This window comes from Entelurus aequoreus, linkage group LG03 (genome assembly GCF_033978785.1).
Source record: "Entelurus aequoreus isolate RoL-2023_Sb linkage group LG03, RoL_Eaeq_v1.1, whole genome shotgun sequence".
Lineage (NCBI taxonomy): Eukaryota > Metazoa > Chordata > Actinopteri > Syngnathiformes > Syngnathidae > Entelurus > Entelurus aequoreus.
Window position 1 is genome coordinate 32,832,994 of NC_084733.1, and position 144,179 is coordinate 32,977,172.

Consider the following 144,179-nt stretch of genomic DNA (forward strand, 5'->3'; position numbering starts at 1 on the left):
AAGGGCCAGCACAGGAGGGAAGGCGGGCTACAGCACCCCCCGCGACCCCAAAAGGGACAAGCGGTAGAAAATGGATGAATGGATGGGCCAGCACAGGAAGTTGCGTCCATGCTTCTGACAGACCGTCTTCTCCACGCGCTCCTGTGCTTCCTGGGCCCATGCCCAGACGTCAGCTCCTGCACATTCAGCAGTGTAGTCCCTCATTTTGTCACCGCTATTTATTTATCCCTCAAAGGTTTCAATGGGGGAAGACAGCAGACGTGATTTTATTAGGCACTTAGTGCATTCTTGTCACTTGACACATTAATAAATCCATACAAAAGACATATTAAAAGGAGTAAAGACATCTAATTATAATGTATAATGCAAAAAAAATCCCACAACCATTGTCTTAATAAATATATACACAATAAGTAGTGCGATACAAAGAGGACATACAACCTTTTAAGCATGTTTTGCAAAGGCTACTATATACAAAATATTTCATTCATTAATTCAACATATTTCATGGTTTATGGCAACTTTTTTTCATGACCTAAAATCTATATTGCCAACTCCAGATCACTTTTTTCATCTACAGGGAAGATACAAGTTAGCCTATTTAATACTAAAGAGGCCAATATTGAACTTGCTTTCACATTTGAGTCCATCTCACTTACAAGCAACAAATTCAAACTATTTACATATCGCTACTCTAATTGGTCATTTTACACGCTAAATACTGCCATGTTGTTTTAACATTCAGGGGCTTCCTCGTCCCCGTTTTGCTCATATTGTGAGCTCTACTAGCTCTTCAACATAACAGTGCTATGATTAAAAGAGGTGTTTCTACTCATAACTGCTGCTGCAAACAATGAGGTATAGCAGCAGAAGCACACAGGAGCTTTGCACATAAAACCCATTAATTAAAGTATCATCAGGAGGAAAACAACACATACTTATCAACAATGTGGCACCTTAAGAGCTATATGGCTTCTTTTTTTTTTTTTTTTTTTTTTTAAATACAATTTTTTTATGTAATATCACAACATCATACAAGAGTCCGTCATCACTGGATAGTGTAAACCATTTATCCTCCACATTCTCCTTGTCGTTTCATGTCGTCCAATCAGATTTCACTGAGGGTGAGCTTGTACATGCCACCCAGCTCCTCCATGGAGATTTGGAAAGTGTCTTCATTGGAGTAGTGCTTGATGATGTTGTCATCCATGTGCACCAGGATCCTGTCAGACAGACAGACAGTCATCATCACATGATGAGCCAAACATGACATCATGTACACTACGCATAGTACAGTATGTCTGAGGCCAGAAAAGTAGGGACCGTGAGCCCCATACGGCCATTAAAGGCCTACTGAAACCCACTACTACCGACCACGCAGTCTGATAGTTTATATATCAATGATGAAATCTTAACATTGCAACACATGCCAATACGGCCGGGTTAGATTACTAAAGTGCAATTTTAAATTTCCCGCGAAATATCCTGCTGAAAACGTCTCGGTATGATGACGTTTGCGCGTGACGTCACGGATTGTAGTGGACATTTTGGGACACCATTGTGGCCAACTATTAAGTCGTCTGTTTTCATCGCAAAATTCCACTGTATTCTGGACATCTGTGTTGGTGAATCTTTTGCAATTTGTTTAATGAACAATGGCGATAGCAAAGAAGAAAGCTGTAGGTGGGAAGCGGTGTATTAGCGGCCGGCTGCAGCAACACAGACACGTAGCGGCTACGTCGTAGCCGGTGTTTCATTGTTTACATTCCCGAACGATGACAGTCAAGCTTTACCATTGGCCTGTGGAGAACTGGGACAACATAGACTCTTACCATGAGGACTTTGAGTTGGATACGCATGCTTGTGGAGATGGGACAACAGAGACACTTACCAGGAGAACTTTGAGTTGGATACGCGCTACCATGAGTACGCAGCTGCGGCGTCCAAACATTTGATCGCTTGCCCATACGTGCGTGCCGCTATGTGCATGTCACGTACGTAACGTTGGGGAAATATATGTGCTGTATGAACTTTGGGGAGGTGAACGGTACTTTGGACTGTGGGATTGAGTGTGTTGTGCGGGTGTTTGATTTGTATTGGCGGGTTATATGGACGGGAGGGGGGAGGTGTTTGTTATGTGGGATTAATTTGTGGCGTATTAAATATAAGCCTGGTTGTGTTGTGGCTAATAGAGTATATATATACACTACCGTTCAAAACTTTGGGGTCACATTAAAATGTCCTTATTTTTCAATGAAGATAACTTTAAACTAGTCTTAACTTTAAAGAAATACACTCTATACATTGCTAATGTGGTAAATGACTATTCTAGCTGCAAATGTCTGGTTTTTGGTGCAATATCTACATAGGTGTATAGAGGCCCATTTCCAGCAACTATCACTCCAGTGTTCTAATGGTACAATGTGTTTGCTCATTGGCTCAGAAGGCTAATTGATGATTAGAAAACCCTTGTGCAATCATGTTCACACATCTGAAAACAGTTTAGCTCGTTACAGAAGCTACAAAACTGACCTTCCTTTGAGCAGATTGAGTTTCTGGAGCATCACATTTGTGGGGTCAATTAAACGCTCAAAATGGCCAGAAAAAGAGAACTTTCATCTGAAACGCGACAGTCTATTCTTGTTCTTAGAAATGAAGGCTATTCCACAAAATTGTTTGGGTGACCCCAAACTTTTGAACGGTAGTGTATGTCTTGTGTTTATTTACTGTTTTAGTCATTCCCAGCTGAATATCAGGTCCCACCCGCCTCTCACAGCATCTTCCCTATCCGAATCGCTTCCACTGCCCTCTAATCCTTCACTCTCACTTTCCTCATCCACGAATCTTTCATCCTCGCTCAAATTAATGGGGTAATCGTCGCTTTCTCGGTCCGAATCGCTCTCGCTGCTGGTGGCCATCATTGTAAACAATGTGCAGATGTGAGGAGCTCCACAACCTGTGACGTCACGCTACTTCCGGTACAGGCAAGGCTTTATCAGCGACCAAAAGTTGCAAACTTTATCGTCGATGTTCTCTACTAAATCCTTTCAGCAAAAATATGGCAATATCACGAAATGATCAAGTATGACAGAATGGATCTGCTATTCCCGTTTAAATAAGAAAATCTCATTTCAGTAGGCCTTTAATGCTTTTTTAAACTGTTATTTCTGCATGGTGGAAGTGGAACAAGAATAATATAAGGATAATCCTTGATAATGTTTAAAATATTTCTTAATATAGAAACATACATAACGTCACTTAAATCTATAAAAGAAGGTATTTTAGCCCAGTTTTTCTTAGACAAAATAAAATAGTAAGTTTCACTCTCCTGTATATAATTACAGTGTATATGTCCTCGAAAAACAATTCTTAATCTTTGTGTACAATATTTATTGTTTTATCAAAAATATTATAATTTGCTATAAAAAATTGCATTTCTTTCTAAAAATGTGTATTTTTATAGCAATATTGTTTAACAGTCGATAAATATTGCTTAATATAGCCTCATTTCTTAATATAGAAAGTATCATTTCTTGACAAAACGCAGTCGCCCAACACTCATCATGTCACGTTATTGTTTTTTTTATAGTGTTTGTTAGTAGTCTGTTTTTCGTACGATTCAGTCTTCATCTGACCGTTTTTGGAACAATTTTTCCCATGAGAAATAATGCAAACCCAATTAATCTGTTGCAGGTACCCCAAGACATTAATGCAAAACACTCTTTATAGAGAATAAATATACTTTTACGTGCAGAAATTGAAGACTCTTGTTCGCATACTTTGCTAGGAGTTCTTCCTTGAATACAATAGCTTTTCTCGCCTTCTTTGTCAAAGTGCTGGTACTCACAACTTTCTTTGGCCTTATTGTGGATTATTTTGGAGTCTTTGAAATGTGTGGGATTCTTTGTTTGGGCCCTCGAGTCCACTGAATGATGTATGGGGCAAACAGTGTGTCATGTCTGTGTTGATCTTGTTTTTGTTTTGCTTGGTTTTTGGACACTTTTTAGTTCCTGATTTCACTTCCTGGTTTTGTTTTGTTTCCATGGTTACTCATTAGTTTCACCTGTTCCACGTTTGGACTCACACACACCTGTCTCACGTTTTCACATTGTCATGTCACGCACCTGTTCACAGTTAGTCACGCACCTGTTTTCACTTATCATGTCACTATATAGGCTTTTCTGTTTCTGTTGTTCGTCCTGGCGACATCACACATTCATGCCATGTCCACAGTTCCTTGTCACGTTAGTTCTTGTTTCATCTCATGCCAAGTAAGTTTTGTTTATTGTTCATAGTTTTGTGCCCACGTGCATGTCTTTTGTTTCATAGTCTAGTTTTCTACTTCCGCCTTTGTGCGCGCTTTTTGTTTTGTCATAGCCAAGTTTGTTACCTCCTCTGTGAGCGCCTTTTGTTTGTACCTTTTGTTTGAGTTAAAAGATTAAACATGTCCTCACCTTCACGCCACGTATGGTCCAATTCATTTGCACCACGGGAGAGCAAACCTCGTCATGGACCAAGTCGTGACAGATGTCGCCAGCATAAGAGCTCTCCCGCAAGATTGGACAAAGGAACGTGGGAGGTCCTGCGCGCCATGGAAGCCGAGACACTCCGCCATTCCCCCATGGAGCGCAGGGATCTCATGTGGGGTCCGACCGGCAAACTGGTGCCGATCAGCTCCCTTTGGCCCGGGGACGTTGGCACGTCATCCCTGTCCCGGAAGCGGCGCTCCAGACCGAGGACGTCAGGGAAGGTGAGCGGACAGCACGCTGCGCTCCTGCGGGCTCCTCCCCCTCCGGGCGGAAATGGAAGTCAGCCAGCCTGGCAGCTCAAGGAGCACTCCACAGACCTGGAGATTTTTTTCCCAAATTCTTTACCGGTTCAATCCAAGCCACCCAAATTCCATGCCCCGCCCCCCAGGACTCATGCCACGCCCAAGTCACAAATTTTTTTTTCACCCACAAAAGCCCAGGTGGGGGGGAAAGAAAGACTTTTTGGACAGTTTGGAGGGGAGGATTCTGCCCCCCTCCTGACCACCCTCCACCCACCCAAAGAAACGATTCCAGACTGCAGGGCGCGCGTCTGGTATCCGCTCCTTGAGGGGGGGGCTAGGGCTGGGAATTGTTCAGGTGGGGTGGCTCAGCATCATCACGCCAAGCCACAGCCTCCAGCACGACCACCACCACCTGTCTTTCGACCTGCCAAGCCACAGCCACCAGCACGACCCCCACCACCAGTCTTTCGTCACGCCAAGCCACAGCCTCCAGCACGACCCCCACCACCAGTTTTTCGACCATGCCAAGATCCACCTGCTCCACGCCCAGCTCCACGCCAAGCGCCACCAGTACCTGCTCCACGCCAAGCGCCACCAGTACCTGCTCCACGCCAAGCGCCACCAGTACCTGCTCCACGCCAAGCGCCGCCAGTACCTGCTCCACGCCAAGCGCCGCCAGTACCTGCTCCACGCCAAGCGCCACCAGTACCTGCTCCACGCCAAGCGCCGCCAGTACCTGCTCCACGCCAAGCGCCGCCAGTCGCAGCTTCACGACGCCAAGCGCCGCCAGTCGCAGCTTCACGACGCCAAGCGCCGCCAGTCGCAGCTTCACGACGCCAAGCGCCGCCAGTCGCAGCTTCACGACGCCAAGCGCCGCCAGTCGCAGCTTCACGACGCCAAGCGCCGCCAGTCGCAGCTTCACGACGCCAAGCGCCGCCAGTCGCAGCTTCACGACGCCAAGCGCCGCCAGTCGCAGCTTCACGACGCCAAGCGCCGCCAGTCGCAGCTTCACGACGCCAAGCGCCGCCAGTCGCAGCTTCACGACGCCAAGCGCCGCCAGTCGCAGCTTCACGACGCCAAGTGCCACCAGTCGCAGCTTCACGACGCCAAGTGCCGCCAGTCGCAGCTTCACCACGCCCAGTGCCGCCAGTCGCAGCTGCCCCACGCCCAGTGCCGCCAGTCGCAGCTGCCCCACGCCGCCAAGTGCCGCCCGTGGCTGCCCCACGCCGCCAAGTGCCGCCCGTGGCTGCCCCACGCCAAGACCATAGCCAAGACCAAGACCCGCCAAGTGACCAAGACCAAGAACCGCCAAGTGACCAAGACCAAGACCCGCCAAGTGACCAAGACCAAGACCAAGTCCAAGCACCGCCACACCAAGACCAACCACGCCAAGACCAACCACGCCAAGACCAACCACGCCAAGTCCAAGACCAAGACCAACCACGCCAAGTCCAAGACCAAGACCAACCATGCCGAGACCAAGACCATGACCCACGCTGCCAAGACCAAGACCGCCAAGGCCAAGACCACCCATGCCAAGACAAAGACCCGCCACGCCAAGCTTCGCCGCCTGACGCGCCACGCCAAGCTTCGCCGCCTGCCATGATGACGACACGCCTGCCTCCTCGTCTGCCACGAAGGTGGCCACTGCCTGGTCGTCCACCACGCCAAGTGCGCCCACCTCCTCATCGGCCATGGATATGGCCATTCCCGGGTCGCCCACCTCGTCAGGTACAGCGGCGGTCTACGCGTCGCCGCCACCTGATCCTGCCTCGGTGGATTCGGGGCCACTTGGCCTGGCGACCCACCGCCATGTCCCCCTCCCGCCCTCCCATGACTCTTGATCCTGTTTTGTGTTTTGTTTTTTGGACATCTGGGATCTGTCCGTAAGGGGGGGGCTCTGTCATGTCTGTGTTGATCTTGTTTTTGTTTTGCTTGGTTTTTGGACACTTTTTAGTTCCTGGTTTCACTTCCTGGTTTTGTTTCCATGGTTACTCATTAGTTTCACCTGTTCCACGTTTGGACTCACACCCACCTGTCTCACGTTTTCACATTGTCATGTCACGCACCTGTTCACAGTTAGTCACGCACCTGTTTTCACTTATCATGTCACTATATAGGCTTTTCTGTTTCTGTTGTTCGTCCTGGCGACATCACACAATCATGCCATGTCCACAGTTCCTTGTCACGTTAGTTCTTGTTTCATCTCATGCCAAGTAAGTTTTGTTTATTGTTCATAGTTTTGTGCCCACGTGCATGTCTTTTGTTTCATAGTCTAGTTTTCTACTTCCGCCTTTGTGCGCGCTTTTTGTTTTGTCATAGCCAAGTTTGTTACCTCCTCTGTGAGCGCCTTTTGTTTGTACCTTTTGTTTGAGTTAAAAGATTAAACATGTCCTCACCTTCACGCCACGTATGGTCCAATTCATTTGCACCACGGGAGAGCAAACCTCGTCATGGACCAAGTCGTGACACAGTGTAGTTTGTTGAGCGCAACTCTTTTTCTTTTTTACGAAAACCGTAACAAACATTTGGCCAAAATTCTCATCGAACGAAATCCTACGTAAATTAAGTCAGCCTTTTACTTGCAACCACTCCAGAATCTATCAATGCGTACAAAATGACAAGATAGTCACCTCTGTCGGCATAACTGTGACTTGGGGTGCAACCTGATTGATTTTAAAAATGTCCTGAGCCAATATTGAGATCGATTTGATATCAGCAAAAAACAAAGTACAGTATACTATTGTACTGGCTTGTATCTAAAATATCCGATATAAGCGCTCCGATACAAGCAGTCCTGCAGCATTTTTACTTATAAATCTAAATGTCCTCCAATAAGCACACAAAGTTGATCTTTTCTTGTATTTTAGTGAGGAAATTTACAAAAACGTAAACATAGTAGGCCACAGGCTAGTACAGACCTGGGCATTCTGCGGCCCGCGGGCCACATCCGGCCCTTTGTGCGACCCTGTCCGGCCCGCGTGAGGCCAATCATAAATTACAAAATACATTTTAAAAAGTATCTATGTCAAGTGTGCAATACAGTGGTGCTGCTTTTGTTTTGAAAAGCGTTATTTGTATTACTTTCGTGTGGACGTATGCGCGTGCGTGATTGTGAGTGAATGTGAACAGCTGCAATCACAAATTACAAAATAAAGTTGAAAAAACATCTATGTCGTGCGCGCAATACAACTGTGCTGCTTTTATTTTGAAAAGTGTTATTTATGTGCGTATGTCCGTGTGTAACCTGTGAGTGAAGGTGCACAGCGACAAGTGATGCACGGTTTACACCCGAGACGCTAAAAAGAGAAAAGTTGATGACGAATGGCGTGTTTTCAACAAGACATGGACTGCCAAGCAACGTTCCCTCTAAGGTGCGCGCCTGCGCAATTGCGCACTGCTCAAGCGTCCTCTGCGCACAGCAAATATATGCCGCGCACCAAATCAAACTCATCTGAATTCTAAACAAAATAAACACATTTATTCTGTGTAATTTTGCAATGCAACTTTGAGTGACAGTGACAACAAGCGGCCCTAACGGTGTTCGTCAACACCGTTCAATTATTGTAACGTCTATCGAGATGCTTAGAGGCCAGGAATTATATCGATCACTTTATTGAGCAAAACTGTTTATATTCGGCCATAACCACACCAAAAACATGAGTAAAACACTTCTATCTCGAAAAACTAGTTATTTTCTGCCATACAAACCAGGCCAAAACCAACTTGTCATCTGTCACCAACACACATACCACTAAACCACTGGTGCGTTTATGGCCACACAAAAAGTCGGACAACTCAAACACCACACAAAGTTACACTATGACTCCTCAGTCATACGTGTGCTTATTTTACTGTCATTTATTATTAATGTTAATTAATTTATATTAATCATGGAATGCTGTTACTAGAGAAAGTTACAGGAATGCACACTTAGGATGCTATGCTTACATTTCATTGTGCAACATGAGGATGTTTAATGGGAACTAAATGTGATCTCTGAAAGGGGTACAAATGATTTCCAAAGCAGTGCTTTTGGTATAAAGTTAAGTTAGGTTAAATGAAAGTATTATTATTATTATTAATTGTTATTATTATTATTATTATTATTATTATTTATCTTACGGTATATATCAAAAATAATATTGAGCAAAATTTAATTGAAATATTGTCGATGTGGCGCTCCAGTAGTGCTCGGGTTGCTCATGCGGTCCCCGGTAAAAATTAATTGCCCACCCCTGGGCTAGTAGGAAATAGCAGCTAAACAACAGCTAAGCGCGCAATAGCACACAAGCTACAGATACGTAATATGTGTTCCCAACTGAACAATATTGCAGTCTAAAACACAACATTAGTCAATATAAAGAAGTATCAAAGAATGATAGTATTACTATAGTAAGTATGCAGCAACAACATGTCTGCATCATTCGACTTACTGTGTCATTAACTTAACTTAATGAATAATTGTGGCCTTTCGGTGTGGCCAAAAAAACAATTATCACTCCTCTTCAACTTGTAAACAGTCCTTTCCAGATAATTAATAAAAAATAGGTCAGTGTTTTTCATACTGAGGAATTTCCCTTGAACAAGCCTTTTCTTAAATTACACACTACAAAACAAAAAAGTATGTATGATTCATGCTGATATCGCATCGGATTAATATCGGTATCGGTCAGTACTCAGGGCTTCAATATAGTTATGGTTAGGAAAGTGAAAAAGTTGAAAATCGGGACACCACTAATTAATTAAATGATTAACAGGGAAATGTTTGGTTAGTTTTTCAATGGTTCCTTTTAAAAAACCAAAAGTGGCCCTCCAGCACTTGAGTTTCTGTTCACTGAAGGAAAATAAGTCAAACTCATTGAGAGGGATATTATAAAATATGTTCATAATTATAATATTTTTTTAAACCTAGCCTCAACTAGTTTGCCATCTAAAGAAAAGGTAGTTAAGCAAGAGTTTACGACATTCATAAAGAGCCTATCACGTCTATTAAAAAACAATTAAGAAAGCTAATGTTAAGTGGTGAGAAGCGATAGTTACAGTCGTCATGTTTATGAACATGCATGCCTGATTACCTGATTACGTGACAGAAAAAATATGACAATCAAAAGTACCAGTAAGTCAGGTTTGCTGGTATGACTCATACGTACCCTTTCTTGCATTTCTTGTATACTTTTCCAATTTTGTCCAGTGGCAAGTCGTACTTCTCTGAAATCTGAACAAAAAAAACAAAAGGAAAAACGTATTTTTTCATCTTACTAGACCAGGTGGGCATCCTGATTTAGCTGCAATATAGCTGCACACAGGGAGGTCTCACTCTGACAAAAAAAATGAAATAGTTTTGCTTTTTCTCACTTACAGCGTCCACCAGGCCTTTCAGTGAGGGATTCTTCAGCATTAAAGCGTCAAAAACCTCCTCCGTCTCCTTACGTACGTACAGCAGCACTAAGAAGGACACACATGTACAGGCAGTCCATTACAACACACCCGTAAAAATGTCAAAAATTAAATCTGCCAAAAAAACATAGTCACATCTCATATTAAAGACCTCATTGAGAGCTTTCAAAATCCGTACGTATATTGTAAATTGTCATTATATGGTGACGTACTCAAACAGTGTGTTTTTGTGAGAAAATGTGCTAAATCTCATGGTAAAAAAATGATTTTTTTTTTTTTTTTTTAAAAAGAAAGAAAAGATGACCAAATGTCTCCAAACTCATATTTCACCCTCTGTGTGAGCCATTGGAGGTCAGAGTTCACTGGGTCAAAAAGTTTGTACAAAACAGTTGGAGTCATATGTCATATTACAGGTCTTGGTGAGGGCTTTCCTGATCTGTAATTGTTTGATGTAAAAAAAAGTTATTCCTATCATATGTATCCAATTGTTTCCAAATCTGGTGTATAGGTTAATGGGTGTTAAGTTTGTTTGTTATTGGTGGTGACTAACCCACACCTGTCACCCTCTCTTCTTTTCCCATACTTTCCTATATGTCGGCAGGTATGGACTGACTAGAACTATACGAACTATAAAGGGTCATTAAAGCAAACTTCCCAAAAGTGACTTAGAGCCACACTGTAAACATCACGCACGACTTCAAACACAAAGAAAGTAGACCGACAATAAATCTAAATACTTGTTCTTGTATTTTTTTCCAAGTTGAAACTAGGGATATTTTAGGCATCTAAACGTTGCATTTTGTCCGTCTGCACAATTACCGCTAGTTTGCACTTGCATGAGTCATTGCTGTGCCGTTGGAGGGAAAAAATGGTTTGGTTTCACTCATGATCGCCTGGAGCCACAGTGTCGCTGTTTAAAATTTGTTTGTCGTCATTCGAACAAATGATTGACAGCTTTGTTAGACAACAACATAACCACCTCTGGCAGGCGGACAGGTTGAACCGCTGTCAAGGCTTGTCAAACACAGAAGGTTCATGTTAAGGTTTAAAAATAACTCTCAACTCCTTTTAATTGATTATTTGGTTAAAAAGTTAAAGTATCTGTAAACCATTGACTTTACTGTGGAAGCATGTAGGGGTATAATAAGAACATTAGAGAGGATAGAAAGCTAAATAGCATTGATGTTGTTATGGAACTTTGATTAGGATCAGTGATGTAAGCACAAGTGCTCTTGTTTAAATGGACTTTTTGATTGCAGTGCTGCCAATTGAATATTTATCATTGCCCCTAATAAGCGCCCCTTACGAGGACAAACACAATCCGGATGCTGATTGACCTCCGAATTGTTTGAATTTTCAAACAATTTCCCCCGTAGGATGGACGTTGAATTACTCTGATTCAGAGTCAAACCCTTACTGTGATAAAGCTGTGATATTTGCATGTTAACGTTCAAACAGGTCAAGTGTAAAAAGAAGTTAACCACACCAAAGGGAGGACCTGTATGATGACACTGGAGTCATGGTTTGAACTTCAGAGGTGCGATTTTTGTGGGGAAATTGCAATTTTGGAGGTTCGACTGTAAAAATGTGATTTAAAAAAAAAAAAAATCATTTATATGACATTTTTGCCAGAATTTCAGATTTTTTCTAACATCTTTACACTCCTGCACTAGTTAGTTGAAGTTGAATCTGTATTTGGGTCGAATTTCTTCCCCTTGCTATTTGTCTGGCTTTTTCTTTGGCATTTGGCACCGATTCCGATATCAACCGATACCTATATATATATATACAGTCGTGGAATTAACACATTATTATGCCTAATTTTGTTGTGATGCCCCGCTGGATGCATTAAACAATGTAACAAGGTTTTCCAAAATAAATCAACTCAAGTTATGGAAAAAAATGCCAACATGGCACTGCCATATTTATTATTGAAGTCACAAAGTGCATTCTTTTTTTTAACATGCCTCAAAACAGCAGCTAGGAATTTGGGACATGCTCTCCCTGAGAGAGCCTGAGGAGGTTGAGGTGGGCGGGGTTGGGGAGGGGGGGTTGAGGTTTGGTAGGGGGTAGCGGGGGTATATATTGTAGCGTCCCGGAAGAGTTAGTGCTGCAAGGAGTTCTGGGTATTTGTTCTGTTGGGTTCATGTTGTGTTACGGTGTGGATGTTCTCCCGAAATGTGTTTGTCATCCTTGTTTGGTGTGTGTTCACAGTGTGGCGCATATTTGTAACAGTGTTAAAGTTGTTTAAACGGCGACCCTCAGTGTGACCTGTATGGCTGTTGACCAAGTATGAATTGCATTCACTTGTGTGTGTGAAAAGCCGTAGATCGTATGTGACTGGGTCCGGCACGCAAAGGAAGTGCCTTTAAGGATTATTGGCGCTCTGTACTTCTCCCTACGTCCGTGTACACAGCGGCGTTTTAAAAAGTCATACATTTTACTTTTTGAAACAGATACCGATAATTTTGATACCGATACCGATAATTTCCGATAATACATTTTAAAGCATTTATCGGCCGATAATATCGGCAGTCCGATATTATTGGACATCCCTAATCAAGGGTGATGGGTCAAATGCAGAAGATAATTTCACCATACTTAGTGTGTGTGTGTGACTATCAGTGGTACTTTAACTTTATATAAAAAAAACTTTGATTGATTGATTGATAGATTGATATATGATTGGTATATGATGAACCATGTGTCCTGTCAAGATGAACACGTGTGTAAAAATGTCTTGCAAGATATGTTAGGTTTTCGAGTTTGCTAAAGCCCTTAGGAAGGTTTTAGGTTGCGGAATAGTAATTATATTAGTAAAGAATAGGAAAAAGAAGAAGAATAAATTAAATATCTCAAGAGGGTCAGAGAACCAGATACATTTTGTACTAATTTGCAGTGATGTGTGAAACGATAATATAGTGACTTTGTTTAATCCAACAGATAGCGCCCTAGGGAAACACCGACCGTATCAGTGCAGTGTCAGCCACTCACTGAAGCATCATTCACCCATCACAACTAAGTTGCTTTGTACCTATAACACAAAGCTAAGTCGTAGATGTTTTGTTCAGATAGTTTAGCATACTTTTAATTGGTTTTAGTACCTTCAATGTACACAATGTATCAAAGTGGCCCTCGTAGCCTTCAATTCACTGGAAAGAGTTTGGGCACCCCTGAGTTAATTGAACTTTTTAAAGGATCTAGAGTAAAGGGCAGCCGTGTTTAGTTGGAAGCCACTGAGTGACAGCCTGGGACACGTGTGTGATTGTTTACACTGCTGAAATTGAGAAGAGGCTACTAGAACACGCTCACATACACACGCACTGGCTTTCACACGTTTTTCTTCCTGAAAGACCCCCCCTCCCTTCCTTCATCCCTCCCTCCTTACACGGCACACACATTTGCATACCTTTCTTAGGTTCCTCCGCTCGGGCCATCTTGCCGGGCGGCGACCCAAACTCGTCATCGCTGAAGGGTAACCTCTTCATGCCGGAGCTGCGGCGAACACACAAATACATAAATCATCGCTTAGGAGCCCTTAGCAGCCAGTCAACAGGCAATAAAGGACACACGAGAACAAACACAAAAGCCTTTTAAACATTTCCTAGAAGCAACATGTTCCCCCTTCGCGCCTTTTTTTTTTACTAGGAAGGTGACCAGATTAGTAAAAGCGACCTCACCTTTCTTCTCCATCTTCTGCCGCAAAAGGCTGCAAGACACAAAAAAGGGCAAAGAGAGTCAGACTCAGATTTTTGTGTTGCATCTTGCCTGTGCATGACACGTGTTGGATAAATAAATTAAGTTTGTTCAAAAATACAAACCCCGTTTCCATATGAGTTGGGAAATTGTGTTAGATGTCAATATAAACGGAATACAATGATTTGCAAATCATTTTCAATCCATATTCAGTTGAATATGCAACAAATACAACATATTTGATGTTCAAACTGATAAACATTTTTTTTTTTGCAAATAATCATTAACTTTAGAATTTGATGCCAGCAACACGTGACAAAGAAGTTGGGAAAGGTGGCAATAAATACTGATAAAGTTGAGGAATGTTCATCAAACACTTATTTGGAACATCCCACAGGTGAACAGGCAAATTGGGAACCGGTGGGTGCCATGATTGGGTATAAAAGTAGATTCCATGAAATGCTCAGTCATTCAAAAACAAGGATGGGGCGAGGGTCACCACTTTGTCAACAAATGCGTGAGCAAATTGTTGAACAGTTTAAGAAAAACCTTTCTCAACCAGCTATTGCAAGGAATTTAGGGATTTCACCATCTACGGTCCGTAATATCATCAAAAAGTCCAGAGAATCTGGAGAAATCACTGCACGTAAGCAGCTAAGCCTGTGACCTTCGATCCCTCAGTCTGTACTGCATCAACAAGCGACATCAGTGTGTAAAGGATATCACCACATGGGCTCAGGAACACTTCAGAAACCCACTGTCAGTAACTACAGTTGGTCGCTACATCTGTAAGTGCAAGTTAAAACTCTCCTATGCAAGACGAAAACCGTTTATCAACAACACCCAGAAACACTGTCAGCTTCGCTGGGCCTGAGCTCGTCTAAGATGGACTGATACAAAGTGGAAAAGTGTTCTGTGGTCTGACGAGTCCACATTTCAAATTGTTTTTGGAAACTGTGGACGTCGTGTCCTCCGGACCAAAGAGGAAAAGAACCATCCGGATTGTTATAGGCGCAAAGATGAAAAGCCATCATCTGTGATGGTATGGGGGTGTATTAGTGCCCAAGACATGGGTAACTTACACATCTGTGAAGGCGCCATTAATGCTGAAAGGTACATACAGGTTTTGGAGCAACATATGTTGCCATCCTAGCAACGTTACCATGGACGCCCCTGCTTATTTCAGCAAGATAATGCCAAGCCACGTGTTACATCAACGTGGCTTCATACTAAAAGAGTGCGGGTACTAGACTGGCCTGCCTGTAGTCCAGACCAGTCTCCCATTGAAAATGTGTGGCGCATTATGAAGCCTAAAATACCACAACGGAGACCCCCGGACTGTTGAACAACTTAAGCTGTACATCAAGCAAGAATGGTAAAGAATTCCACCTGAGAAGTTTAAAAAATGTGTCTCCTCAGTTCCCAAACGTTTACTGAGTGTTGTTAAAAGGAAAGGCCATGTAACACAGTGGTGAACATGCCCTTTCCCAACTACTCTGGCACGTGTTGCAGCCATGAAATTCTAAGTTAATGATTATTAGCAAAAAAAAAATGAAGTTTATGAGTTTGAGCATCAAATATCTTGTCTTTGTAGTGCATTCAATTGAATATGGGTTGAAAAGGATTTGCAAATCATTGTATTCCGTTTATATTTACATCTAACACAATTTCCCAACTCATATGGAAACAGGGTTTGTAATATCAAAAAGGACTGATGCATGCTGGGAAAGTGAGTGTAGTCGCTGTGATTCGGAGAAAGCAAAAACAGTCAGTTCAGAGGCGACAGACAAGTTCACAGGGTTGACCCACTTTAGTGACCTGATCCTTGTCCAAACCACGGAGCTGCTAAACTTGGAGGGGGGCCAAACTAATAGATTTATTCATGAACGGAAGAATAAATGTTGCCTTTTTTTTTCCTTTATTGATTGCAGATGCTGCTGTTAATAAAGTTCTATTTTAGGCACACGGAACACAGGGAACTGCAGAGTTTATCAGAAAGTGATAGCCACGAGGCCACACACAGTTGGAAGCAGGTTCAATTTCAGCAGCAACACCAAAAATAACCTCCCGATGTTGCAAAGTAGACGTTACGTTCAGGGAGGGGGAAGAGGTAAAACGACAGAAACCCCAATTTTGGCATCAACACAACCAATGGAGGAGGATGTGGCCTCCCTCGTGTCTGTAGAAGAGGCAGTGTTTCCCACAGATTGATCATCTATTTGTGGTGATGGGGGGCGTGGCCAATAAGTCACTGTATAGTTTGTATAATTGGCTTCGACGCATGTATTTAAAAAAATTAATAAAAAAAAGATTTACAAAAAGGTATACATATATCTAAAGACAAATCTGTGTTATTAGTATCAACATATCTTTGTCTTGTTACGTTACATCGTTTTGATGTATTGTGCAATTGTCACTGCTTATTTTATTACTACAATGCAACACAGGGCGCACTTCGTACACCCGTGGTTTATTTACATGTGTTATTCTGCCCTGGAATTTGGTTAGCCAGAAAACGGTCTTTTAAATTAGAGATGCAAAACTTCCAACTTGAGATTGGTAATTGAAAGTCTCCACAATGAAGTTACAGTAAAACTAAGCACACAAAGGAATGTACAATAATATACTCATAAAGTGCACATACATGTCGGAATCATGGTAAATTATCAATACAGTTTGGTATAAACTGAAAAGCAATCCAACCATATAGGATCAAGGTTGCCGTGTGTGTGTGTGTGTGTTCTTGTATTTATAAACCATGGTCCCAATACAGAGTACCATTGCATCTAATAGAGAATGTCTCATTTGCAACCCTGGTGGTGAAATCTATCTAATTTAGGGTGGTCCCAAAAAGGAGGGATTTTTTTCAAATTGACTGTTGCAAGTCTTGTGTATTCTTTGTAACTTGTTTGTGTGTGCTATGGCAAAAAATGTTCCTGGTCTCAGTCTGGACACCCTCCCCGGGAGTCCAGCCTTAGACTGAATATGTTTTTACTTATTCCTCGCCCCCACCAATGTTGACCTGTTTTCCACCTTTTTAAGGGGCGCAGGAAGTTGGCTGACCCGTCAGCGGTCCTGTTCTGTCTCCCTGTAATGTTTGTCTGCTTTTGAGTGAGACTGGGCTGAAAACTGTGTGTCGGTTTTAAAAGTGCTCCCTCTCTGGTCAACATATGAAATAACAAGTATGTGTAAACATTTTAAGTGCTCCCCCTCTGGCCAACATATGTAATAACAAGTGTGTGTAAGAAATTGAAATGCATCCCCTTTGGCCAAAATTAATAAAAAAAATTAAAAATGTATATAGAGACATACTGTAATAACTTGAAGTAAATAATGAAGATTGAAAACGAATAACAAACAAAAATACATTTCAAAAATTAACTAAAAGCTTACCTTTTTTATATTTACATAGTATTAATATATTATTAATGTTGTAAATACAAATATTTATATATCTATAAGGGGTGGTCCTAAAGAGGTAGGCATTTTTCAGAGGTCTCAAGAAGGTAACAAATACATGAATGTGTGTGTGTGTGTGTGTGTGTGTGTGTGTGTGTGTGTGTGTGTGTGTGTGTGTGTGTGTGTGTGTGTGTGTGTGTGTGTGTGTGTGTTGCCTACGGACGCCTGTTGTTCAAATTTCAAACTAATTTTAAAACAAATAGTCAATGTTTTGTGGAACATGATTAATACATATAGTTTTACCTTTCTGTATTACAAACTATTTAAAGAATGAGACGTTTTATTTTTTACATGTGGTAGCCTTACACTTAAATTAATGTATTAGAAACACAGACAGGTGTGTTGACTGTATCTGCAGGAAACCTTTAATTATGCACACACATGCACACAAGTCCATGTGACATGACGTGGTCAACCTGGTCATAGTCTACACTGAACACATCTCCTGCAGGTTGCCAGCTACTGCACATCAACACTGATTAAAAGCCAAGTCAGGCGTACGTGTCGCGCGCACGTGTAACGACATTAGATGACATCTTTCGCCTCGACCCTATTTGTTGACAAATCTACCTCCATTGCTGTGAGCAGATGAGGTGTGCAGCACACAGTAAAGACTGGTGAATGATAACCATCAGTAATTAGAGCCTTCTATCAGAGCACCAACAGAGAACTGGCTGTTCCCGCTTGTGAGCGAGCAGGTCATCATGACCTGGGAGAGTTTGTGTGTGTGTGTGTGTGTGTGTGTGTGTGTGTGTGTGTGTGTGTGTGTGTGTGTGTGTGTGTGTGTGTGTGTGTGTGTGTGTGTGTGTGTGTGTGTGTGTGTGTGTGTGTGTGTGTGTGTGTGTGTGTGTGTGTGTGTGTCGCAACTCACATGACGTTGGAAGGTGGAGAAGTGCATGTCAGGTATGAAGAGGACAGGCTGGGTCTCAATGTCTGTCATCATCTTGAAGATGGTCACGTCGTTGCGTTTCTGCAGAAGCGGCCCTTTGACATCGACGACTGTGAGTTAAGTCAGACACCCAGTATTTTTACAACAACAACAACATGATAGTGTGATAAAATATTCTAGACAGGTCTCCACTCACAGGAGAGGCCAGGGTTGATGTCGACCACCTTGCCTTTTCGGCGGGACTGCTTTCTCTCTTCGTCGCGGATCTTCCTCTCGGCTCCCTTGTCGCAGAACACCTTAATCTGGCAGTAGGCTCGGTGGATGGGCTTGTTGCTGCGGTTGTTGTAGGAGTACGTGTCAATCTGCAAGTTGAGAGGCAGGCCCTTCACGCCCTTCTGAGAGGAGAAGTCTGTGCTGAGACAGTTGACCGAGATGAAGATCTGCACGGGGGGAACCAGGGGATCCATTAGAAACATTGCTTGGGGGATGAATTGTTAAAAAAATCAAGTGATTTAAATACACTACCAGTCAAACTTTGGACAGATAAACCTCACATTAAAAAAAAAAAGAATATTGAAGTGAATATCAAAAATATTTTAGTTTATAAAATGTATGTATTTATATATTTTCTTAGAAATAAACAATAATGACATTCAATAATAGTAACAAATGCAGAGAGCAGACTAGTCAAATGCTCGCGCTAGTAGTAAAATATGATCTTATCATATTTTTTATCAATATATGAGCTTTCTCTGTGTATTTGTTTTCTTTTAATGAAGTGTCCCTTTGCCCATATTCCAAGATTGTAATGTGGGCAAACTGGACTTTTTGCTCATATCATCAGGTGATGAACTTTTTCTATCAATACATTTATACTTCTCTGTAAAAAGACATATTTAGTTGTTTTTATGAGATATATATATATATATATATATATATATATATATATATATATATATATATATATATATATATATATATATATATATATATATATATATATATATATATATAAATATATATATATATATATATATATATATATATACACACACACACACACACTGTTGAAAGGAGGAGTCTCTCATTTAGTTCTGTGCTTCCCTCTATTGGTCAAATGTAGTTCGTACATTACAATTGTATATCCTACGAAAGGAGAAAAACAATTACCGTATTCATTAAAATACCAGATTAAATTAGATTATCGACATGGTTGACACCGATTAGGCGCAGATTCAATAAAAAAAAAAAGATGAATAAAGTAGACTAATATTTTGTTTTTATTTTTTTCAAACGGAAACCTTGCATTTCCCTTTGTTTGTAAAGGAATAGTGCATGAATACTTGGAGTGCTCAAAAAAGAAAAAAACATTCAGATCCGAATTGTGATTTTGATTTTGACAGATTCTAAATAAATTCATAATTTCATTTAAATTTTTTTATAAGAATCCATTTTTTAAATGACGTTTTAGGTCATCTCCATGTTTGGCCTACTTGCTGCGCGTATATGTCATGCGTCAGCAGCCTAGAGGAACTTTTGTAACCTGTTTGAAAATGTTTGATCATTTTTATACCTAATTAAATATTTGAGGATCAGTTTGAATCGAATCATCACCCCAAACATCGGAATGGAATTGTGGGTTGTTGTAAGATTCACGTCTCTAATAAATATGAAGGTTAAAGTGTATATATATATATATATATATATATATGCAAGAGGTGGCTCTTACAGAAGGACAACTCGATCCAAAAGAGGTTTTTCAGCCTTGGTGGAGGTCTGCTCTCTACTATAACATTGTCGCGCTTGTATTGTCAACAGGGATTACTTTGTAATGGCATAATAAAATTTTATTTTGGAGACAGACATTGAACTATACAAAATTTTATTAAAAACATAGATTCGGTTGTATTTTTTTTTAGATTTTAAACATAGCTAAATGTCAGGTAAACATTACATAATGCCCTTTGTTCATGCATTAATGCTGCAGGGCAAAACATGACACACACGCAAGCATGGTCCTCGTCAAACAAACGAGTGGAGAGGCGCTGACAAAAACACACACACACACACACACACACACAAAGGATGAACATCCTATGGACACACACTTGGAGTCGTGAGATGTCACATCCTGGTCTGTTTGAGTATGAGTGCGCATGTGTGTGGTATGTTTGTGCAGTTGACTTCACTCATTGTTCGTAAAAGGCTGCAAGGCTTTTTTAAAGCCCAATTATATCATTCATCGTCCTCCAAACTCAGGGCCACAACAGGGTGAGTGCAAGGAGAAGTGAAAAGATTAATTATTCCCTGAAAAAAAGGACTATCTAGTTTAGCCCAGCTGCTGAGTTTCCCCAATATACTTTATGTTGCCACTTGCTGGTGTCATTTATAAGAAACTGGTACATGTTGGTGGAAGTGGCAAACAAAAGTGTGTCAATGTCTTGTACATTATCATAATAATGTTAAAGTCCAAATTTTCATTTTGTATGTGTCCCCCCCCCCCCCACTCTTTTTATTATTTTATTAATTCAGTTTTTCCGATTCCCCCCCCCCCCCCAGCTTATTCTGCTTCCCTGTATTGTGCATTGTTTTATTCATTTGAATAATTTAATAATTTAATAATTTTCTTTTAAAATTTTCAAGTATTTTCAGGTTAAAAAAAAAAAGACAAACAAAAAAGAAAAAGTTTTGTTCTTTACATTTTCTTTTTTGATTTGTATATTTTGTTAGGTTTTTTCTTCTTTTGCCCCTTTTCCTGCATGTAAAAGGCATTTCTTGTCTTAGTTTCTTTTAAAGTCATTTTTAAAAATGGATTTCTTCATTTATTTTTATTTTTGTTTTTCTTTGCCGTTCTTGGCACATCTTTTTTATTCTCTAATGTAATTACCTTTATGTTGTGGATTATTTAATTTAATTTAAGTGAAACAATTATTTTACTAATTTAAAAAGAAATCTTCCTAGCATAATTTTTATTGTTTTGAAATTCCTTTTGCTTTTTTTCCCCCACTTTTCTTACTTGTTTTTTCCCCCTTGTTTTACTTCTCATTTTATATTTCTGATACATGTGGCAATTTTTGTTGTTTTCTTCCTCTTTCAAAATATTTGTTGTCCATCGCATTCATGTTCGTAAAGTTCCTGGAAATAAAAAAAACTAAACCAATTTTGTTCCCCCACAGGCATCTATCTATTTGTATTCAATGTTTTGCCTTCTAGATTTGATTTCCCACTCTTTACAAAAAAAAACCTATACTTTTAATGGTGAAATTTCTTGTTAGATACAATAAATGTGTCCTTTTCAATATGGAATTTTACGATTAAAAATTGTTGTCATTTGCCACATGTATTTTTGTTGTTTTTGTCATCCTTTTTTCATATTTTTTTTTCTTCTTTTCATGTATTTTTTTAAAGCGAATTTTTTTCCATTTTTGTTTCAACTTTAGTCATTCTTTTGTACATTTGTCAGCATTTTTCCTCATATTTTCCGCTGTAGATTACTTTAACGGAGCGTGGGTGTTTATTTGGTCGTCTTACTTTGGCCTCCTCGTTTGTGTCCCAAGTGAAGGAAATGGCGTTGTAGGAAATCTCTTCAATGTTGCTGATGGTGTTGAAGCTCTCCTTGTAGTCTGCTGTAGATGGCAGACGGGAGAGTATTTGGCACAGATTTTGCACATGCACCTAATGCTTCTTCATGTGGTCTAACTGAAGCACACACAATCAATTCAAAGTTCCACCTACCAATATCAAGACACCTTTGTTTGGCAGTGTGCTGTCTGGAGTGCCAGTACTTCCAATGCTTTAACTGATCATCTCTGCACTTCTCCTCTCCAAACACGACCATCACTACACTCTGTAATAAAGTACATCCTCCACTTCAAAACTATTTCACTTCCTGAGATGAGCAAATAGATGACGTGAACCGAGCTGCTTCTCACCCTGACTTTGGTGATGGGTTGCTGCAGGCCTTTGTTGTCAATCTCTCGCAGGATGATGGGGTAAAACTGTCCCTTGTTTAGATACGTCATGGTCCCGTCGCCTGTCTTCTGACGCAGCGATTTGGATGCTTCCAGTGTGTACTCAAAATTATTCCTACAACACACATATCCAACAGTAAAATATTAGAATTGTGCCTTATTGGAAAAACAATCAGCGTACAAACGCTTGTGTACGTTCTCATCTTTCCCTTGAGAGAGGCAAAGAATGGAGGTCATTCTGCAGCGTGGTGTCCAAGCTGAAAAGGCAGCGTGGTAGCGACTTACCCCGGCACCGTCTCAAACTGAGTGTAGTCGTCAGACGTCATGGAAGACATGCGTAACTGCAGATCGCCCGGGAATGAGAAGACCTGCAGCGCACAAATGGACAAGGTCAAATTTAGGTAAATAAGTTTGCAACACCCACAACTTAATTTTACTATGAAACTTTAGCCAAAGCTAAAGCTAAATAAAAGTCCTTCGAATAATATGACATATTTTTTAGATCATACCATACTGTAATGTTTGATTTTTTCCACTTCTGATATTGGAGCCGTGAGAATTGGACCATAGGATATCAGCACCAAAATACATTCATTCTTTTGTAGTGTGGAATGTGAGAAAAAGGTTTGAACAAGTGGAATTAGTGAAACAAAGAACAATGCTAGGTATGCAAAACACTAACCTATTTATAATTAACTGTCTAGAATGGAATTATGCTGTCTTTAAGTTGAAGTGGAGTGGTAATTGGCGACATGTAGAATGGTCACAATAATTCATTACGTTTTCAAACTCATAACGCGGTAAGTTGAATAATGCAGACACGTTTGTTACTTAACACTTTAATACGCTTCTACCTTGGAGACTTTGTATGAGTAATATGCAACTATGATTATCTGATACTTTTGGACTGCAATATTGTTCAATGAAGGTCACTTTTAATGTATGTCAAGCTTGTGTGCTTAGCTGTTGTGTAGCTGCCTATAGCCTATTGACTTGACTAAAATACAAGAAAAGACCAACTTTGTGTGTTTAATGGATGACTTTTAGATGTTAACTAGCTGTCCAGATTTGCACAAGTAAACACGCTGCAGGACTGCTTGTATCGAAGCTTTGATCGGACATTTTACATGCAAGCCGATCTCATCCTACGTTTGTTTTTTATTACTGATATTGGACCGACATCCGATATCGGATCGGGACACCCCTAGTTATAATACAATAAAATGATACAGAAGAAAAAAAAGCTTTTCAAAAGGACATGTTTCTATCTTGGCCCATGGAGTCAGTTAAAAATCATAAATGACAGTATGACAAATTTTCCTCTGCAGAGCCATTGACATTGACAACCGCCATGTATCCACCAGACATGTTTGGAATTTCCCACCATGCATTTTTCAATACGCAAAAAGTATTAAGCGGCGCAAGCCCAATTTTTTGTGTGTTACATTTTTTGGGGGTATGTGCAAGCCAATCAATGTATTAAAACATTTTTAAAAAGTAAATGTATTTAAGTATAGTTCAATTCAAAAAGCAAAAATATTTTACTCCATATTTTTGAGTATACTCACTACACAGAGTGAAATATTTGTAATTTCTCAATAATGTTGACAGTAATTGCTTACAGCTGATTTTAAAAGTATCTTATAAAATTGGAAAAAATAAAAAAATATTGTTTGTTTGTGCTTTTTATCAGCTTATTAAATACAAAACAAGTTCTTTAGCTTTTAATTTAATGCAAGTTTGATGCAAGACTATTAGAAATGGGTAGCAACAACTGCGCTACCTAGTGGTAAGTTACAGTATTACCAAGCTTTTATTTAAAGATGTAAGTACAGTATTTGGTTAGGTTTTTTAATGGATTTTGAGCATGCATACAGTCACATAATGGTACATCGCATATTTCTATGTTGTCATGTCCGAAAAGGAGTAGGAAGATTATACTTTATTTTAAAAAGTAGTTAAAATTGAAGATAGTTTTTCACCTACGTTGCAGTTACCAATGAAATATAAATGATTATCAATAATTGTATTAATCTTTTTAAATATGGCTGAGGGGCCATTTCTGCTTCGCAGCTAATTTTTTTTAATGGCCCACCGCACATTCTTGATTGATTGATTGATTGATTTAAACTTTTATTAGTACATTGCACAGTTCAGTACATATGATTTCAGCACTTTGGCTACCCCTGTGGTAAATTTTAAATGTGCTTTATAAATAAAGTTGATTTGATTTGATATTCTGTACAATTGACCACTAAATGGTAACACCCGAATAAGTTTTTCAACTTGTTTAAGTCGGGGTCCACGTAAATCAATTCATGGTAAATTCATTCTAAATATACTATTGTTAAAAAATTTAATAGAAAAAAAAAGGAATAAAAATAAGCAAAGAGTAGAAATGTGGGAGGGGGAGTGGAAATGCAGACGCAACTAATGCAAATCTGGCATGCAAAATATTTTTTTCTTTCTAAAAAAATCTATATATTGGTTATGAAAGGGAAAAATATAAAAAATGGCCCCTGCATTCTTTGATTCTTCAGTGGCTCCTCGGTGGAAAAGGTTTGGACACCCCTGCTTTAGAAGAAATCAAGGAATGGAAGAATTTCCCTGCCATTGTTATTTTGAGCGGAATTATGAGGTCTGCTAGTGTCAGGGGTTGGCGTCATGCTTTTCTTCAGACAGCGAGCTAGTTAAAACTGCATCAGTAGCCCCTCTGCTGGTAGCAGACAGGTGCTACGCTCATTTTTTTACCCCTCAGTGGCTCCAAGGCGCAATTAATGTACGCATTTTATCAATTAATTACATAAAAATTATACACAAATACTGGTGTATACATACCATGGTTTTTCATTGTTCCCATTGGGTTGAGTTTTTTCTTGCCCAGATGTGGGATCTGAGCCGAGGATGTCGTCGAGGCTTGTGCAGCCCTTTGAGACATTTGTGATTAAGGGCTATATAAGTAAACTTTGATTGATTGATACTTTTTCAAACGCTTTGAACGCTTTAAAACGGTGTGGCAAATTTATAGATTTGTCTTCACTAACGGCCACAATGTTTTGTGTTCAACAAATAGTCATATTACATTGACAGTGACACTGAAAAGGTGAGTTATTGTTTGTGCTGTGGTGACCTCTTTTCGAAGAGTTGGCTCACTGCAGATGCTGCGGGTTAAAAATGTACTTCCAGTTTTGTGCCGTGAACTGGAAGTACAATCGTCAATAGCGTTTCTGTTCGAAAATTATTTTCATTTATCACACCAAGCAATGTTTGTAAGTTTTACAATATAACTAAAACAATTCATACTTACTAAATCATCCCATGTGTGATGTCTCTAGGAGTGTTTTCATGCATATTTGCACGTGCTATCGTAATGTAAGCAGCACATTTACAGGTGTCTGTGTTAGTTTTATTAAATTACAATTGCATCCTTTTTGTATCGTTTCAGTTTGGTAAATTCACCAAAACGTCACCGGGGAGTGTGTTCAAGCTAGCTTCCGCAGCTAGTTGGTCCATGACGATGACCTTTGTTTTGTTTGATGAGCCATTTTACTGCCGTGTGACAGGCACTGTTTGGAAACAGTTACGGTATCTAAATAAACATTTACAAAATCTTTTGTGGCGGTATATATCTGCAGTTTGTAGTCCGGTGCAGCTGATTTGTACAAAATAATTTATTTCTTCTAAAATTCGGTGGGTGCGGCTTAAATATCGGTGCGCTTTATAGCCCGTAAAATACGGTAAATCAGGTCTTTCATATATACACTATATTGCCAAAAGTATTTGGCCACCCATCCAAATTAACAGAATCAGGTGTCCTAATCACTTGGCCCGGCCACAGGTGTATAAAATCAAGCAGTTAGTCATGGAGACTGTTTCTACAAACATTTGTGAAAGAATGGGCCACTCTCAGTAGCTCAGTGATTTCCAGCGTGTTACTATCATAGGATGCCACCTGTGCAACAAATCCAGTCGTGACATTTCCTCGCTCCTAAATATTCCAAAGTCAACTGTCGGCTTTATTGTAAGAAAATGGAAGAGTTTGGGAACAACAGCAACTCAGCCAACAGGTGGTAGGCCACGTAAACTGACGGAGAGGGGTCAGCGGATGCTGAAGCGCATAGTGAAAAGAGGTCGCCTACTTTCTGCACAGTCAGTTGCTACAGAGCTCCAAACTTCATGTGACCTTCCAATTAGCCCACGTACAGTACGCAGAGAGCTTCATGGAATGGGTTTCCATAGCCATACATCACCAAGTCCAATGCAAAGCTTCGGATGCAGTGGTGTAAAGCACGTCGCCACTGGACTCTAGAGCAGTGGAGACACATTCTCTGGAGTGATGAATCACACTTTTCCATCTGGCAATCTGATGGACCAGTCTGGGTTTGGAGGTTGCCAGGAGAACGGTACATTTCAGACTGCATTGTGCCGAGTGTGAAATTTGGTGGAGGAGGAATTATAGTGTGGGGTTGTTTTTCAGGAGTTGGGTTTGGCCCTGTAATTCCAATGAAAGGAACTTTGAATGCTCCAGGATACCAAAACATTTTGGACAATTCCATGCTCCCAACCTTGTGGGAACAGTTTGGAGCGGGCCCCTTCCTCTTTCAACATGACTGTGCACCAGTGCACAAAGCAAGGTCCATAAAGACATGGATGACAGAGTCTGGTGTGGATGAACTTGACTGGCCTGCACAGAGTTCTGACCTGAACCCGATAGAACACCTTTGGGATGAATTAGAACGGAGACTGAGAGCCAGGCCTTCTAGACCAACATCAGTGTGTGACCTCACCAATGCGCTTTTGGAAGAATGGTCAAAAATTCCTATAAACACACTCTGCAACCTTGTGGACAGCCTTCCTAGAAGAGTTGAAGCTGTAATAGCTGCGAAAGGTGGACTGACATCATATTGAACCCTTTGGGTTAAGAATGGGATGGCCTTTCAAGTTCATTTGTGAGTCAAGGCAGGTGGCCAAATACTTTTAGCAATATAGTGTATTAAAGATAAGGAACATTTTCAAAAAGTAGAATTGTGCGATTGCGTCCTCCAGTCAGAGTTTTCGTTTGGTTAATTAATTGACTCTTTTTATTGTCATTTCTTTGAGCGCAAATGTCTCCATGTCCCCCCCACCCCCAAAGTGTTTAGTTAGGTTACTCTTTTCTGCGGTAAATCCCCTCCAAGGTAGCAAAGCGAAAGGGGATAGAGGAAAGGCTTTGGCCATTGTAGGAGAACAGCACAGCACTTTATTGTGTAGCTGAGACAATAGCATAATAACACACTGGCCGCTATTTGGCCGTGTTCAAATAAAACCAAGGGAGGCTGAGCCCACCGTTGGCTCCACCATGGGATCAGGTAAAAGTGCTATTGTTTGATCTGAGAGCGCTGAAGAGAGGAGGGGTTGGTGGGGTTTTCTTTTTTTCTCAAGGAAGGTGCAATAACGGGATTCTGTAAGAGGAAGGCATTGGATGGAAACACTCACCTCCTGGGAACTGTCCTTGAAACTCTCTGAGAAGGTGGAGTCCGGGGGCGTGCGGGATTGCGTGGCGGGGCTGAACTGGACCGAATTGTGGGCGAGCTGAGGGCGGTCGAAGACGCCCACATGGTTGTCAGTTTCAGCGCAACTGCTCGGCACGGTCAAACCGTGGAGGGGCACCTCCGTCTTGACGGTCGGGTAATTCTGCAGGGCGGCGATGGACACTGTGACGGTCGTGTCTGACAGGAAACACACACAAGAGTCAGATGGTTTCTGGGTGGAGGAGGCAAGACTGACATGAGTGGACCTACCTGGTGATGGGAACTGGGTCCTCTTGTCTGGGGCTAGCTGGAGAATATTGAAGGGCCCCTTGAGGACCTGAATCCTGTTCTCCATGCCTGTCTCTGAGAGGGAGGGCATGGGATGTCCCGTCTGAAGCTGGTGTCTACACAAAGTAAAAAGCTTTTTGGTAGGGGTGTCCCAATACAACTTTTTCACTTCCGATACGGGTATTGGCAAATACAAATATTAATACGATATCAGCATATGATTTAATTGGTCCTTGGCTCCCCCCAAAACAGCACCATTTTAACACCTACTGTGCCTTTTTAAAAACCAAAACTAACTTTTACATAAAAAAAAGATTAAATAAAATAAATATGAAAGACAATACAACTCAGCATCAAGGGTTGGAATTGGGGGTTAAATCACCAAAATTATTCCCGGGCGCGGCCACCGCTGCTGCCCACTGCTCCCCTCACTTCCCAGAGGGTGATCAAGAGTGATGGGTCAAATGCAGAGAATAATTTCGCCACACCTGGTGTGTGTGTGACAATCATTGGCACTTTAACTTTTTAAGAATGTTTAGATATCAGCTACACACTGTCATGGACGGCGTGGCGAAGTTGGTAGAGTGGCTGTGCCAGCAATCGGAGTGTTGCTGGTTACTGGGGTTCAATTCCCGCCTTCTACCTTCCTAGTCACATCCGTTGTGTCCTTGGGCAAGACACTTCCCCCTTTGCCTCTGATGGCTGCTGGTAGCGCCTTGCATGGCAGCTCCCGCCATCAGTGTGTGAATGTGTGTGTGAATGGGTAAATGTGGAAATACTGTCAAAGCGCTTTGAGTACCTTGAAGGTAGAAAAGCGCTATACAAGTACAACCCATTTATCATTATCATTTATGTTTTTAATGATTTATTTCTTTAATTAAATGATTATCATTTGCCTCTTCTTCTCAGCACTGTCCTTCACACTCACTTTCTTCCTTCCCATGCTTGGAAAAAGAAAGTTATGTCGATCTCTCGCTATAAGCTAATACTGGCGAGTAAGACCAGATATTTTGAGCGGATCTTATGGGGTTCATTGTGACGGAGTTTTTTTTCTTGCAACTTAAAGCATAACAATTAGCCTAGACACAGATCTTATCTTAAAACTCAATCAAAGAACTATGGTACGTATGATAAACACAAGCCTTATGACAGATTTAGCTGTTAAAGTGATCTTTTTTTTGGTGACACCTAGTGGTCAGAATAATTAATGTAATAGACCTTATGATGCAGTATATTGAATGATGCGGACGCCTTTGTTTCTGGATACTTTCCAATACACTTCTGCCGTGGAGACTTTATCTGTAAGTAATATGCAACTATAAATATTTGATACATGTTTATTATGTTTTAGACTGAAATATTGTTCAATTAAGGTCACTTATAATTTTGCCACACCTAGTGTGTGTGTGACATGCATGGGTACTTTTTTTTATGTACAGTTGTGGTCAAAAGTTTACATACACTTGTAAAGAACATAATGTCATGGCTGTCTTGAGTGTGTTTGGGGTCATTGTCCTTTAGGAACACCCAACTGCGCCCAAGACCCAACCTCCGGGCTGATGATTTTAGGTTGTCCTGAAGGATTTGGAGATAATCCTCCTTTTTCATTGTCCCATTTACTCTCTGTAAATCACCAGTTCCATTAGCAGCAAAACAGGCCCAGAGCATAATACTACCACCACCACCATGCTTGAAGGTAGGAATGGTGTTCCTGGGATTAAAGGCCTCACCTTTTCTCCTCCAAACATATTGCTGGGTATTGTGGCCAAACAGCTGAATTTGTGTTTCATCTGACCACATAACTTTCCTCCTTATCTTTGTCCATGTGATGTCAGATGAAACAAAAATGTAGCTGTTTGGCCACAATACCCAGCAATATGTTTGGAGAACATAAAATCCTCAGCTTGGAGGTTGGGTCTTGGGCGCAGTTGGGTGTTCCAACAGGACAATGACCCCAAACACATGTCAAAAGTGGTAAAGGAATGGCTAAATCAGGCTAGAATTAAGTTTTTAGAATGGCCTTCCCAAAGTCCTGACTTAAACGTGTGGACAATGCTGAAGAAACAAGTCCATGTCAGAAAACCAACACATTTAGCTGAACTGCACCAATTTTGTCAAGAGGAATGGTCAAAAATTCAACCAAAAGCTTGCCAGAAGCTTGTGGATGGCTACCAAAAGCGCCTTATTGCAGTGAAACTTGCCAAGGGACATGTAACCAAATATTAACATTGCTGTATGTATACTTTTGACCCAGCAGATTTGGTCACATTTTCAGTAGACCCATAATAAATTAATAAAAGAACCAAACTTCATGAATATTTTTTGTGACAAACAAGTACTGTATGTGCTCCAATCACTCTATCACAAAAAAATAAGAGTTGTAGAAATTATTGGAAACTCAAGACAGCCATGACATTATGTTCTATACAGTCGTGGTCAACTTTTGACCACGACTGTATGTCTGGTTTGCGTGCTTAGCTACCATCTTTACCCTTTGTAAATGACTTGCCTAAAATACAAGAAAAGACCAACCTTGGGTGCTTATTGGAGGACATTTAAATGTTAACCGGCTATCCAGTTTTACACAAGTAAAGGGAGATTTTGGATATAAGCCTATATCTTCCCATACTTGTTTTTTTTCTCATATCGGACCAATGTCAATATCGGACCGGGACATCCCTATTTTTTAGTATTCAAACAGTATCTCCCTACATCACACTGAGATCTGAAGTGACATGTCAAAGACCAAATATGTAGTAAATCCAGACATTATCATTGCATAAACATATTACTGAATGTGAAGTTGTTTTCTGAATGACTTCTACCTCAGCGAGTCAAAGCTTTTCTTTCGGTCACACACACACACACACACACACACACACACACACACACACACACACACACACACACACACACACACACACACACACACACACACACACACACACACACACACACACACAGCAGTGACCTGGAGAGATGCAGCGTGATAGCAGACAGGAGGGAGGCGCTATGATGTTAATTTTAACATAATGGTTATGAATAAAGCAAAGTCATTAAGTAACAGTCCAGCAGCTATGGCAGGGGTGCCTAAATATGGGTATTTTCCCTTGGCCTACCAACGGGTGGCTTCCCAAATGTAATACATATTCATACACGTTCAACATGAATAGGTGGCTAATTGCCACCTATTTTAACTTTGGCCCTCACAGACAAAAAAATGGCACCACTTAGCTAAGGAATATGTTTTATTGCAATCTCCTAGTTATTTCACTCATATTGAGAACATAACATCCTCCGTGATTTACTCCGGGTTGTCCTCTACCTAGACACAGAGAATGCTACAGCCCCTCCATGGTAGCCCACTGCTGTTATACATTGTGACCCTTACCTTTTGTTGGGATCCACATCAGAGACCAAAGCATCAGGCTTGTTCTGGGCTATTGTTCTTTTTTCCCTGGGCACCTGTATAGGAGGGTAAACACAGCCGCTGAGCATCTGACCACATCACATCAAGCTGCTGTCTTCAGTTACATGTCCGTCCTGGCTCTACCTCACAGATGTTGCGAGACGCTCTTTGCGTGTTGTTTCGGTAAAGCCTAAAGCAGGGGTTGGGCGTTTAACCTGCTCCACCGCCACCTCAAAAGTCTGCACGCTTATTTGAGTTTGAGTCCACAGTGATTGTGTCGTCGGAGCTGCAGCATGAGCCAAGAAACTTGCACTCCTGGACGCTACCTATATGCCTGTCAGCCATATTGTGAAATTAACAAGGTGATTATCATAGCAACAAACTTCTCTACTTTTATCAATCGTTGTTTCGTCAAGATTTCAAAATAGAACTTGGGATCTAATATACTGTTATAAACATTATTGACATTTTGTAACTATAATTGGCAGATTTTCGTGAAAAATGACATGATTGCCATTGCTGATTAATGACTTTTAATGTCGATCACAAACGCAATTCCCCTTAGGATGACACTGTATTTATCTTTAGTCCGGCTGACAAGCGGCTAGCAGCTAATGATGTGTCTCCATACACAGTGTGGAGCCGCTTCTTTAAGATAATAATAATGATATTTTTACTGTCTCAAAATATTTTTATGGCATTTTTGGTAACTCTGGGAATAACAGCCATTGGACACAGAAGGACTTTGAGTGCAAAAAACAAAATATTTACAGTAAACAGTAGTATATAGTAGTTTTTCTTATTTTGTTTAGTTATTGTTTACTTTTGAGGTGACTTTGTTTTGCGCCAACAATTGTTTGTTTGCATGTATATATTGCATGTATGTAGAGACTAAAGAACTAGTTAAAATGTTGTCTATGGATATTCTCATTCATCCAGGTCATTGTAATCTCAGGGCATTCAATCGATATCAACTGGACTGTTTGGTTTGTCTTAGAAGACATTTCGCCTCTCATCCAGGCTTCATCAGTTCATGCTCATAGACTTAGATTGGTCAGATCTAGTCTTAGACTTAGATTGGTCAGATTAAGTCAGCCAGTCTAAGTTGATTTTGTCAAACTGTCAATAGGACTCAATAAATTTAAAAAACAGTTAATACATGTGATCGGTATTGGCATCGGCTGATCTAACTCATATATGATCGGTATCTGAATCGGCAGTACAAAACCCTCATCAAAACATCCCCAGTACTATACATATATCCACACGTGACTTCTTCCCGGAAGTGAAAACCAGTCGTGGTCAACCAAGCTAACTATCAGAGTACAAAAGAGACTTAAGACTTCCTGCAAAAAGCACACACGAGCAAAAAATCAAAATAGGCAATGGAGTAGAGCCCTATACTTTAACAAAAATTATTTGTTGATTGATATCAAGGATTATACATCGGTCACGTTTCTAGACATATCGAAATATTGAGCTCCAGACATCATTCTACACAACAAAACAGATGAAAACGTGGAAAGGCACGGAGGTCTACAACTTCTTTGTGTGTGGCTGGGTCAAGGAAATTGGTATCAAGACTCTTCCGGGTAAATATGCATCGTTTTTGCTTGGGTAAGGTTACATTTCATGATTTAACTTTACGTCTAACATGCCATGTTTGTTGCTGTCACATGCGCCATTTACGAGTAGCATGTTTTCCTCGTCTTTATCAAAATATAACTATAGATGTCAACATTGTGTATGTGCTGAAAGCTTAATTTATGATTGCTGCCTTTGGTAAAAGCTTAACTCTTTTCGGTCTTGCTCACATTTGCTTTCTATTATTTAGACTCGGCAAGTTGGTGCTTTTAGAAACACTCGTAAGCAAAAATGTATTTAAGAAATACAAATAATATCAAGATAATACTTACATGGGATATAATTACAGTTAAAAGTATATCAAACAAACCTTTATCGAAGTGATCACTGCAAACTCATGCATTCTTAGACTCTGCTCCCTTGGACTGGAGTGTGAGCTGCATGTTTTTCTTGTCGTAGTTTCGTAGAATCTTGCACTCTTCCTACATTTTTGATTACCTCTCGAGGAACTCTGAAGAAATGTCTATCCCTTTCGTGATTTGAACAATTTGTACAGCCGAAAACAACTCAAGCATCGGGCATTTCTTCTTCGAGAAAGGCTAAATGGCGCCTACGAGTACCCATTAAAAAAACAGCGCTAGCTTGACCACCACGCATATTTAAAAGGGGAGGATGTGACTCGGACGTGGCGTCAGTAAAATCCAAGCAATTTGTTTCTGTGTTTGCTAGCTAGGAGGATGTAGCACAATAGGGCCTTAATATTTTGGACTCCAGGATGCAGAAACACACCAAAATGTGACATGCTTCCAACTGTACACATGCACTATTGTTTATATTTTGTGCTTGTTATCTAGCCGCTACTTCCTGGTTCATGGAGAAAGCTCACCATTTTCGGTTTTCAAAATGAATGCTGCCACAAAGACCTTTGCACACTCCCACAATAGCGTTTTCTAACACATCTCCTATATTCATAGTGACTATCAAGTCTCGGTTATTAGTCGCGAAGCACCGCTATTGTACCTTGTAGTAGTCGTAGAGCAGGCCTAGAGCGGCGGCACTGTCTTCGTCCCCGTTGATGCTCATCATGGCCTTGGTGGCAGCTGTAAGTGGGTTCTCCAGGAACGATTTCCAGGCTTCATCCTCCGTGGTGAAAGAGCGACGTTGGGCACCATAGTTGGGGTCATTCTGCAAGACCAGGACAGCACGCTTGCTGTTGAATAAAAAGATGATTGTGATGAGAACAAGACAACATTATTTTTCAATGGGGAGGATATGTCTTCTGAATGTTCTTAACTCCTGTTTGAATGCCAGTGTTGTATTGGGCTGAATAATGCTGCTTGGAGGATGCAGCTGGATTCAAGTTGACAGAAGCAAATAACCGCCAGGGTCTCTAATTAAAACCAAGTCAAACATCATCTGCATTAACAGCTGTGGCTGCAGGCAACCTCTCAATGTTGTTTTTATTAACTCCACAAGATGGCAGCAGCTATGTATGCTGCATCATCACTTGGAGTGAAACTCATACTGCTGTTTATCAAAGGAAATCAAAGGGTTTTAATGCTGGCTAAATAGCCAATCAATCAATCAATCCATCAATAACAATTTATTTATATAGCCCCTAATTACAAGTGCCTCAAGGGGCCTCACAAACCACAACAAATCCAGTTTGTGCTTCACCGCTTTGACAACATTGGTTCTGTTGCAGCTGTGTTGTGCAATAGATTTGTAAACAAATGACCATGTGGTGTACATTTGTGGATAGATCTTTCTTTCCACTTTTTCATGCACTCTGAGTCAGTAACTATTGATACTGACATTAATCAGGGATATTCAACTCAATTGTTTTGGGGTCCACATTTCCAGAAAGCTAAGGATCAGGGGAGCGGACTTCTCACTTAATTTTTTGTCTTATTTTGTATATTCCTGAGAACCAGCATAGACATTTGATTATAGACTATTTATTTTGTCAGATTTACCGGAGCGCTCTGCTGTTTTTAAGGAACTTCTGCAAAAAACCTGGTCAACTGTCATCTCTATGACAGCACTCTGGTGTTTCTCATTTATTTAAGAAGAGTCTCTCTCACAAGTTTTATTTTAACGGAACTCGCGGGCCACCAAGCGAACAGCCCAAGTGATGAAAAAGAGAGGACCTAATACAGAACCTTGTGGAACTAAAGAAGTTGAACAAATGACTACAGACTGCATCTGAAGTAAACAAGCTACAGCAACACCTTAGTACATAACTCACATTATGGGAAAAAAATGTTTAAAGGGGTGCCTCAAGGAACGCCTCAGTTAGGTAAAACACCAGTTTGGACCCTATTGTTCTATGTTTGCTAGCAAGGTTAAAATATCAATGCAAGGATCTGCCAATGTGTTTAAAGTGGTCCAAGTTCCTCCATACCAGGGGTTCTTAACCTTTTGGACTCCGGGGCTCAACTTTTCCACTACAGAGGTGCCTTAGGCCTACTCAAATAATAACACGGAATTAGTAATAATACTCTTGAGTTTAATGATATTCAATAATTATGTCTAACCTACTTACAGTTTAACAGGAAGAACCTTGTCAAATGATATAAAACCATGTGTTAATCACAAACATTATCAAGGCTTAGGTCAGGTTGATTACAAAATAAATACTAACCATATATACTGCATAAGAAGGCACTCATAAAAACTGATGAAAAATAAATTCACATACAATTATGCAGCGCTAAAATAAATGATTTTATTGACAGTTTAGTTAGGAAACAAATATTATGATTATTTATAATTAATTAAAGTGCAAATAAAAATACACCTTCACCACTTTAGTTGTAATTTTTGTGCTTAATAAACTTCTCTATGACTTTAGCTCCAGGTATCTCCTAGTGGATAGAGTGTCCGCCCTGAGATCGGTAGGTTGTGTCATACCATTACGGGGAAAAAAAAGTGTAACTTCCAAAAAGGGGAGGACTTCAAGGGGTACCCTGAGAAACACTTCAGTTATGTAAATCACAAGTTTGGACCCCATTGTTTTATGGTTGCTAGCAAGGTTAAAATGTCATTGGAGGGATCTGCCAAAGTGTTTACAGTGGTCCAAGTTCCTCTATATAACAGAAGCACTCTAGTGTTTTTAGGAATTTGCTCCAAAAACGTTTGTCTCCCAAATTTGGAACTGAACTCACAGCCCTGATATATAGCATTTACAATTATATTTAACAAAAAATTATTACGAAGACGAAATCTTCTTGAGGGTTTCACAAAAAAACAATCACGGCCTTGTCACTGAACTCAAGAATGAGTTCTTTATCTGCAGGACCAGTTGTTCAGGCTCTTCTGGGATTGTGCAACAAATCTCGGTCGCGAAACGGCCGATGCGCTTTGAGTAAAGATGCTCTACAGGCTCATCCAGTGTGGCAACTTGGGCGCCGCCGAACGCTTCATCATTGGCCCAGAAGACAACCACCGGGTGACGCGCCTGACCCGGCCACATTCTTACCTTCCTTCTGTTTTCATAAGGCAACGCGCTTGCGGAGGAAAATAAGTTTCGATGTGCTTTTGTCTTTGTCTCGGCAGCTTTGTAAACACAATCCCCCCTGCCGGTTGCACCACGAAATACTCAAGTCCGTGCAGTTTCAATGCTTCTGAGTGTTGAACTTCATGTTTGTTTTCACTGGCATTGAAAACTTTAGTTAATTTTAATAATGAGGCCAAAACTGTTTTAATCAAAAATGCTAGAAGTACAATATTAAGTTTAATATGAGATATTTGAAGTCCCAGAAAGGAACCGTAGTTCCATTCTGGGTGTTGAGCTGAACACAAACAACAAATGATAATGTGGCTCAGTTTCTATGCTGAGTATCTACAACAAATGCAGACTTTTCCACTCTCAATGGTCAATGCAAAGTGATAATTATAGTAATCCTAGATCTAATTGTCCCTTTCTTAAACCGCAACCTGATAAGAAGCTTTATTTGGGTGCAATATAGGGAAATTGAATCCATGGGGTTTTTTTGTATGATTTTGTCGGATTTTTAAAAACCTCCCTTGGACAAATTTTGTGAGCAAATGTGGAGGAAAATCAACTAAAAACCTCAAACAGCCCCTACGCTTGCTTACATTGTTAAACTAGAGCCAACGCCTTACAGGTGTACTATTTCATTCCCCTCAAAAGTCTCCTCGCATTGCCCTAAAAACAATAACAAAAAAAGGTAAAAAAATTATGACCTCATGGAGGAAACACAATTATTATTTGCATGCAGGAAAGTAAAAGATATGACATTCTCTAGGACAATGTGAGACTGACATCACCTATCTGCTGTTTATTCCTGAACAAACATCATTAGGACTAAACACATATATAGACTCCAACTGTGAGTGCTCCAGGCAAAATCAAACATCTCAAAATGGAAAAAAAAAAAAAAAAGAAGAAAAAAAAATAACACCCATCACTCTCACAGGAGAGTCTTTTTATTTGTATTATGATGAATATTCTAACAGGCGCCTGTGCTGTCACGACAGGTGTTAATCCACCTGTGCAGGCACCGACATGACAGGTGGACCCCATGAGTGACAGCCAGGTTATGGAATAAAGATCAAAACTTACGTTCATAAAATTTAAATATTCCTCAAGCTAGATTTAAAAAAAAATGCGTTGCAGGGCGAAAGTTAAAAAATAATCAAACAAAAGCAGCAAAAAAAAAATGGACGTTTATAAACTCCACTGTAAAAATACGATGTAAAAGTCCAGAAAAGTAGAAATAAAGTGCGTCTTTTTTGTTGTTATAGTGTGAAGCTGTTTGTTGTGAGGGCGAGAAAAGTGGCGAGTCCAGCGACAACTTACTTGTCATGCTCCTGTGACATCTCGGTCGGTCGAACTGGACTTTCTAGTTGGGACTGAAAATCCGATCCGTCTTCTTTAAGCGTGGAAAAACTCCGCCGCGAACGTTTGGATGAGGGCAGCGGCAACAAACAACGTGTCCCTGACGGAGCAGAACGGGTTTTGTCGGCTCGACTAGCTTTTTTTGGGAGGAGGAGGGGGGTTATTGCTCAGGAAAATTGAGGACGGTTTTACCTGTGACGGCGCCTGCGATTGGGTTACAGGTGTCCTGGGGGCGGGGCTACGATGTCAATTGCCCTTTGCGAGGCTCTGATTGGCTGAGACGGCCACCGACCTAAACCATAAGAGTGGAAAGGATGGAAATATAGTCTGAGATTTGACTGTTGACTTTTTAGTGGGTTACAATGATGCTGAAATGTGATTGATAGGCTAAAATGTTCATTATAAATCAAATTTGGCTATTTTAATTTAAAAGTAAAAAATAATACATGCACTTCTCACAAAAGGTTAGGGAAATTTTACCTTTTGCAACTTTAACAGGTGTGTTAATTTTAAATATCTTTCACTACTTTTAACACAACTTGCTTTCTATCATGAAGCTGACATTTGTTCCTCTCTGCAACTCTTCCAGTCTTGGTTGCAAGCAGGGCCTTGCTAAATTGGGGCCTCCAGCAGAATTACATTTTGAGCCTTTTTTTATTTATGTGAAACCTATTTTATACTTTTTTAATCAACCTGAATTGTTTTTATTATGAAATATATCTCTAATAATTCAGAAATTCAAGCACAGGTGTAGGGTTTTTTTACAGGAAGTTTGAAAATAAAAAAATAAATTGGGGCCCGAGGCAGAATTGTATTTATTTATTATTTATTATATTTATAATTTCGTGTAAAACTTTTTCTTTTTTTTTTAATCAAACTTTATTTATTTGTCTTTATTATTAAATATATTTGTTTCAATATTACATAAATTCAAGTACAGGTAGGAAATCTTTACAGGAAGTTTGAAAATAAAATAGAACCAAAACAAAACACTAAATTAGGGCCGTATAGGCATACATTTATTTTGAGAACCCGACCCTACAAATTCACGCTTTTTCATGTGAAAAAATCCAACTTTATTTATTTTTTGTTATATCAAATATATTCAGTTCAGTCCCGTTTCAGTTATTTTGAAAATGCATACGATACAATGTAATGCATCACATATTTCCAGTTGTTTTGTTAAAGCATGTCCGAAAAGGAGTAGGAAGAAGCAGAACTTATTTAATCTTACTTCTTTTCATATCATAGCAGTAAGTTTTATCCCATTTCCTTGTTTCTGTTTGTAACAGAACAGTGAATAAATAAATAAATAATAAACTAATAAATAAATAATAAATAAATAAATATACCCTAAGTAAGTAAACAAATATTAAATACATAAATAATCATTATCTCATTAAAAAAAAAAGGTTTCAAGATGTCTGCGATGAGGTGGCGACTTGTCCAGGGTGTACCCCGCCTTCCGCCCGATTGCAGCTGAGATAGGCTCCAGCGCCCCCCGCGACCCCGAAGGGAATAAGCGGTAGAAAATGGATGGATGGATGGATTTCAAGATGTTCATCATAATTGTTCTTTGTACTTTGTGAACACTTGTAGTTTGAACAGTGTCTTAAACTGAATCATATTAGTGCTTTGTTTGATTACTTTACTTAAAAAAATGGGACCCATTACTTCCCTGCTTGGCACTCAGCATCAAGGGTTGGAATTGGGGTTTAAATAACCAAAAATGATTCCCGGGCGTGGCCACCGCTGCTGCCCACTGCTCCCCTCACCTCCCAGGAGGTGATCAAGGGTGATGGGTCAAATGCAGAGAATAATTTCGCCACACCTAGTGTGTGTGTGACAATCATTGGTACTTTAATTTAACTTAATCCATTCCATAATTTAATTCCACACACTGATATATTAATGATCTTAAGGGTTGTACGTCCATTCAAATGTTTGAAATGTGGTTTTCCTCTAAGGTTATATTTCTCCTCTTATGTTGAGAAGAATTGTTGTACATTATTGCAGGTAAAAGTGTGCTTTGTACATAATTTTAGCTGTTTGCAAATGCACCAAATCGTTAAATTTCAATATTTGTGATTTAAAAATAAAGGGTTTGTATGTTCTCTATATCCAACATTATGTATTATTCTAACTGACCTTTTTTGTAACACAGTTAGTGAATGCAGCGCACATTTGTAGTTGTTCCCCATATGTCTGCACAATAACTCAGATATGGTATAAGTGAGCAGTAGAGAATATGAAGTGATTTTTGGTCCAGAACATGTTTTGCTTTATTCATTATTGATGTGTTTCTTGCTACTTTATGTTGTATATTTTTTACATGAGGTTTCCAGTTAATTTTACGATCTGTTATTATACCCAAAAATGTGTTTTCTTTTACTCTTTCAATATCTACTCCGTCCATTTGTATTTGTGTTTGACTTTCTCTTCTACTGTTACCACATAACATTATTTTAGTTTTACTGAGATTCAAAGTTTTTGTCAAACCATCTTTTTAATTTGTTCATTTCTCCTGTTATTATTTGTATTAGCTTCTCTGTGTTTTCTCCTGGACAAAACACAGTTGTATCATATTCAAATAATAATAATTTGAAGTCCTTTGTAACTTTACAAATGTTGTTTGTATAAAGATTGAACAATATTGGTCCCAGTATTGATCTCTGAGGTACGCCACAAAATACATTCCGCTCTGTAGACGTGTGTTCGCCTAGCTTCACAAGTTGCTTCCTGTTGGTTAAGTAGCTTCTTACCCAGTTCAAGACCAACCCTCTGATGCCATGCTATTCTAATTTGTTTATTATGATATGATTGATTGTGTCAAATGCTTTTGTTAAATCCATAAACACTGTTGATGCACACTGTTTACTATCTATTGCATTGGTAATCTCTTCTGTTATTTTGGTTAATGCCATTGATGTTGAAATGTTGGCTCTGTATCCGTATTGGTTGTCTGTGAGTGTTTCATTTTTATTCATGAATCTGTCCAATCTGTTGTTAAACAATTTGTTTTTAGAAAATTGTAGAAATAGAGAAACGGGTCTGTAGTTTGTAAACTGGTGTTTGATTGCAGTCTTTTAAAGTGGTACGAATTTTGCTATTTTTATTTTATCTGGGAAATTGCATTTGTATTAATATTTCAAAAATACAAGTACAGGTAGGAAATCTTTATGGGAAGTTTGAAAATAAAATAGAATCAAAACAAAACAACAAAAAACTAAATTGTGGCCATCGACAGAATTTTATTTTGAGGGATCCTCCAACATAAAAAATGTACCCTTTTTTATTTGGGTGAAACGATCTTATCAAATATACTTTTATAAATGTTCTAGTCATTCAAGTACAGGTAGGAAGTCTTTATGGGAAGTTTGAAAATAAAATAGATCCCTGGCAAAACAATACACTTATTGGGGCCCATGGCAGAATTTCTTAAACAGACTTTATTTTTTATTTTATTTTTTTAAATCAAATCAACTTTTATTGATTTTCCAGAAATTCAATTACAGGTATGAAATCTTTATGGGAAGTTTGAAAATGAAATAGAACCAAAAATAAAACAAAACACAACAACAGCTAATGAACATATTTCAGAATACTAATTTTTATACTGTTAAAGGTGGTAGTTTTTTTTAAATTGTTTTTCATTATTGTTGTCATACTGCTACTTTTGTTTTCTGGTTTTGCTTGAGGTCATGGGAAGTTAATAAAAACTGATTTTCACAGTGAATATCTGTGACAATGTAAACTGTGACAGATTATATTATGTTCTATTATTTAGTCTTACATGTAACCAACATCAGTTGTACATGAAATGAGATGTTTATTCGGGGAGAAAAACAACTAGCAGCTGTAGTCAAGCTGGGGCCTGAGGAGGTAGTACTATTTAAGTAAAAACAACAACATAATTATAGTACAAACCGATAAAGAAATAAGCAATAAAGTGCAAAATGTAGATATTCTGTGCTTAATCAGATTTAAAGTTATGAAAATATACCAAAAAGGGTTCCCATACCTTTTGAAATATTTCTTTAATTGTCCATTGAATAGTGTACTTTTTCAAGGTATAAGAAAAAAAATGAACAATGATTTATTTGTTTTGTGCAAAATAACAAAATTAACATAATTAAAATGTAAATTTGCATACCTTCCTGACACATCTCCAGATTCCATTCGAAACCAGTATGATCGCGTACCACCGGGGACAATAAAATTAGCATCATATTCTCATCAGTGATGGAGCAGGAAAGGGCTAGGAATAGGTATGCAGTAAAATGTGTTATGAAGCGTCCTGTTATTCATGGATTGGAATTTTAAATGCGCTCTTTGACGCAAAATGGGGCCCTGAGACAGCGCTTAATCTATGTTTAGTGAGGGGGGCCCTAATTGAATCCTATTGATGACATTGTGACACTCAACAATCAGTGGCCACTTCCTGTTTGAAGCCTCCCAATGGCAAGGTAATGATAAATTGTTTAGGGTCTGGTTGTCATAATGTCAAAAGGTGAGCACTGTTTAGATACCAATTCTAATTTAACTTACACACCATTTATTGGTCCATTCAAGGGTCACACCCTTGTTGTGAATTTTGCCCTTCAGCTCCTGAGAGGAAAGCAAGTTGCGGAAAAAAAAAGTAGTGAAACATCGGACATGCGCATTTAAAAGTTGAGATAAATTAAAATTAAGTTTTAAGCATTTTAGCTTCATCTTGACATTTCACTCCAAAGTTGAATACCCCTAACTTTTTGGTATTTGTTGTTCTTTTACATTTAATTTTCACCAATTTCATTGATTTATTTCATGGCCCCAACTTACACATTCTATTCAACCACTGACTTTTGTGTATTTTATTCAGTATTTACACATATTTTCGTTCATTTATTTTTGTATTTCCTGGATTATGTATTTACTTGCATGTTTTGTGAACTGACAATTACATTTTCTGGATTGCCTTTGCCTTTTTCCAAATATCAAAATGATAAATTAATGTAGATAAAAATAACACCTTACATTTTTGGATAAAACTGTCAAGGTAGGTTTACATTATTTTAAATTACCATCAAGGATGAAACACATGTTACAGTATAGTGCTGTATTTACTTTGTATATCTGTTTAAAGGCCTACTGAAATGAATTTTTTTATTTAAACGGGAATAGCAGATCCATTCTATGTGTCATACTTGATCATTTTGCGATATTGCCATATTTTTGCTGAAAGGATTTAGTATAGAACAACGTCGATAAAGTTCGCAACTTTTGGTCTCTGATAAAAAAAAACCTTGCCCCTACCGGAAGTAGCGTGACGTTGTCAGTTGTTCACTCCCTCATATTTTCCTATTGTTTTCAACGCAGCTAGAGCGATTCGAACCATTACCCCATTAATTTGAGCGAGGATGAAGGATTCGTGGACGAGGAACGTTAGAGTGACGGACTAGAATGCAGTGAAATACATATTTTTTTTCGCTCTAACTGTAACTTAGGTACAAGCTGGCTCATTGGATTCCACACTCTCTCCTTTTTCTATTGTGGATCATGGATTTGTATTTTAAACCACCTCGGATACTATATCCTCTTGAAAATGAGAGTCGAGAACGCGAAATGGACATCTAGTGCCTTTTATCTAAACGACAATACATCGGCGAAACGCTTTAGCTACGAGCTAACGTGATAGCATTGTGCTTTAACTGCATATAGAAACAAAAAAAATAAACCCCTGACTGGAAGGATAGATAGAAAATCAACAATACTATTAAACCGTGGACATGTAAATACACGGTTAATGCTTTCCAGGCTGGCGAAGGTTAACAATGCTGTGCTAACGACGCCATTGAAGCTAACTTAGCAACTTAGCAACTGGACCGCACAGAGCTATGCTAAAAACATTAGCTCTCCACCTATGCCAGCCAGCCCTCATCTGCTCATCAACACCCGTGCTCACCTGCGTTCCAGCGATTGGCGGAAGGATGAAGGACTTCACCCGATGCGTTTGGCGGCCCGGAGACGTAGGAAATCAAGGTGAGGTCGCCGGCTAGCGCGTCTGCTCTCCAACAAAGTCCTCCTGGTTCTGTTGCTGTAGTCCGCTGCTAATACACCGATCCCACCTACAACTGTCTTCTTTGCAGCCTTCATTGTTCATTAAACAAATTGCAAAAGATGTCCAGAATACTGTGGAATTATGAAATGAAAACAGAGCTTTTTGTATAGGATTCTACGGGGTACCATAACTTCCGTTAAACTGACTACGTCACGCGCATACGTCATCATACCGCGACGTTTCAGCCGGATATTTCCCGGGAAATTTTAAATGTCACTTTATAAGTTAACCCGGCCGTATTGGCATGTGTTGCAATGTTAAGATTTCATCATTGATATATAAACTATCAGACTGTGTGGTCGGTAGTAGTGGCTTTCAGTAGGCCTTTAAGTTACCTCTATTTTGAGCGTGTGTTAAAGTTAACTCAGTATAAATTAACTTGAACTTTAATCTTACCAAAATCTTATGTATTTATGTACTTTATTTTTACTACTTTGCTGTATACTTCAATTTCCCATTGTAGTAGTAGTGAAAACATGTCTTTAAAAACACTTCTTTTTAATTATACATTTTTTTAAATTATCATTTTCAAATATATATGTTTTGATTTTTCCAGAAAATCAAGTATACAGGTAGGGACTGTTTACAAGAGGATTTAAAAAATGATTTTATTTTAATAAATAATATTAAGCTAAAATAAAATAAAAAAATAACAGGACACTTTATCATCGTATCTTTTGAGGTAACAGCTTTTCACTGCAGTCGTAGTCCTTTTGGGACCCTAGAAAATGTAGACAAAGCTAGTTCAATAATTTGACTTACTTAGTGTGGATTGTACTGCACTTTGAAGAATTGGTGTTATCCAACTATTTTTCGAACAGTGTAGATTACCATCCACCTGCAGGTAAATTAGCAGGCAAATCAGCTAAAGACTCCAAAAAAATATCATGCACCCAAACGAGGGATGTAGGAGATCTATCTCATTTGTTTGGTACTGAACCTCTAAAATAGCTGATAGAGGGGTCAGAATAAAAATAGTACAAACGACACTCCAAAGGCTGAGTGCCTTCAGTGCAAACAAACAGCTTTGTTAGAAACAAAGGGGGCTTAGGAGATGCTATCAGCAATATTTGGAGCAACGCCTCCCATACCCACACACGTGGGACAGAAACTAACTGTAATCCCCCTCCCCCCTCAACAAACTTCTTGCTCACACACACACACACACACACACGCACACTCACACACACACACACACACACACACACACACACACACACACACACACACACACACACACACACACACACACACACACACACACACGCACACACATGCACGTGCACACACAAACAAACACACAGAAGCTCTTGCTCCAGGATCCTGGTTTACTGTTTATTTATCCCAGAGGAAAGACACCTGCTTCTCTTGGAGCTTGTTTATGTTTGCACTGAGGACATGGGACAGTGCAGTGAGGGATGAAAACAAGGAGGTGGGGGGTTATGCGAATACGAGTTGTTGATGGCGGTGGGTCTGCCTGGATGCTGACTTGACACAGCGCAGTTTGGAGCCCTTGTGGTTGAGAGGCAGGGGGATTGAACCTGAATCTGACGTTGATGCAGGGCGTCGCTTGATTGCGTTTTGCATCTTGTCCCTCTTAAATAATGGGTGTGTATCCGCAAGTTAAGCCCTGGACTGTTTCAGTTCCGGTACTCTCTTCTTCTGGTGCTCTCATGTGAAACTCTCCTTTGTGGTGTGCCCCAAGATACTTTTCTACATCCCTTTCTTCTGTGCATTGCACTCCCTTTGCATCAGGCGTAATTATGCCATTTCACTGCAGATCTTATCACCCTAATGTTGTTTTTCATCCATTCGATCCCACTAGTTTCCTCAAAAAGATAGCAATAAATACAGTATTTCAACATAAACACCAATGTAGTAAATCACACAAATTCTTCATTACACAAATACAAATGTGCCATGATCCCACATGACATTTCCTGTCCTGGTGCTCTTGTTTTGATAGTATTTCCTGTTTGGTCTGTGTGTTTTGCAGCACCTTGAGCTTGTGTTTCTTGTACTGCCGGCACACCTGCTCCATGTTGGTAATTAGTTCGATTTAGTTCCACCTTTTTCTCTCCGTCCATGCTGTGTTATTATTTAGTGTATGCCATTGTGTTCTGTTGCTTTTTTAGTTCTTGCTCGACCTGTGGTATTTTTCTTCCGCTTTGTACCGAATTAAACAACCTTCTGTCTGCACGTCGCTCGCCTTCTCTGCATTCTGGGATCACACCAACATAAACATAAAATAAATCAAATGAAATGAATAAAATTAATATTAAAACATTATCTGACCCATGGTTAAGCATATATATCACATGTGTAAAGTCTAAAATCGGACGGTTTTTTAGCGTTTTTTTAATGCAAAATCATTAATTATATTATCATACCAAATCTGTTGTGCAAGTGATGCTGATGAGACGTCCGTGTGACATAGTGACTTGGGAAATATTTTGTCTAGAATGAGTTCCAAGTTAATCCTCAAATACAGGAAAAAAACACCAATAGGTGTATGTATTTATGTGACGTATAAACCCACCAGCATGCACAGATTTTTTTAAACAACCTTATCACATAAACAAGTAAATAATGTGTAGCTGCTATGTTGGTTTTAGTGAAGTAACGGTAAATGGTATTATTGATAATGGCGATACAAGTTAAAAAGAGTGTCATACTTTGTGACTTCTTTTGGACGCAACAACAACAGAATAAGCTGAAAAACAAACATTCAGTAATTATTTTTACAGCACACCGAGATGTTAAGTACACAATATCAGTTTTCATTCGATTGTTTAATCACTGTTGTTTTTTTTCATACAATAATCAGTGCATTTCAAGCACCAAGTCTGCTCGCCTGTGTTCAGGGAACCTCCTTGGCAAAAACTGACCAATCACAGCTCTGCGTCACTAGCAATGCAGACCTAGGTTATTTTGGCGGTGGCTGCAAGCCTTGCCGCGGGCTACGCAGGGTAGGGTGCATGACGGCGTCGCCAACGCAAGCTACACGACGCTAGAGTATATTCCAGACTTTACTCCGTGTGTAACATGTTTAGCTTTGTCCTCTAGATCGCCAGTGATAATAACACTTGATAATTAAGATACTAAGAAATGCAGTTTATTTGCCACAGTTGAGTTGATGATCATTTATTTAGGAGAGCTAACACAATTAGCTGCTGGCTGGATCGGCTTCTGTGAATGAAAGACAATCAATCACTTACTTTCTATGAAAATTGGCCAATACTTATCAGTGGTCAATCAATTGAACAGTATAGTTTTACAACCCACTGAAAATGACTCACCTCACAGCCATGACTGTATAAACATCTGGCAACACAAGTGAGTGTAAAGATAATTATATCTCGGTTTTTTAACTGCACGAGTGCCTGAGAGCTGCGGTTCAATAAGGGAATCATAAATTCATGAATCATGACAGCAAACACGCATCATTGCAGTCTCCAATGACTCAACCCTATCCTTACAGGACATTTCCCAGTATTTCTCCTAATATTCACTTCTTTTTCCTTATCTATTCCTATCTCAACGCCATCCCTTCATCTTGGAAGACAGTTGCTTTTCAATCAAGCGCCCCCTCCTCACTCCAGGCACCTAACTGGGATGTAAATAAAATGCAAATCCACTGTCCACATGTTCCCACCTGTTTGAGCGCCACTTGACAATGTCTGTTGCGAGTAAGCGGAACCGTTAGCTCGGCAGCACACTTCTCGACAGAAGAAGTGCTTGTTGGCCAAACAACCAAAGACTCATCTGGAGATGGTTATCACGCGGTAGTGTCTAAACTTTACAGGTTTGATTGTTATTAGTCACGTCTCAGGTGCTCCGTTACACACACACACACACACACGCACACACACACACACACACACACACACACACACACACACACACACACTCGCACGCACACACTCATGTCAGATCTGCAAATATTAATTTATTGACATTGTGGGATTGTCTAACTGAAGACTTGTCTCAGCCAATACTATTTTGTCATCCTCATGTCTGCTCATGGCTTTTTGCTGAGGCTGGTTGTTAGATGCTATCTGGCACTTCCCATTGATGACACTCCAAACAGTCACAGACACTGAAAGCACGGCACACCCGTATTCGCACACACACACACACACACACACACACACACACACACACACACACACACACACGCACACACACACGTGCAGTAAGGAGCGTTGTTATGGGATTATGGGATTTTTAATGGATTGTTTGTGTGCGTGTGTTTAGCGTTACAACACAGCTCATGAGCTGTGAATATTGCCTGGCATTCACTACAACTCTTATCTATTATATAAGGCCAGCCTTCCCAAGCTAACTAGCCCTATGTCTGTTTTAATTGGGGGAGGCAATTGTAAAAATGTGAGATGAGAGTAAAATGCTGTATTTTGTTGTAGTGTTGTATGTACAGCCGTGGTCAAAAGTTTACATACACTTGTAAAGAACATAATGTCATGGCTGTCTTGAGTTTCCAATAATTTCTACAACTCTTATTTTTGGTGATAGAGTGATTGGAGCACATACTTGTTGGTCACAAAAAACATTCATGAAATTTGGTTCTTTTATGAATTTATTATGGGTCTACTGAAAATGTGACCAAATCTGCTGGGTCAAAAGTATACATACAGCAATGTTAATATTTGGTTACATGTCCCTTGGCAAGTTTCACTGCAATAAGGCGCTTTTGGTAGGCAAGGCAAGGCAAGGCAAGGCAAGGCAAGGCAAGGCAAGGCAACTTTATTTGTATAGCGCTTTTCATACACAAGGCAGACTCAAAGTGCTTCACAGACAACAAAGTGAAATGAAAGAAAATAAAAGCAAAATTAAAATGCAGACAATAAAAATAAAAACAGTGCAGACGTTAAAAGTTAAAAGATTAAAAGATTTAGCTGAAAGCTAAGGTGAACATAAAAGTCTTCAGTCTAGTTTTAAAAGTAGTGAGAGTTGGGGAGAGTCTGACATCTTCAGGAAGTTTATTCCAGCTATGTGTTGCATAGTGACTGAATGATGATCTCCCTTGATTTGAGTTTACTCTTGGAACCGCTAACAGATTGGTCTCAGAAGATCTTAGTGATCTAGAGGGCGTATATAGTGGGAGCATATCAGTGATATACTTGGGCCCTAGACCATGTAGTGATTTATATGTGAGCAGGAGGATTTTGAAATCTATTCTCTGATGTACAGGGAGCCAATGTAAGGATTTAAGAATTGGTGTAATGTGCTCACATTTTTTGGTCTTTGTTAGAACTCTAGCAGCAGCGTTCTGAACAAGCTGTAGCTGCCTGGTAGCCATCCACAAGCTTCTGGCAAGCTTCTGTTTGAATTTTTGACCACTCCATTTGACAAAATGGGTGCAGTTCAGCTAAATGTGTTGGGTTTTCTGACATGGACTTGTTTCTTCAGCATTTTCCACACGTTTAAGTCAGGACTTTGGGAAAGCTATTCTAAAACCTTAATTCTAGCCTGATTTAGCCATTCATTTACCACTTTTGACGTGTGTTTGGGGTCATTGTCCTGTTGGAACACCCAACTGCGCCCAAGACCCAACCTCCAGGCTGATGATTTTAGGTTGTCCTGAAGAATTTGGAGGTAATCCTCCTTTTTTCATTGTCCCATTTACTCTCTGTAAAGCACCAGTTCCATTGGCAGCAAAACAGGCCCAGAGCATAATACTATACCGCCATGCTTGACGGTAGGGATGGTGTTCCTGATATTAAAGGCCTCACCTTTTCTCCTCCAAACAAATTGCTGGGTATTGTGGCCAAACAGCTACATTTTTGTTTCATCCGACCACAGAACTTTTCTCCAGAAGGTCTTATCTTTGTCCATGTGACGTCTAGAATTAAAGTTTTAGAATGGCCTTCCCAAAGTCCTGACTTAAACGTGTGGACAATGCTAAAGGAACAAGTCCATGTCAGAAAACCAACAAATTTAGCTGAACTGCACCAATTTTTGTCAAGATGGCTACCAAAAGCGCCTTATTGCAGTGAAACTTGCCAAGAGACATGTAACCAAATATTAACATTGTCGTATGTATACTTTTGACCCAGCAGATTTGGTCACATTTTCAGTAGAACCATAAATAAATAAATTCATTAAAAAAAAAACTTCATGAATGTTTTTTGTAACCAACAAGCATGTGCTCCAATCACTCTATAATAGTTGTAGAAATGATTGGAAACTCAACACAGCCATGACATTATGTTCTTTACAAGTGTATGTAAACTTTTGACCACGATTGTATGTAAATATTGTTGATATATGTGAAGTGTGAAGATATATAGTGCTTTTTCTCCAGTGATTCAAAGCGCTTTACATAGTGTAACCCATTATCTGCATTATTAAGCTACATTTAAAGCAGTGTGGGTGGCACCGGGAGCAGGTGGGTTATGTATCTTGCCCAAGGGCACAACGGAAGTGACTAGGATGGCGGAAGCGGGAATCAAACCTGGAACCCTCAATTTGCTGGCACGGCCACTCTACCAACCGAGCCACTTCGCCCCAATTTTAGGGCAAAAGAAATAAGATTCCAATCTACACAACATTATCCAACCACCGCTTTAACTGACAATTTTTTTTTAGTTCGCATATTGGAATAAATGCGATAGTGCGGCTTTTGATATAATTTTTCCCTTCTTTATTGCACTTGATGATACGGAAAACTTTTGTTTGACCGTTTTATACATTTTAATAATTGTATATTTTCTCTATGAAGATCTAAGTCAAAATGAAGCTCTGGAATTGGCTCACAAGTGCCTATACACTAACTTTACAGTGTTTTAATATTCAATTTATTTTTGGCTTTTTCTTTCGTCAATAGCATGAATGATTTTGGAGTGTTTCCTGGGAATTGAACCCTTTCCTTTGTACCATTAAAGCATTAGGGACCAGGTTTTTGACAATACAGTGACTGATTCTTATATCAAACCATCAGATGAACTGTATCACAATAAGTGAATGTGTATCGCTCCCTTAAAAATTGTATTTAAACTTAATCATAATACAATCACATTTATACACCATCCATTTTCTACCGCTTGTCCCTTACGGGGTCGCAGGGGGTGTTGGAGCCTATCCCAGCTGCACACGGGCGGGAGGCGGGGTACACCCTGGACAAGTCACCACCTCATCGCAGGGCCAACACAGATAGACAGACAACATTCACACTCACATTCACACACTAGGGCCAATTTAGTGTTGCCAATCAACCTATCCCCAGGTGCATGTCTTTGGAGGTGTGAGGAAGCCGGAGTACCCGAAGGGAACCCACGCAGTCACGGGGAGAACATGCAAACTCCACACAGAAAGATCCCGAGCCCAAGATCAAACCCAGGACCTTCATATTGTGAGGTACCCTGTCCCACAGTGTTGGCCACAATTAAAAAAACATTTTTTTTAAATTTTATTGCTATTTTTATTTTTATTTTATTATATATTTTGATAATACAATACAACTATGTTAATAAAAAACTGTTTATTATGAAATCATAAAATGTCATGCTATGATCTGAATATAGTGCATGAAAATAAATAATGAAAAATAAAATTACATTCCAAAAAATTTAAATAAATTAAAATCCATCCATCCATTTTCTACCGCTTATTCCCTTCGGGGTCGCGGGGGGCGCTGGAGCCTATCTCAGCTACAATCGGGTGGAAGGCGGGGTACACCCTGGACAAGTCGCCACCTCATCGCAGGGCCAACACAGATAGACAGACAACATTCACACTCACATTCACACACTAGGGCCAATTTAGTGTTGCCAATCAACCTATCCCCAGGTGCATGTCTTTGGAGGTGGGAGGAAGCCGGAGTACCCGGAGGGAACCCACGCAGTCACGGGGAGAACATGCAAACTCCACACAGAAAGATCCCGAGGCCAGGATTGAACTCACGACTACTCAGGACCTTCGTATTGTGAGGCAGACGCACTAACCCCTCTGCCACCGTGCTGCCCATAAATTAAAATAAAAAATATATTTAAAAGATGTATTTTATATTTAAAAAAAACGATTGCATTAATGGTTTTTGAGGCCATTTTGGGTAAAAGTATTTGCAGATTACTACTTCCTTGTTAAATATACCTCTTTTTTTGTGTGTAACAATGAGTCTACTGTGACCTAATTGCTCTGACGCACTTGGTCATGTTCAAATTGAAAAGTCGCACAACCAGAAATATATAATTAAGAATGAATATGAATGAGCGCACAGAAACTTAGAGCAACTGCGTGAAATAAATGATCCAAAACCAGTGTTGGGTTAGTTACTGAAAACCAGTAACTAGTTACAGTTACTAGTTACTTTATTTCAAAAGTAACTCAGTTACTAACTCAGTTACTTACACCAAAAAGTAATGCGTTACCTTGAAAAGTAACTATTTAGTTACTTCTTTTTTTAAAGCTCCCATTAATGCCCTTTTAGCCTTCATTTCAGTACTGTTATTGCACTGGAGAATAATACAATGTGTTGATCAACTTGACATGCATTTGCATCACTGAACTCTGCTAAGCAATGTGCTCTACATACAACACACAAAGACAAAGATATGTTTCAAAGGGCCAACTTATTTCAGGCCAGAACAAATTGACAAAACTATTTTAAATAGCTGCAACATAACATACATAAGTAACAAACAGCATAATAACAACATAGCTGTAAACGAAAAAGGTACTCTAACTTTATTTTTACATACCAAAGCCTAACCAGGCATTTTTTCTCTCAAGGAATTCTGAAATAAAATCATGTCTGAAGCCCAGAACACTCTACACATTTCCCCAGTTTTAGTTTAGAGATAAGGAAATATTGGCCTGGCCCACTAGGATCCCTCTTTATGTTTGTGAATTTTATTTTTTATACATTTAGAGCAATGTGATAATCAAACACTCTAGAAGTCTAGAAATAAAGAGTATGTAAGAGAATTGACAGAGTGTGTGTACTATAATTCATAATAACATTGATTTGGATTCAATATTATGTTTTGAGCAATGAGTTTGAAAGAAAAAAAAAAACAGCTTTGTTTTATTAGTCAACATTGCAACGTTTTCTAAATTACATTTCACCTTTAAGCTTTTTTATCTCACTTTTGTTATGTTTTTGTTTATTTTAATAGTATTTTTAGAAAGTGCTGTGGGCCTTTAAAACATTAGCTGTGGGCTGCAAATGGCCTCCGGGGCACACTTTTGACACCCCTGCTATAGATAATAAAAAATTAAATCTGATAAATCTATCGGTAAAAAGCTGAGCCTGGCGACGCATGTGTGTTAACAACTCTCTCGCTCTCTCTGTCTCCGCCCCTCCCTCACGAATGCTGCTGCGCGCACCCCTCCCCTCCCTCTTCTTCCCGCACTCAGACACACACAGCGCGGCGGCTCCTTCGTGTGACACGTGGAGCTTGCTCTCACTGAGCACCAGCTTGGCGCATCCGGGGTCTCCTCCAGACTGGCGGATGCGTGCCCGGGCTTCCTCTTTCACCTCCTCGCCTTTCTGCACCGCGCAGGCCACCGATGACTTATTCATTCAGAAGAACGACACCGTAGTGCTGCCACAAAACACACTCAGATCTTCTGTTTCAAGCCAATACTACATAAAAAGTGACGTAAAATAACGCAGTAACGCATCATGTAGTAACGGTAACTGAGTTACTGAATATAAAAAATAACGCGTTAGATTACTAGTTACCGCCGAAACTAACGGCGTTACAGTAACGCGTTACAAAGTAACGCATTAGTCCCAACACTGTCCAAAACACACACACATAAAAAAGGAGACAGTGCCTATGAAACTACACCTGGGTAAAACAGAGTCCATCCTATTTGGGTCCAAGCACAACCTAGGTAAATCCCCGGGCTTTACGATTAAAACAGGTGATACCATAATCACCAGCAAAGACAAGGTAATTTACCTAGGTTGTATATTGGACAACACTCTCTCGAGTGAAAAAATGGCGTTAAAAGCAATCACCAGGATCAATAATAAAACTAGATTTTTGGGCAGGATTTCTGCGTTTATCAACAGGGATACACTTAAGACCCTTGCCGGTGCCCTCATACAGTATCATTTTGACTACGCCTGCACCTCATGGTTCACCAGTATCCCCAAGCCACTAAAAACAAAACTGCAAACTTCCCAAAACAAGCTGGTGAGACTCCTGCTCAACCTCCCATACCGGACTCACCTAACTCAAGCCCACTTTACCAAATTGGGATGGCTTAGAGTTGAGGAAAGAGTGCACCAAATTGCAATGTGCCTGGTATTCAAAATACTCAGAGAAACTGTCCCCAAGTACCTGTCGAACTATTTCACCAGAGTAAGTGATGCTCACAGGTACTACACGAGAGGGAGTTCCTCAGACCTCGTCCCCCCCAAATTCAAGACCCTCATGGGAAAAAATGCATTCTACTATTTTGCCACCACTACCAACAGACCTTAAAATTCGAACTTCCCTACTAAATATTAAAACTGCCATAAAATCATGGCTCAGCTCAACCTCTACCTGATCTGAACCAAAATTGATCCCCAGCAAATTTCCGAAGCATCAAGCAGGTTTGTATGTGGTTGTAGTGTATATATATTTTCTCATTCTGTTTTGCACACTCTTGGAGTCAACATGTGCATAATCATGTACATAGTGTCATGTACATAGTGTATATACCCCCCAACCCCCCATTTTTTGTATAAATTGTTTTTCAAATCACCTGACATGTACAGGTGTGTACTGTGTACATCATTTATCAATTTTTTTAACGTCATTTTTTATATACATGTTGCAGGTTATATATATTTTATTATTGAATGTGTCAAATGTGATGAATATTTAATGGACCACAATGGAAACAAGCCTTTTGGCTTTTTGTGCCATCCATTTGCCTTTCTAAAGCATTACATGAATTCATTTATTTAAGATGTCAATAAACTTCTCAATCAATCAATCAATCAAACTTGTATGTGTGCATACAACTGATGTTTGCATGTGATCTCAATAACTACATATTCATCCTGAGTGAGAACATAAGCATCTTATTAAGCTTCAAGCGCAGACATTTTCACGGGCAAATATCACAGTGTTTGCAGGCAAATTACACACAAAACATCATTCTTTGCATGTGTGTGCTATCTTGCACTGGTAACAACATACATCTCTTCTCTTCACATTTATAAAAGTTTCCTAAAGAAGCGTCATAACCAGCTGAGCGTTAGCTCTTGGAGGAATGTCGACAAACGCAACTTACGACATTCCTGTGTAAACGTGAACGCAACTCACAAAACCCTTGGGAAAGTTGTCGTCTCTATTTAGAATAAATATCTACATGACAGAATACGTCTGTTAAAGTTGAGTCCAATAGGACAAGACAGTGCTTGATTGTTATAAGCCATCACATTCGGTTCCAGGCAGCGTGTGTTAATCACAGTGTTTCACGTGGCGGCTTTACTGAGAGCAGTTGTTGGTGAAAGCGTGGGACTGACAGACAAACGAGCTCGGCCACTTTTTTTTCTCACCTGGTTAAGCCTCCTTTTCTCCCCTGTCAAGTTTGGTTTCTTGTTTCCAAAGTGATGACGACCATTAATCACAAGCCTGTTCACACCTTACTCGCTACATGACTTCCCTCCCTGTCTTTTAACCTTTGACTTTTACTTTCAATATTGAAGTGAAGAGAATTATATTTATATAGCCCTTTTCTCTAGTGACTCAAAGCACTTTACATAGTGAAACCTATTATCTAAGTTACATTTAAACCAGTGTGGGTGGCACTGGGAGCGGGTGGGTAAAATATCTTGCCCAAGGACACAACTCCAGTGACTAGCATGAGGAAGCGGGGATTGAACCTGGAACCCTCAAGTTGCTGGCACGCCCGCCAACCAAGCCACACCGCCACAATATTAGGCAATTTCGAGTTCAACTAAAACATTTTGTCTAAAGGAGTGACATGCAGATGAGACACACTGTAAAAACAAAGACCGCAGGGTTCACGATTAAAAAAACAAACAAACTGGCAGCTCAGTTGCCAGAATTTTACCGTAAAAATAACAGTTTTTTCATTCCCAGTAATTATGGATGTATACCAAGTACTGGTATTTTTTGTCACAGGGGTTAGTTCTGTGTGGAGTTTGCATGTTCTCCCCGTGACTGCGTGGGTTCCCTCCGGGTACTCCGGCTTCCTCCCACCTCCAAAGACATGCACCTGGGTATAGGTTGATTGATGAGGTGCGATATGAGGTGGCGACTTGTCCAGGGTGTACCCCGCCTTCTGCCCGCGTGCAGCTGGGAAAGGCTACAGCACCCCCTGCGACCCTGTAAGGGACAAGTGGTGGAAAATAGATGGATGGATGGATGGATGGATGGGTTCCTAATTGGGTCGGTCTAAGAGGCTCATTAAATTTGTAGATTAATGATACAGCTATAGGTATTTTTATTTTCTCCAGCTGACTGTCATAATTATGACGCGCACGCTGCAACGTTTATTCATGTGCCACTGCAACGCATTAAAAAACACACGGCTAGGGTCTGATAGGGCTGGGCGATTATATGATTGTTCTAAATTTCAGGTCGATCACGGGGATAAGTTATGAGTGGTACCGGTATTTTTTGGTACCGGTTTGTAATTTGGCCGGTCTAAAGACCATTAAGATTCTGGACTAATGATACTGCTATCAGTATTTGTTTATCCAGCTGACCGTCGTCATTATGACTCGCTGACACATTCAGTTCAAGTGCTGCTATTATGCATGGGTAGATAATAATCAGTTTGGAATAATAACAAAAATATAAAGAAACACCACACTAAAGTTTGTCAAATTATTTCCTCCTCGCCCCCAAAGTTACGCATGCTAACAAGAGTAAGTGTCAGTTTGAAGTGAACGCCACTTAACATACGACCACACGCGCTTCATCAAACCCGACCGTCCTTTAAGTGATCCAGTAATCCACAAGCCAATAACAATCCACTCAAAAAAGTGTCAATTTTAAACAATCACCGGGTCCTTTTATTTATATAATACACACACAACACAGACACATACAGTATGTCAACACTGGCTTTCACTCAAATAGGTCCGTGTGCAACACAAACACAAACAAGAATTCTTATTCTTACAAAATGCACACTCACCTAACATGCTAATTGATTGTATTGATTTATATTATATATTTGATATGAGATAGCATGTTAAAGGTCTGTGAATGAACAAGAATATCATGCGATATTTGAATGTACTTTATTATTTTCTTACTATTATTTTAAATGTTATTATACAGCTAAGCGGTAAAAAAAAAAAAAAAACGGATGGATGGCATATACTGAGTGTATTTGTAATGAATAGAAACACAGTGTGTGTGGTCTTTACGAGATGATGACATAACATCTACATTGCACCTGCAGTGCATATATAGTTGACTTGTTTAAGACCAAAAAAGCCGATAAAATACTTTCCTGCTGGGAAATGTTAAATCATGATATTGCTGGTGCACAACCTCCTCTTGTGCTAATAAAAATGCTAATAAAAATGTAGCTTTTCTACATCTTTATTTAGACAGACTACATATAATACCGATAAGAGTACCGATGAATACCGGTATCGATAAGGAATATCAATATACATTATGATGGTAGAGTGGCCGTGCCAGCAACTTGACGGTTCCAAGTTCGATCCCCGCTTCCGCCATCCTAGTCACTGCCGTTGTGTCCTTGGGCAAGACACTTTACCCACATGCTCCCAGTGCCACCCACACTGGTTTGAATGTAACTTATATTGGGTATTGGGTTTCACTATGTAAAAGTGATGTGAGTCACTAGAGAAAAGCGCTATATAAATATAATTCACTTCACACTTCACTTCACAATATTGGCATCGGTATGGATAAAATCCTAACGATATACATCCCTAGCTATGAGCATATATTAATTTGATCAAACATGGCAGAACAGCCAATCGGAGTCGACCATTAACTGCCCCACTACGCAGAAATAAAGCAAATCAAAGATATGAACAGAATGACCAAACTTGGAGCTTAACACGCATCTGATGGCAGCAAAATAATTGTTAGCCACAACCTGGAGTTATCAAGGGCGGAATCAAGGCCCGCTAAAGACAGAATCTAAATGCAGAAAGTTGGGGAAATTGGCATAATGTGACTGGGATGCTGTCATTGAGAGGATACGGACAAATCATGTTTAAGGGGACAGTGTGCTTGACAAACACTCACCTCCAGAGAGTCTGGCCATCCAGGGTCCAGCACTCTAGCCGGCAGCCCAGCATCCTTTTCGGACCATATCTGTGCCTGCCCCCAGGACCCGGCCACCTCAAAATACGAAACTAGCTCCAAAATACAGAGCCGAACAGTTCCCATATGACTTCTACATAGCATGTGATATCTTTCTTTGGCAAATTTGATGACTACTTGTCGTCCAAAGGATGTGTGAAAGACACTGTGCTACTACTGCTAATGCTTGGAAGTTGTGGACGTGTCCACATATCTTCATTGGTAAATTATTGATAACTTGACCGCTTCTCATACTATAGTTGGACTACCAGTGTTGAAACAATAATTGATGCATCCTTGTGTGCTTTTTTTTACTTGAAAACATGTAAAGTCAAATGTATTAGTACATTGTTATGTTGTTGTGCTTTTTCTGAATAAATTTCCTTTTTTTATTTACTCCAAATGTTAATAAAATGTTCAACCAACATCTAGTTTATTTGTTTTTTTTATTACAGATGCTTTAAAACTGTCAGGTAAAAAAAATGTAAAAAATTGTGAGATTAATCGAATGATATGAAAAAAATATTTGTGATCCTTTTTTTTTGTCGTTTTCGCCCAACCTTAGAATCTGATAATCAGCTTGGAATAATTGCAAATAAGGAAGCAACACCACACAAAAGTTAGTAACACAACAATGTTTCCTCAAAAGTTATTTAAAGTCACGCACGCAAAGAGTTAGTATCTGTTTGAAATAGTGGTGTAACAATATTTTAGATACTGCCGTATTTTGGTTTTAAAGTCTTCACAATAATATCATGACGCCTGATGGTATCAGACAAAAACTCTGCGTGTAGTTTGTTCCAGCGCTTTCTTTATGTGTGGAAAAAAACTATATCTCCCAGAATGCTCTGTACAGAGCAGGAAGTGAAGTATGTTTATAGTCGATGAAAGGAAATGGTTTTTTTTGGACATTTCCTGAAAAATTTCATCAAAATCCATCCATAACTCTAATGTTGTCAATAAACAGACAAACAAACCCTGGTGAAAACAAAACCTCTTTGGCGGAGGTAAGAAAGTCTGCATTCTGCAAACCAATACATTCGTCTCGAGCGTTTCCAAGGGAACACAGAGTCACGTCGCATAGCACGGAGGTAATCACCAAAAATAACGTTCAATGCGGGAAATATGAGGAAACAGAAAAACTACTTCATAAATCCTCAATCCATCCATCTGTTTTTCCACCGTTTGTTTCTCTCGATGTCGCGGGCGGGCTGGAGCCTATCGACCTGCACTCGAGCGATAGGCAGCCTACAACCTGGACAAGTCGCCTCCTCATAAACTGTCATCAAGAAAATATATTTGAAGCCAGAGAAGCCAAACATCAGTTTGTGAGGTATTTATATTATCATTATTTATTTTTTTAAACATTTGTCTATTGAATTTTTGACATATACATTTGAGAAATACAATTAAATGCATGTCAAATGTCCTTTTTTTCTCCCAAACAAGTAACCCACAAAAATTATGTTTAATATGAAATACAAAAAATGATCTAGAAAAAAAACATGCATCAGTCAAATAAATTTGGCAAATATTGACATGAATCCACAGACAACTGCACTCTGGAATAAGTGCTTGTGTTTTGAGAGGTAGAGTACAAGTTGTCTAACAGAGATATGCGTTGTGTCAAACTAGTCAATTTATTATTTTTCTCATAACTTGTATAGGCTATATTATCTCCCCACTAATGTATGCCTTCAGTGCCTCGCAGATTACAGAAGCCGAAATCCTGGGAGTCTTGTTCAAGAGCACAAAAAAATCTATTTGATGCAAAAACAAAATCCACAAAGTCCTGATTTAAAAGTAATCGTGTATTTAGACGCCATGGCGCATGTGTGGTTGTTAGGTTTTTAAAGGGGAACTGCACTTTTCTTAACTTTGCCTATCGTTCACAATCTTTATGAAAGTCATGACGACGGATGGATTTTTTAAATGCATTCTAACTTGTAAATAAACATAAATAAAAGTTGTAAATAAAGTAAATTAAAAATTGTATTCCGACAAGTTGGAACACTTTGAACGACACGAAAAGACGCTTGGTCTCCCCGCCTTCCCCCACCCCGTTTCTTCGTGAGGATTATGGTCATTATTTATCTAAATGGTAATATATGAACATCCTAGCAGTTGACATCCTAATGACAGCAGACCTTGTACAGTAAGTGATGTTTTATTATGTTTGTTGGCTCTCATAAAGTCTGCTGTGAGTAATAATCATTGATGAAAAAAAAAAAATCAAATGTGATGCATTTTTTTAAATTTATGTGCCACATATGCTTAAAGGTATCATAATACGTAAATATTAAATGTTGATGTGCCTGTTACTACATTACATATATACATACATCATGTATATAAAACTTCAATAGAGGTGTTTGGATGTTTTTTAAGGGCTATATAGGCGGAATAGAGCCGCTCCCTTAGGCTTCATTGTAAGCGGATTTTTGATCACATTTATTTCATATTCATAAAGAAAAAAGAAAAAATAACATCCATGTCTTTCGTAATGATTGTTAACGATAGGCAAAATGTCTCCCAAAAAGTGCAGTTCCCCTTTAAAGATTACATCAATTGAAATTGGGGCATGATCCAAAATAACAATTGCATCATATTTGTATATAGATATAGATGAAAGTAATGTATTATCAACTAGAAAGTAGTCAATGCGGTTGAAAGTGTGATGGACGTTAGAGAAGGAGTATTACCTTCTAGAGGGATTAAAAAAAATGCCAGACATCTGACACAGAATATTCTTCCATAAAAGACAGATTTACCTGAGCGGACCTTGCTGGTGGGCAAGTTTTGGGTGATCAGCGTTTAAACTGGGAATTGAGCCAACAGTTAAAGTCTCCTCCTGGTATTAAGTAGTGCATTGTAGGGTTGTCCCGATACCAACATTTTGGTACCGATACAGTACCAAAATGTATTTCTATACTTTTCTATACATTTCAAATTAAAGGGGAGCACAACAAAATTTCATTTATGGCTTTATTTTAAAAGAAAATGTAATGATACATTAAACATATGTTTCTTATTGCAAAAAATAATCATTTTGTCATTAATAAGATAGTGAACATACTCGACCACTTGTCTTTTAGTAGTAAGCAAAAAGGTCCTAATTTGGCTGCTGACGTTTGCAGTAAATCATTGTGTAATTTTCAATTCAATTATTTTGTCTAAATTATGATGGATTATTAATCTACTTGTTTATTTACTGTCAATATCTACTCACTTTCTGTTTTAACATATTTTATTTACACTTCTGTTCAAATGTAATAATCACTAATTCTTCTGTTGTTTGACATTTTAAATTGTGGTATCAATCCAATACCAAGTGGTTTTAGGATCATACATTGGTCATAATTAAAGATCTCCTGCGTCCAGATACAGATTTCATGGGTTCATAAACAAAAAGAAAAGACAAAAGATTTTGTGATAATAACATATATCGACGTAATCATTGCAGTATACACTATGTATGGCTCTTGTACTTGGTATTGTTACAGTCGATGACTGCGTAAACTCACCCATGGCATTTGTTTACATTCAGGAGGGCTAGCTTGCTGTTAGCAGTTAGCTGTTGTCAGAGGTGGGTAGAGTACCCAAAAATTATACTCAAGAAAGAGTAGCGTTACTTTAGAATAATATGATTCAAGTAAAAGTAAAAAGTAGAAATCAAGATAGTTATTTAAATTAAATTTAAACAATATTCAGTCAAAAAACCACTCAAGTATTAAGTAACTTGTGAGTAACTTCTGATTTATTTAATATTTTCTGTATTTTTTCTGTTTTTTTAACTACAATTGTAGTGCGTGTGAGTGTGTGCGCGCGAGTGTGTGTGTGTGTGTGTGTGTGTGTGTGTGTGTGTGTGTGTGTGTGTGTGTGTGTGTGTGTGTGTGTGTGTGTGTGTGCATGTGTGCGTGTGCGCGTGTGTGTGTAAAATATAAAAATCATATACAATTTACTGCAACATGTTTTTTCTAGTTGGAAGTGGAATTCCTGCAGGCTGAAATGTGAACAATTTATACTGACACAGATGACAGCACATGAGAAAAAATTCTATTTTTACTAATTTGAAAGTAATCATTGAAGATTTGTGCTGCCTTGTCTGACATTTACAGTCAGTATGTTTCTGTGCACTAAATTAGTCTGATTTGTCAAATAAATCAGTTTCTTCTATTTTCACAGCTACATGTAGTTGTAGTTTCCATGCTATATCTCTAATATGACTGTTGGCCATACGCAGTGTGCCTCTCGTACACCAGGGGGCGATTACGGTCATTTCACCTTGTTTAGCTATGTTAGAATGAAGTAAAAGAAGGGAATGCTACACGCTAATAAACTAGGGCTAGTAACTTTAAAGCTACGGATCTAACAGATAAGTACAAATTTCCACTGCTTTTTGGTGTTGTTGGTAATGTTTTAATGTGTTTAAATGACACTTAATCAGAAATATGTAAAAAGATTGCTTTTTAGTCAACTGTTGTAAGAGGTTTCTGTTCAGCAGTTGTCTCAAACAGCTAGGATGTGCTGGCGTCATGTCACACAATTAAAGTGTCTTTTTTGGCAACATTCTGAAACTTATTAATAAACAAGTAGGTTTCTATTTTATCATATACTTTGAAAATTACTGACTTAGTTCAGCTTCCTGTAGCTGTACTTTGTGCTTGTTTTATTGGTGTTATTGGAGTTTAATTCTAATCGTTACATTTATTTATATCACAACTATTTATAATGATCAATTAAGGCTTGCAAAGACGTATTCTTATGTCTTATGTCACTGTCACATGACTCTGTTTCGCCAATCCAACGTAAACAGTAGTGACGTTTGAAACCATTTCACCAATCAAACAAGCACAAAGTACAGCTACAGGAAGCTGAAATAAGTCAGTATCTTTAAAATATACACTACCGTTCAAAAGTTTGAGGTCACCCAAACAATTTTGTGGAATAGCCTTGATTTCTAAGAACAAGAATAGACTGTCGAATTTCAGATGAAAGTTCTCTTTTTCTGGCCATTTTGAGCATTTAATTGACCCCACAAATGTGATGCTCCAGAAACTCAATCTGCTCAAAGGAAGGTCAGTTTTGTAGCTTCTGCAACAAGCTAACTGTTTTCAGATGTGTGAACATGATTGCACAAGGGTTGTCTAATCATCAATTAGCCTTCTTAGCCAATGAGCAAACACATTGTACCATTAGAACACTGGAGTGATAGTTGCTGGATATGGGCCTCTATACACCTATGTAGATATTGCACCAAAAACCAGACATTTGCAGCTCGAATAGTCATTTACCACATTAGCAATGTATAGAGTGTATTTCTTTAAAGTTAAGACTAGTTTAAAGTTATCTTCATTGAAAAGTACAGGGCTTTTCCTTAAAAAACAAGGACATTTCAATGTGACCCCAAACTTTTGAACGGTAGTGTATGATAAAATAGAGATCTACTTACTTGTTTATTAAGTAACAAAATGTTTACAAAGAGGATACTTTAAGTGTGTGACATGACGCCAGCACATCCTAGCTGTTTGAGAGAACTGCTGAACAGAAACCTCCTAAAACAGTTAAATTAAAAAAGCGATCTTTTTGTGTGTCTCTGATGATCATTTGAACACATTAAAACATTACCAACAACATCAAAAGCAGTGGAAAGTTATACTTATCTGTTAGATCCGTAGATTTAAAGTGACTAGCGCTAGCTTATTAGCAGGTAGCATTATCTTCTTCTACTGTATTTACATCTAACATAGCTAAACAAGCTGACATGACCACAATCGCCCCTAGTGTGTGACAGGCACACTGCGTACGGCCTTCAGTCACATTAGAGATAAGTGTATGGAAAGTAGAACTTCACATGTAGCTGTGAAAATAGAAAACAATTTATTATTTGACAAATCAAACTAATAAGAAACGTACTGACTGTAAAAAGTGACACGACGTCAGACAAGACAGCAAAAAATCTTCAATGATTACTTTCAAACTCATAAAAAGAACATTTATATCATCATCTGTGTCAGTAGAAATGTTCACATTTCAGCTTGAAGGAATTATCTTTCCAACTAGGGAAAACATATTAAAGTAAATTGTGAATTAGTTTTGTGTTTTACACACATACACACGTTCACAGCAACTACAATTGTGGTCCAAGAATCATTAAAAAATAACTACTAAATAAATCAGAAGTTACTCACAGGCTACTCAATACTTTCGTAGTTTTTTCACAGAATACTTACTTACTCTTATTCAAGTAGTTATTTTGACGACTACTTTTTACTTTTACTTCAGTCATATTATTCTAAAGAAACGGTAGTCTTACTTGAATACAATTTTTGGGTACTCTGGTCAAACATCACTATTGTTTACTTTGGATTGGTGAAACAGTCATGTGACAGTGCCCAGAAGGCTTTCTGACATAAGAATACGTCTTTACAAGCCTTAATCGATAGATTCTAAATACCTGTAATATAAATAAATGTAACGATCGGAATGAAACTCAATGTAAGAGTAAAAGTACTACTCAAGTGTACTCAACTAAAAGTCAATCAATCAATCAATCAAAGTTTACTTATATAGCCCTAAATCATGAGTGTCTCAAAGGGCTGCACAAGCCACAACGACATCCTCGGCTCAGATCCCACATCAGGGCAAGAAAAAACTCAACCCAATGGGATGACAATGAGAAACCTTGGAGGGGACCGCAGATGTGGGAATGTAGGATGGAGCTAGACCGTGTAGTATGTTATACGTAAGTAGTAAAACCTTAAAGTCACATCTTAAGTGCACAGGAAGCCAGTGCAGGTGAGCCAGTATAGGCGTAACATGATCAAACTTTCTTGTTCTTGTCAAAAGTCTAGCAGCCGCATTTTGTACCAACTGTAATCTTTTAATGCTAGACAAAAGTAAAAAGTATGTTGCATTAAAACTACTCTGACAAGTACAATTTATCCAAAAAGTTACTCAAGTAAATCTAACGGAGTAAATGTAGTGAGTTGCCACCCACCTCTGGCTATCCCCTGCCCACAAAAACAACTATCGCGCCTGTTCTACACTGAAAAACAACACTGTAGGCACATGTGACATCCAGTTAGCAAATGAAGTGCACTAAGGTATATGTTTGAATAAGATGAAAAAAGGCTGTTTAATTACACCTTACTTTCAAAACCTATTACTTCAATCGAATGTGCAAAAATATATAAAGAAGACCGATATACAAAACCCAAAACCAGTTAAGTTGGAACGTTGTGTATATCGTAAATAAAAACAGAATACAATGATTTGCAAATCCTTTTCAACTTATATTTCATTGAATAGGTTGCGAAGACAAGATATTTAATGTTCGAACTGAGAAACTTTTTTTTTTTTTTGCAAATAATCATTAACTTAGAATTTAATGGCAGCTGCACATTGCAAAAAAGTTGGCACAGGGGCATTTTTACCACTGTGTTACATGGCCTTTCCTTTTAACAACACTCAGTAAAATTTGGGAACTGAGGAGAACAATTGTTGAAGCTTTTCAGGTGGAATTCTTTCCCATTCTTCCTGGATGTACAGCTTAAGTTGTTCAACAGTCCGGGGTCTCTGTTGTCGTATTTTACGCTTCATAATGCGCCACACATTTTCAATGGGAGACAGGTCTGGGCTACAGGTAGGCCAGTCTAGTAGCCGCACTCTTTTACTATGAAGCCATGCTGTTGTAACACATGCAGAATGTGTTCGGCATTGTCTTGCTGAAATAAACAGGGGCGTCTATGAAAAAGACGTTGCTTAGATGGCAACATATGTTGCTCCAAAACCTGTATGTCCCTTTCAGCATTAATGGTGCCTTCACAGATGTGTAAGTTACCCATGGCTTAGGCACTAATACACCCCCACAGATGCTGGCTTTTGAACTTTGTGCCTATAACAGTCCGGATGGTTCTTTTCCTCTTTGGTCCGGAGGACACGACGTCCCCAGTTTCCAAAAACAATTTGAAACGTGGACTTGTCAGACCACAGAACACTTTTCCACTTCGCATCAGTCCATCTTAGATGAGCTCGGGCCCAGCGAAGCCGGCGGTGCTTCTGGGTGTTGTTGATAAATGGCTTTCCCTTTGCATAGTAGAGTTTTAACTTGCACTTACAGATGTAGCGACGAACTGTAGTTACTGTCAGTGGTTTCCTGAGCCCATGTGGTGATATCCTTTACACACTGATGTCAGGTTTTTTACCGCCTGAGGGATCGAAGGTCACGGGCATTCAATGTTGGTTTTCGGCCTTGCTGCTTACGTGCAGGGATTTCTCCAGATTCTCTGAACCTTTTGATGATATACAGACCGTAGATGGTGAAATCCCTAAATTCCTTGCAATAGCTTGTTGAGAAATGTTGTTCTTAAACTGTTCGACAATTTGCTCATGCATTTGTTCCCAAAGTGGTGACCCTCGCCTCATCCTTGCTTGTGAATGACTGAGCATTTCATGGAAGCTGCTTTTATACCCAACCATGGCACCCACCTGTTCCCAATTAGCCTGTTCACCTGTGGAATGTTCCAAATAAGTGTTTGATGAGCATTCCTCAACATTCTCAGTCTTTTTTGCCACTTGTGCCAGCTTTTTTGAAACATATTGCAGGCATCACATTCCAAATTAGCTAATATTTGCAATAAATAACAAAGTTTACCAGTTCAAAAGTTAGGTATCTTGTGTTTGGAGTGTACTCAATTGAATATAGGTTGAAAAGGGTTTGCAAAACATTGTATTCTGTTTTTATATACGTTTTACACAACATGCCAACTTCACTGGTTTTGGGTTTTGTACAACCTGTAAATTAGTCAATAAAATAATACAAAAAATACTTGGTAGTAATTTTGACAGAACATAGGAACTATACCATCTGAATAAGGTAGAGCATGGTCGTTAAGAAAGGCAAGATATCTCATGCTTCTGGGATTTGTGGTCCTCCAGCTCCAAAATGGCGGTGGCCAGCGAGTATGCCTCCTAGATCGAATCTGGGGCAACTCCCATTTTAATGTTTTTGTCCACAAAGTCCGCTGCCTTTGTTGGATCATCCAATCTGTGGGTCCGGTCGTTGGACAGTGATCCCACAAAGCCGCTGGAGAGAGAAGTCCAAACCTCACGTTGGGACATGAATGTAGCCTTTTCTTCACCGCAGCAAAGGCGGCTCGCCTCCAAGGTGAAGTCGGGAAAAATGTAAATCCTCTCGCTCATATAGGATAGCGGAGAAGCCTCACCCGCCCTTTGTAGAATCTGGTTCCAGACTTAAAATAAATGTATTCGTACAACGAGCGGCCGAGAAGGTTCGCCATCTTTTGGCCTGGCGCGCATGGTCCAACCAGCCTCAGAATTTCTTGCAAAAACTGAGCAGTTAACTCAGTCGGACCGGGGCCCTCACAGCTCTAGAGGAGGTCCACTAGTTGGACATTATTCCGATACCAAATCATCGCGTTTTTAGAGAGGTGATTCATGGTGGTTGTTAGCTTGTTGACTCTAGTACGGTGTTTTTTTCGTCCTGGGCATGACGTTAAAGTGCATCCGGCAGTGGAGGCTCCTCTATGGGGTCTTGGGGCACTAGAAGTTAACCCCTTTACTACTGTTACCCCAGGTGGCCCTTGGCAAAGGCCTAGTACCTGACTGCCCCCTAGCCAGGGATACAGTGAAGACCTCAACGGCGGAGCAGGCAGAAGACGGTAGATTTAAGAACTACCACAACGGCTGCGATGGCGGAAGAAGGCTGCAGCAGAAAAGGGTCCCCAGTCGTCTTGGACTTCATGCCACTGGACCCTGACCCGATTCTGTCAAGGATCGTGTGGTGACTGTCTGTGCACCAGTCTCCCCACGTAAAACAAAGTCACGCACAGGCATCCTCCATAAAGGGATACACCCCTTCCAGGAGGATCGTCATACTCGTTCGAGTGACCGCCTATGAAGATGATGACGGTGTTTGATTCACTCGTTAGCATTACCAGCGAGCTCCAGACTAGCCATGGCCTCGCCATGGAACGAGAGAATGATCTCGAATGGCTCCATAACAGCTGCTATCTTTCCTCTGACAACAGATTTAAAATTGTAGAGGATGTTGTCTCGCATTTCGTCCATCTTCAGACTTACGCTCCTAAAAAGGGCGACGACCGACTCCTCCATGATGTCTGGATCCAGAGACGCATGAGGCATGGAGTGACTTGGCTTGTCAAATTTCCCTCAGCCAGACATCACCGAATTCACAGGCGCAATGTACAAAAGCGAAGCTGCACACGACAGGTTTGTAAAAAGTATGGTAGAGTTGACGGCTGGAGTTATCAAAAGTGCCAATAAAACATAAAAAAGGTCACATTTCCACGGAGCCCGCGATATTCACGCCCTGCATCGTCCATGCACAACCAGAAGTCCACATATTTACATTATTAAAAGTTAAATTGTTAGAGAACCTTTCTGAGAAACAGCCTTTCCCAGACTGCTATGAACACGTCCACTGTGGAGGACACTGCTTCTCAGAAATTAGACGTTGAAAGAGACTAAAGTTATTGTTTTACACTGGATTTTACATTGAAACAGTGGATGTCCCTGCACAATTCCTTGTGCTTAAAAATACATATATTCAGTAATAAATATGATTAGAACATTTTGGCATTATGTTTGTGTTCAATTACAGTAAGTGTGTTTATCCTAAACATTCCTGCCACGTCATTTAATACTATACTATTTTTAAGCTATTTTTTGGGGGGGACATATACCACAATAATACCAAACCGTGGCCTTAATACCGTGATAATATCGCATAGTGAGATTTGATACCATTAAATCCTTAATTTGAAGTGAACGCGCTTTACATAACTGCCGTTACCGCGTTTCATCAACCGTCCTCGAACCGATTGAGTAATCCACAAACCAACATTAATCCACTCAAAAAAGGGAATATTTGAAGTAATAAAATAATCCATAAAGCTAACACATTTTGCCTAAATGCACACCTACCTAACAGTGTATTGATTTATATTTGATATTTGATATGACAACATGCAAAAAAATATGTGCTCTGCACATGAATGCAATACACACATATTATTCCCAGCTGAGGGTAATTGTAATTAATAGAAACACAGTGATGAATCTGTGTGGTCTTTACAAGATGACAACTTTGCACTGCAAACATAGTTGACTTGTTTAAGACTTAAAAAAACAGGTGTTAATAAAAGACAAACCTGATTTGAGATGTCGCATAATGTTGGTGGTGTACAAACTGTTGTGAGAATAAATATTCATTTTTTCACATCTTTATTTACACCACTTACACCGCCCTCGGAAGCCAGCCTCTTCCACCTAGGACCAGAGATGCGGGTATGGCTATGCGACACCGAGTTGGACATCTGACGTTACACGAAAGAAGAAGACCACTTACAAATAGTACCGATAAGAGTACATATGAATACCGGTATCCATAAGGAATATCGATATTGGTATCGGTATCAATAAATTCCTAACGATATACATCTCTAACAGTAGTAACTGTAAAAATTACGACCATAGGTTTTACGATAAGAGAAAACTGGCAGCTCGGTCACCAGAATTTTACCTTGGAAACAACAGTCGTACTATTTTTCCATTTACATTAATGCACTGTAAAAGCAAATTTTTTCTATTTACATTAATGCACTGTAAAAACAACAACCATGGATTTTATGGTTTAAAAAATGGCAGTTAAGTCGCCAGACTTTACCTTAAATGTAACCGTGGTACCATTTTTAGTTCGCAGTAATTTGGTGTAAAAATTGTGATTAGGTGGCAACTTGTCCATGTTGTACCCTGCCTTGCGCCTGAGTGCAGCTAGGATAGGCTGGGATAAGTTAACTAAATTGAAACAAAATAAATAAACAAAAACGAAAACTACTATTGGCCTCATGTGTCCGAGAACTTATTTCACAAGCTTGTAATCAATAGAACAATGTATGAATACAACAATATTAGCAAAAAACTCCCTAGTATTGATTTAATACTGATACTACCCTTGGTATTGATACTATTTTGAGATTCCCTTACTAATGCGTGTGCTTACAGAGCCATCACATGTTGTATATGTATGTCGTTTAAAAATGAATATGATCAACTTATTGTGTGGTCTTTCAAAACAAATGTTCATGCAGGATTGTGATAAAACTGCATTTCGCTGATTAACATTTGCGTTAGAAATCAGACAGGTGTCACATCAGTGCAGGCTTTATCATCACACAAACTCATTAACACTCTCACACACATGCACGCAGGCACGCACCACATGCACGCATGCACACACAGTGTCGGACTTGACTTGTTAGTGGTTGATACAGTCAGCAGAGGGCATGTCGGAGCGTGTCCCAGTTTCTGTTGTCTTCGGGCCAACCGTTTGGACTCATGTTTTGACACTAAGAAAAAGCGGATGCACACTTGTCACCTCATTCCGGTTTGTGTGTGGCTTTCACGTAGGAAAAAGTCCAACAATCCTTTTTGTCAACTAAAATAAAAAACAATATGAGTTTAGCCAGTCTCAGACTCATCTACAAGATCATTAGCTTTACTGTACAGGGGGACTGATAGATCCAAATATCGATATTATTGCTACTCAGGTAGTATCAGAATCGAATCAACACTAGCGTGATGAGATTGATATTTTCACTTCACTTCAATTTTTATTTCCCCAAAATATGACATATTACTTGTTTCTTTTGCTCAGATAAGTGTATGTAATAACATTGAATAATATTGTTATTTTCTTCCTAAATCGTCTTGCATAGCTGTGTTTATTGTTAAATTGTTTACAAATAAGCCTAAAATATTTGTGCTGTGTTTTGTTCTGATCATAACCATGATCAACAAACTCAAAGCAAAAATAAATCCTTTACTGATCTTTAAAGTGGCCAGTTAAAAATAGCAGTATCGATATTGGAGATACGGTGGAACCTCGATTTACAATTTGCAATTTGGTTTAAGAACTTTTAGATCTCGCCAAATATGCCACTGTATGCAAACCATATGTCTCTGTGTACGAATGCTTTATTCATTCATTTTGTGTCCCGCTGGCAGCCATTTTGTGCTTGCTCGTATTGAAAAGTTTGTACCACAACCAAGTTTTTAATTGAGATGAGAACAGACTTTTCTGAAAAAATATTCCAAAGCTGACTTATTTCACAGCAGAGAAAAAGTCTACTTCTCGTTTAGCCGTGTCTCTCCCAACATACAAACACACACCGCGCCTCTCTCCTACCCCCTCCCTTCTTTCCCTCTGTCTGCTTGTTTCTCTCCTCTCGGGTTAAAGTTAAGGACTTTTGTGATTTCTGGTCGTTTGTGAGAGCACCAAAGCAACTTCTGTGTTTGCCGCATGTTAACAGAGCAGCACATACAGCACAGTTGAGCTTGTCGTTGTTGTTGTTGTTATTTTGGCTTGTTAATAGAGACACAGTTCATGCATTTCCCCTTGGAATATTTGTTTGATACTATATAGCCCTTTATTAGTGATTCCCAGAGCCCGAAAAAATTCTGCGGGCTATAGAGCGTTTTCTATTCGGGCTCCAATACTATGGAATGCCCTCTCAGTAACAGTTAGAGATGCTACCTCAGTAGAAGTGAAGTGAAGTGAATTACATTTATATAGCACTTTTTGTCAAGTGACTCAAAGTGCTTTACATAGTGAAACCCAATATCTAAGTTACATTTAAACCAGTGTGGGTGGAACTGGGAGCAGGTGGGTAAAGTATCTTGCCCAAGGACACAACGGCAGTGACTAGGATGGCGGAAGCGGGGATCGAACCTGCAACCCTCAAGTTGCTGGCACGGCTGCTCTACCAACCGAGCTATACCGCCCCATAGAAGCATTTAAGTCCCATCTTAAAACTCATTTGTATACTCTAGCCTTTAAATAGACCCCCTTTTTAGACCAGTAGTTCTGTTGTTTCTTTTCTTTTCTCCTCTGCCCCCCTCTCTCTTGTGGAGGGGGAGTTGCACAGGTCTGGTGGCCATTGATGAAGTGCTGGCTGTCCAGAGTCGGGACCCGGGTTGGACCGCTCGCCTGTGCATCGGTTGGGAACATCTCTGCGCTGCTGACCCGTCTCCGCTCGGGATGGTCTCCTGCTGGCCCCACTATGGACTGGACTCTCACTATTATGTTAGATCCACTATGGACTGGACTTTCACAATATTATGCTAGACCAGGGGTGGGCAATTAATTTTTACCGGGGGCCGCATGAGCAACCCGAGCACTGCTGGAGGGCCACATCCACAATATTTCAATTAAATTTTGCTCAATATTATTTTTTATATATACCGTAAGATAAATGATAATAATAATAATAATAATAATAATAATAATAATAGTAATACTTCAACATAGTGTGTGTAATAGCATTCCATGACTAATATAAATAAATTAACATTAATAATAAATGACAGTAAAATAAGCACACGTATGACTGAGGAGTCATAGTGTAACTTTGTGTGGTGTTTGAGTTGTCCGACTTTTTGTGTGGCCATAAACGCACCAGTGGTTTAGTGCTATGCGTGTTGGTGACAGATGACAAGTTGGTTTTGGCCTGGTTTGTACGGCAGAAAATGACTAGTTTTTCGAGATAGAATTGTTTTACTCATGTTTTTGGTGTGATTATGTCCGAATAAAACAGTTTTGCTCGATAAAGTGATCGATATAATTCCTGTCCTCGAAGCATCTCGATAGATGTTACAATAATTGAACGGTGTTCAATTGAACGGTGTTGACGAACACCGTTAGGGCCGCGTGTTGTCACTGTCACTCAAAGTTGCATTGCAAAATTACATAGAATAAATATGTTTATTTTGTTTAGAATTCAGATGGGATTTGATTTGGTGCGCGGCATATATTTGCTGCGCGCAGCGGACGCTTGAGTAGTGCGCAATTGCGCAGGCACGCACCTTAGAGGGAACGTTGCTTTGCAGTCCATGTCTTGTTGGAAACATGGCATTCATCATCAACTTTTCTCTTTTTAGCGTCTCGGGTGTAAACCGTGCATCACTTGTCGCTGCATGTGCACCTTCAATCGCAGGTTACACACGGACACACGCCCATAAATAATACTTTTCAAAATAAAAGCAGCATAGTTGTATTGCGCGCACGACATAGATGTTTTTTCAACTTTATTTTGTAATTTGTGATTGCAGCTGTTCACATTCACTCACAATCACGCACACGCATACTTCCACACGGAAGTAATACAAATAACGATTTTCAAAACAAAAGCAGCACCGTTGTATTGCACACTCGACATAGATACTTTTTAAAATGTATTTTGTAATTTATAATTGGCCTCACGCGGGCCGGACAGGGACGCACAAAGGGCCAGATGCGGCCCGCGGGCCGCAGAATGCCCAGGTCTGTGCTAGACCCACTCGATGTCCATTGCATTCGGGCTCCCCTAGAGGGGGTGGTCACCCACATCTGCGGTTCTCTCCAAAGTTTCTCATAGTCATTCACATTGACTTCCCACTGGGTTGTGAGTTTTTCCTTGCCCTTATGTGGGCTCTGAACCGAGGATGCCGTTGTGGCTTGTGCAGCCCTTTGAGACACTTGTGATTTAGGGCTATATAAATACACATTGATTGATTGATTGATTATATTGTCAGAGTGGACAAGCCTTTACTAAAATATGGGCTTTTATCGAGACTGGCCACTATTCATATTTACGTTGTTTCTCATGGAAAAATTTGCTTCACTATGCAATTTTTTTTTATTTATGAACCCCGTTCAAGAACCAATTAAGTTCTTAAATCGGGGATTTCACTTTACTGGATTTTTCTGGAAAATATAGGATTTTTTCCTTGGTTTTAGATCGATAGTTTGTAATATCACCCAATTCAGCAGGACAAGAAGCAGAAGGTATGATCTTTGCCTAACAATTTAAAGAGGTCATATTATGCAAAATCAACTTTACTTACCTTTTTACAAGAACATTGCCACTTAACAACGTTCTGCTTGTGTTTTAGTCATCTCCGTGAGCTGCTCCGGTTAAACCCGTCAATTAACGCGCTACTTCCTGGAATCTTGGTCACGTGATCAAGCGACTAGGTAAACAGCGGGAGAGTGCCGCTTCGTGGGGGCCCATTACTCAATTGTCATGATGACATACACACCAGACAAGTAGTGGCAAGTGGAGAAGTGATCGTTAAACAAGTGGTGTTTTGGTAACCAATCACCAGAAACTGCATCTCTTTTGTGTACCACCAACAGGTGAAAACTTCAGCATATTACTGCAGGTGACAGGTTAGCCAGTATTACGCCATCTTCGGTGTTTCCGTGTTGGCGATGACACAGCAGGTTGAAGTGCAGTATATCGCCATTTATGCTTTATTTATTATTACATCCGGGAAGTAACTGTCGTGTGTATAGTTAAGGTGTAATAATACGTATTCAACCATCGTAATATAGTGTTTAGTTGGACTAGACTTTTAACAACTGCCACGGCTAATCATGTTACCCTTTCCCGCAGGACACCTGAACGTCACATGTACAGTGTGGGCTCACCGCCACTAGAGGACACTGTAATATTACATTAGGATTTTAGGTCCATCTAACTTTTTTTTTTTAAACAAAGTGAACGAGAATTTAGTTGTTCCTAATGAGCACTGTTCCTTTAAGACACTCTAATTAAAAATGTAATCATAAATTAGATTATATTAAAATATAATTATACTGTAGGCAAGGCAAGGCAAGGCAACTTTATTTGTATAGCGCTTTTCATACACAAGGCAGTCTCAAAGTGCTTCACAGACAACAAAGTGAAATGAAAGAAAATAAAAGCAAAATTAAAATGCAGACAATAAAAACAAAAATAACCTACCTCTCATAATGCTAGTTTTCCCCAGATAGTCACACACTATTAGAGTTGCTCACTATCTCATGAATATTTCACAATTTGCAATCATCCTTGTCTGCACAATATGATATTCTCTCCCTATTCTCTTCCTATTTGCCCCTACTCTTTTATCCCGATAGTAATGAGAGGTGTTGTATTAATGATCATGCACCCTCAAGCTGTATGGACACAGAGCCAGGCTGTTGGCAAGCGGCTGAAGGGTCATCAGCAGCACTTGAAAGGTTTCTTTAGGTGCATTCATCATTGGTGCCTCTTCTTCTCTTCAGTTTGTGTGTTTCCGGACCCTTAAACCTAGCTGTGATGACTAAAAATAACCATCTGCACAACAGAAACAGTACCCATGCAAGAGCCGTCCGTGTCAACAATGATATCTAATACTTAATGTTTGTGATTGTGGTTTTTGTAGCTAATAATGTCAATCCAAAATATTAAATACATCACTTCAGCAAAAACTTATTTTCTAATTTTTGTATTTTCTTGGTAAAAATGCAATTCATATTATAATCTGCAACCATTGTGTGTCGTAAAAGATCTGTGACTAGCCAAGATTTCTAAAAACACACACAAAACTCTCTGACTAGTTTTTGCAGTATATTCCTTCAAATAGCGGTAGTTTTCAGACATATAGATCATCTTTGACAAGCATTTTTGTAGTTAATTCCTAAAAACAACAACTTCTGTCATACCGTATAGAGCCACATTAACTCCTTTTTGCAGTAAAGTGTCAAAAACAGCAGAGGGTTACTGTCATATATAGGATATTTGACTTTTTTTGCAGTAGGTCCTCTTAAAACAATAGAGGGCTCCTTTATTATAGCTTTTTTTACTCTTATGTTTTCAGTAGATTCTTAAAAACAACAGAGCACTCTTGATATATAGATGTTTTTTGTCAAGCGTTATTTTGAAGCAGATTCCTAAAATAGTTTTCTGCCATATAGAGAATCTTTGAGTAACATTTTTGCATTAGATCTTAAAAACAGCAAAACAATCTTGTCGTACAGAGGATTTTTTATTAGCATTTTACAGCAGATTCCTAAAAAGAGGAAAACATTTTTTGGCATATAGAGAATCTTTGAGTGGCATTTTTGCCATAGAGAACATTCCTGACAAATAATCTCTGACTAGTGTTTATTGACATCTGATGCTCCTGTGTAGAGGATCTTTGTTGCGTTCGCAGTGTATTCTTAAAAACAGTAAAGCGCTCTTACTATGCAGAGCACCTTTGGTATTTTTGCAAGAGATCGTTAAAACAGTAGAATACTACTGGTAAATAATATTTGACTAGTGTTTATTTGTTTATTTTTATTATTATTTTTACTAGCATTTTGCATCAGATTCCTAAAAACAGCACAAGTTTTTTCAGGCACATAGAGAATCTTTAAGTAGCATTTTGCCATACATTCCTAAAAACAGCAGAGCATTCCTGATAGATAATCTTTGACTAGTGTTAATTTGGCAGCATATTGCTAAAAACAGCAGGACGTTTATGTCATATAAATGATTTTAATCGCATATTTGCAACAGATTCTTAAAAACAGCAGAAGTTTTCTGTTACATAGAGGCTCTTTTTACCATCTTTTTTTGCCTTAGACTCTTAAAAACAGCAGAGCACTCCTGATAGATTGATCATTTTGCTGAGTGTTTTTTTTTTGTGGCAGCAAATTGCTATGGCAAGTATTATTGCAATAGATCCTTAAAAGCAACAGAGCACTGTTGCCATATATAAACTATTTGATTAGTTGACTAGCAGATTCATTAAAAAACAGCAGAGGGTTTCTGTCATATAGTGTGGATTCTTCAAAACAGCCTTTGGTATTTTTACATTAGATCCATGTAGGTCATATAGGCGATCTTTGTCTAGTGTTTTTCTCCAATAGATACCTAAAAACATCAGATCTTGTGAGAGAAAGAGAGAATATTTGCTTTGCGTTTATGCAGGACATTTTTGACAACAAGGTGTTCTTCTTCTCTTGAATATCTTTGACTTGCACTTGTGCATTAGAACGTTATAAAATCAGAGCAATCCTGTCAAAAAGAGGATCTTTGACTAGCATTGTTGTTGCATTAAATCCTTAAAAACAGATGAGAACTCATTTCACATAGCCAATATTTCACTAGCAATGACATAGTGCTTCTTCTAAAGTCTTGATTTATGACTTAATTAATTTTTTGATCCCTAAGATACATATAGTTATTATTCATTGAATATATCTCCCTTTGCACTTTGAAGAAGTTGTCTTCCAATTTGGTGTCATATGAATTTACATCACAAAAATTGGAGGGATGGATCCTTTTTAATGAGTGGAAATATAAACTTTTTCTACTCATGTACAGACAAAGGTGATCGAGCTGAAGACACAAAGACAAGTCCTGACAGGCAAAACAAGGCTACAAGGCAAACATAAAGATAGAGAGGAAACAGGAAGTAGGACATAAAGACAGGAAGTGCAGCAAAGCAAGCATCATTCCCTCCTCCTCCTCCTCCTCCATACTGCCTCTTACAAACACATGTGCTGATTCACCTCCCAGTCCTCTGCACCTGAAACGCTTGTGTGCCACCGGTTACCATGGAAACTGCACTATAGTAAATGTATTCACAGTGATACAGTATTGGAAAATGTGACAAGAGGAGAAAAGGCAGCTGCTTCTCATCAAGTTAATTTTTTTTTAATATGTTAAGTATAATGTTGAACGTCATTATTTGATCCAATGCTAACATTGTATCTTTGTACTTCTGGCAACTTGGAAGCAAGGATGAAAGCAGCATCATCATGCTATCAAAATATTTAGATGTTAGACGATATCTAAGCCATAACTGACTGTACAATATTGTGTTTAACTAATAAATTAAACAGTAATTTATTTGTGAAAGCATGGATACATATAGTGGTTAGTTTTTTAAGGGTGGTTCTGCTCTGATATGACAGAGAAAATCTTAAAAACATAAAACCAAAAAAAAGCCAAAAAAATAAATTTTATTTTTGAATGATAGCATATAGAAATTCCTGATTAATAATACATATTATTTTAAGTACTGATATAATATTCATGATTATGTTTGTCAAGTAAGACTTTGCAGATATATTTTGTTGCATTGCTTTCATATATTTGTGTTCAACCAACTTTTAAATGTGAAAATAAGACTACACTACTTTTTGAATAATGGTTATGATTTATTATTATTATTACTATTATTAAATTACATGAATAGCGACACAATTGAAAAGGTAGGAAAAAAACATTCTATATATATATTAAGTTAAAAAGTTAAAGTGCCAATTATTGTCACACACACACTAGGTGTGCTGAAATTATCCTCTGCATTTGACCCATCACCCTTGATCCCCCCCTGGGAGGTGAGGCGGTGGCCACGCCCCGGAATAATTTTGGTGATTTAACCCCCAATTCCAACCCTTGATGCTGAGTGTCAAGCAGGGAGGTAATGGGTCCCATTTTTATGGTCTTTGGTATGACTCAGCCGGGGTTTGAGCTCACGACCTACCGATCTCAGGGCGGACACTCTAATATATATAATATTATATTAAATATTAAATTACAAGTTGTTATACAAAATACATATATTAAAACATATTTTACAGACATTTTAGAATTTTTAAGGAATTAACTGTTGATGGAGCTTAAATTCTAAATATTTTAGGTAATACAAGTATATTTATATAATATATATGTATATATACATTATAATATACATTATATTATATTAAATTATATTATACAAAATGTGTGTATGAAGAAATATTTTACTGACATTTTAGAATTGTCATTGAATAAACTGTCCACTATCTATTTTGTAGGTGACGAGGCTGTTTAGTATAGGATTTGCTTGTGTGCCAGTTTCTGTCTATTTACCAGTAGCGTCACCACACTTCAGTCCAAATAACATACAGTCAAGACGAGACTGCACAAGGCAGACACTGACGCGCCCTTTTATTCTCTTCTTCTTTTGTCTGACTGAACCAACAACACTGACTAACTTGGCGGTGACAACGCTGCCCTGGCATCCTCCCGGTGTCTGACCTCGCTGTTCAAAGGTCACGCACTCAGAGTCTGCTTCTCCTTTCTTTCTTGTCTCCATGGCAACAGTCAAAGTCAGAGAGTAGGAGAGTGACAAGCTGAGGCAAGATGAGGAAAGGTTTGGCGGAGATGAATCATGGCAGGATGCAGATCATCTGAGTGTGTGGAATGGATGAATTTGGTTTTACAAGCTGCTGCTTTCTGAATGCACACTTTGAGACTAATGATTACACACATAAGTATTAGCAGAACTGCTGACAATATCAAAATAATATTAAATGCATCAATCGTGACATTTTTTTTCTATTATGTTTCTCCAACCTATGTAAACTTAAAACAAAAATCAGACATGATTTCTTCCCAATTTCACCACAAACTACATAAAGAAATATGTGTTGCTTTTGCTGCATAAAAGACTCTTCAAGACCTTGATCGCCATTTTGCATCATTGCGCTATTACCGATACGATACATATCACGATTCTTGATTCACGATACCATATAGTATTGCAATACAGTAGTACAGGGGTGTCAAACTCAAATACAGAGTGGGTCAAAATGTAAAACTGAACAAAGCCGCGGGCCAAGGTTGAACGAATTAATCTTTTAATAGGGACCCAAACAAGTTTTGCATTGAATATTGAACAAGCAAGGCTTATATAACTTTATAGTGACATGCAAAATCGAGTTTCAAATAATAATGATAATAATAAAATATCAATGGCATATCAAATACAATTTAAATAAAAATTGAATGCCTCTTTTCTATTTGCAGCCTTCTGAGGTAAATATCAAAATAAACTTTTTCCACAGGCTAATAATAAATTTGAAAATAAAATAACAATAATGAAGGAATCCAACATTCAAGCCTTGAAGTAGCAAGAGAAAGTGCATGAATAAAACATTATTATTGCTCAGTTTGCTACACTGATTTGCTTTAACACTGAATATGGAACAAGCAACGCTTATATAACTTAAAAGTGCAAAATCTACTTTCAAAAAACAAACAAAAAAACATCAATGGTATGTTAAATAACATTTAAATAAGAAATTGAATGCCTCTTTTCTATTTGCAGCCTTCTGAGGTAAATATCAACATTTGGTGGTAGCGGGGGTGTATATTGTAGCGTCCCGGAAGAGTTAGTGCTGCAAGGGGTTTTGGGTATTTGTTCTGTTGTGTTTATGTTGTGTTACGGTGCAGATGTTCTCCCGAAATGTGTTTGTCATTCTTGTTTGGTGTGGGTTCACAGTGTGGCGCATATTTGTAACAGTGTTAAAGTTGTTTATACGGCCACCCTCAGTGTGACCTGTATGGCTGTTGACCAAGTATGGTTGGCATTCACTTATGTGTCTGTGAAAGCTGCATATATTATGTGACTCGGCCGGCACGCTGTTTGTATGGAGGAAAAGCGGACGTGACGACAGGTTGTAGAGGACGCTAAAGGCAGTGCCTTTAAGGCACGCCCCCAATATTGTTGTCCGGGTGGAAATCGGGAGAAATTCGGGAAAATGGTTGTCCTGGGAGATTTTCGGGAGGGGGTCTGAAATTCTGGAGTCTTGGCAAGTATGAGTATTAGCGGTGAATGCGGTGTTACAGCCGTTGTATAATACCGGCGGGCCAGCTCTAATGTTAATTTGATATTGCCTCAAGGGCCAAATGAAATTACACGGCGGGCCAAATTTGTCCCGCGGGCCAGAGTTTGACACCCATGCAGTAGTACTTCAACTTAAGAGTGCCCTAACTTAAGAGTGTTTTGAGATTAGAGCTGTCTCTCTGCTAATTGTAATGCTTTAAGTTGCAAGCAAAACATTTGCGTTACAAGCATCCCCACCATTAGTTGGCATAGCAAATGTCATCACAAACCCCATAGGATCCACCCAAAACATCTGGTCTTAGCTTACAGCTCGAAATCAACATAAGTGTGTTTTTCCAATGATGGAAAGGAAGAAAGTGTGTGTCAAGGACAGCCAAGAATGTTAAAATACCTACATGGTGGACATTCACCTATGAAAATATGGAAAAGCTGCTGATAGTGTGTTTGATAGAGAAGCAGCTGGAAGGCGATATTGTAAAAGTCCACTCTTCAAGGTAAATACTGTACATTATTATTACATTACTTCATAAAACTACTGGGTTGTTAGTAGTACATTTTATTGTATTGTTTTTACAAAATATTTGTTATCTAAAAGTTTGTTTTACTTTTTAAAAGGCATGTTAAATGTTAAAATTATGTTGTTTTGGGGGGCCAAAGCACCAATTAGATTGACTTCAATTCATTTCAATGGGAGATTTTAATTAGCAATTAGACGACTAATCACTAGCTTTCAACTAGAGCGCTAATTGCTATCTGGCAACTAGTCTGCAAATCGCTAGCTGGCAACGAAAGCAATGATCACTAGCTGGCAACTGACACGCTAATCGCTAGCCGACAACTAGAGGGCTAATCGCTAGCTGGAAACTAGAGCACTAATCGCTAACTGGCAACTAAAGCACTAACCGCCAGCTGACAACTCGAGCGGTAATTACTAACTGGAAACTAGAGCGCTATCTGGCAACTAGCGCGCTAATCCCTAGCTGACAACTAAAGCGTTAATTGCTAGCTGGCAACTACAGTGTTAATTGCTAGCTGGCAACTACAGTGTTAATTGCTAGCTATCTTTAATGTTAACATGAATACAATAATATAGTTGTTACATTGTTTTATTTGAAAACTGCAAGGTACAAGTGAGTAAAAAGGTCCATGCCAATACAATTTATAAACAACACTACAGTATGTTGGATCAATGTTTTTTTGTAAATTTCATATTTAAAAGCCCCTTGTGCTTGGGGCCCGCAGTTATTCCTCCATTTTGACACCCACTGTTTGGCTTGGTAAAACAATAAATAGCAGGATAGTAGCAGTTGGCAGGTTAATGTAAAACAACAAAAATAGGTGTGGGCATCAAAAGTACATACAGTATGGATTCACTTTCCAATGTTATCAGTTGCGAAAGTAAATAAACGTTATTTTCACCGTTTGAATCATATATGACGGCATCAATGGAATAATCACAATCAAAATGGTGCTTGAAACGGGAAGTAACCCCCTAGCTAACAAACAGATGCATTGCATTTGTAAATTGTTATTATGTTGTCACTGAAGCAGCAACTCTAATAGGAAATGTTTTGCACAGTTTGATAGATATGATTTTTAGGATCAGATAGCTGTTATGTAGGCTACTGCTGAGTGCAAGGAGAGGGCTTATTGGAGGAAGAGCAGATGGAGGCTACATGGCACATAAGAGGGACGGTGGAAGTGGTGGTGGGGGGTGGGGGGGTTGATGCTGCTGCATTATAACTGAGTGAGGTCACCTTAGGAGAGAGGGAGGCCTCTCAACAAGCCCCTTCTTGCTTCCAGGGGAAAAAAACATGCTAAATTACACAAAACACAAAAGTAACCAATTTGATTTTATTTGACATTACAAATGTGTGACTCATCTAATTGAAGAAACATTGCTTTATTAAAGAAACATACCTAAGAGGATTGTCGAGGCAGTGGACATTACGCTAGGAGAACTAGCAGTAGACTGATGTGTTGCCATTCCTAGAACTTTGAGGCACAAAACACATTATTTAGTGTTAAAGAGCTCCTCGTGCATGTGAAACTATAGTGCATATTATGCTCCACGGCTAAAAATAGAGTCTTCTGCTAAAGTCAGGAGTTACATGCTGCACAAATAATATATGGGAGGATATGTCCATATTTGGGCTTTCCTGTCGGGACCAGGCTATTGAAGAGGTGGGACTTCCTCCAGGGATATCCTTTGTGTGTTAATAGACCCCCGCAGCAGGATATTTGTACCAGTCCTGGCTTGACGCCTGTAGCAAATATAGAATACACTACTGTGGGTTTTACATAATACTTCAGAAGCAGCATAGATCTCCACCAAGTCCTCACTGCCATCACTGAAGCAATCTCTATAATAGATAGATAGATAGATAGATAGATAGATAGATAGACAGATAGACAGATAGACAGATAGATAGATAGCGTGTGACTTCACGATTTACCTTTTTCTATTACAGGGTGCACCAACCCGAGACCATGAAAACAAAATAATCGGCTTAGTTGGTCAACTACTTAATAAAAATACTGGAAAAAGTGTCTTGACAGCTCAACACGGAACAAGTACTTTTGTTTCTAAATACGGTACAATTTATTTTTCAAGGGACGTTTGGCAACCCTATTTAAGTAGCAATTGTGCTAGCGGCGCCATCCTCACATTCATGTTTCGCTTTAAGATTCTATTTTAAACTTGATGTGGGCCGATGATAAGACTAACTAATTACGTCAGTTTTATCTAAAGTTCCATCTAGGTTCATTTTGAAGCGAAAGTGGGCGCAGAGCACATTGCTCAAACTATCACTGGTGTGTGACGTGATCACTGCTTGTGTAATGCGTGCTGCCTTCAGGCGCCGGTCAAAACCTAAACTTAGATGAATCATCATTCATTTATGGTAACGCCATCATTTGTTTTAATTTATCACATGCGTTAACATTGACAGCCCTATTATATATACTGTATATTTATATATAGACATATACTGTATATACATATACATATATATACAGTATATATATATATACATACATATAATATTTCCATCTGTCTATCCATCCATCTTTTTCCGCTTATCCGAGGTCAGGTCGTGGGGGGCATCAGCCTAAGTAGAGCCGCCCAGATTTCCCTCTCCCCAGCAACTTCCTCCAGCTCCTCCCGGGGAATCCCGAGGCGTTCCCAGGCCAGCTGGAATATAGAGTTCCCCCAACTTGTCATGTGTCTCCTACCTGTCGGACGTGCCCTAAACACTTCCCCACAGAGGCTTTCGGGAGGCATCCCAATCAAATGCCCAAACCACCTCATCTGGCTCTTCTCAATGTGGAGGAACAGCAACTTTACGCTTAGCTCCTCCTGAATGACAGAGCTTCTCGCCCTATCTCTAAGGTAGAGCCCTGCCACCCGACAGATGAAACTCATGTCGGCCGCTTGTACCCGTTGTTTTATTTTTTTATTTAGCCTTTATTTAACCAGGTAAAAATCCCATTGAGATCAAATATCTCCTTTCCAAGGGAGACCTGGCCAAGAGGGCAGCAGCAAGGTTACATTAAAAACAGTAAACAACACATAAAACATCGAATTTACAACATTAAAACTTGCTCACAAGACAGGGTAGACTGCAGTCCTTTCACAGAAGCTTTAAACTCATTCAATATAACAAGGGTTTGAAGTTGAATATTCGATTGTAGGTTATTCCAAGCCTTCGGTGCTGAAAACCTAAATGCTTTCTTGCCCAGTTCAGCTCTTACTTTGGGGACGACAAATTGCAGAACATTCATTGAACAAAGATTGACCTGTGATCTTGTCCTTTGGTCATAACCCAAAGCTCATGACCATAGGTGAGGATAAGGATGTAGATCGACCAGTAAATTGAAGAGTGTTGCCTTCCGGCTCAGCTCCTTCTTCAACACTACGGATCGATACAGGGTCCGCATCACTGCAGACTCTGCACCGATCTGCCTGTCGATCTCACGATCCACTCTTCCCTCACTCGTGAACAAGACCCCAAGGTACATGGGGCAAGGTCTCCTCCCCAACTCGGTGATGGCACTCCACCCTTTTCCGAGCAAGAACCATGGACTTGGACTTGGAGGTGCTGACTCTCATTTCAGTCGCTTCACACTCGGCTGTGAACCAATTAAGTAAGAGCTGAAGATCCTGGCCAAATGTTGCTAGCAGAACCACATCGTCTGCAAAATGCAGAGACCTAATCTTACAGCCACCAAACTGGATCCTCTCAATGCCCTGACTGCGCCTAGAAATTCTGTCCATAAAAGTTATGAACAGAACCGATGATAAAGAGCAGCCCTGTCGGAGTCCAACCCTCACTGGAAATGGGTCAGACTTACTGCCGGCAATGCAAACCGAGCTCTGACACGATCATACAGGGAACAGACTGTGACAATCAGGCAGTCCAATACCCCATTCTCACTGAGTACTCCGCACAGGATCTCCGAGGGAGTCGGTCTCTAAATCCACAAAGCACATGTAGACTGGTTGGGCAAACTCCCATGCATCCTCAAGGATCCTGCCGAGAGTATAGAGCTGGTCCACAGTTCCACGACCAGGACAAAAACCACACTGCTTCTCCTGGACCCGAGGTTCGACTATCCGACTATTTCTTAAAAGACTTTAGCGGGCAGGCTGAGTAATGGGACCCACGATGGTTAGTACACACCCTCCAGTTCCCCATCTTAAAGAGAGGAACCACCAACCTTACCTGCCAATCCAGATGCACCGCCCCCGATGTCTACGCAATGTTGCACAGTCGTGTCAACCAAGACAGCCCCACAGCATCCAGAGCCTTAAGGATCTCCGGGCGGATCTGATCCATTCCCGCTGGACCCTGCCAAAGAGAAGCTTTTTAACTACCTTCACAACCTCAGCCCCAGAAATAGGAGAGCCCACCACAGATTCCCCAGGCACTGCCTCCTCATAGGAAGACGTGTGGGATTGGGGAGGTCTTCGAAGTATTCCCTCCACCAATCCACAACATCCCTACTCAACATCAGCATCACACCATCCCCACCATACACGGTGTTGAGAGTGCACTGCTTCCACCTCCTGAGGTGGCGGATGGTTGTCCAGATTGCTCCAAATCTCTCTCTCCAAAACATGCGACCGCAAATCTGATGACACAACCACAATCAAAGATTGGACCGCCAAGGGGCCTTGTCTTTGGCTGCCACCCAGCCCACATTGCACCCGGTCTCTATGCCTCCTCCTATGAGTGGTAAGCCCATTGGAGGGGGGACCCACGTTGCCTGTTTGGGCTGTGCCTGGCCGGTCCCCACGGGGATAGGCCCGGCCACCAGGCGCTCCCCCTTCTAGCCCCACCTCCAGGCCTGGCTTCAGAGGGGGGCCCTGGTGACCCGTGTCTGCATGGGCGAGGGAAATCTGGGTTCTTTGTTTTGTGTTTCCATACAGGTCGTTCGAGCTGCTCTTTGTCTGGTCCCTCACCTAGGACCTGTTTGTCTTGCGAGACCCCACCAGGGGACATAGAAGCCCACAGACAATATAGCTCCTAGGTTCATTGGGACACTCAAACTCCTCTACCACGGTAAGGTGGCAGCTCAGGAGAGGATTAACATTATATTTATTTAAAAAATACACATTTAGTTGATTAAAATATAGTTTATGATCAAATTATTACAACATAATATTTTTTTAAATATATTTTGTTCATCTAAATTTTTAGACATACTTAGTTATTACATTTTTTAAATATTTTTTTTTTTACATATTTACCCATTATAAAACTGATTATGTGCATCTAATTTTGCCTCAATTACCTAAATAAACAAAGAATAATTCCTTAACGACCAATTCTTTAAAGTCTTTCATAATGATTGTGAACGATAGGCAAAAATCCAGAAAAAGAAACACTCTCTCTCTTTAAGACATAATTGAAAAAATATTTTTAATTTATTGTATGATTGTTAGACAATGTATTATATATTTTAGATGTATTTGGTTATTATATAATTTTTTTTAAATATATATTTTTTTACATTTTCACCTATGATAAAACTGGTTTACATATTTTTTTTAAAACAGGACGTTACACACATAGACCAACAAACCCCTGCTAATTAAAACAGAATCCCTTCAGCGAAAGTAATGGTAGACATAAACATGACAAGCTCCTGTACTTCAATTTGTTCCATACTGTAGCTAACCATTAGCTTACTTACTAGTACTGTCATAAAAACTCCTCCAGAAGTTGTGCAATTCTCTCATAAAAGCAACCGCCTTATGATGTTTGCCTAGTGATAACGCCGCCACATATCTTCTGAAAGCATCTCACATTCAGATAAAGCCACCAAAGCATCGTGGCTTGAGTTCTGTTCTGAAAACTGTCCTTTTTCCCCTAATGTGTCTCATTTACTCTGACACTCTCCAACCAATTTCCCACCCCCACACAAGCCATCTAGTTGTTACTAACTTTATCTTCTGTGCAAATCTGTGCCCCACAGGCGTGCAGGGCCAAACCACAAAAGACAGGGAGCGCTACAGCCGGTTAGGGAGAACAAAAATATGAATAACAAGACACAGGATGTACTGTGGCTTGCTCTGTTTTACAGCAATAATGTGCAGAGCGACGTGGGCGAAGAACTGCATACACTTTGGAGATTTTTGCTTTCTGCAAGTGGGTGTGTGACAGTGAGAGAACGAGCCGAGTTGTTGCATTTGCCCTCGCCTTTTGAATTACGTAACCATCCTGTGTAGTCCTGCGGAATGATTGCGGCACGTGCTGTGACCTTCGGGTGATGTTTGCCTGCAAAGCCTCTTAATAATAACCGCCTGGATTGTTCAAACCCTCCTTTTGCTCTTTGCGTGTGCTTGTTATCACATTATATATAATTCAAGTGTCTTTGGAAAGGCAAAAAAAACCATAAAATGCTCATGCATCAGAGGACTACAAGCATTGGAAAATAATCCAAAGCTGCCAATCAATAAAATTGATCCAAAATGAGGCGTGCTGGTGAATAATTGAGTCTGCAGCCCGCTGACATCGTCACTCTGTCTATGGAGCCAAAAGCCCCTCAGGCCAGGACTGGGAGAGCTCAGATCTACTTGGAACATACAGTATCATCAGATCATACAGTATGGAGCGCTGACAGATTGTAGGGGCTGTTTACATGACGCTATTTTAACTGAGATCGGACGATATCAGAAGATATCAGGCATGTGGTCCACAACCAAAACAACAATGGTGGACCACTTGAGCACTGTTGTAGAATTTGTGTTCACCAACAAAGTGTACATTTACTACACAAACACTGTGCCCACCGAAGTCCTATTACTTACTGTACACCACTATTCCTATACAGCTTTATTAGGCTCTTTACATTACGGTTACGCGTCTTCAAATAATGAGTAGTTTTTTAAAGTTTTATTTAGGTTTACAGTGTTTCTCCGATTATTGCAGACCACCCAATGTAGGGGCGCTATTTATTTATTTATTTTTAATGATTGATATATGCATTTAAATTAACTAATTAAATTAATTTATGTACCTTCCTCACACTCCACGCAGCTTTCACACACACTTATAAACATATCCTATGTTCATAAACCCCTTCATGTATTTTAAAATTCAGACCCCGAAGGGAATAAGCAGTAGAAAATGGGATGGAAATAATTTTAACATGAAAACTTAAACGAGCATTCAAATTTGAATGTACTCAATGGTACTTTAAAATCCACGATGCACTAAGACCGCAATAAGTGAAGCGCAAAGTGGAATGTTGCATATGTTTCTCCTGTATTCCATTGCGTATCTGCAAATAAGTAGTGTTTGCGCTGTATTTGAATTTTATTTAATTTTATAAACATTGGCAAAAGTGTTGGTCCATTACGTAACTGCCGTGTGTCTGTATAGAAAAAATAGTTACACTGTATTTTACTTTTGCTAATATTTACTTAAATGTTACGAATATTTTTTTTTTTTCTGTAAGAATTAGCATTTTTGCTCTGTTTGAATTTATCCGTTTCCGAAATGTTTGTCATGTGTCCCATTACGAAACTGTCGCAGTGGCCTAGTGGTTAGAGTGTGCGCCCTGAGATCGGTAGGTTGGAGTTCAAATCCCAGCCGAGTCATACCAAAGACTATAAAAATGGGACCCATAACCTCCCTGCTTGGCACTCAGCAACAAAGGGTTGGAGTTGGGGGTTAAATCACCAAAATGATTCCCGGGCGCGGCGCCGCTGCTGCCCACTGCTCCCCAAGGAGATGGGACAAATGCAGAGGACAAATTTCACCACATCTAGTGTGTGTGTGACAATCATTGGTACTTTAATTAATTAATTTACTTAATGTCTGCAAGGAATCTATAATTTTATTGTATTTTAGTTTTATGTAGTTTTATTAATATTGATGAAAATGTTGCAGATGTGTTTTATTTGTCCTATAATGTATGAATGTATTGCATTGATTCCTGTTTCCATAGCAGCGTACAGATGATCTAGTGACCCACACAGATAATATAATTATAATCCATATGAATACCCCGTCAGACCCTCAGTGCGCGGTGCTGCAGATTATAATTGATAGCTGTGGTCCTACACGTATAATAAATGAACCCACGCATCGCAACGGTAATACGATAGACCTAGTCCTTGTCCGGGGTGTCACCACCTCCAAAGTTATGGTACTCCCGTACACTAAAGTAATGCCCGATCATTACCTTATTAAATATGAAGTTCTGACTCATTGTCAACAAGCTACTAATAACTAATGCAGGGGTCACCAACGCGGTGCCCGCGGGCACCAGGTCGCCCGTAAGGACCAGATGAGTCGCCCGCGGGCCTGTTCTAAAAAAAAAAAATAATACAAAAAAAATAAAATTAAAAAAAAATAATTTTTTAAAGTTTTTTATTTTTAATTAAATCTACATAGAAAAAACGCAAGATACACTTTCAATCAGTGCATCAACCCAAACAACCTCCCCCATGCACACTCATCCACACCCACTCACACAAAAGGGGTTATTTCTTTCTGCTACCAATATTCTGGTTCCCACAACATAGACAACACATCTGCAAGGGACACAGTCCCTGAAGCACACATGATTGTATAGGCTGCTGGTCCACTAACATTTTCATTAATTACTATTTTTTATGTAATTATTTTTATATTGTTTTACTTTCTTTTTTATCCAAGAAAATGTTTTTTATTTATTTATCTTATTTTATTTTATTTTTTAAAAAAGGGCCTTATCTGCAACAGACCAGGTTGTCAATGAAATTAGATTTGTTTAAAGGGTTTTTTAAAACAGGCCCAGTCCAGATAATGTCCAAGTCGGACTCAGCAACACACACCTTCATTCATGTACACAGAAAAAAATTAGGGAACACAACAGATTGCATATAATTTATAAACAAAATTACATTTTCAAAATAAGCATTTATGTACAGTCCAGATTATGTCCAGGTCACTCAAATTAGGGAACACAACAACAGATATCATATAATCTATAAACATAATTATACTTTCAAAATAAGCCTTTGAGGAATTCTCATCTTTTTTTTATGTTTTTTGGCATCATTATCGTTTTCAACCATGTAACTTTCTAAAGTTAGAAAATACTGAATAAATGTTTTAAAGAAAGTAATACTAAGTGAATATCTGTTTTTGGCCTTAAAAATAAACATTTTACAGAGTACTATAATTAAATTGACTAAATCATGATTGTCAATGAACTTCTCCTAAAATAACAGAAACCACATTAAGCTTCATAAACAAACCAATCCTTAAACACATTTTTTCAACTTCCACCCAAAACAAAGACACAATATGACAATACCAAAACAAATGCAGGGTGGATTCAGGCTCCTGACAACAAAATCGGCAATCATCTGACTCTGTCATATTCCATAATTTTAACATTTTCCCTGTGGGTAAGAAGTTATAAATAATTTTAATTTGAAAATAACGATTTTGCACATCGATAGTGGTTTTATAGATTAGTTTGAATATGGCATCCCATGGCAACGGGCAGTCAAAAAAGTCCTCCCATTTTCCATTTGTGTTGTATGAGGCAGCCTTCAAAGATTTCTTTATTAAATAAAAACTATATATTTTTCTATTTATTTTAGTTCCTTTTTGCCAACTAGAATTTCTTATTAGAGGTTTACAAACTAATAATTTAGTAGTTCCATAATTAATTATTTGTTTCCATCTTTTCCCAATTACTCCAGTTAGTTGATAAAATGAAAAGCTTGAGCAAGCATCACCATACATAGCTCTAAATTCATCATACTTCATAATTTTACCATTCTCATTGATAATATCATTGACAAAAATGATTCCTCTTTCAAACATATTTTTCCAAAAGAAAGGCTTTCCATTTATTACAATATTAGAGTTCATCCATATTAACTGCTGCAAAATATCGTCTCTTTTTTCTGGCACATAAAATTGAAAACAGCACTATGAGTGGATTGTTTCCTTTATGAACCCCGCCATGTTTCCCAGCAGACTCTCTGGGAGGGGATCACTTGTAAAAAAGGATACAATTTCTTTTGATACAGTACATGTTTTTTGTCCAACAGGACATTTGTGTACCACTCAATGTTTAAATACATCTTTGGAACAATTGATGCTTTTAAAGACAGACACATAGCTTCAAGGTTGAGAAGTTTCAGGCCCCCATATTAATACTCTTTGTACAAAACCTTTCTTTTAATCTTTTCTGGTTTGCCGTTCCATACAAAATCGAAGACCCTCCGCTCATAAATCTTAAAAAAGTTTTGTGATGGAGCTGGTAATGACAAAAACAAATAAATAAATTGAGGAATAATTAACGAGTTGGCAATAGACATTTTACCATACAAGGTTAGGGATTTCCCTTTCCATAATTCCATAATTTTGTCCAGCTTTCATAGTCGATTATCATAATTTACTGAGCCTAGATCTTCCAGATTTTCTGGGACAACAACACCAAGTATGTTAACTGGTCCATCTGTCCACAAAACAGGCACTTTGCATTCCATTAGAAAGGACGTTCCCTTTAGATTTCCGATCCTTAACATTTTACATTTATCATAATTAAGCTTAAGGCCAGATTGCTGTGAAAATATGTCCAAAAGATTAAGAAGGTTCCGCAAACAATGAGGAAAAATCTTATCTTTGTGAATCAGCCTTTTCTGACATGAACTTCATCAAGAACAAACACAGAACACGCCTCACTGATGCACATCTGCAAGACTCACTCAGAGTTGCAGTGTCAAGTTACACACCAGAGTACAACACACTAGTTAACAGCATGCAATGCCAGGCTTCCCACTAACTGACAAAGAAACAGATAACAGATTTGGTGTCCAGTTCAAAGTGTGACATGATTTAAAAATTTGAGAGTTTACTTTTGTATTTTACATGAGTTATTATTTGTACAAACATGGTGCAAAGTAATTCATGATTTGTTAAAAAATGTTAGTGGCTAGCTAGTTAAAATGGGATATTGTGATTTCACAAGACTGTCTTAGAAGTGATCATTTGAAAATGTTCAATTTGAAAAATGTGCACTTAGAGAAAATGTAAAAATAAAGTGTTGCATATTGATATTTATCTGCTTCTATATATATTTATTGTGAGAAATCATTAAGATGATCAGTGTTTCCACAAAGATAAATATCATTAATTATTAATAATAACAGAGTTAAAGGTAAATTGAGCAAATTGGCTACTTCTGGCAATTTATTTAAGTGTGTATCTAACTGGTAGCCGTTCGCATTAATCAGTACCCAAGAAGTAGCCCTTGGTTTCAAAAAGGTTGGTGACCCCTGAACTAATGCTTTAGCAGCCTCAACATTAATGCTGTCACAACAGTTGTAGCCAAAACCGTCAGGTACGCAAGTAAAATCCCATGTCTTGCTATAAGAATAACAAATTGCATAATAATTTTAAAGACCTAATGAACCGCTTTGGATTACTGAAAAGGTGAAACGTTGGAGCAGACGGAAACCAGGAGAGTGAGGTGAAAGCGACGACGCTATAAATATGGAACTTGGAGCCAAGCTATTTCGACATAAATGGATTGCTTACCCAAAATCAACTGGAAAAATGCCCAGGCAGACGAGCAACTGTCCATCAAGTGAGCCACTATAATATTTGACCATGATACACGCAGCACCTCATGCGTGTTATTACAACTACACTGCACACACTCTCTGGCTAGTTCAGCTATTTACAAATAAAACATGAAATGTGGGCTAATACTTTACAGATACTGTAATTATATTCTTCATGCTTTTCAGTCAGAACAAATTGGTGTCGTATCACAGTGTTGTGCATTTCAAACTCAAACGTTTTATACTGACATAGAAGCTAGTTTTTACGGCTAATATTGTAGCATGGCGATGTGTTACTACGCTAGAAAAAGAGTTCTTCACTGTTGGCTTTTACAATAACAATGTTGCTACAGCTTTGTTATTATACAGGTTACGGAATGTAAATGAAGTATTGTTGACGGTTTTTGCTAGCCACCTGGAACGAGCCAATTTTGTATATGTTAGAAAGCGGGGAAAAAACAGCAACCTTTTGTCTTCTTGTCTCTCAAAGGTATTGTGAACGATAGGCAAAATTCCAAAATAGTGCAGTTCCCCTTTAAGAATTGTTTTAAAATGATGAGTGACTAAAATGGTCAAATAAGGAAACAAACTAGTCTTTCTTTGTGTGTTAGCTTGAAAAAATGACAAATCTTGATTTGATCTTGATCACAACCTGTTTCATTGTATTTTTGCCTCGTGTCTAAGAATTCAAAGACTTTTCTTACTTGTATGTTGCTTCCTGCATTCCTTCTGCATTTTGGGATCACAACCACCGCTACAATGCGACCCGAACGCAAGATGTGTCCCATTATGTAACTGCTGCGTGTCTGCGAAGAATGAATAGTTTTGCTGTATTTTACTTTGATTTAGTTTTGTTAATATTAACTAAAATGATCATTTGTTTTTTTGTTTTATAACGTAACTGCAAAAAATTTATTATTTTACTGTATTTTAGTTATATTTTATTTTAATAATGTTGACTAAAATGTGGCAGATGATTTTTCTTTGTTCTATAACATATTTGCAAAGAATAGGTGGTTTTGCTGTATGGGAGTTTTATTTAGTTTAATTTGTATTCACAAACATCTTGAAAATGCTCGTCATGTGTCCCAGTATGTACAGTAACTGCCGCATATTTGCAAAGAATGAATGGTTTCAGTGTATTTTAGTTCTATTAATATTGACTCAGATGTTGCAGATTATTTATTTTTGTTCTCTAACATATCCGCAAAGAATTAGTCTTTTTTATTGTATTTGATTTTTATTTAGTTTTATAAATATTGGCAAAAATGCTGGAAATGCTCGTCATGTGTCCCATTGCGTAACTGTCACATGTCTGCAAAGAATGAAGAGTTTCACTGTATTTTAGATGTATTTAATTTTATCAATGTTGACTCAAATATTGCAGATGTTTTTTTTGTTCATTAAGATATCTGCAAATAATAAGAATTTTTCTGTATTTCAGTTTTATTTAGTTTTATAAATGTTGACAAAAATGTTGGAAATGCTCAACTTGTGTCCTATTAGGTCACTGTTTCATGTCTGCAAAGAATGAATAGTTTCAGTGTATTTTAGTTTTATTTAATGTTATTAATATTGACTCAAATATTGCAGATGTTTTTCCTTTGTTCTTTAAAGTATCTGCAGAGAAGGAATACTGTTTTCCTGTATTTGAGTTTTATTTAGTTTTGTAAATATTGACACAAATGTTGGAAATGCTTGTCATGTGTCCCATTACGTAGCTGTTGTGTGTCTGCAACAAGTAAATCGTATTTTACTTTTATTTAGTTTTAATAATATTGAATAAATGTCGCAGATGTTTTTATTTTTTCTGTCACATATCTGCAAAGAATGAGTATTGGTTTTGTTTAGTTTTGACTAATATTTAATTTGACTAATATTGATTTAAATGTTGCAGATGTTTTTTTGTTCCGTAATGTTTCCGCAAAGAATGAATGGTTTTACTTTATTTTACTTTTATGTCGTTTTATTAATCCATATTGTTGGTCAGACGTTGTGTTCAACTCTGGAGGATCATTGTACTATTCTACCCCCCAATGGCCGGCTCCTGGCATACACACTATGCGGTTGTTTGAGCAACTTATAAAATCAAACCCTGGCAATGTTAAAGACTGAAATGGGGCCACAAAAAAATCTTGTTTAGGGCCACAAAAAGCCTAAAGCCAGCACTGCTACTGTCCTGTTAGTCCTTTCATTTACAAGTAGCAACTTTCCCTCCAGCCTTGTTGCACAGCAGTTGCAGTCCTACTGCCCACTGATGACTCATAAAAGCCCACATTGTACCACGACACAGCACGATTATGCCCATCTCTAGGTCTAGATTCTAACATTCGGTATACTCTCATGTGCTTCTGAAGTAAAATCTCAGGGAGTGAGCAAATTATGAAATGATTTTTCCATTTCAGTCGACCTCACAGTTAGAAGGGCGAGGCTTACATTGGAGCAGGAAGTGACACATGATGAATACAGCGTAGCTCTTAGTCAATGACCACTATTCATACGCAAAAAATGCTTACTGATAATAAATTGTCCACCAGCAAAACAAGCAACAGTATGTCGATGAAAGTATGGAAACACAAATGAGATAGAATATCTCCACTTGGAAAGGCCAACTTCTTGTGCAACATGTAGCTTTACTCCTCCACACCATCGCCAAACTCCGCTACAACAAGATTGAATCACAACCGCTTTTGCCATCCGTTGTGGGACATTTCAGCTTTCTGTTGTTACATCCACACACTCCCACACACACGCTCACACACACACACACTGTTTGTTGGATGTTTAGTAGAGATCAGTCTGAATTAGACAACTAAAAACCTTTTTTGTGACAGGAAACAATAGAAATAATCTGTTCCATGGTCAAAATGGCACCTACATACAATATTTTCTCCTCTTTTTTGAGTAACATCACATAACATTCTTAATGCTCACACAAGCGTAAGAATAAGCTAACTACTCTTTTTAAAAAATTGCATTTTACATGTTAATATTCTTTGACCATAAACCAGCTAACCATAAAAATAAGTATTATTAGAAAGGAAGAATACTAGTTGTGCTTGGGAGGTGAGTCTCGTCACATAAACACTAAACAAATGTCACGTTGCAGCTTACAGTTCATTCCTCTATCATTATACAAACCCCGTTTCCATATGAGTTGGGAAATTGTGTTAGATGTAAATATAAACGGAATACAATGATTTGCAAATCATTTTCAACCCATAGTCAGTTTAATATGCTACAAAGACAACATATTTGATGTTCAAACTGAAAAACTTTTTTTTTTTTTACAAATAATCATTAACTTTAGAATTTGATGCCAGCAACACGTGACAAAGAAGTTGGGAAAGGTGGCAATAAATACTGATAAAATTGAGGAATGCTCATCAAACACTTATTTGGAACATCCCACAGGTGAACAGGCAAATTGGGAACAGGTGGGTGCCATGATTGGGTATAAAAGTAGATTCCATGAAATGCTCAGTCATTCACAAACAAGGATGGGGTGAGGGTCACCACTTTGTCAACAAATGCGTGAGAAAATTGTTGAACAGTTTAAGAGAAACCTTTCTCAACCAGCTATTGCAAGGAATTTAGGGATTTCACCATCTGCGGTCCGTAATATCATCAAAGGGTTCAGAGAATCTGGAGAAATCACTGCACGTAAGCAGCTAAGCCCGTGACCTTCGATCCCTCAGGCTGTACTGCAACAACAAGCGACATCAGTGTGTAAAGGATATCACCACATGGGCTCAGGAACACTTCAGAAACCCACTGTCAGTAACTACAGTTGGTCGCTACATCTGTAAGTGTGAGTTAAAACTCTCTTATGCAAGGCAAAAACCGTTTATCAACAACACCCAGAAACGCCGTAGGCTTCGCTGGGCCTGAGCTCATCTAAGATGGACTGATACAAAGTGGAAAAGTATTCTGTGGTCTGACAAGTCCACATTTCAAATTGTTTTTGGAAACTGTGGATGTCGTGTCCTCCGGACCAAAGAGGAAAAGAGCCATCTGGATTGTTATAGGCGCAAAGTTGAAAAGCCAGCATCTGTGATGGTATGGGGGTGTATTAGTGCCCAAGACATGGGTAACTTACACATCTGTGAAGGTGCCATTAATGCTGAAAGGTACATACAGGTTTTGGAGCAACATATGTTGCCATCCAAGCAACGTTACCATGGACGCTCCTGCTTATTTCAGCAAGACAATGCCAAGCCACGAGTTACATCAACGTGGCTTCATAGTAAAAGAGTGCGGGTACTAGATTGGCCTGCCTGTAGTCCAGACCTGTCTCCCATTGAAAATGTGTCGCGCATTACGACGCCTAAAATACCACAACGGAGACCCCCGGACTGCTGAACAACTTAAGCTGTACATGAAGCAAGAATGGGAAAGAATTCCACCTGAGAAGCTTAAAAAATGTGTCTCCTCAGTTCCCAAACGTTTACTGAGTGTTGTTAAAAGGAAAGGCCATGTAACACAGTGGTGAACATGCCCTTTCCCAACTACTTTGGCACGTGTTGCAGCCATGAAATTCTAAGTTAATTATTATTTGCAAAAAAAAAGTGTATGAGTTTGAACATCAAATATCTTGTCTTTGTAGTGCATTCAATTGAATATGGGTTGAAAAGGATTTGCAAATCATTGTATTCCGTTTATATTTACATCTAACACAATTTCCCAACTCATATGGAAACGGGGTTTGTAATTCTTGCTATGCAAAGTCTGTACACTTTGGTCTAAACTTGTGATATACTATACAGGGGCATTGCCCAGGGAACCCCTTTAATTCATCTCCTTTTTGGCAGTTCCACATTTTTTCACAATAGGATTTATGTAACTTAAGTGTTTCTGTAGCTTGTTTACTTCAAATGCAGTCAGTAGTCATTTGTTCAACTTCTTTAGTCATACTTTTGGGATTCCTCAAAGTTCCATTTTAGGTCCTCTCTTTTTCAACATTTGGGCTATTTAACTTGTGGCCCTTTGCATGTTCTCCCCGTGACTGCGTGGGTTCCCTCCAGGTACTCCGGCTTCCTCCCACCTCCAAAGACATGCACGTGGGGATAGGTTGATTGGCAACACTAAATTGGCCCGAGTGTGTGAATGTGAGTGTGAATGTTGTCTGTCTATCTGTGTTGGCCATGTGATGAGGTGGTGACTTGTCCAGGGTGTACCCTGCCTTTCACTCGAATGCAGCTAAGATATGCTCCAGCACCCCCCGCACCCCCAAAAGGGACAAGCGGTAGAAAATGGATGGGTGGATGGAACTTGTGGCCCTCATTATCAGTTCATAAAAATTGTAAAAGATTTACACTTTTGCAGCAAATTCTTAAAAACGCTACAGTGCTTTGACTATCTTTTTTGCAGCAGGTCTGCAAAAACTGCAGAGCGGTCTTTTAACTCTGACAAAATAAAGAAAATACACCAATATCAAATGCCTACTGCAGAGGATGCTGATTCTCCGGAGTGCACAAAATGAAGCTAATGGTGAAAGGAGAAGTCCCCCCAGTCCTTAAAGTTAAAGTACCAAAGATTGTCACACACACACTAGGTGTGGTGAAATTATCCTCTGCATTTGACCCATCACCCTTGATCACCCCCTGGGAGGTGAGGGGAGCAGTGAGCAGCAGCAGTGAGCAGCAGCTGTGGCCGCGCCCGGGAATTATTTTGGTGATTTAACCCCCAATTCCAACCCTTGATGCTGAGTGTCAAGCAGGGAGGTAATGGGTCCCATTTTTATAGTCTTTGGTATGACTCGGCCAGGGTTTGAACTCACGACCTACCGATCTCAGGGCGGACACTCTAACCACAAGGCCACTGAGCTTTTCTATCAAAACTATTTAGTTGAATATCCCTGATTTATTGGTGCGTTCTATCTGTACTGGGAAGTCGTGAGTTACAAGTCTGAGTTTCAACCAGAACGCCCATTGAGGTCAAATTTCTGACCCGGAAAGTCGTAGCATCCTCACCAACCCCAAGTTGGTTTCAAAAATGGCTGCTCTAGATATAAACAATGATATTAGCTTCTATAATATCAGTTTTAGCCCTTTTGATTTGTTTTTGTCGCACTAAATCAGCCATATAGGATATATCGTAAAGTTACTGTTGCGTATTATAAATGTATTTAATGTGTTTATACGTTCTACATTGCTAGCAATATAGCTGTTTCTTCCACTGTGTTTGAAGGCTGCAGAAAGGGTGCATATTTTCCATAAGTTGTTTATATAAAGACAAGGCAAGCGCAAAAATAGCTTTTGTGGATGTGGCCATCTTGATTTCCGACCTCCTCACTGGAACACTCACAACTCGGCTGTGATGTCATTCTCAGCTCTGACTTCCAAACTTCAGAGGTAAATGAAACTCACCACATGATTAACGTAACCAGAAATAAAATGACGTCCACTTCCGCATTGGATCACCGCCGTTCAGCACTGACCTCTGACTACATCAGTCCCATGTGCTCTTGTCCAGCATAGCTGTGAGGCTAATTACACTGCATCAATAATTGATGGCCTTTGCATTTTCTCTGCTGCAGCAGTAGAAAAATAAAAAAAAGCATTTGTTGGAATGATGATCTCACTCTTTCTTCTCAGACAAGGTGCAATGATGCTTGGCGGCTGCTGCAGCTATGCAGCATGCGGGACTGCAAAGGTAGGTGTTCCCAATTGATTCTCAACTGCAGAAAGCATGTCCTCAGTCTTCGCTGCAAGGCGCACATAGTTCGTCCTTTATTATTCATGCAAAAAGCAGCCGTAGGGTGAAAAAGTGAACTGCATACCAACTAACAACTTCCCACGCACAAAACACACCTCCGAGCATGCACGACTGATGTTGCTTTTTGAAATTTCCTGGTGTGTGCTTGAAATGCGCTGAGTAACAATGCTTTAATTACCTCAAATTAGAGGTGAGAGAGGCGCTGTGAACTGGAGCACACAAAGGCCTAATTGCTATGCAACAGGTTCCCACCCACTTTGCAGTGAAAAGCATCGAGCCCCTACAAGCGCATCGTGACACATTGAATAAAGCACAGTTTCGATTAAAATAATGGGGTGTGGTTGCCAACATAATTAAGGCACACCTTGTTGGCAACTATTTTTTGTTTTTGCCTTTTTTATTTTTGTCAAACAATATCTATTTGGCTCAAACCTGAATTTAAATAAATAATATATCTATGTTGAACCGTTTAAACCAGGGGTGTCAAACTCAATTTAGATCGGGGGCCACACGGAGAAAAATCTACTCCCAAGTGGGCCGAACTAGGTAAAATCACGGCACGATAACTTAAAAATAAAGACAACCCCAGATTGTTTTCTTTGTTTAAAAATAGAACAAGCACATTTTTTTACACTTACATGTTGCGGTTAATAGTATTCTATCTTTATTTGTCGTTATTTATATTTTTGAGTAAATGATGTAATAATATTCATTAGTCAACTCATTGGTGTTCATTTTCAATCTATGATATCAAAATCAAATTACAGTATGCTATTTATGTAGTTTGATCATTTTCCTCGATTGAAGTACTAACATCATGTGGTTTATTTTGTACATATGTAGCATCATCTGCAAAGATACAAAGAATTTCTATAGTGACATCCAGTTTCTTTCATTCAAAAATGTTACGTACATTTTTATACTTAACAAAGTTATCCCGCGGGGCCTGAGTGTATAGGGGACACAACATAATCATTAAAATGACAACATAAGAGAACTGTAAATGACACTTTAAAAAAGTTAGCTAGCATTTTAGGCTACTACTGCTAAATTAGCACATACCTCGATGAAGCAGCCACTTGTGGCTTCCCCGTTGGACAAAAACAGGTTCTAAATTAACCCCATTGCTTCTTTTTTATAAGACTACATTTACCTGGGATAAAATGAAAATCATATTTGCTAAAGACTAAGGCTTGGCTGATAATGCTAACTACCTAGCTAACTTCAGCAAAGCTGCGGCATTAAGATTTTGCAGACTATTTTTGATTCTGGTGGTAATACGAGACAAAACATATCTCTTTTCAGAATGAGATTCAATGCAAAGGGAATAAATAAAATAGAATCTATTGACGTGTTTCGATGTTTTTAGGAGTCCAAACACCAGAAGCAGATGGGTAACTTTAGTCAACTAGCTAGCAACCTGCCGCTAAGCTGAGGAAAACATTTTACATGTTTGATTCTCACGGTATAATGGGATACAATTTGTCCATTTTAAGTTTAATAATGGACATGCACTTTTGCTTTTAAATATGGGACAATGAAACTAAATATGTGAATTATTGTGACAATATGTTAGACAGTGGAACCTTAACAGTCCCAATTTCCCATAAGAAACAATGCAATTTAGATTACAGCAATCCCTTGTTTATTGCTGTTAATTGGTTCCGAGCATTACTGTGATTAACCAATTTCCATGAAGTAGGAATCATTAATTATATTTAAAATATTTTCATTGCTAGAGCATAAAAAATATTTGCTACCTTTTAAATATGTTTTTTCTACATTATAAAGACACTATGAATATGAAATAACACCATTGAGTCACCTTTGCACTCTTTTAATCCATATAGTAATGCTGCCTAAAACCGAGCCAATCAGTGGCCATGATACTGAACAGCAGGCTCTGATAGGTTTGGTCTCCCAGTGTCCAATACTATAGTAGTACTGATATTTTCAGTTTATTCAGCCATGTATGCTTGAACATGCTTAAGGTAGGACAAAAAAAATTGTAGAATATGCTTTAGGAAAATAAAAAAATATCCCCAAAAATCTGTGATATGGTGAAGCTTCAATGTTTGAAGCAATGGACGACTGTATGACAATATATTATACAGTGGAACCTTATCCCACAGGAAACAGTGGGAATTAGATTAATCAGTTCCGTACTGTCCGTGTCTTTAAACTGACATTTTTAAATAACATTTTAAAATACTTGACTGTAACACCAGTTAACAAATTTAATGTACATTTGTTAAGAAAAAAAACGCTAAAATGCATGTAGTTGCATAGCGGCTAGTGCTGTCAGCTAAGCTCAGCAAGTGCTTGGATTTAATCGGTGTTTAGCCTAAACATCGTTCATTATCGTCTCTCAACATTGAGGGGGGGTGCAAGAAAATGCAAATAAAAAGCCCTTAAATGAGCTATAATGAGATAGGCTAAGCAGGGGGTCAAAGTGAAGGAGTAAGTGGGGATGTTGTGCGCAGGTCCCAGGGGGTGCCCAGTTTGACGTGATTTTTGTCATTTAAATATGTAATATATGTATTATTTAAAAAATAAATATAGCCACGAAAGTTCAATAATAAGGTTGAACATTAAGAATGTCTATGTCTATACCCCATTACTGCAACATAGTTTGTTCCAACTGGATAGCGGCAATCTTAGCTCACCTCACTCAACACAGACGTCATGATGTCATCAAAGCTCACCTTTAAGCATTCACATACAGCACCAGCATTTTGGAACAAATATGAAGGTATAGTAGAAAGGAAACATATAATGAATCTATTTGTGGCAGCATATGAGAAAGTTATGTACAAGTTTCACGTTAGCATCTCCAAACAGATAACTGTAGTCCGTTCAAGGACCCTCGATTAAAGTTAGAAACGGATGTGTCACTAGTTTTCAAAGACAGGGGAACTCTTAATCCACATTCAACCCATTTTTATGATTCGCATCATCAACTGAGGATAATCCTATTTGTATAAACTAAACTTTACTTCCCACTCTGAAGTAAAGGAAAACTTTATATATACAGGTATTTATATTTATATTTAAGTGAATAACAGGTTATATGATTATTTAAAATCATATTATGGCCACTTTTTATTGAATTTGTTTGTACTTTTTTGTAAAAAATGAAATAAAAAAATACAATACAAATAAAAATAAAATTATTTAAGCGATTTATCTAGATATGTTCTAGATGTGTTAATCCTAGGTGTAATAACCTATTTAGGGGGTTTACATGTGTTTTAAAAAGCTAAATCCATGAAATAATTAGTTTTTTAAGTGCCCATAAACAAGTGTGTGTATAGGGCGGCAACGTTTGGGTTTAGGGTGGAACAGGGGGCCTTCAGGAGTCTTGTGTACAGGGGCCCATAATTTGGTGCCATGCCCCTGTCGCCCAGGTGTGTATTTTGAGACTTTTGAAGCATATTTTCAGGCAAAAATGTACCAAATCATCCTTTCAGACGTTTATCAGTAGAGTTATGAGCACAGATATAAGGCGGAGTAAACTGACCGCTTTCGTCCAAATCTTTCAAAGCGAATGAAACATCAGAAAGCAGGTTTTTTCAGAAGGCACCGAGTTGCTCGCTATTATATGCAGTTGCAGCTCAAAACTAGAGCTGACACCAAGGGATTTCCTATCCTATTAATATTGCTATTTCTAGCCATCTGGCCTTCTGCGGACAAGATGCTCTATAACTGAGAATGCCACTTCTCGTGACTGAAATAGGTACCTTAATTCCTTAGCACGGTATAGACTGGGAGGCAAATGCAGAGTCTGTAAAAGCGGAAAAGGAATGGCCTACTTTCGTTCGTTTTTTTGTTGGTTGTGAACAGGATGTCAGCCACCTTTCTGTTGTTTCCTGTTGAGAATCTCTGCGCTTCACAGTGTGAGAAATTGTCATATATTCAGTATGGCTAATATTAATAAGGATTATATGCCATTATGCAGGCAGTTACCCTTGTTGTGACTAAGATACGCAAGGGTGGGGCACAAAAAAGTACAAAGGTCAGCTAAAGGAACCTTTGTTGTTGTCGTTGTTGAATTGAATCTACACAATAACGCTACCGTGTTCACCGTTGCTCAATTGAAGCAGCAAATATGAATAAAAACCTGAATAAATGCCATGTCTGAGTGCCACGCCCGCCTTTCAATGTCCACATCGTGCGAAAGCGGGGAGAGATTGGACAGATGTCGCCATGGCAACATGGTGACGTCATCTCCCTTGCTCTAATTGGAGGAAACCCCGTGCGCTCAGCCACTGCAGCGTTCCCGTCGGTCAAACTACTTTTGATAGCCTCCCCCCTCGCCCCCCATTGCTCGACGCCTATTGGCCAGCGCCTCGAAACCTCCTGTCACTCAAAAGACATCTCGATTTCCAATAGGACAGTCACCTGCCCTAGATGATCCGCCCTACTTTAATCAAGTTCAGTTGGACTTTAGCTGCCGCTGCGTGTTCTCTGCCTTTCAGCCCAATCCCTCGAATCGGAACAATTTGTGAAGCGATTTTGGACCTCAGTAGGTGAGAAACGTCGAGTGTTTTTTTGAACTGGTGTGTTTTCGTGAACGTACAAGAGTTCTGTCTTATAGCTGATATAATAAGTAGGTGGTTATTTTTTTAAAGCTGCGATTCGGTGTATCACATTTTCATTGATAGGAGTGGCCCGTTAGCTTAAGCCAGGAGGTTTAGCCCTGTTAGCCTTCGAGCTAGCTAGCTTTGTGGCGGGCTGCGGTACCGACATGACTCAGCTGCCATTAAAGATCCTTGTTGCCTGTGTCCACGGCTAAGACCTCCATTTTATAACGTTGAAGTTATGGAAATTCCGTTCCATTACTTTAATTTGAAGCTACATCATCGCATTAAAGCGATACTTCTCTACCGCAGGACGACTGAGACGCACCTAATCACGTCGTTACAATAAAATGTAGCCTTTTGCTATGAGTTTCTCTTTGCATAGGGTGTTTTCTCATCTAGCGCACTTTCTCCCTTAATGTGATCATTTCATTTTCTCAGCTTGTCACGCTGCGGTGGGACTAACGCCACTCCTTGTTCCACCCATTCTCCCACTTCACAGTCCGCGACTGTCGCTCGCCCGCATTTCCAACCCATCCGCTCCCTAACGGCAACAAAAAACACTCAAACTATGGATAAACCGGATCTTATCCAGAAGGCCAAGCTGGCCGAGCAGGCTGAGCGCTACGACGACATGGCCGAGTGCATGAAGGCGGTGACGGAAATGGGGAACGACCTTACTAACGAGGAGAGGAACCTGCTCTCCGTCGCCTACAAGAACGTGGTGGGGGCCCGGAGGTCCTCTTGGAGGGTGATCTCCAGCATCGGAGGCAAGGCTGAGACTGAGAAGAAGCAGCAACTGGTTAAGGAATATCGGGAGAAGGTGGAGAAGGAGCTGCAGGACATCTGCAACAACGTTTTGGTAAGGTGTCACCGTTTAAAAAATAAATAGATAAAACCAGGCATCTAATGAACTATGGTGCTGAATTTCCCCCAGGGATCAATAAAGTACTTTCTATCTATTCTATTCTAACCATGTTACCATAGTGGTGCCTCAGACGCAGCAGCCAAGAGATGGAAGGGATACACCTCCCATGCAAAATTCCTAATTGAACATCATTTTGGTCTTATGTTTGTTAAATGTAAGAACGCAGCAAACAATTCTAGGTTACAGCAGCAAAAGGTGGGCTCACTTGGGAGAGTCTTACTTAATCCCATAGTCATACCCCCCCACCCTTGCAAGATCTGGCACAAAATGACATTAAGCACCCTGCACCATATCGACTTTGCTAAAATATGCGGTGATCTCTCATTTATTTGGCACTTTTGCACTGATGTTGTGAGATCGATGAAGCTCCAAAAGGCTGCAGGGCCCCAAGTCCTAGAGTGATATATATTATCCAGGTGTGATGGGTGTACATGTTTTGACGTTTTATCTATGTCAGTGCATATAATGTCTCAACACGTTCAGCCAAAATCTGTCTCGTTGATTTAAAAAGTATTTTAGTCCATGTCAATTGTCACCGCACTCTTTTGCTGTTTGTTCCAATCCTGTGTGATTGTTCCATGGTGGGTATTAGTAGTATATGAAAATATTATGTCGTCTTCCTATTGTTCCTGCGTTTCGGGAATTTTAGAACAATTGTCTTGAACCATGTGAAGGTGTTAACTGATAAGGTCATCATAGCAGCTACCTCTGCATTAAATAGTGCGACTGGGTTGGTAAGTGGGCCACTGCTCACAAGGACAATACTATGAATTCAATAAATCTGCCCGTATCCATGCTGTCGCATCTGGCACATAGCGGAAAGCTAATGTGACAAGCCATCCGCAACAATTAACAATAAACAATTCATACCAGATAAGCATGAGGGTCATGTTTTTAAGCTAATGACTTTAGCCTACATTTGAACAAGTTCCAAGCCTTGATTGATAACCAGAGGTGGTGGTCATTCACTTCTTTAATTAATCTCTTGTAATAGCAGGGATTGTGCTTTTACATTATTCCTATCCTGCCTTGATAGTGGATTAGAGGAGATCTAGCCCATAAGCTTAGTTGTTAAGATTCCAATAATGTCCCCCCTGAACTACTGTCTGCGTTGAGACGCTGCAGGGGCTGTTCGCTTTTAGTAAGCCCTCATGCATGTTCCCGAAGAGTGACTCAGCCTTTTTGTTGTTCTTCTGCTGAGTGTTGCAGAAGGGTGTGTCTCTCCTCAGGCCTCAACTCGCCTGTCTAGAAAAGCCTTTGACGGGCTGCTAACTTTCTCCATAAGAGCAGGTTTGTTTTGAGTTAGCGAGCACTCAAGATATGTTGCTGACTGTGCGCAGGTTACAGTTAATAATTATGCCTGTGTGTGACATAATTACTGTCAGCCTGGGAGATTTGTTGTACCTGCGTCCATCTTGACATACTGTAGATTGCTCTGGCTTGGAGAGTCTACTTTGTTTAATGGTGAACACATTTTCACAATAGGCATTCAAATATATCAGGGAGAATGTTACAAGATTAAAGTCATTACAAGAAATGAATCATAGCTTTAATGGGTAAATGTAAATTCCCACCCAGCTGTAAATGCAGCAGATTGTGGGCCAGTTGCCTCCAGAGACCTGCCATATATTAACTTGTGCTGTAATGTTAAATATTTGTTGCATTGCAGTCCATGTAGTTCTTAAACCCACTCCTTTACACAATCTCAAAAAAATTAGTGTTAAAGTGTCTTTTACTCTGTGTGCATCCTATTACTTTTAATTAGCTTTGATTAGTTGGTGCCAAATTAGATTGCAAAAGGCAATAAGTACAGAAAAGACAAATTATTGTCTGTCAGGCTGGTGACCTTTTTATCTCGCAGCACCGTTTGCACTCATGAGTGCTGCAGTCTGAAGTCAGAGCTTTGTGTGAAAGCACCATGAAGAGAGCATCTCCTCTTGTCTATTGTGGAGCTCGCAGGAAAAGGAATGCCTAGCACATGAGACACGCGTGCATGCTTTTCACTGATCCAATCATGGCTTGTCTATATGACTTGGGAGTGGCTGCTGGGGGTGGGTTTGGCTGAAGGCAAGGGTGCTTTTTTCCTGCCAAGGTTTGGAATCCTTTTTTTTTTTTTTTTTTTTTTTTTAATTACTCATCAGGTTTGAGGCATTGGCCTTTCAGATAATTTTATTCCGTCTTAAATGCTTTTGATTTGAGTATATAACACATTTAAATTACCTTTTAACGTTTATTGTGCAAATATGGCTGCCCCTTGACACTGTAAATATGCACTTCCCCAAGAAATACACCAAATAGTGATACACCAGCTCTGTAGCTTGTAAGAGTAATTCTAATGTTGTACTTTGGTGAAGCCCACCCATATTGCCCCCCCCCCCCCCCCCCCCCCCCCATTCGAAGGTCGACATACAAATGTGTATTGATGAATATTTCCTCTTTTCTCCTTGCAGACATTGCTGAGTACACATTTAATTAAAAACTCCACACAAGCTGAGAGCAAAGTGTTTTACCTAAAGATGAAGGGGGACTACTTTAGATACCTTGCTGAAGTGGCCTCTGGAGATGACAAATCAAGTAAGTTTACTGCCATAATTATTCTTTTTTTCATCTCTTATGCTTCAAATATATTCATATTCCAATTGTAATGTGTGAGATTATCTCACCTTAGGCTGGAAAATATGTCACAGCACCAGTGGCTGGCAGTTGACTTCGCTTTTATACACCAGGGAAATAAAACACACGCCTACATTTTGACCATAGTTTGAATTTAAAAAATGATGCAATGCACTACATAACCATAACAAATGAGCAAATGTGTAAGAACATTTCATAGGATGCCTTAATACATTACCAGTAGTTCATTTGAATTATGTGTGTTAATTCAACAGAGACTATTGAGAACTCGCAGCAAGCGTACCAGGAAGCATTTGACATCAGCAAGACTGAGATGGACCCCACACACCCTATCCGCTTGGGTCTGGCACTTAACTTCTCTGTCTTTTACTACGAGATCCTCAACTCTCCAGAAAAAGCTTGCGAGCTGGCTAAAACGGTGTGTAAGCAATCAGACTAATCATACTCAATTATTTTGTTTATGGATCCCCAAAAACATTCGTTTTGCTCGCAGGCGTTTGATGACGCCATTGCTGAACTCGACCACCTCAACGAGGAGTCCTACAAAGACAGCACCCTCATCATGCAGCTCCTCAGGGACAATCTGACAGTGAGTCATTCCGTTCTAGTGTCACACCAAATGAGAATTGAATTTCATTTGCATAGGTTTAAAGTTTTAGGTGGTGTAATTTGTAGAGTATTTGGAGCAAATTTGAAATCCTGGCCTTTACACATGTATCCACCAGTTTGTCTTCATTGTCCATTATATCAGAACTTGGAATTGTGCTTATTTGGCTGGTACTCATTAACTTTCCTAGGGTAGGATTTTACCTGATCTATTGTACATAAACTGACAAAGAAAATGCATAATGTTTTATTTTATTGCCTGTACTCGCCTAGCAGGTTTTTAGAATGTATATCTTTATTATTCTCAAGCTGCTGCAAGTCTTCTGTTGCCTCACAAAAAAACCACTATTTTATGTTTTGTATGTTCTCAGCTATGGACATCAGACACCGCTGGCGAGGAGGGCGACGCCGGCGAAAGAGGCGAGGGCGGCGACACTGAGAACTAAAAGAGAGAAAGAAGAGTCCTTGGTCTCCAACAACAAAAGGATTAAAAAAAACTTTTTACACATCGTTCATTCCTTTTCCTCCAATCCAACATTCTACCATTGTTGAAAAAAAAAAATCCTGAAATAATGAATTGGAGAAGAAAAAAGTACATTAATGGATTAGGATGACTTATTAAAGCAAAACCTTCCATTCCCTTGGTTTGTCTGTCCTGGCCTTTCAGTATGTGCAATTTCAGCTGTAGAAAAGTATTGATCGCTTGACATGGTATTATGCTCTTTCCTAAAGTTAGACAGAAGCCCTAAAAGTCCCCAACATCAAACAACTGCAAGCTCATCTTCTGATTTGTCTTGTTCTAGGGAGTAATCTGGTTTGTTCTTCTTAGCCTGTCTAAACAAAATTATGTGGTACGGTTACAGATTCTGCAATTCAGCTTCAGATGTTTTTTTTTTTTTTTTTTCATGCTGCAGGGAATGCCAGTGTTCTGTGCAGGCTGGCAGCAAATACTTAGTGCTCATTGGATTAATCCTCACTTTATGCCCTGGTTATGATGCCACTTTTTCACTGAAGCATGTCTGTTGGGGGGAGGGGGAAATTGTGGGGAGGCTTGACTGATTTACATGCAGGGACCTTTTTAATGGGAAGATAAATACAATTCTGTCATTGCATGTCTCTTGAGATAGTACACTGGAATGGGAACAAATGCTGTAACACATAAGTACAAGTGTCAAGTTAAATATTTTTCAATGCAGGTTTCTACACATCCTAAAAGAGGGTGAACTGTTTGTCTGTCCAGTGATTGTCATTAGAGATTTGGACCACTATTGTTTTGCTATTCATTCAATTGTAGTCCCCTATAAAGCCTTGTGGAAACGTTTGAATCCCTGTGTAACAGCTATGTTAACATCAATAAATCATTTTATAAACCATCTGCTTTTTCCTAGTGTGTGTCTATCAATGTACTTAACTTCCACCATTGTGAACAGTTACGATTAAATGCCCATTAGGCTATATCGCAGGTGAAATATAGCTTGAAGAAATTTGGGACTGGTGTTTACAAAATAAATACATATTTTCTTCACCGTTTAAACTGCATTAAGCACAGAACAAAAGTAATGACCGGAAGAAATATTTCACAAATTTGTAGACTTCCGCAGTTTGACGTCATATGTTACGTGCTCACAAGAGCTATTATGTCTGTTTATACTGATCTACTTAAACTATAAAATACTTATACATGTTCTAATTGTCCACCTCTGTCTTGTTAAACCACTTCTCATGACATATAGGAAAATATTTTTTCGGAGTGACTTTTTTTATTTTATAAGCGGAAGTTGCCGCGTTGTCAAGCGTGAACTTCCGGGTTACGCGGCTAGCTCTAGCCTCCCCGACGAGCTGACAAAACTTAGTGACAATGACGGCGTCGCTGTAATATTTATTTTTCCCACAATGTTGAGCATATGGTTATATGTTTTTCTAGGTCATTTTTGTGTTTTCGGAGCAGTTAAGGCAATAATTACCAGAGAAGAAAACAGCGAAGCTCGCGCCGAGATTGGTAAGTTTAGCCAGCCGTTTTCTATATGTAAATAACATCGTTTACTAATATAATTATACATGATATTTTAACTGTAACTGCCTTGATTATAATAGCTTTTTGTAAAATGGGGAGGTTATTTGGTTGGGCCAGTTACAAAAAACGTGTTTTTAGCCAGACTGCTGTTCTTAATACAGTAAATACCAGGATAATCCACCTAAATCGTCTTCTCCATGTCTTCTAGATGCGCTTCATTCCATTCTGTCAGATTTTGAGGTCCTTCCAGTGTCAGACCTCCAGCTACACTCTGTGAGAAAGAGGGACGTAAACACACCGTCCCACCTAGAGCGTTTGGTCATCTTCAGAGCCTTGCAAAGGTTGGAAATGTTTATCTTGTGGTTCCTGTAGAATTAAGAATACTGTACATGTTAGGTTAAAGTATGCATAGTTTACTTTTGTGCGTATGTACTATAGAACCCATTGAGGGATACTTCATTGGCTACACCCACCACTGTATCATAAGAATTTGTAACATTTTGGCCTTGGCATAGAGCTAAATACCTCTTATTTGTAGTACTGTAGTTGAATTAGTATTCTCCCTTGTTGTGATGCATGCGTGCATCAATACAAAAATGTAACCTCTAATAAGCATTGATTCTTTCATCTAAATTATCCAGATGTTATTTAATTGTGCAGTTTGAAATATGAGTACTGTAGTCATACTTGCCAACCCTCCCGATTTTCCCGGGAGACTCCCGAATTTCAGTGCCCCTCCCGAAAATCTCCCGGGGCAACCATTTCTCCCGATTTCCACCCGGACAACAATATTGGGGGTGTGCCTTTAAGGCACTGCTTTTAGCGTCCTCTCTCACCTGAAACCTTCACCACTTAACAGCAGCATGCTGTCCAGGCGTCCGCTTTTCCTCCATGTAAACAGCGTGCCGGCCCAGTCACATAACAATGTAGCGTTGGACGGGTTTGACAATGGTCTTTACTTGAAGATGTCAAGAAATGCTGACACCATGTATGATCTTTTAACTTGTTTAATGATGACGCTAATTTCAAGCACACACACACACGTGAATGCAAGGCATACTGGTTAACAGCCATACAGGTCACACTGAGGGTGTCCGTATAAACAACTTTAACACTGTTACAAATATGCGCCACACTGTCAACTCACACTAAACAAGAATGACAAACACATTTCGGGAGAACTTCCGCACCGTAACACAACATAAACACAACAGAACAAATACCCAGAACCCCTTGCAGCACTAACTCTTGCGGGACGCTACAATAACATCTACGGCTTTTGGAGCTCAGTGCACAACTGCACACACAAGAAGGAGACGAAGCAGAAGAAGAGACATGGCGACGACGAGTAAGAAGAAATACGCTTGCAAGTTCCAAAATGATTGGAAAAAAGAATTTAATTTCATCCAGGACAGCTCGAAGGGGAAGGGGTATGCTGCCTGCACCTCAACCTCGCCCCACCAAACCCACCCCCAACACCATCCCATCTCCCGAATTCGAAGGTCTCAAGGTTGGCAAAAAGTATGACTAGTACCTCGCTTTTTGTTAGTAATCTGTTGCAAAGGGTTGAACAACGACTAGGGTGTAGCCAATGAAGTGTGTGCAAATTGTTCAGCCACTGATCAGTATTGGCCGATTTTTGTGAAAAAGTTTTGATTGTCATTTCCAAATAATACTAATGCAAATCTCCTCGGGCTACACTTTATTTATTTTAACAGGCGGCTGGCAGCTAATTATGTGTCTCCATACAGTGTGGAGCTGCTCCCCTAAGCTAATAGTAATCACCTCCATCACGCCAAATAAGCTGCATTTCTTAGTATTTTAAGTACGGTACATTACCACTGGGGCACGAGAATAAACTTGTTACACACCAAGAGCAAACTTGGAGCAAGCATACTAATAGCTAAACTAGCTGTTTACAAATTCAAGGGTTATTGTGTACTATTGACTTTGTTTTGCTCAAACAATTGTACGTAATACACAAAAAGAAGTAACTAGTTTGAATATTATGTTGATTTTGTTAAACTAACAATACCACTCACTATAGATAAACACATTTACAGTTAATACATGTGAACAGTATTGGTATGGGCCGATCTCACTCCTTGATCGGAATAGGCAAGATAAAACCCTGATCGGATCACAAAGACTAAATCAGATGAAAACGGAATCAATTTTACCCATAAGAAATCATGAAAGTCCAATAAATCCGTTACAGACACTAAAAATATTAACATGCAGAACACATTTCATAGGGAATTATTAGTTATGCATGCAAAATACATATGAATAACTAAAAATGAATAAACAAACATTTCACATCACTGGAGAAGACGGCAGTTAGTGAGAGTGGAGGAGGGGCAGGAAAAGCGAAGCAAACGCCACTTTCATACTTTGCTATGAGTTATTTTTAATTCAATAGTGTTTCTCTCCTTTTTCATTTAAGTGCTGTCATTTGCCACTTTCTCTGGCCTAGTGGAGGCAAATTTTGCAGTCGTACTCAACATTCATCCATCCATTTTCTACCGCTTATTCCCTTCGGGGTCGCGGGGGGCGCTGGAGCCTATCAGCTACAATCAGGCGGAAGGCGGGATACACCCTGGACAAGTCGCCACCTCATCGCAGGGCCTCATACTCAACAATGAAAGCATAAAGACTAAGTCACTTATGCGTGGGAATCTTTGTTTGGGTACTCAATCCCGTAAAATGATACATGGACTATTTTGTTACGCACAACGTTTACTAAAAACAGGGCAAGCTGTGGGGGAGTTTTTTTGTCAAAGTGGGGCATACGAAAACCGAGGTATCACTGTAATAATATACACCAGGGTTGTCAAAAATATCTAAACTAATTTGATTAATCACAAAAAAATATTGCATTTGTCGTGTACATACGCAGATTATAGGGGCTGTTTGCAACAGTTACATTTTTCAAAATAAAAATAACACTATTGGGTAGCTTATGTTACCATTAGTGGTTTCACAGAATACATTTGTATTAAAATTGTGTATATTTTTCACAATTAGTAAGTTTGTGTAATAAAAAGTTTCACCGGCCCGAAAAAAAGATTGGCGTTTACGGCAGTCACTCACCATGTCTCGTCCACACGTAGTGAGCAGGTGCACACATACAAAAGCAGTCCAAGTGAAGCAACAAACAATTATCAGTCTTGTTTTTAATGATACAATATACATTCATTAATAGCTAACACTAACATCCAAATTTACTATCATTAGCTAACACCCAAAGCTAATGAGGGTGCTTGTGTTACGTACGTATGTATTCGAGTTAACGCCCTATGGCGTCTTGTGTAAATGTCCAAACAGCCTCTTTAATTACGTTATTTTGAGCGTACATGCTCCTTTACCTTTAAAAATTGTTACCTAAATGGAGAAGCAGGTTGTTCTACGGTCAGTCATGTCAGTGCAAAGATGAATGAGACTGACAGGTGCGCTCGCTGGCAAATTTCACCCTGACTGGACTATAGATAAAACTGTTACCAAGTTTCGACCAAATTATGTGCATTCAAGTAAAACAAAAATGTTTCTGGATGACAAAATTGCATTTGTGTTCAAATATTTTTTTTAAAGTAAATTTAATTTATGCAAGCAGGCAATAACCTGTTTTAATCACAATTAATCCAAATTCAAGTGTGATTAATCTGATTAGAAAAAATTAATCGTTTGACAGCACTAATATACATGCTTATGTTCTCAGATATTTCAAGCTGTACTTAACCACCAACACAGACCTTTTCACAAAGAACTTTCAAGCCGTGTTTGTTGATAAACTTGGAAGGGAGGAGAATTACGATGTTCAACGTCAGAACTATTTCACAGGACACGTTGTCGGTGAGTTGATTTTAGATCATTTTCATATTCAAAAAAGGTATATGTAGTTAACTAGCTCTCCAGCTAGTTAACTACATTACCTGTCACTCTTCAAACTCCTTGTGCAGATCTGGATGTTTGTTCTTTGAATGTTAAAGTTTAAAGTATTGCCAACTTTGGCAAGGCATATTTTAAAGCATCGCTTGTTCAGTTTTGAAACCAAAACACCTCCATATTGCGTTTCACGCTCCTTTTTTAACCAGTAGAATTGCTGTTTTTTTTGCCACTCTCCCTTTTGTCTCCACAGTTTTAGCTTGCATGCATGCATGCGCTCCTTGTGTGTGCATGCTACTCAATATGCATGTTAAGTTCCACTCTTCTACTCCAAAAGGACACACAAACAACTCATGATTTCCAATTGATCAACTTTTTATTTTCCAACTTGAAGCATTGTTGGTTTCATTTCAGCTGCTCTTCAATTAATCATCAGGTTGTAAACCTTCAAACCACAGAAACAGAGATGTTAATGTAATTACGCAGGTATTTTCAAACAATGTTTCACAAATGCTTTTAAACCTCTGAATGTTTTAAACTTTCTACATAATGTTTTAACTTTCCAATTAGGTGTTTAAACCTAATGTTTCTAAACGCTTAAACAGGATCGGTTTTAGACTTGAATTTGTAAACTTTTAAATAATGATTTAAACAAAACACATTGCTTGTCAAAATGAATTAATCGTTTTAAGTATTAATGGTTCAATTCGGATAAACATTTAAAACGAATTAAAGTTCAACGAATTAACCATTTTAAATGAATTAAAGAATTAACCTAAATCAATTGAATGGAACAAGCAGGTTAAATGAACTGAACTAAATCCATTCAACAATTAGAGTAATTAAAAAGGGAATAAAGAAAATACAAGAATGGCTACGAGCTTGTAGAGTCTTTTCTCGAAGTCTTAAACTTGAACATTCTAAATTCAAGCTTAACTTTTAGCAAGAGTTAAACAGGAATTTATCCTTTAAATTTGCATTAATCTATTGTACTTTTAACTTTAAAATATTAAACCATAAGCTTTGACTTTAAACCTTTCAACTTTAACCATTTGCAATTTAAACTTAAGCTTAAACCCATCCATCCATTTTCTACCGCTTGTCCCTTTTTTTGGGGTCGCGGGGGGTGCTGGAGCCTATCTCAGCTGCATTCGGGCGGAAGGCGGGGTACACCCTGGACAAGTCACCACCTCATCCCGTTTAACATTTTAACTTAAGCTTTAAACTTTTACGTGTGCTTTAAACTTTAAAAACAACTTGCTTTTAACTCGTCAAACACAGTATGCAATCAATGCTCAAACTGAAATGCAGTGGCACAACTTAAACCCAGCAGTTCAAACAAACAAATTAAGATAGTTGAGTAAGCAACTTAAGAAACTTGCAGTAGTGATGGGTCCGGCAACACCGATGCATCGGCGCATGCGTCGAGCTCATAGAGCGATACCCTGTGTCGGTGCGCGTATTGCTTTTAGAAAGTCACGTGACCGAACACGAGCTGTTTTGGTCACGTGACCGCTCATGAGCTGTTCTGGTCACGTGAACGCTCATGAACTGTATCGCACTGACGCCTGCGCGCCAAACTGTGTTTATTAGGAAGCGGCGCAATGCGTGTTGTTGACGAACACCGTTAGGGCAGCTTGTTGTCACTGTCACTCAAAGTTGCATTTCAAAATTACACAGAATAAATGTGTTTATTTTGTTTAGAATTCAGATGGGTTTGATTTGGTGCGCGGCATATATTTGCTGTGCGGCGCACGGTGTGCGCGGAGGACGCTTGAGCACTGCGCAATTGCGCAGGCGCGCACCTTACAGGGAACGTTGCTCACAGGGCACAGAGGAGGCGTCAGTGCGATACAGTTCGCGTATCGGTCACGTGACCAAAGCAGCTCATGATCGGTCACGTGACTTTCTAAAAGCGGTACGCGCACTGACACAGGGTTTCACTCTATGAGCTCGACGCATGCGCCGATGCATCTGTGTGGACCCATCACTACTGTTACTAGAAAAAAGGTACAGGAATGACGGCGCGGCGAAGTTGGTAGAGTGGCTGTACCAGCAATCGGAGGGTTGCTGGTTACTGGGGTTCAATCCCCACCTTCTACCATCCTAGTCACGATACATGTTCACATTATTTATTGACTGTATCTAAAAAAGATAAAAATATATTTTTATTTAAATGAAGATATGAAATAATCCTAAATGAAATACAATGACTTGGTTTATATTATTGTATATACTAGGTCATAAAATCAGTGTCAGTTGAGTCGGTCCATAGGTTGCCTGTAGGGATTTTTAATGTCCAGCAGATGTCAGTATTTAGTGACACAGTATCGACACAGTATCAATACAGTTTTGCAATGTGTCGAAACGCTTCATGAGGCCTCATCAACCCATCACTAACTTGCAGGTACAAGTTAAGCATTTCAATCATCATCAAATGAACAAGCATATTCACTGACCATTGGTGTGTTTGGAGAAAATTGTAGAATAGATCTTGCGATTCTGGCCACTTGCTGTTCTTCCTTGCATGCAGCTTGTTTGGTGAATGAATTTGACTGAACCTCCATTCCTTTTCAGGTGCCTTCAATCAGTAATTTGGCGGCCATTTTCCCTTGGCATTCTGGGAATTGTAGTTCTCAATTGTTTTGACCATGTAGTTTTCCACCATGTAGAGCATGGATTGACACTTGACTGACACTTCAGGGTTTTTTACTCCACAATGCGCCTGGGCTCAGTTTACCAGCAACGTCGCTGCAGTGCGGCAGCATGTGGATAAAAAAAAAAGTACCAGTTTTTCAAGGGCAATATTGTACCTTTTTTAAATTCATTAGTACCATGGTAGTTTGTTCGTAACCAGTATACCGTACAACCCTAATCTAGGATTTATTTGTTGTTTAAAAATCCTTAAGACAAATCAGTTGCGTAGTAAGTTGTGTTGTTCTGGTAACGGTTTTCATCATTTAACAAGAAAACGATCTTCAAAATTATTTGCTGATTTTATCTTTGTGCTTTCAGGTGACGAGAACTCTCGTGTGCAGGCACACATCGATGGAGAGGAGTTTTCAGCTCACATTTTAACTGAAGAAGCAGAGTACAATGTAGAGGTCAGAGGATAAGTCATCGTCATTTTCCTGTGGTCAGCAATCAATGACGCTCTTATTTTGAAACACAACATTTTAACTATGGCAAATAATGAAAGTGAATGTGTTTTAATAGACAAGCTGTTGACACTATAAAACATTTATTAGGTACACACTACAGGCAGTTATTGTAACATTTTCATTGGTCATAAAAGTGTAAAAACAGTTAACCATTGCATAGAACGCGTTGCTGCAGGACTGCAATCTATCTGTGGGAGAATACGTGCTTTTACCTTAGTCTCCAAAAGCGTCCAACAGGACCATAAAATGTGCCTGGATTACTCGCTTGTCCCCTTTCTGGAAAAGACAATTTAGAGCAGTCTGAACACTCCCTAAATATATGGATAATGCCACTAAGTTGGCAGCACTCACCGATCCCTACTCCTGCTACTTCTTCTTAATACACCAGGGGCCTCATGTATAAAGCTAGCATATGCACAAAAATCTGCCGTATGCCCTTTTTTACGGAAAAGGTGAGCTGTATCAAAACTGACGTTGACGTGGAAATGTGCGCTGGCTCACGGCAACTCTCATAGCTGGCGTACACACATTTCTACAAGCTGTGGATACTTTAGCTACACACAAGTGATGCTGGGTAACAGTTCACATAAAAATGTGCACATTTTTACTCCTCAGACTGATTGATGTGCACATCAAAGACTTGTGTACAATTACACCCTATTCCCCTCGGCATTCGGACTCAACCACATTTGGAGAAAAAAAAAATCGAGGCAGGAACAAAAAATAAATTTTTTGGCCAATGCATTTAATGCTTCACGTTCATATTACTATTTGCAAGGACATGTAATAATTTATCTCGGCAATCTTTTCGCCACAATGTCTTTCTGTGACTCCAGCAGGCAGCAGCAGGAGGGCTTGGGCCGACTCTGTCACGTACTGGACCACTGCGACAGTCCTCTCCTGTATATTGTAATAATATGTTGAGTAATAAAACAAGAGTCAAAGTCTTTCGTTAAAATGTTATATATAATTAAAACACATTTTTTTCCCACAAAACTACTGTATAATCTCGCTGGGGCCAGCAGTTATACTGAATGAGCACATTTTGTTTTAAGTTACACAAATTATATTTCTATAAGGAGGAATCAGAGTCACCCACCCTTCTAAAGTTTTACGTATCATACGTGGTCATCCGTGGGGAGGAGGGCTAGGGCGTGGCGGTCCCTCTGGTGGCGGGCGGTGGGTGTGGGGGTGTTGAGCAGCAGGGACACAGATGCGGCAAAGGATAGGGACAGTTTCAGCGATTATCTTTTCAAACGCTTGTCTTTTTTGGCGATGTACATTCATCTTTTTCTTCATTTTTTTTTCTGATGCCCGAACAATTTTTTCTTCTTCTTAGCTTGTGTGCGGTTTTCTGTGTCAGCAGAAAGAAGCCTCATTGGGCAGCGCTTGCCGTTGTCAGTCACATGGCTACTTTCAATATGATTTGCATATTTATAAGGGAGTGTACACTGGGCGTGCCAAGCCACGCACGTCTGCCGTCAATTCCAAGTAGACTGCCATGTAACAAAGAAATGTGCTTGGATTTGTGCGTGCGAACATTTTCATACATCTGAATTTTTACTGTCATACGACATTTTATGGATTTGATAATACATCCATATTTAGTAGGAAAGACACGCAACTCTCTGAACATGAGGCCCCAGGTGCTTATGAGATGTGTTAAGTGGCATAGTTACCATGTCAACTAACGGCAAGCTTACTTTACAGACATCATAATGTGTTTATTAGCGAGAGGTTTCACCAAATTTAATTGTGGCGATTCAAGTTTATTTGTGGCGGGCAAATAAAAAGTGTGTATACCCCTTAACTTTGATGTTGTATATGACCAAAGTTGTTACATAAATGCAACCTACTTTCTAGTCCATTATTATTTTATTGTTGTTGATTTATTGCTGACTTATGCAGGGTTTGAGTTATGATTGAGCCAATGGGGGCCCATAAAGACTGTAAATTCATCCATATTTAATACATAGTTAACATTCATTGTATTTATCATGTGCCCCTAAAATGGTAGGGACTTGGGACCATAGCAAACCTGAGGTTTCAGGCATGAACCTAACATTGTATTTTACTGAGCAGCCAGGACATAACCCTGTTCTATGGTTATAATCACCAATTACTGTGTTGCCATTGCTGGTATAGCCGAAGGAGTTAATATTCCTGTAGATTGTCACTAAGCTAAAGTCTTGTGAGATAGTGAGAGATCATGAGGTCTCGTATGATTTTACCCAGAAAATGTTGGTCAAATTGTACCACATTAGAGTTGTTTTAATGTAGAGGTTACCCTGTATTAGTCAATGCAATAAGAGTTTCTTCCACCTTGATTTATTATATAGTTGTGTCCATTATTTGCCATTTATTTTCTGCCCTAGCCCTTATGGAGGTTTACAGACACCGCCGCCGATGGCAGGCTGCTGGTGTATCGCTCTGAAGACATCAAGAATCTAAGCCGCATCGCCTCTCCTAAAGTGTGTGGTTACATGCACGCAGACACCAACGACCTGCTGCCAGAGTTCGCCAGAGCGGGTCGGGGCGAGCCTGAGGTGACAGACAATACAAACGGTGTGTCTGCTTTTACTTGTCCCTCATAATTTTTATGCATTTCGTTAGAGGAAGATGAGGCATTGAAGTGGTTTAAGATCATATACTGTATGAAAAAAGTTGATGATTAAGGGGAAACAGAGTAGGAGGATAACAAATGTCTAAGCGGAAGGAGGCCCTGGTAGTTAGGGACATAAGGTGTGGGTGTGAGATTGTGGAGCTGTCAATTTCATAAGTGTTTTTGTGCACATACACTATTCTGATTGTAGAGTATTGTGTAAAACAACAGTGCTGCTTTGGAAAAGTAGAGCATTGAACGGTAAAGGAGACTAATGTAAAACTGACACCTCCCACTGGTTGGTCGAAAGTACTCACAGGGGACGTGAGTTGAGGTCAAAGTTCTGCTTGAAGGAGGCATTAAAATTCCTAGCCAATGAGATGAATCTGCGTTGTCTTCCACTGCTTGTTGTCAAAGACAAGAGCACACCCACATCTCTGGAGAGTGTATTGCAAATGTTATTCTTACAGAAACACGCCCACTTGTACACATACATCCATCCTAGTCACTGCTGTTGTGTCTTTGGGCAAGACACTTTAGCCACCTGCTCCCAGTGCCACCCACACTGGTTTAAAATGTAATTTAAATTTTGGGTTTCACTATGTTAAGCACTTTGAGTCACTAGAGAAAAGCGCTATATAAATATAATTCACACAAATTCACATAGTTGCATGCTTGCTCGCATCATACTGACAACCGAATCTACCATAAGAAATGTAAGATTTTAATATAAGAATAAGCTAGCTGGGAACTTTATTGTTCACAGAAGGTGTCAGGAGAGCTGCAGCAGTTCAAGAAAAATAAAAATTTTTCAAATGTGATATACTCACTTCAGTCAGCAAAATACATTCTTGTTTTTACAGTGAGTGTGTAAACAGAGTCTACGGTGAGCAGAAAATTATTTTATAGTGTTGTACTATAATTTTATAGTTCGGGGTGTCCCGATCTGATATTGATTTTGGATCGGTCCAATATCAGCAACAACAAAAAAATAAGTATCGGATTATATTGGCTTGCATTTAGTATCTCTGATACAAGCAGTCCTGTAGAGCCTTTAATGCTAGACAGCAAGTTAAGATCTAAATGTCCTCTAGTAGGCACACAGGGTCAGTCTCTTCTTGTATTTTAGTGGTCATTTACAAAAAGGACTTGTCCAGGGTGTACCCCGCCTTCCGCCTGAATGCAGCTGGGATAGGCTCCAGCCCGGGAAGGACAAGCGGTAGAAAATGGATGGATGGATGGCATTTATGAAAAATAAAACATGGTAGGCTATAGGCTACTAGGAGTTAGCAGCTACACAACAGCTATGCACACAATAGCACACAAGCCACATAGTAGGTGTACTTATTTTAACAATATTGCAGTCTAAAACATATTTGTCAATGTAAACAAGTATCCGATTGTAATTACATACTACGAACAAAGACAGAAGCGTATTAGTAAGTATCCAGTAACAAAAGTGTCCGCATTATTCAATTTACTGTGTCATGAGCTTAACTTAACTATAATTTAACTTAAAATAATTTACCACTCCCCTTCAGCTTAAAGACAGCATACAGCAGTAATTAATAAATGGGTTAGTGTTTTCTATACCTACTATTTATCTCTTTTTGAGTAATTTTACTTAATCGAGCCTTTTCTAACATACCACACTACAAAATAAAAGTATGTATAAAAGCTAAATTCTTGTATAGCACTTTTCTACCTTCAAAAGTTGTCTGGGTACTTTGACACTATTACCACATTCACCTACTAATGATGCAGCATCAGGAGCAACTGGGGGTTCAATATTTTCCTCAAAGATGGTCAGTGGGGTACAGAGGATCGAACCTGGAACCATCAGGTTAGGGGCCATCCACTCTACTACCTGAGCCATGCTGCCCTCTAGAAGTGTGGGAAAAAATTGATTCGAATTCGAATCGCGATTCTCACGTTGTGCGATTCAGAATCGATTCTCATTTTTTAAAAAATCGATTTTTTATTTATTTATATTTTTTTAAATGTTTTATTTATTTATTTTTTTATTTATTTAATTAATCAATCCAACAAAACAATACACAGCAATACCATAACAATGCAATACAATTCCAAAACCAAACCCGACCCAGCAACACTCAGAACTGCAATAAACACAGCAATTGAGAGGAGACACAAACACCACACAGAACAAACCAAAAGTAGTGAAACAAAAATGAATATTATCAACAACAGTATCAATATTAGTTACAATTTCAACATAGCAGTGATTAAAAATCCCTCATTGACATTATCATTAGACATTTATAAAAAATAAAAAAAAGAACAATAGTGTCACAGTGGCTTACACTTGCATCGCATCTCCTAAGCTTGACAACACACTGTGTCCAATATTTTCACAAAGATAAAATAAGTTATATTTTTGGTTCATTTAATAGTTAAAACAAATTTACATTATTGCAATCAGTTGATAAAACATTGTCCTTTACAATTATAAAAGCTTTTTACATAAATCTACTACTCTGCTTGCATGTCAGCAGACTGGGGTAGATCCTGCTGAAATCCTATATATTGAATGAATAGAGAATCGTTTTGAATCGGGAAAAAAATCGTTTTTGAATCGAGAATTGTGTTGAATTGAAAAAAAAATCGATTATGAATCGAATCGTGACCCCAAGAATCGATATTGAATCGAATCGTGGGACACCCAAAGATTCACAGCCCTACTGCCCTCTATAATTCCTGCTAATATCTTATCGCATCTGTATGTCAATACTTAAGGCTCATAATCAATATTGTAATGGGTAAATAGGTTTGGGTTACCCCTAATTAGTCTAGTCTTTGAGGGGAGACTCACAGTGCCACACTCTGAAAACTCATGCTTTCAGGGCTTATGCTTTTATGTGTGTATCATATCGGTAATGTTTAGCTTTTTGCATGTATGTCAATAATAGGTCACAAGGTATCACTCTTGTTCAGTATGTATTTTTAGAGACTATATAATCCATACCGGAACTCTTTGCAGATTTTCATCCTAGAGAAAAGCGTCAGGTCCATGACCACAAGAAGAACACGTGCCCTCTTTTACTGGTTGCAGATCACCGCTTCTTTGAACACATGGGACGCGGACAAGAGAGCGTCACTCTCAACTATCTGGTCAGACATACTTCAATTGCCACCTCAGCTTTCGTAATATGTCTACTAGGATGTATTGTTATAATATTAATCACTTTTTTTCTTTGTTTTAGATTGAGCTGATTGATCGAGTAGATGACATTTACCGAAACACAACCTGGGACGATGAGTTTATAGGCTATGGTGTCCAAATAAATCAGGTGTGTTTCTTCCATTCTGGCTGAGTCACCCCAGGAAGTCAGTGGTAGACTAAAACTGCCCCCCGCATTGAAGAAAATACATCTTTAAGAGGAACTGAAAGCTTTTGTCTTCGGCTCATTAAGTTTGTTCCGCTGGCTTTGGCAATGAATAGAGACACTGTTTATTGTACTCTGACTACCCTTTTCTCAGTCAAAAGATATGCATTCATGATTCATTCATCCACGCCAGTTGTGTTCTTTTTTTTACCCTGAATGTGAAGAAAATATGACCTCAGTCCTTAAGGGGCATTTTTATGGTTTAAACACAACACATGTATTTATTGTTGATTGACTTTACTTTGGTTTAAAGTTACGATGGTAGCAAATGTTGCTGTCTTTTGCAAAAAATAATTTATATTAAAGAACTATGTACTCTCATTGGCAGATGATCATTCACAAGGAGCCCACAAAACCCCCCCCTGGCCGCGCAGGTACTGGCTGGGTCCACTACAACATGAAGAACAGTCCTGTGCGAGGGAAGGCGGTGTGGGATGTAAAGAAGCTTCTGGAGGTAGGTGGAGATAAACTACTATAAATAGGAGCTTTCAAAATGTGGCAAAGTGAATATAAAACATCTTGGGCCTCCCCATTTGAAGAATGTTCTTATCAGTTGGTAATGTTGGCTCTTAAATTATCTTCTGTGTCGTTCAGCAATTCAGCTCAGACATTGCTGACAACGCCTCCACTGTGTGTCTGGCCCACCTCTTCACCTACCAGGATTTTGACGAGGGCACCCTTGGGCTTGCATACGTGGCTCCCTCCAAAGCTCAGGCCCTTGGCGGCCTCTGCCCAAAAGGTAAGAAGCCCAGCCTTGTTTTGATAAAACCGTTGTAAAATGGGTTAGTCTTCCAATTGTGCTGTTTGTGTATACAGTGGAACCTTCCTTTACAGACTCAATCGTTTTTTAACAGGGTTCGTAAATAGAAAAGTGTGTATATTGAAGCAAATATTTTCATAAGAAACAATTTAAACATACACATTTTGGTCCAGCCTTGCCAAAAGTCTATATTTTACAAACCCTGTTTCCATATGAGTTGGGAAATTGTGTTAGATGTAAATATAAACGGAATACAATGATTTGCAAATCATTTTCAACCCATATTCAGTTGAATATGCTACAAAGATAACATATTTGATTTTCTATGCAGCCGCCCTGCTTCCACAGTCCACACACACACACACACACGCACACGCACACGCACACACACAGTCACTAGCTCTGTGATGCACTCAAAGTAAGGTGTTTTAAGATTTCAAACTGTAGGTCGCTACAATGATTTGGGGTGGGGGCAGTGTCAGCAGCGCTGTGGATAAACTGAATGATTTAAACCACACATCGCTTTTCCATTGTTTTTTTGGGCACATAGTGAGCTAGCATAGCTAAATAAATCTTGTAAAAAGGCTAAAAAAAAACTTTAAAAGCCCACAAAGTACAACAGTACCTAAAGGCAGGACTCTGCTGACTGACTAAATAAGCACTAGAGATGGATATGCTGCCAAGCACAAAATGACTGCCCTGCAGGAACACAGTGTGTGCATGAAAAGTTGGTACACCAAGACAAGGCTCGTACAGCAAAGCATATTTTTATTTGGTCTGCGGTTCGTAAACCGAAAAGTTTTTACAATGAGCGGGTTTGTAAATCGAGGTGCCACTGTATTAAACATCCATAGCATGTACATTATAGCAAGCAAATACTAATGTTTGTTTGTGTTATTTCAACAGAATATTATCCATCTTTGTCTGCTAAGAAGCCAACTTACCTCAACACCGGCTTGACCAGCACCAAGAATTATGGCAAAACCATTTTAACAAAGGTCTAGTTCACCTTCACTCAAAACAAACATCATTCCTGTAATTTCTGCAGCACCCTGTTGACCCCAATTTCTGTGATGTAATAAATATGGTTTATTAAATGTGTACACGTTCATGTTGATACTACTATGTGAGCACATATTTGTTACTTTAACACCCCTAAACCAATAAAAACACTGCCGTATGTTTACCACAAACTCACTGATGTGTTCCCTTAAGGAGGCGGATTTGGTCACCACTCATGAGCTGGGTCATAATTTTGGCGCAGAGCACGATCCGGACAACATTCCATACTGTGCTCCCAGTGACGACCATGGGGGCAAGTTTGTCATGTACCCAATCGCTGTGAGCGGAGACCATGTCAACAACAAGGTACCTATTTGCAAACCTAAACTACCGTACTACATACACTACATATTGCTGTAACAAACTGTGACTATGCCAGTTCTCGCTGCTGGCATTTTTAAGCCTAAACTGGACCAGTAAACCATGCCATACCACTAAAGCCTGGTATATATTCTCACTAGAGATGTCCAATAATGGCTTTTTTGCCGATATCCGATATTCCGATATTGTCCAACTCTTAATTACCGATTCTGATATCAACCGATGCGATATATCCAGCCGTGGAATCAACACATTATTATGCCTAATTTTGTTGTGATGCCCCGCTGGATGCATTAAACAATGTAACAAGGTTTTCCAAAATAAATCAACTCAAGTTATGGAAAAAAAGTGGCATATTTATTATTGAAGTCACAAAGTGCATTATTTTTTTTAACAAAAATACATTTGGGACATGCATGAGAAGGTTGAGGTGGGCGGGGTTTGGGGGGGGGGTAGCGGGGGGTGTATATTGTAGTGTCCCGGAAGAGTTAGTGCTGCAAGGGGTTCTGGGTATTTGTTCTGTTGTGTTTATGTTGTGTTACGGTGCAGATGTTCTCCCGAAATGTGTTTGTCATTGTTGTTTGGTGTGGGTTCACAGTAGGGCGCATATTTGTAACATTGTTAAAGTTGTTTTTACGGCCACCCTCAGTGTGACCTGTATGGCTGTTGACCAAGTATGCATTGCAGTCACTTGTGTGTGTGAAAAGCCGTAGATATTATGTGATTGGGCCGGCACGTAAAGGCAGAGCCTTTAAGGCACGCCCCCAATATTGTTGTCTAGGTGGAAATTCGGGAGAATGGTTGCCCCGGGAGATTTTCGGGAGGGGCACTGAAATTCGTGAGTCTCCCCGGAGGGTTGGCAAGTATGACTGGGAGACGCAACTGCTCTGTACTTCTCCCTACGTCCGTGTACCACTCCGTACAGCGGCGTTTTAAAAAGTCATAAATTTTACTTTTTGAAACCGATACCGATAATTTCCGATATTACATTTTATAGCATTTATCGACCGATAATATCGGACATCTCTAATTCTTGCGTCACGTAACTTGCGTAAAGCGACGCTGTCTTGCTCCTCCCCCTGCATACCCTGCAGGCTGCCACAGACCTTGACGTGCAGCTCCAAAAAATTGTAGCTTCGCGGCAGCGACACAGACCGCAGAGCTGTGATTGGTCCCTTTTTGCAGAGGAAGATCCCTAAGTACAGGAGAGGAAACGTAGTCTGAAATGCAAACATTATTTTATGGGATAATTGACAATTGAACATTTGTATGCAAACTGATATTGTGTAATTAATATCTCTGTGCGTTTTAAAAACAATTACTGAATGTGTCGTTTTTCAACTTCTGTTGTTTTGTCCAGAAAAAGTCACACAAAGTATGACACTCTTTTTAGCTTGTATTGCCATTCTTGTGCTGACAGGTTCAATTCTGAGACATATTCTTTTTTCGTGCACACACGTCTATCTCTGTCTTTTTTTTTTCTCACATACAACGCTTCCTCATTCCCCGTCATTCATCTTTCAGGCACGGTATGTGCACGAACATGGGAACACTGAACATCAGTAACAAATGAACTTAAACATTACCAGCAGGTTGTTACAATAATCATTTATAGGCTTTGTAAATTTTCAATTACTGTATAGCTCTCTCTTGTCCCATGTCCCGAAAGGCCGAATAGCATTGCAAATTTGCCTGTTCACTGCTGTGACTTGTTCAGAGGTTGCCCAGTCCATTTTTACGAAGGTCTTTTCCTATGGTTTATGAGTAAAACATCCATTAAAACTAAATACCGGTAAATGTTTCTGAATGATTAATTCCAGTGACAACAAATGTGTCAATGTTGCTCACTCTTCACAACAAGGTAAATATCGAGTCAACAGCTGTGTTTGCTCATTCAGGAGATTCTGCCCATTATTGTTTTAGAGGAGGATTACAAGTCATGCGCCAGCCCCCACAGAAGATCTATAAATGGATCAAGGTGCCGTCAGAGGGGTCACAAGCTACGTGATACAAGAGTACATTCCAGCTTCAAAGGGGAACTGCACTGTTTTTGGAATTTTGCCCATCATTCTCAATCATCATGAAAGACATGACGACGGATGGATTTAAAAAAAAAACATTCTAAATATTAAATAAACATAAATTTAAGTCGGCTTACAACAGAGCCAATGGGAGCTCCACTATTCCGCCCATAAAATCCGATAAATAACCATTAAAAAAGTGCCAACAATTCTCAATTTACATTTCCATCCATCCATCCATCTTCTTCCGCTTATCCGAGGTCAGGTCGCGGGGGCAGCAGCTTAAGCAGGGAAGCCCAGACTTCCCTCTCCCCAGCCACTTCGTCCAGCTCCTCCCGGGGGATCCCGAGGCGTTCCCAGGCCAGCCGGGAGACATAGTCTTCCCAACGTGTCCTGGGTCTTCCCCGTGGCCTCCTACCGGTCGGACGTGCCCAAAACACCTCCCTAGGGAGGCGTTCGGGTGGCATCCTGACCAGATGCCCGAACCACCTCATCTGGCTCCTCTCGATGTGGAGGAGCAGCTGTTTTACTTTGAGCTCCCCCCGGATAGCAGAGCTTCTCACCCTATCTCCAAGGGAGAGCCCCGCCACCCGGCGGAGGAAACTCATTTCGGCCGCTTGTACCCGTGATCTTGTCCTTTCGGTCATAACCCAAAGCTCATGACCGTAGGTGAGGATGGGAACGTAGATTGACCGGTAAATTGAGAGCTTTGCCTTCCGGCTCAGCTCCTTCTTCACCACAACGGATCGATACAGCGTCCGCATTACTGAAGACGCCGCACCGATCCGCCTGTCGATCTCACGATCCACTCTTCCCTCACTCGTGAACAAGACTCCGAGGTACTTGAACTCCTCCACTTGGGGCAGGGTCTCCTCCGCAACCCGGAGATGGCACTCCACCCTTTTCCGGACGAGAACCATGGATTCGGACTTGGAGGTGCTGATTCTCATCCCAGTCGCTTCACACTCAGTTGCGAACCGATCCAGCGAGAGCTGAAGATCCTGGCCAGATGAAGCCATCAGGACCACATCATCTGCAAAAAGCAGAGACCTAATCCTGCAGCCACCAAACCAGATCCCCTCAACGCCTTGACTGCGCCTAGAAATTCTGTCCATAAAAGTTATGAACAGAATCGGTGACAAAGGGCAGCCTTGGCGGAGTCCAACCCTCACTGGAAACGTGTCCGACTTACTGCCGGCAATGCGGACCAAACTCTGGCACTGATCATACAGGGAACGGACCGCCACAATCAGACAGTCCGATACCCCATACTCTCTGAGCACTCCCCACAGGACTTCCCGAGGGACACGGTCGAATGCCTTCTCCAAGTCCACAAAACACATGTAGACTGGTTGGGCAAACTCCCATGCACCCTCAAGGACCCTGCCGAGAGTATAGAGCTGGTCCACAGTTCCACGACCAGGACGAAAACCACACTGTTCCTCCTGAATCCGAGGTTCGACTATCCGGCGTAGCCTCCTCTCCAGCACACCTGAATAGACCTTACCGGGAAGGCTGAGGAGTGTGATCCCACGATAGTTAGAACACACCCTACGGTTCTCCTTCTTAAAGAGAGGAACCACCACCCCGGTCTGCCAATCCAGAGGTACCGCCCCCGATGTCCACGCGATGCTGCAGAGTCTTGTCAACCAAGACAGCCCCACAGCATCCAGAGCCTTAAGGAACTCCGGGCGGATCTCATCCACCCCCGGGCCTTGCCACAGAGGAGCTTTTTAACTACCTCAACAACCTCAGCCCCAGAAATAGGAGAGCCCACCACAGATTCCCCAGGCACTGCTTCCTCATAGGAAGACGTGTTGGTGGGATTGAGGAGGTCTTCGAAGTATTCCCTCCACCGATCCACAACATCCGCAGTCGAGGTCAGCAGAACACCATCCTCACCGTACACGGTGTTGATAGTGCACTGCTTCCCCTTCCTGAGGCGGCGGATGGTGGTCCAGAATCGCTTCGAAGCCGTCCGGAAGTCATTTTCCATGGCTTCCCCGAACTCCTCCCATGTCCGAGTTTTTGCCTCCGCGACCGCCGAAGCCGCACACCGCTTGGCCTGTCGGTACCTGTCCGCTGCCTCAGGAGTCCTATGAGCCAAAAGAACCCGATAGGACTCCTTCTTCAGCTTGACGGCATCCCTCACCGCCGGTGTCCACCAACGGGTTCTAGGATTACCGCCACGACAGGCACCAACTACCTTGCGGCCACAGCTCCAATCAGCCGCCTCGACAATAGAGGTGCGGAACATGGTCCATTCGGACTCAATGTCCAGCACCTCCCTCGTGACATGTTCAAAGTTCATCCGGAGGTGGGAATTGAAACTCTCTCTGACAGGAGACTCTGCCAGGCGTTCCCAGCAAACCCTCACAATGCGTTTGGGCCTGCCAGGTCTGTCCGGCATCCTCCCCCACCATCGCAGCCAACTCACCACCAGGTGGTGATCGGTAGAAAGCTCCGCCCCTCTCTTCACCCGAGTGTCCAAAACATGAGGCCGCAAATCCGACGACACAACTACAAAGTCGATCATGGAACTGTGGCCTAGGGTGTCCTGGTGCCAAGTGCACATATGGACACCCTTATGTTTGAACATGGTGTTCGTTATGGACAATCTGTGACGGGCACAAAAGTCCAATAACAAAACACCGCTCGGGTTCAGATCCGGGCAGCTATTCTTCCCAATCACGCCTCTCCAGGTTTCACTGTCGCTGCCAACATGAGCGTTGAAGTCCCCCATTAGAACGAGGGATCACCCGGGGGAGCACTCTCAAGTACTCCCTCGAGTGAATCCAAAAAGGGTGGGTACTCTGAGCTGCGGTTTGGCGCGTAAGCGCAAACCACAGTCAGGACCCGTTCCCCCACCCGAAGGCGGAGGGATGCTACCCTCTCGTCCACCGGGTTGAACTCCAACATGCAGGTTCTGAGCCGGGGGGCAACAAGAATTGCCACCCCGGCCCGTCGCCTCTCACTGCCATTTACATTACATTTCATGACTTGAATATTAACCAAGTATTTGTGATATTATAAACGCTAACGCAGAAAAACTATTTAGAGCGGTGCCGTGATCACTTCCGGGTGTCCCTATGTTTACATCATCGTGTGATTTGTTGTTTCCTCGCTTCTCTGCTCCCTGTAAGTTTATTGTGGATCATAAATCATGCCGCTGACCTGAAAAATAGATGTTTTAAGATATAATCTGACAAGATGGGACACTTTGACAGCCATATAGGACCTGGAACTGACGAGGACGACACGAAAAGCGCTTGTTCCCCCCCTTTGTCCATCCATCGTCATGTCTTTCATAATGATTGTGAACTATAGGCATCATTCAAAAAAAAAGTGCAGTCCCCCTTTAAGCGGCCCTAAATGATGCTACAATAATAGATTTTAACGGAATGGTTATAGTCTAATAATCACTGTTTCACGTTTATCACAATGATTATGCATTCATTGATTATTAAAAAAGCGGGGAAAAATATAAAATCAAATAGGCATAGATTTTGAAGTCTTATTTATTACTGTTTGATATAACAGTAATCAACTAATAACATTATGATAGCAGTACAAAATAATACAAATAAACAAAGTATTATTAATAATGAATAAATAAATTATTAATTGTATTTTAATATAAAACTAAGATTACCTTTATTTATCCCCAGGGGAAAATGTTACTCATGTGAGTAATAAACTCAAGTGTACTTGTCATTAAATGTCATCCATGCATATTTATTCATTTTTGATAATTATTTCATGTTGCGTTAATTATAACTGCAATACACATAATTATATCCCATGGTATAGTCCTGCTATTCTACATGCTTTTGATGTTTTGTTAGTGTTTTCCACTTGCTATAATAACTTACAATGCTTGTAATTTATTCAACACAGAAATGAAGAAGCAACATTAAATGGTGACTGAATGAAGCCCTTGACAGGAGTACTTGTTGCTGTTTGTTTACACTGAACTGACTCAATGCTAAGCGTTTGATTGTGACACCTTTATATTTATTTCAATTCTTCATGGAGTAACTTGCCACTAACATAATTTAACTCGGTTATTATGTCTTACTTTTAAGTTGGCCTGTAAAACTAGGTAATGATCCTTTTAGATTAGATTTGGATTGCATTAGATTTAGGTTTTGCAAATTGTCTTCAATAACTTCCTGGTCATTTTTTAATGACCCAAATGTTCCCAATTTATCGTGCAAACTTTGGTAATTTTACATAAGGCATTGATATTCACTGCCTTGTCAGCGGGATATGCGAATCAAAATGCAACACATCATAGATGTTGCATAGATCAATTTTTAGGCAGTCATCTTTGCTGCCATCGGCGCAGATTGTCCATGTAGGCGACTTTTCAATTTGCCAGAAGACTGGTACAGTATACATCACTGCAACTGGTAAAAGTGCTGATGACGAAAGACATGGAATTAGTCGTTGATGCAATGTGTGATACAAAGTGTGAATGGCATTTTCTTTAAATGAGCAAACTGGAGTCCTCTGTGCCTTGGCAGCAAGCATTTTCAAGACTACAGTTGATGGAGCAAAGTTATGTTGTTTATTGTCGCCAATGCACCGATAAAGCCTGTCTCCCTCCAGCGTTTCTCCAAATGCAGCAAGATCTCCATCGGAAAGACGCTGCGCTTCAAGGCCCCTGTGTGCTTCAAGGAGAGGAACAGCAAGGTGTGCGGCAACTCCCGAGTGGAAGAAGGGGAGGAGTGCGACCCGGGCTTGCTCCACCTCAATGACGACTCTTGCTGCTCGTCCAGCTGCAAGTTTAAGTTCGGTTCAGAGTGTAGGTAAGACATCTGTCTCAAGACGCCAAACAAAAATGCACTTAGTAATATGCTTTACCTACCCTATATTGTTTAAAAACAATGCACTGCTAAATGATAGACTATGAATGTGTGCACACATTACTCTTTTCTTTTACAGTGACAGAAACAGCCCATGCTGCAGGAACTGCAGGTTTGAGCAAGCCGGTACAAGATGCCAAGAGCCCATCAGTGCTACATGTAAAGGCATATCCTCCTGCACCGGTATGCGCCCCCTGTTACATGCCATAACTGCAGCACATTCCTGCATTGTCTTACAACTTTGTTTTGGTTCGCTTCAAGGCAACAGCAGCCAGTGTCCACCCCCTGTAAATGCCGCAGACAATACGGTTTGCGTGGACAACGGCCGGTGCCTCAATGGAGAGTGCAACCCGTTCTGTGAGGCAATGCAGAACCTCCAATCCTGTGCCTGCAATGGTACATTGCAGTTGTGCGCATGTCTTCTCCAACACGAAACTAGGGTGGCACAAGTCTGCTAAAATCTTCATCTGCCCTAAAACAGTTGTTAATCTTATTTTGATTGTTAGACAGTGACTTCTCAATCTCCTGTTCTGCTTAAAACTTCCAAGACACACTATTAGTGCCACTACCCCAGTGCGGAATTACGGTGTTTATTCCACTATTTTCTGTGCAGAAACCGAGGATTCCTGTAAAGTCTGCTGCCGGGGAAAAGACGGCACCTGCTCGCCCTTCGTCTTGACAAATGGCAGTTTCCTTTTCTTGCGTAAAGGAAAACCGTGCACTGTTGGCTTCTGTGTTGAGAACGTGAGTGTTAACCGCGACGGTTAACCCTGCACTCTGAGCAGCACTGCATCGTTGTCAGTTTACTTATGTTGATGCTCCTACAGGGAAAATGCATGAAGCAGGTGCAGGATGTGATTGAGCGTCTCTGGGACTTTATTGACAAACTGGACATTAACACATTTGGTGAATGGTTTGACATCACACAGCCTGCTGAAAACATGTTTTTGTATTCATGGTTAATGTCTTGCCATCAGGAAAGTTCCTGGCTGATAACATAGTGGGGTCGGTTGTCGTTTTCTCGCTCGTCTTCTGGATTCCTCTGAGCATTCTGGTTCACTGTGTGGTAAGAAACTCCCAGAAGTTACTTTTTAAGCAGAATTTAGCTCTTTAAAATCTTTTTCCTCATCATTATGCTTGTTTTCCTCTGCAGGACAAGAGACTTGACCAGCAGTATGAAGAGAACACAATGTCCCTCTACCGCCCTCTAAATGTAAGTGTACTGCCACACTCACCATAATCAGTTAATCCTTTGTGTATTCTGCAACTTTTATAAAAAAATGTTGTGTTGGGCTTGAAGCCTTTTACTTCAACTAAGTCCCCCTTCCTTCCATCGGTTCCATTCATGTTCATCAATCCCTCAAAACAATCTACTGTAGCTCAATTACACTCACTGGGCATGAATAGGGCTTGTAAATAAAAACCTAAATCTAGCTACACCTGAGATTTTATTGAAATCCAGTACAAGAGTTGTATCTTTGGGTAAAGGTAATCAAGTATGTGCAAATAATAAAAATAGTAATAATAGTATTTAAAGGGGACCCATAATTAATTTAGTCGTTCTGACTTATGTTGTTACAATGTTGAATACTTGCGTTAAACAATGCCAAAGCATCACATCATGAAGTTCATGCATTTAGACGTGACCTTGGCGTGAATGTAGATTAAAATAATGTCCATTTTGATATTGAGCAGGAGAAAATTATGCCTTTTTAATTGTGAAGGCATACAAGGCAAGCAGTCTTGACCAAATGATTGTCACAAAAGCACTCCTCCACGTCAAAGTTGATCTGGACAATTCTCCAGCAGATACTTTGCACAATTTGAAGCATAATTAATTCTGATGTTGCCAACAAAGCAAAGCAAAGCAGAACACATCACTTGAGCACATTTTAAAGCCGGGTTGTGGCTAGCCAATACATTGCATGATATGCTGCTTATTAGTATGCCTCCTAACTTTACTTATTGTATTTTTCATTGTTTAGTATGGATGACTTTTTATTACTATGGTTGTAGTTTGCAGTGGCGTCAAATTCTACTTCATACTCAGAGGCCTTTTATAGAAGACAAATGTAACAAACATTCATACACCTCTTGTATTGGGCTTTGCAGGTGTTCCTAATGTTGCAGCTAGTTTGACACTTTATTGTACCTAAGTTCCTGAATAAACATTTTTTAATGGTTTAGCATGATTAAATATAAAAATGTAGACATGCCCTTGCTTATTTTAACATCGTCCTGAAGTGGGGCCCTAGTCGGACATGTTAAAAGGGAACTGCACTTTTTTGGGAATTTTGCCTATCGTTTACAATCATGAAAGACATGACGACGGATGGATTTTTTTTAATGCATTCTAAATATTAAATAAACGTAAATAAAAGTCTGCTTACGGCAGAGCCAATGGGAGCTCCACTATTTTGCCCATAAAATCCGATAAATAACCATTCAAAAAGCGCCAACAATACCCCATTTACATTTCTTGACTTGAATATTAACCAAGTATTAGCAGTGATGGGCAAGCTACTTGGAAAATGTAGTAAGCTAAGATACAAGTTACTCTTGATCAGATGTAGCTAAGCTACAAGGAACGCTATCCCTAGAGCAGCCCGCAAGGACCAGATGAGTCGCCCGCTGGCCTGTTCTAAAAAAAAAAAGATGTTTTTTTTTTGTTTTTTTTAAATCAACATAGAAAAAACACAAGATACACTTTCAATCAGTGAATCAACCCAAACAACCTCCCCCCCATTCACACTCATCCACACCCACTCACACAAAAGGGGTTACCGGTATTTCTTTCTGCTTCCAATATTCTGGTTCCCACAACATAGACAACACATCTGCAAGGAACACAGTCCCTGAAGCACATATGATTGTATGTGCTGCTGGTCCACTAACATTTTCATTAATTACTATTTTTTATGTAATTATTTTTATATTGTTTTACTTTCTTTTTTATCCAAGAAAATGTTTTTTATTTATTTATCTTATTTTATTCTATTTTTTAAAAAAGGACCTTGGTTGTCAATGAAATTAGATTTGTTTAAAGGGTTTTTAAAACCAGGTCCAGTCCAGATAATGTCCAAGTCGGACTCAGCAACACACACCTTCATTCATGTACACAGAAAAAAATTAGGGAACACAACAGATTGCATATAATTTATAAACAAAATTACATTTTCAAAATAAGCATTTATGTACAGTCCAGATTATGTCCAGGCCACTCAAATTAGGGAACACAACAACAGATAGCATATAATCTATAAACATAATTATACTTTCAAAATAAGCCTTTGAGGACTTCTCATCTTTTTTTATGTTTTTTTGCATCATTATCGTTTTCAACCATGTAACTTTCTAAAGTTAAAAAATACTGAATAAATGCTTTACAGAAAGTAATACTAAGTGAATATCTGTTTTTGGCCTTAAAAATAAACCTTTTACCGAGTACTATAATTAAATTGACTAAATCATGATTGTCAATGAACTCTCCTAAAATAACAGAAACCACACCAAGCTTCATAAACAAACCAATCCTTAAACACATTTTTTCAACTTCCACCCAAAACGAAGACACAATATGACAATACCAAAACAAATGCAGGGTGGATTCAGACTCTTGACAACAAAATCGGCAATCATCTGACTCTGTCATATTCCATAATTTTAACATTTTCCCCGTGGGTAAGAAGTTATAAATAATTTTAATTTGAAAATAACGATTTTGCACATCGATAGTAGTTTTATAGATTAGTTTGACTATGGCATTCCATGGCAATGGGCAGTCAAAAAAGTCCTCCCATTTTCCATATGTGTTGTATGGGGCAGCCTTCAAAGATTTCTTTATTAAATAAAAATGATATATTTTTGTATTTATTTTAGTTCCTTTTTGCCAACTAGAATTTCTTATTAGAGGTTTACAAACTAATAATTTAGTAGTTCCATAATTAATTATTTGTTTCCATCTTTTCCCAATTACTCCAGTTAGTTGATTAAATGAAAAGCTTGAGCAAGCATCACCATACATAGTTGTAAATTCATCATACAGTATTTCATAATCTTACCATTCTCATTGATAATGACATTGACAAAAATGGTTCCTCTTTCAAACATATTTTTCCAAAAGAAAGGCTTTCCATCTTTTACAATATTAGAGTTCATCCATATTATCTGCTGCAAAATATTGTCTCTTTTTTCTGGCACATAAAATTGAAAACACCACCATGAGTGGATTGTTTCCTTTATGAACCCCGCCATGTTTCCCAGCAGACTATCTACATAAGAAAAATGGAAGGGGATCACTTGTAAAAAAGGATACAATTTCTTTTGATACAGTACATGTTTTTTGTCCAACAGGACACTTGTGTACCACTCAGTGTTTAAATACATATTTGGAACAATTGATGCTTTTAAAGATAGACACATAGCTTCAAGGTTGAGAAGTTTCAAGCCCCCATATTCATACTCATTGTACAAAACCTTTCATTTAATCTTTTCTGGTTTGCCGTCCCAGACAAAATCGAAGACCCTCTGCTCATAAATCTTAAAAAAGATTTGTGATGGAGCTGGTAATGACAAAAACAAATAAATAAATTGAGGAATAATTAACGAGTTGACAATAGATATTTTACCATACAAGGTTAAGGATTTCCCTTTCCATAATTGCATAATTTTGTCCAGCTTTGTTAGTCGATTATCATAATTTACTGAGCCTAGATCTTCTAGGTTCTCTGGGACAACAACACCAAGTATGTTAACTGGTCCATCTGTCCACAAAACAGGCACTTTGCATTCCATTCGAAAGGACGTTCCCTTTAGATTTCCGATCCTTAACATTTTACATTTATCATAATCAAGCTTAAGGCCAGATTGCTGTGAAAATATGTCCAAAAGATTAAGAAGGTTCCGCAAACAATGAGGAAAAATCTTATCTTTGTGAATCAGCCTTTTCTGACATGAACTTCATCCAGAACAAACACAGAACGCGCCTCACTGACACACATCTCCGAGACTCACTCAGAGTTGCAGTGTCAAGTTACACACCAGAGTACAACACACTAGTTAACAGCATGCAATGCCAGGCTTCCCACTAACTGACAAAGAAACAGATAACAGATTTGGTGTCCAGTTCAAAGTGTGACATGATTTAAAAATTTGAGAGTTTACTATTGTATTTTACATGAGTTATTATTTGTACAAACATGGTGCAAAGTAATTCATGATTTGTTAAAAAATGTTAGTGACTGGCTAGTTAAAATGGAATATTGTGATTTCACAAGACTGTCTTAGAAGTTATCATTTGAAAATGTTCAATTTGAAAAATGTGCACTTAGATAAAATATAAAAATAAAGTGTTGCATATTGATATTTATCTGTTTCTATATATATTTATTGTGAGAAATCATTAAGATGATCAGTGTTTCCACAAAGATAAATATAATTAATTATTAATAATAACATAGAGTTAAAGGTAAGTTATTTAAGTGTGTATCAAACTGGTAGCCCTTCGCATTAATCAGTACCCAAGAAGTAGCTCTTGGTTTCAAAAAGGTTGGGGACCTCTGCCCTAGAGAATTGTAGCAAGCTACACTACAAGCCACACAGCAAAAGTAGCTTGCTACATTAAAGCTACATTATATAAATATATAAATTAATGTACAACTTTCCAACAAACAAGAGAAAAAATGCTCAGTTTGATTGTTTATTAGAATGAACACTAGCTAGAAACATGCCTTTTGTCTGGCTTTTTTACATTTCTTTTAAATTGCATACCATGTACCAAATGAGGGAAAAAACACAGGAAACAAATAAATATATAAAAGACAGTGTAACAATAATAGTAATAAACAAACACCATAATATATACTCTAATAGAGTATTTTCAGAACAGGCTAAATTAGTTTTAACAGAAACCATAGTGTCAAAATGACAAAGGAACAAAATATTTGTCTCACAAAAGAGACATTAAAGGGGAACTGCACTTTTTTGGAATTTTGCCTATTGTTCACAATCATTACGAAAGACATGACGGAATTGTTTGTTTTTTAATGCATTCTAACTTGTAAATAAACGTAAATAAATGTCAGCTTACAGTGGAGCCAATGGGAGGTACTCTATTCCGCCCATGAATCCAAAAAGCACCAAAAATACTCTATTTACATGTCGTGACTAGAATATTAACCATGTATTAGTGATATTGTTAATGTAAGCGCTAACACAGACAAACTATTTATAGCAGCACCGTGATCACCAGTTTATGCTGCTATGTTTATATCATCGAGTAGTCAGCTGTTTCCTCGCTTCCCTGCTCCTTGGAAGTTTATTGTACATTATAAATCATGCATCTTACCTGGATAGAAGAAGGCTAAGGCAAATTCCAACAAGTTGGTACATTTTGACAGCCACTTTAGACAAAAAAGTCGCTTGGCTCCACCTCCCTTTTCTTCGTGAGGATTATAAGTCATTTTTTATCTAAACAGGAATATAACAAGATTATATCAGTCGGCATCCTAATGACAGTAGACCTTGTACAGTAAGTGACATTTGATCGTGTTTGTTGGCTCTCATGAAGTCTGCAGTGAGCAGTAATCAGTTATGTTGTTGGGTAAAAAAGCTTACGTCGTGATGCGTTTTTAAAATAATGCGTCATGTATGCTTAAAATGATCAAACTATGTAATTATTACATCTTATTATACACGTGCCTGTTATTATCTTACATATAAAGTACTATCTATCTATATATAGTTAGATCAGGTATATAAAACCTTAATTGAGGTGTTTAGATGTTTTAGGCAACTTTTTTTTTTTTTAAGTGCACTTTCCATTATCAAACTCCATCTGCGCATGAACGAAATCAATAAATCTAAACATATTTAAAGTAAATATGTTCCTGACTGTGGAACAGAGTCAAACAAAATGACATTTTTCCCCAACTCCAGGTAATTATCTTAATGTAACTGAGAGTGTACATATGGAACCAAATGGCCCCAATAAGGGTCTATTACTTATAACTGTCATTTAGCTGCGGACACGATACAACTCCCTCTGGGGATACCCGCACTCCACTGTATGTATTTATTTTAGTGTGCCTTTTCTTTGGCCCACCCCTAAAATGTTATTCATTTTCTCTACCTACAGTAAATAAAAACAGCATATATCTATAGCTCGACATAAAACACTGACTTGTGTGGTGTTTGGGAACAGTTGATAATAGTTTTGTGAAGTAAAACTTTGAACTCAACTCACCTTAATGTGTGTCCCACATCTTCCATGTCGAGAGCAGTTTTGATTTGGGCTTACAAGTTAAACAACTAAAATGAATGTTTTGGGCATTGTTTTATCTAAACGCATACATTTGTCCAAATGTGGCCAAATAAACGTATTTTGGGTTTCCAGGATGTCATCTATATTGCTAAAAGAAAAATCTAAGGAAGAGAATCCCTCTGCCATCTTCAACTAGGTTTTTTTTTTGTTTAAATCGCCCGCTTGAAAATTCCTTCTTGTCTCCCTTGTCGTCATTTGGGGTGTGCGTGTCTGTTGTGATTTAACCTTTCTGGTTTAATGACCCACCCTATATTGCCTCTGATTGGCCTGTTCGTAATGTTTTGCACTAATCTTAACCAATCGTGACTCATCATAGTAAACCAACCAATCAACATGAACTTTTTTATATGTAAACCAACAAATCATCATTGATTTTTCCCGTATGTTTTTGTCCCCCGCCAGTGGAGTTGCACTAGTCCATTTCTCTCTTTTTTATCTTTTTCTTCTCCCTCTCTTTTCATTTGTAGATTGTAGCTTTGTAGCTAAGCTACCCGCTACATGGGTCTAAAAATAGCTAAGCTACGGAAATCGCTACTTGTTTAAAAAGTAGTGTAGCTACTGCCAAGATACTGGGTAATGTAGTTAAGCTACGTAGCTTTGCTACATGTAACGAACTACCGCCCAACACTGAGTATTAGTTATATTGTTGTTATAAGCGTTAATGTACATATATATATATAATGTATATATATATATATATATATATATATATATATATATATATATATATATATATATATATATATATATATATATATATATATATATATACATACATATGTACATACACACTATATATATATATATATATATATATAATGTGTATATATATATATATATATATACATATATATATATACATACATATGTACATACACACTATATATATATATATATATATATGTGTGTGTGTGTATATATATATATATGTGTGTATATATATATATATGTGTGTATATATTGATGTGTGTATGTATATAGATATGTGTGTATATAGATATGTGTATATATATATATGTGTGTGTATATATATGTTTGTGTATATATGTATATACTGTATATGTGTTTGTATATATATATATATATATATATATATATATATATATGTGTATATATATAGATATGTGTGTATGTATATATATATGTGTATATACTGTATATATATATACTGTATATGTATATATATACTGTATATGTATATATATACTGTATATATATATATATATATATATATATATATATATATATATATATACTTCATAGCGTAAGGTAGAGAGCCCCTTTAGTGCGTCGGTATCCAATCCATTCCACTTGTTCATATAGAAAATTCCCACATCACTCAAAATCCAGTCCGCATTTTTTTTATATGTATATATATATATATATATATATATATATATATATGTATATATATATATATATATATATATATATACATACACACACACATACATATAACCCTGGAGGTGTTTGGATGTTTTTTTAGGGGCTCCAAAGACAGAATTGAACGGCTCCCATAGGCTCCATTGTAAGCAGACTTTTGATCGAATGTATTTAATATTTAGAATGCATTAAAAAAATACATCCGTCGTCATGTCTTTCATAATGATTGTGAACGATCTGCAAAATTCCCTAAAAAGTGCAGTTCCCCTTTAAGGAAAAAAAGGCATCAACTGGAAGTTCAGCGATGGGGCTTTCGGTCTTACAGGCTGCAAGCTGTCATTGACCTTTGCATCACTCTTGACCTTTTCTTACTGGAACTGCAGCAGACGGTGGAGGTTTGTAGTAGAGTTCCCGCTCTAGGTGAGTGCGTGTGCCATCGCTTGGTGTTGCATTGCCATCGAGTCCATGATGATGATGCATGGTCCATGGGCCCACGTTTGGGATAGTCGCACTCCTTAACTCCTTGATGTAATCACTGATCGCTCACCAACCGTTGGTAGAGTAGCTCAAAGGACGTCCCACACCCGATCAGAAATTACCTCAAGAACGCAAATTGCATCTTGGGAGTATTCATTCAAACAAAGAGAGGAGTGACAAGGTTGCACCTTGTTGTTGTCTGTGAAATGCGATGCAGTGTGTTGACATTCAGTTTGCATCGCTGCTGTTTTAAAGCCGCTAGCAGAGAAGCATCGTGTTTTTACTGTTCCATTTCTACTAGTACTCTCTGCACAGTGTCTCCTTTTGCTAATTCGAGGATACATTTGTTCATAGACCTTCCTCACAGGAAACATTGAGACAAAGGAAGGTCTAATATTTTAAAAAGGATGGATATGAGCTGCCTGATTGTCAATTTAACCCTTGTGCAACCTTGAGATTAACTATACACACTTACTCTTAAGATCCAAAAGGGGTTCGCTCATAAAAGTGTTATATGTCAGCCAAATATATATATATATATATTTACTTTCAACACTTGAAATTGTTTAACAACTTCAGATCTATCTATAGATATTATTTATATGTTTTTGTTTTTTATGATCTTTTTGTAAAAAAAAAAAAGTGTTTTTTTTATAATGGGAAATGTAAAATTATGCAATATTTTAAAAAATTAAAATAAAATAAGTTGCCCGATTGTAGCTGAGATAGGTTCCAGCACCCCCCGCGACCCCGAACGGGACAAGTGGTAGAAAATGGATGGATGGATGGATGGATGGATGGATGGATGGAAGTTGCTGAGTGGAATATTTAAGGTTGGCTAATTACAGCGTTAAAGTAGGTGAATAATTCATGACAACATTGATTTTGATTCAATAGACAAGTAGACCAAAAAACAATTTTACAATGCATACTGAGCTACAATGAGAGAGAAAGTAGGCAGGACTTATATATATATATATATATATATATATATATATATATATATATATATATATATATATATATATATATATATATATATATATATATATATATATATATATACAGGTATGTATATATATATATATATATATATATATATATATATATATATATATATATATATATACAGGTATGTATATATATATATATATATATATATATATATATATATATATATATATATATATATATATATATATATATATATATATGTGTGTGTGTGCGAGTGCATGTGTGTGTGTGTGTTTATTTTCATGACTATTTACATTGTAGATTGTCACTGAAGGCATCAAAACTATGAATGAACACATGTGGAGTTATGTACTTAACAAAAAAAGGTGAAATAACTGAAAACATGTTTTATGTTTTAGTTTCTTCAAAACTGCCACCCTTTGCTCTGATTACTGCTTTGCACACTCTTGGCATTCTCTCAAGCTTCAAGAAATAGTCACCTGAAATGGTTTTCACTTCACAGGTGTGCCTTATCAAGGTTGATTAGTGGAATTTCTTGCTTTATCAATGGGGTTGGGTCCATCAGTTGCATTGGCGTTGTTGGGCCTATTTTAGGGGGGCTCAAGCCCCCCTAAATAATTTGGTGTTAAAAAAAAAAATTATTATTATTTTTTTTTTTTTTTTTTTATACAAATACATGCCGACATATTCATTATAAAGTGGCCCGAATATGAGTTTAAATAAATAATCATATAACCTGTCATTATTCACTCTGTTTCCCCTCACTTCATAGCGTAAGGTAGAGAGCCCCTTTAGTGCGTCGGTATCCAATCCATTCCACTTGTTCATATAGAAAATTCCCACATCACTCAAAATCCAGTCCGCATTTTTCTGCGACGTTGCTTGCGGTCCTTGGACTTGTTCCTATAGAAAATGCCCACATCACTCAAAATCCAGTCCGCATTTTCTCTGCGACCTTGCTTGCGGTCCTGCAGGTGTACGAAGCACATTAGCACACAGCACTGCAGAACAAGAACCTTGTGTCTGCAATTGTAAATAATTTAGTTTTTAAGTTTTGTGTTTCTTGTAGAATCTATATAAAGTAATATACATTAGCCTATTGTTAAAATAATGAAAAAAACATCATTAAATATATTTGTTTTATTGTATTGTTACATTAATAGCTGTTGTATTATTATAGGATGGCTTGTTAAACATTTCATAGGATTTTCAGAGGGTGGAAAAACCAAGACATTTAATGTAAAATGAATAAACACATAAAAAGAAAAAGAAAAAAAATGGTTAAAAGCCATCGTCCTGGGGAGCATTTCATTTCGTCCAGTGCATTTTTTTTTACCGTCCCCTCAAGCCCTGGAAGTTACATTTTATTGTTTGCATTATTTCTTTCAGCATTGTACTTTGAAGATGGTCCCTCAGCTCTTTGACAGCTTTGGCTCTTTTTTAAATCAGCAGACGGACTCTTAGTCTTTCTTAATTACAGTATATATAAACGTTTCTCATTTCTATTCAGACTTCCATATATCTTTAATTTCCTTAACGGCTTGCCATAATATATATGTATATATATAAATATATTATATACAAGCCAAATTATCCCGATCCAGATATTACTTTAATTCAAGTAATTAAGTAATATTTCCAGGGCTTGAATTTACAAC

At 39.2% G+C, this 144,179-nt stretch overlaps 3 protein-coding genes and 1 long non-coding RNA gene across 9 annotated transcripts in view; 2 read left to right on the top strand and 2 right to left on the bottom strand.

Annotated features, from left to right (window-relative positions):
• Positions 1–973: 973 nt before the first annotated feature.
• Positions 974–74,225, bottom strand: grhl1 (grainyhead-like transcription factor 1). Of its 4 annotated transcripts, XM_062041645.1 has the most exons (18): positions 74,154–74,225; positions 38,034–38,133; positions 37,803–37,941; positions 33,998–34,187; positions 31,376–31,449; positions 27,967–28,100; positions 27,662–27,894; positions 22,472–22,554; positions 22,148–22,301; positions 21,951–22,062; positions 21,747–21,841; positions 18,412–18,655; positions 18,198–18,325; positions 13,852–13,880; positions 13,581–13,666; positions 10,134–10,219; positions 9,925–9,989; positions 974–1,223 (listed from the first exon to the last, which is right to left on the bottom strand). In XM_062041645.1, the coding sequence occupies exons 3-18, from the start codon at positions 37,820–37,822 to the stop codon at positions 1,109–1,111; spliced, it is 1,848 nt and encodes a 615-aa protein (XP_061897629.1). In that variant the 5' UTR covers positions 37,823–37,941; positions 38,034–38,133; positions 74,154–74,225; the 3' UTR covers positions 974–1,108. The 4 variants fall into 4 exon arrangements, with proteins under 4 accessions (XP_061897629.1, XP_061897632.1, XP_061897630.1 ...); XM_062041648.1 differs by lacking the exons at positions 38,034–38,133; positions 74,154–74,225 and having other exon boundaries at positions 18,445–18,655; positions 37,803–38,004; XM_062041646.1 differs by lacking the exons at positions 38,034–38,133; positions 74,154–74,225 and having other exon boundaries at positions 18,198–18,310; positions 37,803–38,004.
• Positions 74,226–82,573: 8,348 nt separating this feature from the next.
• Positions 82,574–85,799, bottom strand: LOC133645629 (uncharacterized). The gene is made up of 3 exons (XR_009825158.1): positions 85,633–85,799; positions 85,445–85,570; positions 82,574–82,984 (listed from the first exon to the last, which is right to left on the bottom strand). It is a non-coding gene; the product is annotated as an uncharacterized LOC133645629 (long non-coding RNA).
• An 18,092-nt stretch (positions 85,800–103,891) lies between these two features.
• On the top strand, positions 103,892–109,637 carry LOC133646368 (14-3-3 protein zeta-like). 2 transcript variants are annotated; one of them, XM_062041651.1, is made up of 6 exons: positions 103,892–104,045; positions 104,538–104,958; positions 107,475–107,598; positions 107,913–108,076; positions 108,152–108,247; positions 108,636–109,637. In XM_062041651.1, the coding sequence occupies exons 1-6, from the start codon at positions 103,927–103,929 to the stop codon at positions 108,708–108,710; spliced, it is 999 nt and encodes a 332-aa protein (XP_061897635.1). In that variant the 5' UTR covers positions 103,892–103,926; the 3' UTR covers positions 108,711–109,637. The 2 variants fall into 2 exon arrangements, with proteins under 2 accessions (XP_061897635.1, XP_061897636.1); XM_062041652.1 differs by having other exon boundaries at positions 103,907–104,045; positions 104,599–104,958.
• A 427-nt stretch (positions 109,638–110,064) lies between these two features.
• The window catches only part of LOC133646367 (disintegrin and metalloproteinase domain-containing protein 17-like), a 41,826-nt gene continuing 7,711 nt past the window's right edge, over positions 110,065–144,179 (top strand). Inside the window, exons 1-19 of one of the 2 annotated variants that reach the window (XM_062041649.1) lie at positions 110,065–110,263; positions 110,487–110,619; positions 113,997–114,130; positions 117,179–117,267; positions 119,700–119,889; positions 122,928–123,058; positions 123,151–123,237; positions 123,662–123,787; positions 123,928–124,072; positions 125,000–125,091; positions 125,309–125,461; positions 132,109–132,308; positions 132,445–132,548; positions 132,627–132,761; positions 132,979–133,109; positions 133,193–133,271; positions 133,343–133,431; positions 133,519–133,578; positions 141,453–141,489. In XM_062041649.1, the coding sequence (XP_061897633.1) occupies positions 110,158–110,263; positions 110,487–110,619; positions 113,997–114,130; positions 117,179–117,267; positions 119,700–119,889; positions 122,928–123,058; positions 123,151–123,237; positions 123,662–123,787; positions 123,928–124,072; positions 125,000–125,091; positions 125,309–125,461; positions 132,109–132,308; positions 132,445–132,548; positions 132,627–132,761; positions 132,979–133,109; positions 133,193–133,271; positions 133,343–133,431; positions 133,519–133,578; positions 141,453–141,489 (2,221 nt within the window). In that variant the 5' untranslated portion in view covers positions 110,065–110,157. The remainder of the gene's footprint in view (positions 110,264–110,486; positions 110,620–113,996; positions 114,131–117,178; positions 117,268–119,699; positions 119,890–122,927; positions 123,059–123,150; positions 123,238–123,661; positions 123,788–123,927; positions 124,073–124,999; positions 125,092–125,308; positions 125,462–132,108; positions 132,309–132,444; positions 132,549–132,626; positions 132,762–132,978; positions 133,110–133,192; positions 133,272–133,342; positions 133,432–133,518; positions 133,579–141,452; positions 141,490–144,179) is intronic. The other variant, XM_062041650.1, reaches the window with a different exon arrangement.

Bases quoted from the DNA above. Each gene is read 5' to 3' on its own strand.
- grhl1 (XM_062041645.1), bottom strand. From the start codon at position 37,822: ATGTCACAGGAGCATGACAA. The intron at 22,555-27,661 runs GTGAGTGTTTCC...TGTGCGCTGCAG, and splicing joins TCAAGGACAGTTCCCAGGAG to GTCTTCTCATTCCCGGGCGA. The intron at 13,881-18,197 runs GTGAGTTGCGAC...TGTGTCTTGCAG, and splicing joins TCTCCACCTTCCAACGTCAT to CCTTTTGCGGCAGAAGATGG.
- LOC133646368 (XM_062041651.1), top strand. From the start codon at position 103,927: ATGATCCGCCCTACTTTAATCAAGTTCAGTTGGACTTTAGCTGCCGCT. The intron at 108,077-108,151 runs GTGTGTAAGCAA...TTTTGCTCGCAG, and splicing joins CTTGCGAGCTGGCTAAAACG to GCGTTTGATGACGCCATTGC. The intron at 108,248-108,635 runs GTGAGTCATTCC...GTATGTTCTCAG, and splicing joins TCCTCAGGGACAATCTGACA to CTATGGACATCAGACACCGC.